We start from the raw sequence: 144,179 nt of genomic DNA, 5'->3' as shown, positions 1-144,179 counted from the left end.
TTCCCCAACAAAAAGTATTTTCAAGACTATAGCATATTTGTGGGTTTTTGCAGTTTCCAGAGCACTTCTGTAGGGATTAGTTCATTTTGTCCTTCCTATAATTATAAGATCTAGGTAGGTATTACTATTGTTCCCATTTCTCAGATGATAAACCTCAGGTTCACAGAGGTTAATTGGCTTTCAGAGATCTCAATTGACCCAAAGTCTTGTGATTTCAAAAAATATAATGTTTATTATTTCAGAACACTATTTAGAATGCTGTCCATAGCTCATCATCTTTCCATTTATTATTCAAGCCCAACTAAATCTTCTCTCTTTCTTAAAGTTTCTTTTGGCTACAAAAGCCCACCAAGAACTCATCTCATGTTAAATGACTGTCCCATAGATGGGTTATAATTATATTCATTTTTTTCTCTTAACGTTCCTTCCTTCTCTGTTAGACCATGAGTCTAATGTGATAGGGAGAAGTCTTTTTTTTTTTTTCTAATTTTTTTCTTCTGAGTGCTTTTTGTGGTGCTTTGATGCTCAAATTGTTTTTGTTGAATGAATGATTTTCTACTTGGTCTTTGTAGGTCAGAGTTTTCTATGCCTAGCACATATGAAGCACGGGTTTACCCTTGCCTTTAATTATTATTATTAATTACTATTTAAATTAAAAAAATATTGTCAGTGTTTAAAACAGGCATATTCAAAAAGACAGTTTTTGTTTTCCCTAGAGCAATTCAGTGGTAGAATAAATACAAGAATTTAGAGAGTTGATTCAACAAAGCCTAGTGTTTTTGTCCCTTGTCTAATGCTTTTAATTTTAATATGAGAAATACAACTTGGCTTTTCAATCTCATTCCAGTTCTTAGTTATTAAATATTTTCTGAGAACAAGGTGTGGTTTATCAGTTTTCTCTGAAAATGGAGGCGATGTGGATTAGCTAAATAGAAGTGTTATTCCACTGTGATTAACCCCACAATTGACAAAAAGAAACTCCAGTTTGCTGTGTTATGTGACCTTAAATAATCTTTCTGAGCTGTCATGGTACTTTTACATTGTTAAATTATCTTTACTTGGCTTGGGCCTATTTATATGACACAATTATACATGACAAGCCAAGAACAGACAATATCAAATACATACGAACTAACATTTCTTAGTCTTTTTGTATTCAGCCAATCTTAGGAAAAACACTAAATTGGAATTTATTTTTTTCATATATCAAAATTGCATTATAAATATTATATAAATATATTTCAAATGAAATGGGTCCACATTAAATTATCCACCTTTAAAACACTTACCTGTAATAGTTACTGACTTTTAGATTTGTACAACTATTTTGCCTCAATTATGTTTCCTAGATTCTTACTCAATGCATAGATAATAAACACTCAGATTTCTAAAAATATACATAATCACTTTGGATGGAGTATAGAGGTCATATAAACAGTAAGAAATGGAACCAGTTCTGAGCCATGCCTTTTACAAGAGATGTTTCCAAAATTATCTCATCCTCAGATTATAAATCTGGTGGTTGGTTTCACTTGCAGAAATTTAATTAGTCAAGGTTTGGAATTACAAATTTAGAGATTTGCCACCACTTTTACTCAGTATTGTATAGACTTTTGCAGGTTGTTTGTCTCTTGCACGGACATGTCTTACTTCAAACGTGCTAAGCATGGGAAATTCTGACCAAACACACACACACACACACACACACACACACACACACACACACACAAAAGACAAAAACAAAAAAGAAACCCAAACAGAATTTATTCATTTAACAAAAATTGTTTGAGAGATGCTTGTGGCTCAGTGGTTGAGTGTCTGCCTTCAGCTCAGGGCGTGATCCCAGAATCCCAGTATCAAGTCCCACATCGGGCTCCCCACAGGGAGCCTGCTTCCCCCTTGGCCTATGTGTCTGCCTCTCTCTCTGTGTCCCTCATGAATAAATAAATAAAATCTTTAAAAAAATTGTTTGAATTAAAAGCATGTTGTAGGCAGTCAGAATCCAAAAAGGATGCTATTCTATCCCTTTGCTTGATTCCATAGTCTTTATGGAAACCAGAAGTCTATTGAGATTAAAAACTTTTTTTTAAGATTTATTTATTTATTTCAGAGAGAGAGGTAGGGCAGAGGGAAAGGGAGAGAGAATTTCAAGCAGACTTCCTACTGAGCATGGAGCCCAATGTGGGGCTCTATCTCAAGATCCTGAGATCATGACCTGAGTCAAAATCAAGAATTTGACTGAGGCACCCAGGCGCCTCAAGTTTAAACACACTTTAGTTATTAATAGTGAGGAAGTTATAATTATTTAATTAAACAGTGATTGTTGAGCATATATTTAAATAAATGGCTGTATTAGATTGATCAAGTAATGCCACCATAGGTAAAAAGTAGCTGCTGCTGCCATCTAAGAACTTACCATAATAATAATAAACATCTGCATAAGACATAGGAGGATAAGACGAGAATGCAGAAGAGTATAGAGGCTAACTCTAATAAGAATGACACGAGATTTTAAGAAAGGAAAGTTCACAGTCAAACTAAAAGATCAAGAAAGACTACATGAGGAAAATAACATTTAGGGTAGCAATGAATGATAAATAGAAATTTGTCAGATCGAGATGTAAAAGGAAAGTGCTCCATAAACAGAAAAAAAGAACTTAAGCAAATATTCTGAGACTGGAAGACAGAGGGCATATTTGGGAAACATTACATGGTTTGGCTTGGTTCAAGGTTATGGCACAGGAATAACATAGAATGTGTGGGAGGTCAATGAACCAGCTACCCAAGTGTTGGGTAGGTATTGAAATCATCTAACATAATACAGACCTGGTGGTAAAGAGTAAGATGATAAAAAGTATTGACTAAATGAGAGGAAGTGACCTGGAAGATAGACCTTTGCAACAAGGAGGGATTATCACATATCAGAGTCTGATAGCATGCACTTGGAAGTAGCTATAAATTTTCAGGAGGTTGGAAGAAGCAATAAACGGCAGAGAGAATATCTGTCTCCTCCCTGTAAGTGGAAGAAAATGCCATCAATTGAGAGTCATGCAAGGTAACTTGGATCTGATGTGAAGAGCACTAACACAGAAGAGATTGAGAATATTGGGTTTATTGATGGTGACAAACCGTAAGCTTCAGAGGGCACGGCACAAGAATTGAGTGTTGACAAGATGTGGAAGCTTGAGTCAGAGCAGGAGATGTACAGATCCAAATTAGAGTAGAAATCCATTTGATGCACGGGAAGGCTGGCCTGTCAGTGGTAACCGAGGTAAACCAGAATGTAGGGCAGGGTGTGATTCAACTTAGTCATCTCCTAGGGAACATAATAATTTCTGTTATCTATTTAACACTCAAAAGAATCCTATAAGGTATATATTTTTTAGAATAAATTTATAGATGAAGAAAGCTAGAAAACAAGGAGTAACTGTATAAGGTTCTATACCAGTGGAGCCTTATTAAAACTTGGGTTTTCTGACTCAGAAATTTTTCTTTCTTTCTCTCTTTCCCTTGCCCTTTCTCCTTCCCCAAATCATGATCTTTCCAGAATAGGCCAAGAAAATACAATGATAAAAGGGCGGAATTGGAATGAAATGATGTAGCTGCTTAAAAAACAAGGGAGATTGTTTCATGAAGTTAATCAGCAGAGTAAAATGTTTTAGCCAAATTGAGAATGATGAAGACAAAAGATAGACCTTTGAATATGACTCTAACATAAATATTTCATTAAATTAGATTAGATTGGATATGGCATGAATGTATAACCCTTATAATTCTCAGAGTGCTTTCTATATAATTTCCTTTTCTGGTGACAATAGGCTTGTGAAAAAGATATTTCTCTTTCTTGCATAAGGAGACTCAGATTAATAGAATAATTTTAGCTAGAGGGTAGTGGAGGAAGGATTCTGAACATAAGTCTTCTGAATTCAAGTCCTCTTCCCTTTCCAAAATCCCTGAAAATAAAAACAAATACAGAAAAAAACTTCAAGGGTCCAGTTATACTGGTAGATCTAATGCCTGCAGAATTACATGTAATATATCTTTATGGATAGCTTAGTATTCTTATTATTTTCAGATGTAATTTCCAAAAAGGTTTGCAACTTTTGCTTAGAAATATACCCCTCTGTCATGCTGTCCAATAGAAGAGAGCGCCCAAGATCAAGGGAGGAGTTACTTACATATTATTTTTGATTCTTTAAAAGGATCAATGAGGGCAGCCTGAGTGGTTCAGCGGTTTAGGGCCACCTTTGGCCCAGCATGTGATCCTGGAGACCCGGAATTGAGTCCCACATCGGGCTCCCTGCATAGAGCCTGCATAGTCCCTCTGACTGTGTCTCTGCCTCTCTCTCTCTCTGTGTGTGTGTGTCTCTCTCATGAATAAATAAAAAAATAAATAAAGTAAATAAAAGGATCAATGATTAGCAGCATGGAGACATGTAGCTATTTATGAGCTCTTTTAGCTAGACTGTATCTAGCAAGGTAGCTCTAGTGACATAAGCTTTACATTCGAAAGCCTTTTCCAAAGGTTGTATTTCATAGTTTGACTATATACATTAATTATCATTATTCATGGTAGTTACATTTTATAAAATCTTGGCAAACACTGAATTAGCAAATACTGAACATTGTTCTTAGGGGAAATACAGTGTCCTCTGGTCACAGTATTTTTGACAATTCATCAGTATATAACCTTGTTTTATTCATGTTTCTGCTTAAAGACACTCTATTTAATACATATTCTTGATGACTAGTATTGAACTCATGGTCAGCAGCACTCTCATGATAACTCATGCCTCAACAAACTTATCCAGTGCATTCATTTTCTCCATTAATCCATATCACAATCTCTTGCACTTAGGAAGACTAAACAGCACATTGGTACTACATTTGGTGATCATTGAAAATGGCAAAATCCTGTCTCATATTTAGGTCCTTAATCCATTTTGAATTTATTTTGGTGGTTGCCAGAAGGGAGTTGGGTGGGAGGACGGGTTGGATGGATGGGGATTAAGGAGTGCACTTACGGTGAGCACTGGATGTTGTAGGGAGGTGCTGAATTACTAAATTGTACACCTGAAACTAATATTACACTGTATGTTAACTAACTGAAATTTAAATAAAAACTAAAGTGGCAAAATCACCAGTCAAATGCACAAATTTAAAAAGGTATTAAATAGATTGTAAAAAAAAGTACTTGCTTACAGTGTGAGAACTGAAATAAGAAGACAGTTTTACCTCAGCTGGGAGATGTACCGCTAGAGATTCAAATTTTTCGTTTTTCTTACCTTTCTGTGAATGACAAGGAAAGCAATGCGGATATTGATTTGAAGCAAATTTGCAAATAATCTGTGAATAATGATGATGGACTGTATTAGAGAATTAAAGTCTTATATTACCCAAATCAACCTACAGATTCAATGCAATTCTTATCAAAATTTTAATGGTATTTTTTCAGATAAATAAAGAGAACTATTCAAAAATTCATATGGAATCACAAAGATTCCAAATAGCCAAAGCAATCTTGAAAAAGAAAAACAAAGCTGGAGGCATCACTTCCTGATTTCAAATTATATTATAAAATAAAGTTATGGTAACCAAAACAATGTGGCACTGGCATAAAAATATACATATCTACCAATCGAATAGAATAGAGAGCCTAAAAGTAAATCCATGACTATACAGTCAACCAGTCTTTGACAAGGATGTCAAGAACAAACAATGGAGAAGGGATAGTCTCTTCAATAAATGGTGCTGGGAAAACTGAGTATCCATGTGCATAAAAATGAAACTGGATACCTATCTTACCACACTCACAAAAGTTACCTGGAAATGGATTAAAGACTTGGATGTAAGAACTGAAACCATAAACCTAGAAGAAACATAGAAAAAAATCTCCTCGGCATTGGTCTTGGCAATGATTTTTTTGGATATGGTGCCAAAAGTACAGGCGTCAAAAGCTAAAATACACAAATTGGACAATATCAAACTAAAAAGCTTCTGTACAACAAAGGAAACAATCAAGAAGATAAAAAGAAAACCTATGGAATGGGAGAAAATATTTGCAAATCTGACAAGGGGTGAATATCCAAAATATATGTATGTCTCGGGAGGTGCTCCTGAGCCCAGAAGCCATGTCTTACCCCGCTGATGATTACGAGTCCGAGGCTGCTTATGATCCCTATGCTTACCCAGGCGACTACGATATGCACACAGGAGACCCAAAGCAGGATCTGGCTTACGAACGTCAGTATGAACAGCAGACCTATCAGGTGATCCCTGAAGTGATCAAAAACTTCATCCAGTATTTTCACAAAACCGTCTCGGATTTGATTGACCAGAAAGTGTATGAGCTGCAGGCTAGTCGTGTATCCAGCGATGTCATTGATCAGAAAGTATATGAGATCCAGGACATCTATGAGAACAGCTGGACCAAGTTGACTGAAAGGTTCTTCAAGAATACACCTTGGCCTGAGGCTGAAGCCATAGCTCCACAGGTTGGCAACGATGCCGTCTTCCTGATTTTGTACAAAGAATTCTACTACAGGCACATATATGCCAAAGTCAGTGGGGGCCCCTCCTTGGAGCAGAGGTTTGAATCCTACTACAACTACTGCAATCTCTTCAACTACATTCTTAATGCTGATGGTCCTGCTCCCCTTGAACTACCTAACCAGTGGCTTTGGGATATCATTGATGAGTTCATCTATCAGTTTCAGTCATTTAGCCAGTACCGCTGTAAGACTGCCAAGAAGTCAGAGGAAGAGATTGACTTCCTTCGCTCCAATCCCAAAATCTGGAATGTTCAGTGTCCTCAATGTCCTCCACTCCCTGGTCGAAAAATCCAACATTAACCGGCAATTGAAGGTGTACACAAGTGGTGGTGACCCCAAGAGTGTGGCTGGCGAGTATGGACGGCACTCCCTTTACAAGATGCTTGGGTATTTCAGCCTGGTGGGGCTTCTGCGTCTGCACTCCCTTTTAGGGGATTACTACCAGGCCATCAAGGTGCTGGAGAATATTGAACTGAATAAGAAGAGTATGTATTCTCGTGTGCCTGAGTGTCAGGTCACCACATACTACTATGTCGGTTTTGCATATTTGATGATGCATCGCTACCAGGATGCCATCCGGGTATTTGCCAATATCCTCCTCTACATCCAAAGGACCAAGAGCATGTTCCAAAGGACTACATACAAGTATGAGATGATTAACAAGCAAAATGAGCAGATGCTCGCGCTGCTGGCCATCGCCCTCACCATGTACCCCATGCGAATCGATGAGAGCATTCACCTGCAGCTGCGGAAGAAATACAGGGATAAGATGCTACGCATGCAGAAGGGTGACCCACAGGTCTATGAGGAACTTTTCAGTTACTCGTGCCCCAAATTCCTGTCACCTGTGGTGCCCAACTATGATAATGTGCACCCCAACTACCACAAGGAGCCCTTCTTGCAGCAGCTGAAGGTGTTTTCTGATGAAGTGCAGCAGCAGGCCCAGCTCTCCACCATCCGTAGCTTCCTCAAGCTGTACACTACCATGCCTGTGGCCAAGCTGGCCGGCTTCCTGGACCTCACAGAGCAGGAGTTCAGGATCCAGCTCCTTGTCTTCAAGCATAAGATGAAGAACCTAGTGTGGACCAGTGGCATCTCTGCCCTTGACGGTGAATTTCAGTCGGCATCCGAAGTTGACTTCTACATTGATAAGGACATGATCCACATTGCAGACACCAAGGTCGCCAGGCGCTATGGGGATTTCTTCATCCGGCAGATTCACAAATTTGAGGAGCTCAATCGAACTCTGAAGAAGATGGGACAGAGACCCTGAGGACATTCACACTCTTGTTAGGAACTCATTTTAGGGTCTTTGTAGGGGGGCCTATTTTTGTCTCCATGAAGCCTTTGCCTAGATCAGCCATCAGCAATTCAGCTGAGTTGAAGTTTATTTGGATTAAGGACTATTTGGATTTTAAATAAGTCTCAGTAAAAGATCTTCTTTGGAAAAAAAAAATATATATGTATGTCTCATACAACTGCATCACCAAAAACCAAATAATCTGATTAAATATGAGCAAAGGGCCTGAATAGACAGTTTTTCAAAGATGGCATACAAATGGCCAATAAGTACATGAAAAGGTGCTTGATATCACCACTCTTCAGGGAAATGCAAATCAAAACCACAATGAGATTATCACCTCATACCTGTGAGGACGGCTGTTATCAAAAGGGCAAGAGATAACAAATGTTGGCAAGGATGTGGTGCAGCCACTGTTTAAAACAGTAAGGAGATCCTCAAGAAATTAAAAATAGAACTGCTATATGATCCAGCAATTCTACTGGGAAATGAAATCAGTGATGTCAAAGCGATATCTGTACTCCCATGCTTATTGCAGCATTATTCACAATAGCCAAGATAGAGAAACAACCTAAATATCTCTCAGTGGATGAATAGATAAAGAAAATGTGGAGTGAATATGTACAATAGAATTATTATTCCGCCACATGAAACAAGGAAATCCTGCTCTATGTAACAACGTGAATGAAACTGGAGAGCATTATGGGAAGTGAAATAGGCCATACAGAGAAGAATGAATACTTCTAAGTGGTAGTAGTATTATATGTGGGATTTAAAATATTGATTTTACAGAAGGAAATTATAGAATGATGGTTGCAAGGGGCTGGGAAGAGGGGAAATTAGGACTGTGTAAATTGAAGTGTTCAAAATTTCAGTTATAAGATGAATGAGTTCTGGGATCTAATTTATATATAATATGGTGACTATAGTTAATAATGCAGTACTATTTACTTAAAATTTGCTGAAAGTAGATCTTAAACATTCTCACCTCAAACACACATGCGCAAAGAGTTAACTATGTAAGATGCATGTGTTAATTATCTTCAACTTGGTAATCATTTCACAGTGTGTGTGTATATATATATATATATCAAATTATCAAGTTTACTTTAAATATATACAATTCTATTTGCCAATTATTCCTTAATAAAGCTAGAAAAAAAGAAGATTAAAAATCTCACAGCTCAAAGCTTCTACATGTAGTTGTCAGGGATCTGAACAAAGTAACACAAAGCAATCACTTCTGCTTGAGGGAGGCAAAGAAAATGATCAATTTAGAGACATGAATTCTAAAAAGCATTTCTGGACATTTGATTTTAATTTTCCAAAAATATTTTAAAACGTGTGATAAAACTTCAACAGCTTTTCCTCCAAAAGTAATATCAACCATTTTGTGGCACCTCCACCCCCAACTCTTTTTATTTAGTAATTTTGTGTGCTATATAATGGTTTAAGATGGTAAAGTTAAGTCATAGGTATGTTGCTAGTGTAGGGATGTATGGAGCAAAATGTTGAAGATTCCACTGGTATTAAAATAAACATGCAAGGTATATTACTATGTATTCCATGAGGCTCAGTGTATATTCATTTAATGTTATGCCCTTTGCATTTGAAGAGAGCCCATAAAAATAATAAATTTTATATAAATATATAAATACATATATATATTTCATTAAACTATGTTTTAAGATGTTGTTCACTCTCTTATCCATAGGTCCTCGTTGGAGAACCTAAGTCAATTTTCAACTGTTCATTTGTAAGCTAAATTTGTCTTTGTGGACTGAATTACATGCTTTCCTGGGCAAAACAAAGACATAAACAAATGCACATTAAACTCAACATGCTTTGCTTTTTGCCTTAACTTCCAGGGAATTTAGAGATAATGTTAGTGTCAAATTTTTAATGAGCATCTTTATCTTGATGCTTGGTGCTATCTATCTTCTTTGTAGAATCTAGAACCTAATAGGTGGCCAGAGAGTTGGAAATAGTTGAGCGTAAACTTCACAATTCCCAAACCAGATATCCAGGTTAGTCACAATGCACACTTCTCCCCTTATCTACCCCTCCATAGCAAGCCTGTCCTTAATTTGCTTCCCACTTCTTTCTACCGCACCCAGAGTTTAAATTTGGCTAAACTCTATTTAGAGTAGAAAATATCTTCTCTGGGTGTTCATAAAAGAGGATAGGTTCCTTTTTAATTTGCAAGTATTGGCCCAATCTTCCATTTTCATTCTAGGCTAATTCTCAACATATAAATACCTATTTTTCATTTATTCATTTATCCTTTATTTGTTCACTTACATTTTTTTACTTTACTGTATGTCACTGCTAACAATAGCAATGAAGAAGACAAAATATACTGCTTTGAAGAATTGACATTTCAGTTAGTGGAAACATTAATCAGATGGAATTTTGGACTTTGAAAGTACTGTGGAGATAAAGCATGGCAGGGGGAATAGGAAGTGTCAGACAGGGAGGGATTTGTAATTTTGAGTAGGGTAGCCAGAGGAGGACTAATTAAGAAGGAGATAAAGGGTTGGCCATGAGGTGGGGTGGAAGAGGGAGGATTTAGGATCATTTTCCAGGATCTGGCAACAGTCTAATTATAAAAGCACTGAGAGGAATGCTTATCCAGACTGCTCAGGACATAACAAAAAGATTGGTGTGGTAAGGAGAAACAGAGTGAAGAGGGAGTACTCAAAGGTGAGTACATCTCAGGGAAGAGCAGCAACGGGGCAGGTCACGTGAGGCATCTGTACAGATTGGGGATTTTACCCCAGGTTGGATAGAGCCACTGAAGAGTTTTGAGCTAAAAGTATTTCTCTGACTCTCTTTTATAAAAGGGTGTTAGGGGAACAAGTATGGAAGCAGAAACCCTATGGAAGATTTTGCAATAATTTGAGAGAGAGACAGAGTTGATTCAAGACAAGGTTTGGAGTGGGGGTGGTGATAACTGGTCAGATTCTGGATCTACTTAGATGGTAGATCCAACAAGATTTTCTATACAATTGAATATGGGGCATAAGGAAAATAGGTTAAAAACGACCCCAACATTTTTGTCTTGAGCAACTGGAAGGATGGAATTGTTATTAACCCAAATAATAAAGACTGTTGGAGGAGGAAGATTTGGCGGAGAATATCAGAAGTTCATTTTAGATATATATGTTTAAGAAATTAAAGTAAAAATTCAGAGTAGGCAGTTGGATATATAAGCCTATAGACAAGTAGTACAGGGAAGAGATATGGGTGGGAGTATAAATCTATGAGCGTTCTGTATAAAGGTAGTAAAAGATGAGCATTATTTTCTCCTTTTTGATGCTTTTCCCCAGGAGCAATATGTCCTAAAAAAAAACGTGGCCTTCCCTTTATCAATAAACTGTTTTAGGTTGACTGAGGTTTAGTGACAAGATAGGAACTGATTTCTCTCCTCCTTTTTATTATTATGATGTGTTCAACAAAAGTAGTTTACATTCCTTTCAAAGGCAGAGTATACAATTTAATGAAGAAGAAACACATTCTATTGTTATTAAGTTAGATGTATGGTGACGTTTAGAAATTTTTCACCAGTGGGCAGGAGTCCAAAGATACTTCCACTCACTGGCTCATTGATTGAGCCACTCATTCATTAATAAATGACACTTATTAAACACTTTCTCTGTGGTGTGGAATTCATGGGATTTGGTGAGGGATTATGTAAAGTGTGAGGGACAAGGAAGATTGAGAGACTCTTCTGAGGTGGCCAGCTTGGGTGAATGCTGGTACTATTAACAAAGACAGAAATAGCTGGGAGAAGAAGCAGGGTAATTGAATTTGTATGCAAAGTAGAGTTCAGTTATATGCATCTTAAAATCAAAGATATTAGAGATTATTCAAATAGATTATCTTCTATCTTTCTTTGTTAGACTGAATCTTTCTTAATTTTTAGATCTCAACCTAAATCACTTCCTCCTACTTTATTCTCTTTGTGTCCTGTTTTTTTTTTTTTTTTTCTTCCTTGCTGGCAGTACTGTTATTTGGTTACATTATTATTTTTTTCTTTTTTTACATACTTAATATATGGCTCCAGTACTGGACTTTAAGTTGTAAGATGGTGATGACCATGATTATTTTGTTCCAACTAATAACACAAAATTCCTGGATGTATAAGTCATCAACAAGTATTTGTACAATAAATGACTAAAATATATGTTTGAAGAGTTTATAGCACATTGATGGCAAATGAAGGCTGTGATAATATTGAAATTTCTAAGGATAATGAAGAAGAGGACCAATGAAATAATTTGAGGAAGCTTCAACATCAGAGTCAGTAAAGAGACGACTCATTAACATTTCAGAAAACAGAAAAAATGAAGTACCCTGAAACCAAATGAGGAAAGTATTTCAAGAACTACACTTTTATTTTTCCTTTTCTGGTTCGAAGGAAAGCAAAAATCACACTCCAATTCTTGATCTTTATTTTTGTAAAATAAACAACACACAAACCAAACAAAAACAGTCTCTTAAAATTTGTTATTTTGGCCTCCCTTCTTCTGATCAACTCTACGAACTAAGGATAATGAGTGTATTTTTAAGTACATTTCTAATGTTTCTTTTGCATTTAGGATATATCACTTACTTGGTTTGAAATAATCATCTTTTCTTAAACCAAAGTCCAATATAATTAAAATATAAAGTAAATATGTTTGTGTGTCTTTGTGTATGTATTTGTGTATGTAAACGTGTAGGAGGGTGTGTATGTGTGTTCATGTGTGTTCTTTTAGGTTAAGCGAAGATTTGAGTCATGAAAATATTTCTTGAGTTCTACGTAGGTCCACATAAGAGAGCTCAGAAAATATAAAGTACATAGGGCCTAAATGTACTGATTAGAAGATCTAAATGTCACCAGGAATGACCCACGGAGTGAATAATTTGTTTCCCTAGGAACATATGGAATCCACTGACTTCAGGAAATATTTTCAGAGCGCACACATATTTCTTCAAGACGTTAACATCCCAGGGGAGGAGGAGGAATAAAAACATGACAGGGAGTAATTTAAAATGGCAGGTACTGCAGTTTTCTTTTCCTGTGCTGGAAACCTGATATTTGATACGAATGTAGATGATTTTCTTATGATTGCTATAAAAAGTTGATACTATTCTTTCCAAAATCCTCTAAGATTTATTTTTTCCTCCTCCTTTGTGGAATTTTGTTGTTTTTGAATGTCTTAGATTGTGGGTACAAAGAAATCAAAACATTGCACATTATTTCTTATAATGTAACCACAAGAAAATGCAAATGCTGAGGCTCTGATTCACAAAAGAATATTGCCTATTAGTTATGGTATGGTTCAATGGGAAAATGGAGTCCAAAATTAAATTATATTTCACTAGACTGTAACACAATCAAACCTTGATTTTTGTGCATCAGTTATGTTATTTCCCCTTTTAATTTTAATCTTTTCAACATTTTTTATAAGATTATAACACCTCAGGAGACTTAAATGCTGGACTTGAACACAGACAACCTAGGTTCCAAGTCCCATTTGCCACTAATAAGATATGTGACTGGGCAAATTACTTAAATTCTCTGAGTTTCATCTTCCTTGCCTATAAAAGAAGGATGACATTATCCATTCTAGAGATTACTGTGAGGATTAAATCACAGAATGGAAATGAATAAATGTGAGTTTTTTTCTTTCTTTGCTTCCAAATGCCCACTCTCTGGTGGATGTTGCAAAGGCTTGAATTGCTGAGTACATTATCCACAAATCCTGGAGAACATAAATCTACGGGGATCTGAGTCTGGAAGGCAACATTTTGTAGAAAATAATTGTCAGGATGACTTACATGAACTTGATCTTCCTTTTCTGAAATTAATCTTTGTTACACCATAGAAAGATGGTTCCTGAGTTTAGATACCATGGACTTCATCTTGGGACACAGATTTTATGACAACGGCTTTTTAAATGATGACCCACAGGAAGAAATACATCTTATATTGCAGCCTATTACTTTCATTCATATGTATGTCTGTCTTACAAGTATATGTACACCTGAAACAAAAGTTTCGTAAAATCATAAGTATCTTTGCTATATGTGTATCACTTTGATCTTTTCTATTCTTTTCTATTTCATTATTTTAAAAAATTCTGGTTACTATCTAGTAATTTGATTTCAGTATTTACTAATGAAGCGCCATCCTGTAGCTTGAAAACCTTTTTTCTTTTCTTTTTACTTCGTATAGGAAGTACCTTTGTAACAGAGCCTTTTGTCTAATTGCATTTCTACAAATAGCATCTAATAAGTTTAAAATTTACAAGATTTTTGGCAATCACCTTATTAGCATTCTTTCACAGTCTGAAAGGTAACATTATTTTTGGACACAAAAGTCATCAACCATCAAGGTCTTCAAGTTCCAACCTTATTAAGGCAAAACCTAAGTCACCTGTCCTCTAATGCTAGTGACATTTACAAGCTAGTTGTGTTTGTCCACTGAGCTTATTCTCTGGTTGGGGCTGTGGTCTAAATAATAACAGGAGGCTCCATACGGGGTTGGCCTCATGGGTTTACACCCGGTGCAGGTCAACAGACTTTGCCTTCAGAAGGGCCCTGTGTTTAATTTAATGCTCTGTTGTCACATCTTCAATTCTTAAACATTTTATTTTAGAACTAGTGTGTTATAAGCAGAATTTGATGGGTAATAGAGTATGCACGTGAGCAGAGATGATATTAAGCAGTGTATGTGACTACCAGTCCTTGCCAGCCCTTTTGCATATGGCCTTTGTGAACATCCCATCAACATAGAACCCCATTAGATTCACAATGTGCTGGTGTAGAGAAAGCCTTGAGGCAAATACAAGGTGATAGTAGGTAATGTCATAGAAGCTGCTTTGTTATGGAAGGAAAAGGAAAGGTAAGGCAATCCATAGTTCCTTTCCTTTCAGTCCTTCCTCATGCCCAGGTAAGCTGCAAATAGAAAGTTGGTAGACTGTATGCATATCAAGAAGTAAAACAAAATAGTTGTTATTACGCAGTTTTATCCTTTGTTTTAGCAGCAAGAAAATACATATACACATACAAGCTACATATAGAAATTGTATAATTCCAACGACTCTACATGAGAGTTAGATTTTTTTATATTTGCACTTAAAACTGGCATTGCACAACATGAAACTAGTAGTAAAATTTATAACAATTTAAAATTTAATGTTCTTTACTTAGGATGACATTAAATAGAAAGTAAAAACACTATGACAATTTAAAATAGAAAACTCAAAAGAAAGGGACAAGCTTTGTATTATGTACATTTATGGCATTTTTTTCTGCTTTATGAACAAGGAATTCCACGTTTATGTTTTATGCTGAGCCCTGCAAATTATGTAGTTACTCCAGGCGCTTGCTCTCTTGTGCTTTCTCTCTCCCTCTCTCACTCTCTGTATGTATAATATGTTATATATAGTCTACATATATTATTCTATGTATAGAATATATTCTCTATACATTATATATTATATATAATACATATTCTATATATTATATTTAGAATATATTTTCTAAAGTTATATAATAATTATTATAATTGGTAAGTATTTCATAAATGTATTATGAATAATGTATATTTTATATAATACATATTCTATATATATTATATTTGGAATATAAATATTCTAAGTTATATAATAGTTATTGTAACTGGTAAGTGTTTTGCAAATGTATTAAGACATAAGAAGGAAAAGCCTAAAATACTGTGAAGGAATAGAATAAACTATATAATAAACTATATCTGAACTGATAGTATTAATTCAAGAACAACTTCAGACTTCTACTTTTCATAAGTTTTACATCCCAGTAGATGCTAGTATTGTGTGAGGCAATAGAAATATAATAAACATTGGCCTTAAGGAGTTTCCATTCTATAACAAGTGTTATTTGTTAGTTGTTAATGTATCATAATGGGCAATTATGTTATGACACAGACAGATTCAAGGTGGAGCAAAGATGAAGCACTTATTCTTTTGAGTGTTGGGTGGTGGGGGTGATGGAGTAGTGGGAATCAAGAGCCCTCAAAGCAGCTTTCTACAAAGAGGAATGTGGGAGCAGAAACTGTTGTAGGATTTGAGAAATTGGTGTTTTAAATCATGGCACTTTAAATCAGGTCGATCAAAGCTAGAATCAGTGAACTTTTTTCGCTGTGAAAAAATTTTCAATTTTCCTGTGTTGTCTTTCTCTGGGCTCTAATGAGAATGTTTCCTCAGATCTTATACTCTTTCCTATTGAAACAGAGTTTTTACTAGCTCCTCTTCTGGAAATCTCTTTGAATCACAATTTCACCACCAGCTATTTAGAAGAAACCTCCTGTTAGGTTAGTCAATACTGCTATGTTCACAAAAGTGATAGCAGCATGCTTTGCCTTAGTAAGGGTTCTGTTTGTTTGATTGATTATTGTGCATTATTGGCCAAAGGCCTTATTTCTTTTCTTAAGTTTTATAATGTCCGAAGATATTTATCTCACACTTAATTTCATGTCTTTTAATCTTTAATCACCAGGATTAAATAGTCATTTCTAATTTTTCCTATTAGATTCTAATATGGTAAACAATCCTCATCTACTAAATCTTTTTATAACACTCAACAGATGAAAAAATGTGTTATTTCATTATTTTATATTGTGCTGAATAGCCTACAACATTCCAAGTAATGAAATATTTTCTCTCGATTAATAATGAAATGATATGTAATTACTCTGAGACCAGTGATAATTTCCTTAAGAACTTGATTTTGAGGATTTCCATATTAATTAATGGAATTTTTATCTTAAAAGCTCTTTCAATCTTTTTTTCAGTGTAACATGTTGGTCTTATATTTTAAAAGCTCTTTCAATCTTTTTTTCAGTGTAACATGTTGATCTTATATTTTACTCCATAGATGCACTGTCTTGTAATTCATGACCTCCTTTTCCTATATTCCCTTTTCCAAATTTCTTAAATCTCACATGGTCCACTGTTGACCTACATACCACTTAGCTGCCCTTCTACGGTGTATTTTCTGAAAAATAATATTTTGTTCTGATTACTGATTTTTATTACCTAAGTTTTACACTTATGTTAATTTATAATTATTGTCTGGTTCCACCCCATGTTTTTGTGTTATTTCCCTTCTTAAAAGTGAGTTTCAGGCTACTTTTAAAACTTGCATAGCTTGATAGATGCCTAGAAAAAAATGTTTTGAATGAATGCATATGTGTCATAAATATTTTTAAAGCAGGCTTAAATTTAATGGGAATATTTTTCTAAAGGTAATGAGAACTCTCTAAATAAATGAACCCATTCCCTTTTGTAATTTTATGAAATAATAATTAAAAGAAATCTTCAGGGAAGCTTGAGTGGCTCAGTCAGTTGAGCATCCAACTCTTGGTTTCAGCTTGGTCATGATCTCAGGGTCGTGAGATTGAGCCCTTTGTTGGGCTCACACTCAGCACAGAGTCTGCTTAACATTTTCTTTCCTTCTGTCCCTCCCCTGCACTCTCTCTCTCTCTTTCTCTAAAATAAGTAAATAAATCTTTAAAAAAATCTTTAAATTGTAGGCAGTGAATTAATAGCACCTATAGAACTTGAATAACCTGGTTACAAGCACTTTAGAAGAGACTCCTTGTCATTAAAGCTTTAGTTTCCTTCCTTTGTTTCTGAAGTATGAGACCGTGGGTACAAAAATCAGACACTTATTACAAAAATCCATCACAAAAATTTTATGACTAAAATTATTTCTAATAGCCATCCTTAAAGCATAAGGATTATAGTGCCAGTATTAAGGATTTATTTCCTTTTATGATTTTAATGCTTTATCTAGAATCACAAAATAAACCTTACATTATCAAATAAGTCACCAAATAAAATTTCCTAAACTCTGTATAATACTCAAAAGTCAAGAGATGGCACTGTACGTGGGTCTCATCTATTATGATCAGACCTTTAGCTGAGTGCTCTGAACCTGGTTCTGGAGCAGTGCATTATGAGAAGACTGAGGGAAGACTAGCAAACCATGACAAGGAATTAGAACTGGTATCTCTTCTTTCACCTTTTTAGTTTTTGGTCCATGATTTGGAGAAGAATGTCCAGTATGAGAATGGAATGAACTGACTGAGACCTTATGTCTGTACAGCTGCATTTATCAGTAAGAGAGTAACTACACCTTCCTCCAAATGTATGAGAACACATTATCTTATTTGATTGAGGGCAACAAACCAGGGAATTCCCATAGTCTGACCTGTTCTTGAGACATAATATCACAAGAGTGATGTTTCCAGTGCCCAACATACTGTGAACACCCCACTGAACAAAAGACTGTCATCACTAAGTAATATATTCAGAATATGATTGATGGAATCTGACTGAAAAGTATCTCATTGTGCTGTTCTGATTATTCTCAATTTCAAAGCACAGTTGTTTCAACAGGGAGGAGAAATAAAAAACCAACCAAGATCGAATTACTCAATAACTTAGATAACAGGAGGACATGCTGGTGGAATAGACTCAAATAATTCAGATCAAATATCATGTCCATTCTTCTTATATTCATTCCTAACTTAGAGATAAATCACGTATCATAAGTTCATTTGGCCTACATTATCCTATAATAACAATATTTACCATGGTGGTTAGGTTTCTAGAATTGATGCAAAAAACCCACTTGATACAATAAAACATATGCAAGAAGTATAAATATTTACATAAAATGTTTTCAGATTTTCACAATAATATTATGTAAGAAGTGTTTTAAAATATTTCTTGGTAGGTTGTTGCTTGAAGAAATGTACACTTCAAATAGATGAGGAATTAGGAAATTGCAAGTTTGTGCAGGTTTTCAGGTGGATTTAGGGGCATTTTCAAGGTCTTTAAAGATTAGTAGCATTCATATAATTTAGGCTTAATTTTATTTTAAAACTTTCTAAGCTTTTTCTTTCCTTGATACAGGTAGTTCCACAGATGCCCACCTGAATTATCAGCCATGACAATATAATAGAGGTAAAAAGTAGGAAAAAGGGATAATCAATTTTTTTTCAGAAGAAAAGAAGCCTGTAGTGAAAGATATATATGGGGTAAAGTGACAAAAATGGTATATTTATAGACAAGGGAAAATTACCCAAGATGGAATGATCTTTATTGTCATAAAAATGAAAATACAGGAATCCCACTGCAGACACAAATTTCCTTAGGCAAAGAGGTAGTTTGTGGGGGAAAAGATGATGAGTCAAGCATTGGACTTAGAAAACGGGGCCAGAATAAGCCAGAAGCAGTCACCAGTACAGGCAAAGAAAGAAAATGGGAACCAGGACCTGGACAGGAGAAAAATTGCATGTGTATAATGAATATAATCAACAGTGGTTTCAAACCCAGCGAGGAAGATGAACTAACTCAAGACAGAAACAATACTCAATTATTAAGTTCTGATTAATAATGCCAGTTACTACATTCATTCATTTACATGCATCACTGTACTTATTCAGAAGAACCTCAATGTGGTATTATGATCATGAAGTTCTGTGTGGTGATATTATTTTATAGATGAGAAATCCAATTTTATGGATGAAAAAATTATGACATAGGGAGGCTAAATGATTTATCTAAGATCATTCAGAGAGTAAGTGGCAAATCAGAGATTTGGATCTAGAAAGTCTGATATTGGGGCCCTCCCTGTTGTATCCAAACATCCCCAAAGAGGATTAAATGGTCTAAACCCAAGACAAGAAGATCTAGGTGTAAGATGATCCAAGGCCTTAGATTGGACTCTGCTGGGGTTTACTTGAGGCTCCTGCTGTCATTGATAACCTCTAATTCCCATGTTTGGGCATCCCAAATGCCTTGAAAATGCCAGGTAACACGTATCAAATCAGATAATTCCCCATCCTAGCCACTAGGTGGTGATTAGTACTATCAACTTAAAAAGAGTAGTTGCTAATATGAGTAGGGTGGAAAAGGACAAAAGATTTGCAGTTCTTCAGGCCAAATTAGGCATTCATTTTGCATTAAGGTGTTTAGTTACTTCTGGTGAGATGAGCAATTATTTTTAATAAGAAAAAAGTAATATAGAAGGGACATATTCTCTCATTCTCTAAGAATTTATTGAGTATCTATTGTGTGCCAATGAAATAGACCTGGGAACACAAAGATAAGAGGTATAGAGTATAATGAGAGAAATAAAAATTAACCACGGTTATATATCAATGTGGCAATTGGCTAGAGATATATACTAGATATGAAATTGAATAGAAATACCCAAAAATGTGTATCTACATGCATAGTTAGGGAAAGATTATAGAAGTTTTGGCATGAAGATACCAAACCTACATAAAGACTATATCACTTATGCTGCAAGATATAGAACAAAGTAGGGCTGTATCAAGGGTATGCATATTATCAGAGTATAAATTATAGTTTTTTCATTTTTAATCACAAAGAATCAAATTATAATCAGTTTTATATGACCACCCCATCACTATTAAACTATATCTGCTTTTGTCCACCAGTCCTTATTTATAGTTTTTCACTTTATATTAATTAAAGACATTGAACTTCTAGAACTTCTGGTCAGATGATATAACCAGCATTATTATGCCCATTTAATAATAAATAGAATGCATAAAACTATATGACTATGAAATGAATCAATATTTTTGGGATATATGTCAATGTGGAAAACAATTAGAATTTTAAGCTTGAATAAGCTTGATTTTCCCCTCTCATTTATTTTTGTGATTTGGAAAGCCTAGATCTGGGAAGCTGAATTTTATAAGATAAGATACAAAATTTGTTCTTGTCATGTCAGTTAGTGCGAAGACTGGTGTCATGTTTGTGGCTTAAGAAAACACTAGAGTTGAGATTATCACATGTGTGATAATATCACAAGTTGGCTCCAGGCCCAGTAGCATCAGAATGTATTCATGTATGATAAGCCTACCTGCCAGAGGTCCCCCAGGGGCAGTTAGAATGAGACTTAGTCTTCTTTATTGCTTGGACATCCTGATTTTTATTTCCATATTATAATCACAGAGAATGATTAAATGACTACTTATGTACATGAAAATTAACCTGTTACTTTTAGGGCTACTCAGAATTTATCTAAAAAATTAGACTTTATCTTAGTACATAATTTGACAAAGAAAAACTATAACCAGTTTTTGTATGCAAACATCCCCAAAGAGGATTAAATGGTCTAAACCCAAGACAAGAAGATCTAGGTGTGAAAAGCTAAAAGGGCTAATAGAATAACTCCATGAGGTTTTGGTTGTGCCAAAGTAGACCCAGAATTTAGTGGAAAAGATGGAAGAATATAAGTTATTTCCATAACAAAAACAGAGAGACTTTATACATCTGTCAGCAGAATGAATGAATGAATGAATGAAAAGATGGAGTCTTATTATATGGACTTTTCTTTTTCTTAATGGGCTGGAGGTGGATGAAGACTAATATACTTTAAGAAATGTCTAATTCAGTTCTATGTTACCTGCCGTGCTGTTGTATTAGCATCACTATCCTCACCGTCCTATCACTACCACCAAATTGTTAGTAGACATCATAAGACAGTGGTCTTATCTGCATGGTGTTTGGCAGAAAGAAATTACTGCCCCTGAACAAAGTTAGATGTGCACGAGAGAAAACGTAAACTAAAAAACACGTCTTGGCTCAGGAAGGATATAAGAAAATTTATTTTTCTAGACTCTGAGGAAACACCCCCCACCCCACCCCGCCCCCTGCAAACTCACTTATATTGCTTTGTAATGCTGATTTGTAGGAGTTCTGATTTTTCAGGAATGCTGCTAAGGTAAGAAATCAGTGAAATAAATTATCTTGAACCAAAGATACTCCCAAGTCACCTGGGAGAAGTAACTAAGAGGACATTTTTACACCGCAGGCCACATGCAGTTAACACAAAGAAAACAATTTCCTCTATAGTGAGCTAACAGTAATAAGTCACAAACTAGATGAGGGGGAAAAAAAATCCACTATGAAAAGATATGATAGCAGAATTAGGCAACAGAACTTTAGAAAACAGAATTAAGAATACAGGTTAAGGACTGTAAAGTAAATACTTGTACATTGATAATATCAACACAGAAAAGAACTATAAAGTGAAATATATTATGAAAAATAATAAGCAGCTTTGAAAAATAACCAAATAGGACCTCTAGAAAAAAAAACAATGTAATTTATTTATTTTTAATAAAAAGACCACTGAAGGCAGGTTAGGTGCAGTTAAAAGGAGAATCTCTGAACTGGAATACAGATCTGAAAAATTATCCAGAATGCAACACAGAAAAAAATGAAAAACATGGAAGATAGGTTAAGATACTTGGGGGTAAGAGTGAGAGCGATCCAGTATTTATATAGTGTGATAGATGGGACACCTGGGTGGTTCAGTAGTTGAGTGTATGCCTTCAGTTCAGGACATGATTCTGGGTCTGGAGATTGAGTCCCACATCAGGCTCCCTGTGAGGAGCCTGCTTCTCCCTCTGCCTGTGTCTCTCCCTCTGTCTGTGTGTCTCTCATGAATAAATAAATAAAATCTTTTTAAAAAATAAAAATATATAGTGTGATAGAAAAGATAGAGAACTAGAGAAAGTCACGTGTAATGGGCGTATTTCAGTGGGGAGGAGAATGGGGGCTCTTCTAAGTACCAATTCCACTGTGGCAGTGTGAGTTCTCTGTACCTTATTCCTTTAGCAAGTATTAACTCTGGACAAATATAAAAGCGAGCATGACAGGCAAAAAAGATACCCAAACCACCTAAGATTTCTGAAGAGTAAAGAAAAGCAGGCAGTTCATGGAGGAGATTCAAACAAATGTGGTAGAGCGACTGGCATGGGAGAGGAGATGATTTTTTTCTTTTGTCCTGGCTTTGCCCCAAATTCAGACTCAGTCATCAGCAGTGCTGCATGGGCAGCTCACACTTTGGAGGAAATAGTGACATCTTTCTGGCTAACACAAGTAGTTCTCAACCAGGGGGCTTTGTCTGCAGGAGGCATTTGGTAATATCTGAAGACATTTCTGGTGTTAACAATGAGAGGTGGAAGTTGGGGTGACAAATATTCTACCGTGCAGGGACATCTCCCCACAACAAATAATTATTTGGTTCAAAATATCAATAGTGCCAGGGCCGAGAAACCCTAAGGTAGAGCAACCGTGGAAAGGAGCCTTGGCTCTTTGTCTGCGCAAGCCAGAGACAGCAGGGAGAACTGTAGAGGAGAAAGAACCACAGAAGAAGAATCCCTTAATTTAGTATATGAACCCATGTAGAAAAGTTATAAAGCTCAAGTTTAAGATGTATGACATACCCCAAATAATCACACCCAGATAACTACCACCAGGGCAAGAAGTAGGATATTACTAGTGTCCCAGAATTCTCCTGTGTGGAGAAAGAACTTTAAGGAACCCATTTTTCATTATAGACAAACCTGCTTTAACAGTAACCAACTTGGGGTGCCTGGCCAGCTCCGTTGGAAGAGCATGTGACTTTCGACCTCAGGAGTATTGGGTCCTAGCCCACATTGGGCATAGAGATTACTTAAAAGTAAATAAAGTGTTTAAAAAAACCGTATCTAAATGTGAGACAAGATTCCATCAAAATCCTAGAGAAGAACACAGGCAACACCCTTTTTGAACTCGGCCATAGTAACTTATTGCAAGATACATCCACGAAGGCAAAAGAAACAAAAGCAAAAATGAACTATTGGGACTTCATCAAGATAAGAAGCTTTTGCACAGCAAAGGATACAGTCAACAAAACTCAAAGACAACCTACAGAATGGGAGAAGATATTTGCAAATGACATATCAGATAAAGGGCTAGTTTCCAAGATCTATAAAGAACTTATTAAACTCAACACCAAAGAAACAAACAATCCAATCATGAAATGGGCAAAAGACACGAAGAGAAACCTCACAGAGGAAGACATAGACATGGCCAACATGCATATGAGAAAATGCTCTGCATCACTTGCCATCAGGGAAATACAAATCAAAACTACAATGAGATACTACCTCACACCAGTGAGAATGGGGAAAATTAACAAGACAGGAAACAACAAATGTTGGAGAGGATGCGGAGAAAAGGGAACCCTCTTACACTGTTGGTGGGAATGTGAACTGGTGCAGCCACTCTGGAAAACTGTGTGGAGGTTCCTCAAACAGTTAAAAATATACCTGCCCTACGACCCAGCAATTGCACTGTTGGGGATTTACCCCAAAGATACAAATGCAATGAAACGCCGGGACACCTGCACCCCGATGTTTCTAGCAGCAATGGCCACTATAGCCAAACTGTGGAAGGAGCCTCGGTGTCCAACGAAAGATGAATGGATAAAGAAGATGTGGTTTATGTATACAATGGAATATTACTCAGCTATTAGAAATGACAAATACCCACCATTTGCTTCAACGTGGATGGAACTGGAGGGTATTATGCTGAGTGAAGTAAGTCAGTCGGAGAAGGACAAACATTATATGTTCTCATTCATTTGGGGAATATAAATAATAGTGAAAGGGTAAATAAGGGAAGGGAGAAGAAATGTGTGGGAAATATCAGAAAGGGAGACAGAACGTAAAGACTGCTAACTCTGGGAAACGAACTAGGGGTGGTAGGAGGGGAGGAGGGCGGGGGGTGGGAGTGAATGGGTGACGGGCACTGGGTGTTATTCTGTATGTTAGTAAATTGAACACCAATAAAAAAAAAATAAGAAATTTGAAAAAAATAAAAAAATAAAAAATAAATTCCCAGGATGATGCATGAAGAAACACCTAAAAAAAAAAAAAAAAAAAAAAAAAAAAAAAAAACCGTATCGACTCATGCTTACTCTTGTTTTGTTTATACCCACATCCAATTTTCTCCCTCCTGTATTATTTTGAAGCAAAACTCAAAATGTTTTATAATTTTTACTGTTACATATATCAGTATATATCTCTAGAAGATAAAATATTAATTTTATCAGATAAGTGTAACAGATAAGTGTAATAACATTAAAAACACCTAAGCATTAACTATAATTCCTGAAATTCATAAAAAACTCCAAATGTCTCATAAATGCCATGTAATTTTTAGAGTTTTTGTTCAAATCAAATGCAAACATGTCTGTAAGTTTCTTTCAAACTATATTTCCTCCTAATTGTTTTTTTTTTCTCCCTTGAGATTTATTTGTTTAAGAAATGGGTCCTTCAAGGTTTACTAGTCTGAAGTTTGTTTATTATGTCCCTGTTGCATTTCATTATGTCCCATAGCTTTTCATTGCCCCTTTTCCACTGTATTCCTTATAAATTGCCCCTTGGATTTAAGAGATCGATTAGATTCAGATTCAATTTATTGAATTAATTTTTGGAGGCAAGACCTAATGAAGGTGGTGGTCTTCTTTAGAAAAATATCAGTTCAAGTCCCTGTCCATTTTTTAATTGAGTTGTTGCTTTTTTTGACATTAAGTTCTGTAAGTTCTTTGCCTCTTTTGGATATTAACACTTTATTGGATGTATGATTTACAAGTATCTTCTCCCATTCAGTAGGTTATTTTTTCATTTTGTTGATGGTTTCCTCCACCGTGCACAAGGTTTTTAGTTTAAAGTGATCCCATTTGTTTATTTTACCTTTTTCTGTACTTGCCTGAGACAGTCCAGAAAAACATATTGCTAAGCCTGATGTCAAAGAGTTTACTGTCTATGTTGTCTTCTGGGAGTTTTATAGTTTCAGGTCTTACATTCAATTCAAGTCTTCAATCCATTTTGAATTTATTTTTGTATACGGTGTAAAACAGTGGTCCAATTTCGTTCTTTTGCATGTAGGTGTCCAGTTTTTCCAACACCATTATTGAAGAGACTGTCTTTTTCCCATTGTCTATTTTTGCTTCCTTTGTGATAGATTATTAACCGTATATTATTTTTTGTTGCTCTATGTGTCTATTTTCATACAGGTATGACACTGTTTTGATTACTACAGCTTTGTAGTATAGTTTGAAATCAGGAAACATGCTATCTCCAGTTTCGGTCTTCGTTTTCAAGATGGCTTTGGCTATTTGGGGTCTACTGTGGTTTCATACAAAATTTAAGATTCTTTGTTCTCATTCTGTGAAAAATGCTCTTGTATTTTGATGGGGATTGTATTGCACCTGTGGATTGCTTTGGGTGGTATGGACATTTTAACAATATTAATTCTTCTAATCCATGAGCTTGAAATGTGTTTCCATTTATTTGTATCATCTTCAATTTCTTCATCAGTGGTTTATAACTTTCAGAGTATATGTCTTTCATATCCTTGGTTAAATTTATTCCTAGGTTTTATTCATTTTGATACAATTGTAAGTCAGATTGTTTCTTTCGTTTATGTTTCTGATAGTTCATTATTTCCATATAGAAATGCAATTGGTTTCTGTATGCTGATTTTGTATCCTGTGATTTTACTGAATTCATTTCTTAATTATAATAGCTTTATGGTGGAGTCTTTAGGATTTTCTATATATCATATCAAGTCCTCTGTAAATAATGACACATTTTACTTATACCTCTTCAATTTCTATGCCTTTTATATATTTATTTTAGTGGCCTGATTGCTCTATCAAGGACTTCCAATGTTATGTTGAATGAAAGTGGCGAGAATGGGTATGCTTGCCTTGTTGCTGATCTAGAGAAGACAGTTTGCCTTTTGTCATCTCTCCTTTGCTAATGTCTGTGTCTTTAAAACCATTGTTTTATATATTTTGTTTTGGTTTTTCAGTTGTGTCAGGTAGGAGGCTAAATCTGGTCCACTCCTACTATGTCATCTTGGACAGAATAAGAAGTTGTTTTATTACCTATCAATAGAACTTCATATTTTCTCCTTTACAGAGCTTATATAGATTTTGTTAAATTCATTCCTAGAGGTGAAATGATTGATGTAGGAACTTTTAAACTTTTGTACTATTTTTTAATCATGCATTTATTCAGTAACATTGTTTGAGTGTGACTACCTCCAAGTTTTAATCTAGATAGTCTCCCGAATATAAAGATAAGTCAGAAATGATCTCGGCCCCATATGAGCTAATGGGAAACAAGACATATGAAACAAAGCATATATACCTGCACACTGCACACACAAACTGATCACTGATATACTGATCAAAGACAAGGTAGTTTCAATGAATATTTTGGTAATTTGGTGATTCTTTTGAGGAATCAAGAAGGAGTTTGAAAGATGTGTCATTTGAGCTAATTCTGCAATCTGTATAGATTTTTGTTATAAAATGATGAGAGTAGATGCTCTCCAGGAAGAGAGAATAGCAGAATCAAAGACATCAAACTGTGAAAATTTAAAGTTTTCAAAAGATGCAATAAGTCTTTCAATTTGGCTAAGATGCTAATAATCGAAAAACCTTGGAAAATATGATAGGCAAAGTAGTTTAGTAGCAGATTCAAGGAGACTTGGGTTAAAACTCATTATTTTGAGCTTCATTCTGTGGACAATAAAGACTTATTGAAAAACTCTGCATAGTACAATAATAACCTAATAAATGCATTCCAGACAGAATAGACTGACATCTGTGTGTGAAAAAAAATTGCTCTGTTATACTGAGGAGGACAGGTCATGCATTAATATTTTACTAAGACTTCATTTGAACTCACCCAAATATGTAACAAAGGGAAATTTAATCAAATAAATTCTAGGGTAGAATTAATGTATATTGTTTAGTGAAAAATAATTGTTAGGCTACTAGAATAAAAGCTATCTAAATTATACAATGTCAACTTCAGGGTTTTTTGTTTTTTGTTTTTTTTTAACCATGTTTGATTCAGATGGGGTGTGTGTGTGTGGAATTAAAATATCATTGAATAAATTTCATCTTTTATGTGTTTCTCTAGCTAAGGTAACTTCTGTGGGTTATTCAGCATCAAAAAAATACCCATCTCAGACAAAAACCTTGAGGCATTCTGCACTATATTAATGATATTAAGCATATCATATATGATACTACTTCAATTATTTTGCCTGCTTTATATATAACTATTAATCTCACAGTACTGTCTTTGGTTTCATTAAATAATAGTGCTTGAAAGCTTAAGAAAGATGGCACTCAAGGTAAAACCATCCTCCTTTATCTCTACTGATCTCTTCCACCCCTTTCCTAACCATCAGTGTCCCCTTGGCAGATATCAAACACTCAGAATTGCTTAATGGAGAAAAAAACAAAACAAAAAACAAAACATGAGAATGTCCTAAACTTCCCGAGGAAATGGTACAGGGAAAAAGGATCTTAATCTAAATTTATACCACTTTTAGTTTTGAAGACTGTAAAAAGAATACTCCAGTTTCAAGAAAGGTCTGAGGTTTTGATTGGTTTGTGTTAAATTTTACAACATACTAACAAATAAAGGAGGAAAAACACATATGGTCATATCAGAAGATGTAGAAAAAGCATTTGATGAAGTTCTTCATCCATTCTTGATAAAACTCATAAAATTGAACTTCTTCAATCTGATAAAGATTATATACATAAAACCTACACCTAACATTATACTTGATGGTGAAATACTTAATCCTTTCTAGCTAAGGAATAGCAAAGGATGTCTGTTTTCACCAGTTCTATTTAACACTGTGCTGGAGGTGATGGCCAATGTATCAGGCGAGAACAAAAGATGTCCAGATTGGACAGGAAGACGTAAACTTGTCATCATTACTTCAACTGATGTAATTGTTTATGTAGAAAATCTGACAGAAGCTACAGAAGTGCTCATAGAAATAATAAGTGAATATATTGAGGCTGCAGGATATAAGATAAATAAAAAACAATTGTATTTCTATATTCTAGTCATAAGCAGTGAGTGACTTAGATAAAAAATAATATTTAATGGAAGCAACTGAAGTGTCCATCAATGATGAAAAGGTAAGGAAAATGTGGCATATATACAATAAAATATCACTAAGAAGTGATTTTTCTCCAAATTGATCTATATTTAAGTTTAATGCAATTATTACCAAAACTCCAGCATGGTTTTTCTTTTTTTGTAGGGATAGACAAGCTTATTCTGAAATTTATACAGAAAGGCACAAACCCTGGAATAACTACAACTGTCTTGAAAATTAATAAAGTAGAAAGAATCACTCTACTCAACCTTAAGGCTAACTAGATAGCTATAGACAAAGGTAGTGTGGTATATCCTCACATAAGTCAATGGAAAAGAATGGAAAATCCGGAAATACATTCAAACAAATATGTTCCACTGAATTTTGACAAAGGTGCAAAAACAATTCAGTGGAGAAAGACTAGGATTCAACAGATGGTGCTGGATCAATTGATGGTCTATAAGTCAAAAACAAAACAAAAATAAAACCAAAAAACCCTCCATCTAAACCTCAAATCTTAAACAAAAATTAACTCAAAATGGATCATATACTTAAAGGTAAGACATAAAACTATAAAACTTTTACCAAAAAAAAGGAGAAAAATCTTTGGGATCTAGGGCTGGGAAAAAAGTTCTTGAACTTGATACCAAAAGCACACTCCATAAAAGGAAAATTTGATAAATTAGAATTTATCAAAATTTTAAAAATATTGCTTTGTGAAAGACCCTGTTAAGAGACTGAAAAGACATGCTACATCCCGGGGGAAAGTACTTGTAAATGACATATCTGAAAAAGGACTAGTATCTAGAATATGTAAAGAACTCTGAAGGGCACCTGGTGGCTCAGTCAATTAAACTCCCGACCCTTGTTTTGACTCAGGTCATGATCTCAGGGTCGTGAGATGGAGCCTGGTGTCAGGCTCCAAGTTGGATGTGGACTCTGCTTAAGACTCTCTCTCCCTCTTCCTCTGCCACTCCCTTCACCCCCCACCCCCCGACATAAAATAATAAAATAAAATAAAATAAAATGAACTCTGAAAACTTAACTGTAAAATATCAAACAATAGAATTAGAAAATGGACAAAAGACAAAAGATGTTCCACATCATTACCTATTAGAAAAATGAAGTGAAAACCACAATGAGAAAGATGTCAAATAAAGACTAGTGCCCAAAATAAGAAATTGAGAGTTCAGGTTTATGGATGGAAGATATATTGTGAAAATGTCAATTTTTTTCTGAATTCATTCATCAGTCAACTTTTTTTTAAATAGAATTTCAAAAAGTGACAAGGTGCTTTAAAATATAAATGCAAATAGGCAAAGGGACAAGAATAACCAGACAACCTCTGAAGAAGAGCACAAGCTGAAATGAAATTACTCTATAAGACATTAGGACTTATGATGAAGTTATAGTAATCAAAAGAATGTGGCATTAGCACTAAATTGAAAAAATGATAAATGGAATAGAATTAAGATCTAAGAAGTATACTTACACATGTATGGAACTTTAGTAAATGACAGAGGTGTCATGACAAATCAGTGGTCCAAGGAGAGATTGCTCATTAAATAATGACAAAAAGGGGATGCTAGTAAAGAAGATAAAATGAGATCCCTACCACATACCATATACAAAAATTAACCCCAGGTGGTGCAATGAACTGAAAGCTTATGTTCTCACACTCCTCCCTAAATTTATATGTTGAAATCCTAATATCCAAGGGTATTAGAGTGGAGCCTTAGGAAGTTGATTAGATCATGAGAGCCAAGCTCTCTAAGAGATTAGCGCCTTAAAAAAGCCCCCAAGAGTGATCCCTCGCCCCTTCTATATGAGCACACAAGCAGTTGGGTTTTCCCTAAACACTGGATCGATTAATGCCTTAACCTTGGATTTCCCAGCCTCCAGAATTTTGACTAATAAATTTCTGTCATTTATAAGCTACCCAGTTTATGGTATATTGTTATAGAAACCTAAATAGATTAAGGCCCTGGGAAATAAGCTATTTCAGAGAAGAATTTTCAAAAATGTTTCCAATGTTAACCCCTCTCAGATGGAACAAATACTTTTCCCAAATTAAAATAGTTTTACAGAAATCGTTCTTAACTGTATAACTTTCCCTGTTCTGAAATAAAGTGTATTGAAGTCAATTTAATGCACCTTTGGTGTTGGAGGTTCCCTTTTATGAATATGAACCAATGTGATGGATGTAGTGATGTCCGTTAAAGTACTTTAGGGATATTTGTTCTTGTGCTAAATAGCCACGGACTGCTATGTTTTTAGGGCTAATATCCCAAATTCCATACTTTCATTGTTTCCTTCTCTAGTACTGTGTGCTCTGATATTTGTATTTTTTCTGGGAAGGGAGAATTGTACAATCATATTTGATCAGAGTTTTAATGAAATAGTACTTAAATATTTCTCTCTCATGGAAGGATTGCGGTCCTCCTAAAGAGTTGAGTGCATCTTTTTTTGTATGATGAAAACCTTCCTTCTGCATTTGTGATCACCTACGAACATATATAAAATGTTGGATAAGTAGCTAGCAATCAATAAAATAGTAACATTTCAAACGTTTTTGAGTTTAGTTAGAAATTGATGTTACTCTCAGAGTTTTCCTAAAGGATAGAACTATTATGATCTATGTGAGAAATTGGCAGATTATGATATTTCCATTCTACAAAGAACAGAACATTTTCAATTATGGGTTTCTTTTTCTTCTAATGAGACATCATATGATTGCTTTTGATGAAGAAATGAGTGAGGACAATAGGAGGGAATTATGAATTGTATGACATCAGCTTCAGTTTAAACACAAGAACTTAAGGATAATAAACTACTTCAGATTATACATTGATATTCAGATATATGAAAAATTATTCTCTTTATACCAACTCTTTGCATTATATGGATTTAGAACCTTTGAATATTGATAAATTTTAAGTGATTTTCTATTTGTTGATTTATCGTTCTAAAGCATTTATTTCAATTACAAGAGGAAAAGGAATATTTTTTTTTCCTTTAACATACTTTTCGCATATTGCTACCAAAATAATCTTAAGGGAATGCTGCTGGTAGTTTGAACCAATTTCTCACTTGTGCATTAAACATATTTTTATTAGCATAAATTTATAAGAATATGGAGGAATTCAAATAAAACCAAGTCTAATTATAACAAAAGGCCCTTCTCCTTAATGATATGTATGTAATTAAATTCAACACTGCACTGAGTTCCTAGATTGGCCAAAAAAACAAGCTAGTAACACAAATAATACAATGTATTAGGCAGGATGTTTGAAATATTGTGGGAGTCCTGTGGAAGGAGAGATTAATCCTACTAGAAAGATTGGATATTCTCACTAAGAAATGGTGTTTGAGGGATCCCTGGGTGGCGCAGCAGTTTAGCGCCTGCCTTTGGCCCAGGGCGCGATCCTGGAGACCCGGGATCAAGTCCCTCGTCGGGTTCCTGGTGCATGGAGCCTGCTTCTCCCTCTGCCTGTGTCTCTGCCTCTCTCTCTCTCTGTGTGTGTGACTATCATAAATAAATTTAAAAAAAAAAAAAGTCTGTTTAAAAAAAAAAAGAAATGGTGTTTGACAGGAATCTGAGAGATTAATAGGATTTTAAGTTGTAGATACTGGAATAAATATTATTCCAGTAAAAAAAAAAAAAAAAAGAAAGAAAGAAACTCTTGAGATACAAGAATCACGTAAGAGAGAACTTACCAAGGAAACTGAAAGGTACAGGTGAGCTTTTCCGTGGGTAATGTGAGTGTGACAGTAATTTATATCCTCTGTATATACTCATTGTAAAGAAGGTGCTTTATAGGCATGACCATGTTTAATCTTCATGTCGACCTTGTAGTTTAGGTACCATTAGCTGTCATTTAGTGGTGGGGAGTCCCAGGCCTAGAGGGTTTTAACGGCCTCCCTGAGGTCACAAGAAGTCAGTGACAAAGTTCGATTAAATTCAGTTTTGCTTAAATTTAGAGTCACTACTGACTCTTCTGGAGATACGCTTTAGAAATTGAAAGTCTGAGCTGAGGTCATATTCTCAGACTAATTATATCCTTATTACATAAACTATATTACCCTGTTCTTCACCATATTTGTTCTCGAGGTATTCTTATGAGCTGGGATTGCAGTGGAAATGAATTAGAGAAACATAACACTCAGAGAAGACGGGGTCAGTAGCAAGATGAGAATGTCCTAGGGTGCATTGCACTGCTAGGCAATGAGAGTTGCAATTTGCTTTTCCTGAAGTACCTGCCATGCTTTTATCACCACATTAGTGCCCTTCACATTGGTATACAATGTGAAATATTTATTTAATAAACAAAAGTGTAGGAGGCATGTTGTTTGTTCTTCCAGAGTTGCTTCCTTGAAGAAACCATTTTTAGCCTATGCTTGTGGTCAGAAGGGACCATCAGTATCAGTGCTCTATTTTTCTCCTAGAGAGTCCCATAACCTGGGCCAAACAAGTTAGAGTATTGTATTTCTCTGGATGCAATAATTGGTCCAGAAGAGGCATATCATCCAAAGAGAACTGATAAGAGAATGTTTCTGCTATCAGTGCCTGCTTACCAAGGAAAAAAAGATGTGTTTATACTGAGATGGATTATTTTAGAGCATGTGAGTCTTTGGCTTCTGGTATACATTTTGCTCAACACTTGGATTGGCATGAATAGAGAATGAAGTTTCAGCAGAAATGAGAATTGCTGAGAGGTGAAGAAGGAAAAGGACCCCAATAATACTGCCTAAACTCCTAGATTGACTCATTCATGATTCAAAAAGCATTTGTTGAGCATCTACATTACCCTAGATACAGGGGATCTAAGTGGACAGGAGTGAACACGACAGAAAATTTTTCTGCTCTAGGAAAGAGACACGAATGCATCCATCATCCACCCATCCATCCGTCCAAAGTCAAGCAATTATAAGAACACACAAAAAAATATAAAATGAAGAGTGAGAGAGTCTTTTTATTTACGAAAGGATGATCAAGGAAAAACATACTGCAAAGGAGAAATTAGGGCAGAAATTTTGATGCAAGAATGTCATGTAGATATCTGAGAGAAGACATCTTGGCAGAGGAAACTGATTCCAGAGGTCCTGAGGAGGAGCAGGTGTTCTGTGTGGCTGAAGCAGAAAGTGGGAGATGGTGGGAGATGAGGAAGAGGCGAGGACAGATTATGGAGAGCTTGCAGGTTCATTATTTTATTCTGAATGACATGGAAAACATTTAGAGGATTTGGTCAAAGGTGTTAAGGAATCCGAACATTTTGAAAAACAAAACCAAAAACGATTTGCCACGCCAGTATTCTGGCGACAAGTGAAAGGTTTCAAGCCACAGTGAATGGTCAATCCTGACAAATGGCACGAATAGGCAATACGGTATAAAGCCTAAAATCTGACCAATGGTTTGCAGCGTGAGGATCACCTGCGGCCTTGATAGAGTGATACATGCAAAGTAACGGAGATGAATGCTCAAGAGTGAGTGAAAGAGCAGCCTTCAGACAGTCCCATCTCAGGATTTTCAAGTTACGAAAAGATTCCTTGTTAGGGAAGCTATTTGGAATTGGGTCTCAGTCTTGTGATAGCTCAAGAGGCCCAGTTAATTTTTAAAGAAAGGCATCCGGCTGACTGCTGTTGTAACAGTTATAAACTACAATGGTTATAAACTATAAACTACAATACTACTACTGAGTCATAAACTCGGAGCTCATGGAAAAAAAAAAAAAAACAGAAACAAGAACACCTCTTTACGGGACTACCACACAGGCAAAACTCTGCTCACAGGAGGAATTTCTTTTTCATCAAAATCCTTTGTCCTGATTACTAGTATCATCATTAGGAGCTATGCTATTTGGTGTTTGAATAATTTGTCGCCAGTATAGATCTTGTTGATGCCATATTTCAATCTTCTCGGATTTGTTAAAGCCTCCTGTGTTTAGTTCAGTAATACGTGGGTTAGCTTCTGCAATTCTGCATGTAGTCAGCTAATCACTGACTGAAAATACGCATAACTTTGTTTTATGCTCTTTTATATTTCATGGCATTATCCCTGTTAACATCTGTCAAGAAAGTTGCTATGGAAACCGAAGCATAACACCCTATATTATACACACAGATTTAATGTGTTGCTTTATATCCTTTCTAGTGGAGATTTTGTGCATATGTTCAGTTTTATATTACTCTCTATTTTATGTCTTAGTTTTCTTTTCAATAAAAGCAAAAGTTATTTGATATTCTAGTGCTCCACTGTTCTACAGAGGGAATTTCTTTAAGCTTTCAAAATTACTTTGGCAGTAGGGTTCAGAAAAAAAAGAGAATATAGAAAAAGACAGCTAAAGCAAATCATACTCTATTATACTCTTCCACGTATCTGGTATTTAAGGAATCTTTGAATATTAAAAAATTATAATAACTCAGAAAATATTTGGTTTATTAAGAAAACTATATCATTCAGAAAGGGATTGCAGTGTAGTTTAAGAGACAATCCTGAGGATTTTATTGAAAATATTATGTAGTGATGTAAGTAAGGATCAGGGTAACAACCTTTGATATCTTACTTTAAAAGAAGAACCAGTTTAAACAGTAAACAAATTAGATTTATCGAACAATCATTTAAAATTATTTAATTGGACACATTAAGTTATTTATTGAAAACATTATTGATCACTGAATTGAGCTGTTAATGGATTAGGTGTTAATGATGGGGGAACAGGGCTAGCAGAGGACAAAGCACAGCTGATATCCCACAAAGGACCCCCACCCAGGGTGGGAAATGTGTGACATTCCTCAGGAGGCTTCCAATTGTCTTCATGCCTGGCTAGAGAGAGAAGCAATCTTCACCTTGACAATGGCAAGGCCCCCACATCTCCTTAGCATATGAAAATTCTTTTGAAATCTCCCTTTTCCCTCCCTCCCCCAACTCCCAGGGATATAACCAGCCACCCCTCACAGGCCCGGGGCAGCCGCTCTTCCTGCCAGGATTCTTTCTTGGTCATCGGCTCCAGACCTCACCTGTATTCCAGAACTTCATCATTAACATTGCACTTTTCAGCATAGGTCAAAACTGCTGTGTCGTATCAACCAGGTTAGGTCCTTTTCAAAGATGAGAAACTGAAGTTGGGGAGATGGTCTAGATTGGATTACCCATCTGTCGAGTCACCAAGCATACTACACTATTTGTCGTACTGTTGTGCAGAGTATCTAAAATCAGCAATATTGCAATTTTGTTTCAAAAATATTAAATCATAATTGCTCGAATACTAACTCCTGATTTCATTTTAAAGATTTTATTTATTTATTCATGAGAGACACAGAGAGAGAGAGGGAGGCAGAGACACAGGCAGAGGGAGAAGGAGGATCCATGCAGAGAGCCTGATGTGGGACTCGATCCCAGGACCCCAGGATCACGCCCTGGGCCTAAGGCATGCACCAGACCTTTGAGCCACCCACGCGTCCCCTAACTCCTGATTTAAGAAAAAAACTTTTGCTATTGTATTGCAGCTAAACTTTAGTTTAAACTGATTGATGCTTTAGTTTATTTTTCCTGAGTTTCATATCTATTTTTAAAATTTTCACTGAAGATTCAATTCCCATTCTTCAGGGCAGAAATTCTGTCTTCTATGCATGCATAAGACACACAGAGGCAATAAACTATACTTTTAACACTATGTTAAAAATCATGTAACTGCTGTGTGGGAGCAGAATCCAAGATGGCTTCCCAATGCTTGCCCCTTGGTATATAGGACTTGCATCACTCCCTCACCTGGAGAGTAGTTCATGATGAAGTTCTGGAATACAGGTGAGGTCCAGAGCTGATGACCAAGAAGGAGTTCTTGAAGCGACTTTGGTGCATGATGGGGGTTTTATTAAAGCCTGGGGACAGCTCCAAGGGCAGGAAGAGCAGCTGCCCCAGGCCTGGGAGGTGTGGCTGGTTATGTCCCTGGGAGTTGGGAGGGGTTAAGGGGTAGGTTAAGTCTCTAAGGCATTTTGTAGGCGAGCTTTCTAGGACCTCGAGGGGGCTGGCTCTTGTTGAGAACAGGCCACTTAGTCCCGTCTAGTAAAACCTGAGTCATGAGCCCCTCCAGATGTGTATTGTGGGCCATGTGCTGGGAGGTGATGGCCAATGCAAACCGTGGGGGTTTAGAGACAAAGGGAAATTCCTAAAGGAATTTTTATGTGTTAAAGTAGACTCACAGGCTCCTGGGGGGTGGGCTAAGTTGGCCTTGCGCCCTGAGCACAGTCTGAGCAGCAAGGCAGTGGAGCCTGCAGAGGAAGTTACCTTCGTCTGCTTCCAGGATGTGTCAAGGTGCCCCCCGGCTGGGGCCTTGACCTCAGCTGGCCCTGCGGTCCCCCATCAGTTCAGACCTGTGAATATGAGAGCCTGTCACTCCCTGGATTAGGCTGTGCTGTATAAGACTCTGTTGGTACAGTTTGTGGGGAGGTTCTCCTGCCGACTGTAAAGAAGCAGCCGTGGGACTGTGACAATTGCTAGGACCCAAGAGTCAGGTCTGGAAGCTGAGCGTGGTCCTCAGGAACCTCAAGAACAGCTGCAACAGACTGAATACTTCCAACAACCTGAATGAGCTTGGAAGAGGACCCTTGGCCCCAGATGGAACACAGCCTAGGCCCCTATCTTGGTCACATCTTTGTTAGATGCTGAACAGAGAACCCAGCTATGGGGCGTGTGGAATTCTGACCTACAGATATCATGAGACAGGCAGTGCATTTGGTTTTAAGGTGCCAAATCTGTGATAATTTGTTACGCAGCAATAACAGACTAATAGGATCTGACTTCCTCTCCTATGTTCCTTTCACTTCTTTTCTGCCCTGATGCTGTAAGAGTAGCAGGAGGCCTTACATAAGATGAATCTCAAAAGGAGTCATCAAGACTATAATTGTAGTGGAGACACCGCAACCTGAGGCTGACTTCTGGTGCAGCAAAGTAGCAATCTGTAGATGCTGTTGACCTGTGCCTCGTGTACTCTTACACTTACAATTACTTGTGTGTTTTCTTGGTTCAGACATGTGTCTTAAACATTCTTGGAAGAGTTTTTTATTCCCAAGATTTCCTACTGAAAAGAAAATGTTCCCTATAAATGAATGATTTGATAAAATAATCCATTTGCCACTAATTAAACAGCTCTCTGATATATTTGTCTATTTTCTTGACTGTAATATGTTTTATCATGTTTGTTTCTGAAATCGGGATCCAATGCCTAAATTGACACCAAAAGAAACTTGCTTCCTGAAGGCGGAGGACCGAGTTGTTTTAGAGCTGTCAGTGCCTTGTGTGAACTTAGCCTTGTAGGTATTTTATGTTTATGTAGTTGTCAGTTTGTTTGACTTATCCCCATCATGATCACAAAACCCATTGCTTTATAAATGAAATAGATATCCATAACTGTTGTTTAAAATTACTTCATAAAAAAATAAAATTAGTTCATAAAGTCAGTGTTTTGAAGCAGCATTGATGCGAAAAGTTTTCGTCTATGTGGGAAGGTTACTTGTCATGGGCAATAGTTATTTTTGCTCATTATGTGTGGCCAGAATGTAGAGCCATGTCTAGTATGAACTGTGGAGTTGTGTCTTTGTGTCTTGAGGCAGAGTTGGGTCTCATGTTATAGCAAAAGGCAAAAGTCACATGTTGATAATATTACCTTTGAAAATTTGCCTAAGCCTGTCCTTGTTACATCAGATTGATGTTACTAAGGTTGAGTAATAATTAACTAGTTGTAAGGTGAACTCATTCTAAGTTCCTCCTTTAACCAAGCTTGTGTGGTTTTATCACCTTTGTATGACTATACATTTTAACATCCCAACCAGTTCTTCATTGTAAATAGATTTCTGTATGCACAAAATCAAAGTAAGTTATAAAGGTTAAAAATAAAATATGAAAAATGTATATGAAATAAATTAAATCAAGATGATGCTCCAGGTCTCAGTATTGGTATCAGATGAGAAAGAATTCAGAGGAAAAAAAGGAAAACCATAAAAGTGAGGAAAGTGGCTATTTTCTTTTAGTAAGTGAGGATATCAAGCATAATGAAGTTTTAACAAAATAAAATCTTTACAAAGCAAGAACATCACAACTGATTAAAGAAAAGGGATTATAACTCAAGAAGAAGAAAGGGAAAAAAGAAACCACAATTGTTGAAGAAGACTTTAACGCTGTGTTTTTAAATGGAAGAAAGTAAAAGAAAAACAATCTAAGTAATGTAATTAATCACATTATTTTAAACATTTCTGTATGTCAAATTTAGAAACTAAAAAGGGGCTAAGTCTTAAATACTATTTATGTCATTTGGTGGTTCAGTTATAGGAAATAGAGACCACGCTAGCTATTTTAAGCATAAGACATTTGACACAGATAACTTAGTTCATACAAAATTTGGGAAGGCCGAAGAAGTCGGCTGTGGGGTGATCCGCAGGAATGATTCCCAGAATGAGACTGCCAAGTAGGTGTGTGAACTTGCAGCTACCTTTGCCACAGTCAGAAATGTGGGCAATCAGGTGAACACCACCCAACTGTCAAGTTCAAGAATGCACCGCTGGAGTTGTGATTCAGGAATCAGCAAACTGTTGCTGATGCCTCCACTCCAAGTGTTTTTGAAGTTAGTAACTGGGCAGTGGAGTGACCCCATCCTTGTCCTCATTTGCCAGCAACAAGAGAAGAAACCAGAAGTTGTCCCCTCTCTGCCACCCCCACACCCGGGGCAAATCTGCACCTTCCCAATCTCAAAGGATGGAGTGGGGCATCTTCATTGTAATCTAATTCACATCAATGTCCTGAATTGCCAGTTAACTTTGGAAATGTAGTTTTTAGTTTTGTAGCCTTTGTAGTACAAGATTCTTCTATTTCCCTAGAAGTAGACAGAATGGATGCTGAGTGCCAAATTCACGATGTCTACCTCATCCATGAGACAAACTGAAACTTTTAAAATAATGGGTATATATTTGGATGCAAATAATACATTTTTAATGTTAAAAACTGAATCATGCAAATCATAGTCTCAGACCACGAATTAATAAAACTAGTAATCAATAATATGTATGTAAACAAAAACAAAGACTGGAATTAGAAATTATTATGCAATTCTTGGGTCAAGTATGAAATTGAATCTGCAGGATCCTTATAAAACAATGATAATGAAAAAAAAAACAATGATAATGAAATTTCACATAATAACATTTTCAGAATGAGGCCAAAGGTGTAGTCGAAAACGTATCATATGTTTTCATTCTTATAAGATCTGAATTCCTGATCTTTGCCAATAAATTAAGAAATGAGATAGTTTTTAGATTTTAGATATCAAAGTTTCAGTTTTAAGAAACTATAATTCTTAGGGTCATCAAGGGTAGAGTGACAGTGATATACGCTTTTAGAAAAATTATCAGTTGGTACAAAATTTTAAAAGTTGGCAATGTGTATCAATATTCTTTAAAGTATGAATAAATTTTGATGCAGCGTTGCCATTTTGGAAACTTTATCCCAGGAAAGTGATGAGAACAAAGAACATAGAATAAGTTATTGAGTATAAAACTGTTTAGCAAAAATTTCCAGTTTTAGCAAGGGTTAGATAAAATATGGTACAACTTTAATTCAATGTTCTGTAACTATTAAGTGTTTAGGAAAATATTTAATGATGGGAAGATGTTCATTAAGTAGTATTTGGTAAAGAACAGTTTATTAAGTAACATGTACAACACAATCCAAATTTCCCTCTCTCTATATATATATATCTACATATAGAAAATAATACTAGAAAGCTAAATGCAAATATATTAACAATTTTTAAATAGTGGTTGATATATCAGTCTAGATAGGTCACATTATGATTTGGAAACAAACAATACTAAAATCCCAGTGGCTTAATACACAACAGTTTATTTATTCATTCTCTCAAGGTCTGCTGAGGGTACAGGCAACTTTCCAGGGCAGCTGTCTTCCATGTGGGAGCTCAGAACCTCAGGCTAATTCAATCATGTGGCATGTCCATAACAAGTTCTTCTGGGATTGCTGCGGCAGTGAAGAAAATCTGCACGGTCCTATAGGTACATTTCTCCTTTGAGTTCATATTTCACCCATAAACAAGTATAAATAATGAACAGCCTAAGTATCTCAACCTAGAATCCAAAACTTCACTCACCCCACGGGGTTGTTCAACCATTCTAATGTGCCTAAAAATTAGCTTCCGGTTTGTTTCATTCCTTGCAAATAATGTGCTGGCTAATCTGGAATGTGCCATGTACTCCACCAAAGTCTCAAGTACCCCAGGTAAAATGAGAAGGAAATATTTATATCAAAGCCTTGATAAAAATTCTCAAATATCTCATCAATATATAACCGTGAGATGTGATCCATAGCTTATGCTTGTCTCTTAGACTTCAGACACATTCTGTTTTTTTCTTTAGATAATGCTTATAAATGTTAAATACAATGGATTCCGGAGTGATTTTATAGATGGAAATTATATATATTTTTCAGGTGACCTGCCTTTATTTTCCCCACTGGCTGCCATTGTTTTGTATTTGTTGTTCTCATAAGTTTTCCAGGGATTTTATGCACTCTAACTTACAAGCAGTTTTTATTGCTCAAATTGATTGGGGGCAGGATAATATTTTAGTCATTCTCCTCACCTAGTGTATAAACCTTGTGTTAGCTCCTCTACATCCTGGATCATGGCCTATTCTGATGTGAAATGAGGTTGATTTTTACCTTAAAGGAGGGAACTTACTTCTAAGTAAGGACAGAATCATGACCTTTTATAAGAACTGGATTAATAGCAACTGTGCACCATAGTTAGAAAACCGTTGTAGTTGGCATATAAGCATAACAAATAATAGAAAATATCCTGACATTGAGCAACATCCCAAATTACTGGATTTACATTAGGAAGAAATCTTAGATCTTTACTTTTGGGTTATTCTATCTTCAATGTAAGAGTGATGTGGTAAAGCAGGGATTTCTAAAATGTGCTATATAACTCACTGCTAATTAAACTACTCATGACATAGGCTACATACAAGTGACTTATTCAGAACAGGTGAGATGGGATAAATGGTGGAAAAGAAAAAAAAGCCAAAAATTTTGAAAAGAAAATTGTATATAGTATTAGATGTATAAGATATATGTGATTTCTTGATTCCTTCTGCATGTGGTTATAATCAAATCCAACTTTTCCTATTTCACATACAAAATGAAGTTGGGAATTGGGCTGGGAAGAGAATTTCAATTGGCTTTGACAGGTTGGAGTAATTTTCAACATGGCTTTGAGATAGTGGTTTTGCTTGGCTAATACATATTTTTCAATTTTGTCAATTGAGACAGAAACCCCAAACATTATAAAAGTGTTTGAATACTGGTTGTTTTTTGCCAGGAAGGCACATTGACTTTGGTGTACAATGTTAAGATCATGAATTTTGCTAAATACAATTGCAAACACATGTTGCATTGCAAAGCAGGCAATGAAGAACAAATTAAAAATAAACAACACAGAAATGAGTTTCACTAAGAAACACTGAATAACACCAAGGATATTTTTAAAAATTAAAATAGTACAATTACAACAACTACTTTCCACATTGCTAAAATATTAAAGAAACATATTAGTTGTGCTGTTTCTATTTTTTATAACTGAATCAGAGATACCAAGTCATGAAAACTAGTATCTTAAAAATTCAGCACTTATTAGTGAAGACATTTTAAAAACATAAGAAACTAATTTCAGGACAATTTAAAAATCTTAATTATTAATAATAGTATTTTCTGAAATTTTCTTTTGGTCAGATTAGAATCATATGGATTTTGGACAAATAACATTACAAGACTCAAAGAATAAAAGCATAACTACAATGTGATCTCTAAAATAATGTATAAATAGAATAACTCTGAGTAGGAAAATAAGTGATATTTTAAAATTTCACAAGTAGAATTATATTTTATTCTCTACCCATGATTTCATCACGTTACTTTCTTCTTTCAAATAGTTGCAGAGATGTCCCATCATATTAAAATACGGAATGATGATTTATGGAATCCTTATTTGAAAATCTGTGGCCAACACAATGCTTCCTAACTCCTAATTTAGAATTTCAAATATTCTAGTTTTCTAATCTTTCAATTTGCTCAGATAATTTTCTACCATTACTGCAATAATACCTTCCCAAAATAATTCCTGTGGGACCAACTGGTGGTTAAACTCCAAACTCAGAACTCCAAGGATTTACCATTCCCCTTTTCTCAACTAATAAATAATAGAAATAATTTATTTATTCTTACATTCAATTTAAGTCTTTCTTTGAGATGCATATACCTGTTTGTACTTCTCTTACATTTGTCTTGGTCATGTAGATGTCTTAAATCATAAGTTCCTATAGGATAGGGACATGCTTATTTAATTTGCTTTTAACACAACTAACCGAATGCAATGAAAATATGTGAACTTAACACATGAATCTTGATGATGATGGTGATTATAATAATTTATGTTGTTTCTCTTTGGCTTTTCAGTGGCACTTACTAGTAATTCACTCTTGCTGACAGCTAAGTTTTGTGTATTTTTTGTGTACATTTTCATATTTCTTTCAGCAAAAATATTACAAAAAGACATAATGCATAAAACTTAACTGCGGTATTCCTTTAACTTTATCCTTCTCCTCTGGCTCTTTTCCATTTTTCTGGCAGAATTATAGATGAGGCCAAATCTTTGGATTCTTTGCAATTTTCTCTGGATTTACAGCACAAGTCTGTTGATTATTCCATATCAGTCACTATTAATTTCAGACAAACATTAAAGAAATGGGAAAGGGGCACTTAAAAGAAATATGCTGTAGAACAATGCATGGTATTTCACTTCCCGCATTCTATCATAATCCATCATGGCCAAAACTTTGCCAGTCTGCCGGGTTCTCAGAGAATTATGGGGATTTTTTTTTTCTGTGATTTTTCCCCTTTTTGCATAGTCAGGAAACTACAAACTATCCTTTTTTTTTTGTTCCAAAGAGAAGACCAGTTATACTTGAGAAAAATAACTTACAGAGAGTCACATTTCAGTATAAATAACTACTAATAAATGCATTTGATAACATCAAGCCTTCTCATTGGAAAATCATGCCAATACTATTTATTAGTTGGCATCTGTAGGCTCTCCTGCATTGTCTCATATGGCTATCCCTAAACAGATTTAAATTTTTAAAAGTTGGTATCATGTTACACACATCTTTTATGTCCTTACTTCCCTACCTTCTAGAATATAATGGATTCCAATCATAAATATTAAAAAGTACATGTTAAAATAGAGTTAGTATTATTAGTATGGTATCCTTATACTTTAGCTTATGGAGTTAACCCCAGGTTTCAAACCAAAGTTAAATTATAAATTCCTAGAGAGAAAATCCTGCATGTCATGGATCTTTAATTGCATTTTCCTACATCAGTAATAGGTCTTGGGCAATTCGCTCTTTTATGTTTCCCTACCTCACTGTCATTTTCTGCATTCTTTCATTATTGAAATACAGTAGTTGCTCAACTTTGCATAGATCCACTGCACAATATCCTCTCCTGTGTGAAACAAAGGAGGCAAGTATGTTAAAGAGCTGTTAGCAGATGAAGTAGGTGTGGCAAAATCCATGAATTTAATTCATAGAACACTACCAGCGTTCACTCCGATCTTATTTATTTGTTGTTTGTACAATATAGAACATTATATCTGCCATAAATGCAAACTAGAGGACGTGTGCATGCTCTGAAAATAGAAGTAAGTCCTGTCAGCTTTGTATCAAAAGAAGATACTAAAAATGGATCTATATAAAACAGATATAACTCAAGAGATAGTGTTATCTTTGTTCATTTTGTATAGAGATAAACAGCCTGTACCTTTCAATATTTCCCCTGGTAACATGGTGCTACATCATAGCTAAATAATTTGAATTTTAATACTCACTTTGAGTCTTCAAGAATAACTTAAATAATTATAATTTATATTTCTTTAGTGATTTTAGGGTACTTTTTCAGAGACATGACCATCTTTGAGGTCAAAGAGTTCATGAAATTTGACACAAAAACACTTACAAATACAAGCGATACCAAATCAACTGAACAAATCTAAGTGTGTTCCAACAACGGAGAAAGATTTACTGAAAGATGGCCCATCAACCCAATAAACTATTATATAATCATTTATGTGATAATTATGAGGACTATATAAAATAAAGAGTAACACTAACACTGTTAAGTAAAAAGGTGCTCATAGAGCTACACAGACATCTGATTGGTTACCAACATATTTCTTTAAAGATTTATTTATTTATTAGAGAGATTATGAGCCGGGGGAGAGACAGAAGAAGAGCAGACAGACTTCCTGCTAGCACCAGGCTCAATCCAGGGCTTGAACTAGGACCTGAGCCAAAATCAAGAGTTGGGCACTCAACTGACTGAGCTACCCAGGCATCAATACCAATATTTTTTAAAAACATATTTGTCAACAAAGATTGGAATGAAACAACAGAAATGGAAAAACAATGGTAGATCATAGAGGCCATGTACACAGACTTAGAGCCAGGTTTCCTGGGTTTGGCTTTCAGATTTGGCACTTTTTATTTGCTTTGAGCAAATTATGAAATCCATGTATCTCAGTTTACTGATCTGATATACAAGGATGGATTCTCTTATCCATATCTTTGTTATAGGAATTAAATTGATATAGTGTACATACTATATATGTGTTGATATATTTACAAAAGAAATAGTCATATTATATTAATGAGATTAAAGGAATATTTTGTGTTTTCTCTAGGTAAAGTGAATTTTCGATTGCATCATGTGAGCTAACTGTATTTAAAAAGTTGAGGGATTGCATAAATATTTGGAAAGGATAATGAGTCAAATGAAATTATTTTGGATTCTGAAAAGAATGCAACTCAGCTATCTGGAAAACTCAACAAACAGATAGTTGTCTAAAACATCTGGATAGTCAAGACTGTACTATTCTTAATTATTTCACTCTTGTTTACAAATTTCCACCATTTTGTTCTCTAAATTTATTTATTTATTTATTATTTTAAATTTTTATTTATTTATGATAGTCACAGAGAGAGAGAGGCAGAGACCTAGGCAGAGGGAGAAGCAGGCTCCATGCACCGGGAGCCCGATGTGGGATTCAATCCCGGTTCTTCAGGATCGCGCCCTGGGCCAAAGGCAGGCACTAAACCACTGGGCCACCCAGGGATCCCCTGTTCTCTAAATTTATTGTTAGTTATGTCATGTGTGTTTGGCCTTCACAGCCAAGTTGTATGTTTTTGTTTGTATTTGCTGATATTACTTAATATAATTTTCTTTTCACACAAATAGTGATAAATAACTAAGCCTTCTTGAACTTTGAAGATATTTTTGTGGGTCAAAACTTGCCTTCCTCATGGTGTGTCCATGTGCTTCTTTGGTGACTGTTTTGCTGCATTTCTTCAAGTCTCTGGTCTTCCTTTTGAGTTCTTCCTTTAGAGCCTCTCAGAAGACACTTTCTGGGGATCCAGGAATTCTTAATGGTTCAGGTATAGGATTCCTTTATGATTAATGCAGTCTTTGGAGACCAGAGGCTCCCCTGCTGCCATTGTTGTTGCAAGGAAATTCCAGATTAGTGATAGTCTCTACTTTATGCCTAAATAAGCCCCCATAGCTAACTTCAGTTATCTCCATCATTAATATCACCAATGTACCATAATGTAGACTTGTACTGAGTGCTGAAGATACTTTCAATCTACTTCAGGTAAAAGGTGTTGGCAGCAGGAACGGATGAATTCAGGCCAAGGACATCTCATTTCATGGGATGGTGACATCCTCTATTTGGCTGTTTTCTTTTAGGATATCTATCTCCTTCCAGTATGCCTGTGGAAAAACAGGCTCATGACTATTCTTGGGAGGGAATGACTATCTTGAGCAAGCTTGAGATGGGTAGAGTAGAACAAACTTTCCTTTGTTTGCCTTTTTGGGGTTAAATTCTCTATGACAAAAGGTATCACCTTGGCACTTGGTAGCGTCAGAAAGGCACTTGGAAAGCTGGAATGGTGATTTTAGGCCTATGGCTTAAAGTTCAGCCTAACTTATCAGCTAATTTAGAGTTCCATGTTGATATTTGGGATCAAAGACAGCAAGTGACAACAAGTCATTTTTTAAACTGGTGTTCTTATAATTTATATTTCACTTGGACTTGATATTTCAGGAAAATATTAAGGACTTTAGGATCTAATTCTCAAGCTTAGACACTCTTAGCATAAGGAAAATATTTTTCAGATTCATAGAAACTAATATATATAATATATAAATATATTATTAGTATTATATATTATATATATATTTGCTGATGTAGCAACGAAAACTGATTCTAAGTCACACTTGATTTTGAGTAATAGGAGATGTGCTGTAATTATCTGGATCCAAGAAAACTGGCCAAGACCTGATTTCTATGATTGAGCGTCATATTACTTATAATTGCATGGGAACATCATTGAAAGACTAATGATATAGATTATGCAGATCAAGTTCAATAGCAATGTCATATTTCAGATAATAATAGGCCAACATTTAAACACACTTTCTTTTATCTTTTTTTTTAAAGATTTTATTTATTTATTTGAGAGAAAGAGAGAGAGAGAGAGAATGAGGGGAGGGGGGAATGGGCAGAAGGAGAGGGAGAAGTGGACTCCCTGCTGAATAGGGAGCAAGACATGGGGCTTGATTCCAGGACCCTGAGATCATGACCTGAGCTAAAGGCAGGTGCTTAACCGATTGAGACACCCAGGCATTTTTTTGTTTAAATGTGTACAGAACACATTCCACAGTGCATGTGCTTACTTCAAGCCATCAGACTTTCACTGGCTTGAGGTAAGGACTTTCATGTGAAGTTGTGGTCAATGCTAAAATCAGAGAAGTGAGCTGAGATAAATGTTGAATGACAAGTCAGTATGTCATTGGTCAATGAAGTGATTCTGAATGGGTAACCAAAAATAAAGCATTAATAGATTTGTGGCCAAAATCCAGAAATAAGATTTGTAAGAATAAAAGTATCGGGTTGAATTCCAGAAGACTGAGGCATTTGTTTGAGACAGAAATTTTTAGCAGTTAGAGTTTTATGCTTGCTGAAGCATGGTCTGCAGGTGAGTGAGTCTTCCATATTTATAGGGCTATGGGAAGATGGGGCACCGTGATTCTTTAATTCTAGATTCTTTAATTGTAGGTTCTTCCAATTTCATTGATATTAGTGTGTGTGTGTTTATGTGTGTGTTAATGGTGTTTTGGTGCACAAGAGATAAGTCCTGTTCTCCTTCAGGGAAATAGTATACACTTGATATTTGCATTAATCTTTTATTAATTGATGTTACTTGAGTTCCATTTAGTACATTCATTTTTGCTATATTTAATGATGTTCTGCAGTTTCCAAAAGTGCTTACTGCCAAGATGTCGTTCACTGGAAAGTAATCCTAACAAAATCAGGAGAAAATACTTAGGACTTTGTTCCAAATCTATAGGTATAAACCTATAGTGGGTATTTTATTATACTGAAATTATTCTACCTAAAACTGATTTATTTTAATATACAGAATTATTCACCTTTTTCCTTAGGAAGAGAATAAACCATGGCTTAGTATGAGAATTAAGAAATGTCTATTTGAATATTATGTCTTCTTAACGAAAAAAAAAAAAAAACTTTCTTATATTTTTCCATCTCTTTGTTGAAGTTCTCATTGTGTTCATTGATTCTTCTTCCCAGTTCAGACTGGCATTGTTTTGTCCATTACTTTGAGCTCTTTATCATCTCCATTTCATTGTTTTCTTTCTGGGGTTGTATCTTGATCTTTCATTTGTAACATATTCTCCTGTTTCATTTTGCTTGACACTTTGTATTGGTTTATATATAGTAAATAAAACAACCACTTCTCTGAGTCTTGAAGGGTAGCCCCTGTAGGAGATGAACCTTGTCACTCAGTTCTGTCCCTGTCCTTTGTCATCTCTCACATCTTTATGTTTGTCCAAGCAGCCCCTTGTATTTTTAATAGCTCCCAGTAGTTGGGGATATATCAGTGTCCCTAAGGGGAGGATCTCTGCATCTAGATTCAGGCTGTTTGGAAGACCGATCTTAAAGCAATAGCTTTCAGAAGTATGCAAATATATACAGTCCAGTGGGACTGCAAGTCTTGCTGACTAGACAATTGGATCTTGTCCCCTAGGTGACAGTCACAAAAATTAGGCTCCAAATGAGTATTTCAGCTCTTCTCTGGGAGATATCAGTAAGCTGGAGCAAGGCAGAGGGATAGCTCCAAGATGGCATCTACAAGCTATGTTCCTTGAGAGCAGTTTTGTAATCCACTAGTTATATGCCAAACCTGAATGAAGCCTGTCTCCAGGGCAAAGCTCCAGAAGTCTCCTTCATAGAAAGATTAGAGGGTAGACCTCAGTCTGCTGTCTGCATAGTGCTGTGGGGATTGCAGCCTGCCAAGAACCAACTCTCCAATTGCCATAGTTCTTTGGGACCAAGGAATGCAAGCTGCCTTGGCCAGCAGAGCCAGATGATCAAGGAAATTTTCTAGGTGACAGCTGCAAAAACTGGGGCACTAGACATAAAAATCAGGGCACCAGTTGGGTAAAGCTTCCTTCCAAAAGGCACTGGTGCCCTGGAGTGAGGCAGAGGGAAAGGGTGAAGATAACACCTACCCTCTGAGATTCCTGGAAAGGATTATGGTCAGCCCCTAGATGTGTGTTTAATTAGAAGCCTAGGTTTCAGTCATGATAATTAGTTAATAGACCTTCTTCACAGAAAAATAAAGCCCCTGGGTCTGTTTTATCCCTTGTTGTGCCTGAGTAGGGGTAGTTATAGCTATTTAATAATTCTTTTTCTACTGGTTACAGTCCCATGGAACACACAATTGTAAATCTCACAGACCACCAAAGCCAGGCAATGTAGAAGTGTCCCCTGGAGGTAGTCACAAAAATTAGGATGCCAGATTGAGGTATGAGTTCCTTTCTGGATGATTGTGATTATTATAGACCCATGTATCAGGAATACAAGATCTTCTGTCCTCCAGAGCCAGGGAGTCAAGAGGCATCCCTTGGGCAGCAGCTACAAAGATTGAGCACCGGACACAAATAAAAACTCTTCTGGGAGATACTGGTGCTCTCATCATGGCAAGAGGACAGCAAGATGGCATCTGCCAAACTCCATTCCCAGAAAGTGTTCCAATAGACTTATATGTGTATCTAAAGCATTCCTGCCCCAATACTTTAATGAAGGCACACCAGCCCCCTTCACTTTAAGTCTGCCCACTTTAAGTAGCCCATTGGCTACTTTGAGCTGGATTTTGTAGCAGGTAGTCTGAGTGCGTGGGCCTTTTAGAAGCTGTTTCCCAAGTCACTATAATCTTATAGGTCTAAGGAGAATGCGACCCATTGGTTTTCAAAGTAAGATGTTTTGAGTTCATCTCTCAGGCTCAAGTCCTAAAAGTTGAGGTGCCCATGTGGAATTTGAGCCCTTTTGTCCTCAGAGAGAAGCTCTGGGTTTTGAGTTTTGTTTGAGTGTGAGTTAGCACATCAGAGGTGGGGTTTATGGCAAGATTGTTTCCCATCCTCTCCTATTCACTTTGATGTGGTTTTCTTTTCATGTACCTAATGTGTGGTCATCACTCAGCACACTTCTAGGCTTTTTCTAAGAGGAAATTGTTCCATATATAGCTGTAAACTTAGTGTGCATTGTGGAAAAAGTTGAGTTCATGAACTTCCTACATCACCAGTTTGAACCAGAAGCAAACAGAAGGCAGCAAGCTGAAAAATATAGTAATAAAACTGAAAAATACGCTAAAGGGGTTCAATAGTAGACTAAATTAAGCAAGAGAAAAGTCAACTTAAAGTCCACTCAAAAGACTGTGGAGCTCACCAATCGGGGTAAGAAAAAGAAAAGAATGGAAAAAAAATAAGATAGCTTAAGGAGTTTATGGGACAGCATCAAACCAACATTTATGTTATTGGGATCTCAGAAGAAAAGAGAGAAAGGGGCAGATATCTTGTTTGAGAAAATAATGGCTGAAAACTTCCCTAATCTGGGGGGAAGAAATAGATATCCAGATCCAGGAAGCCCAGAGTTAAACAAAACAAAACAAAACAAAAAAACCAAAGAGACTCACACCAAGGCATAATATAATTAAAATGTCAAAAGTTAAGGATAGAAAGAGAATCTTAAAAGTAGCAAGAAAAAATAAAAACAATTTATTACATACAAGGGGTCATCTCTCGTAAGCCTAGACGATTTTTCAGCAGAAATTTTATAGGTTAGAAGAAAGTGGCATGAAATCTTCAAAATGCTAAAAGAAAAAACTTCCAATCAAGAATACTCTACTATGTATTCAGTATTAAAGGAGAGAAAAAAAGAGTTTTCATGCAAGCAAAAGTTAAAGGAGCTCATCACTACCAAATCAGTCTTACAAGAAAGAGTAAAGGAATTTCTTTAAGCTGAGAATTCAGAGTGCTGTTAGTAATAAGAAAACATGAAAGAATAAGTTTCACTGGAAAAATAAATATAGTAAAGTTAGTGTATTAATCACATATAAGGCTATATGAAGATTAAAAAACAAAAGCAGTAAAAGCCACTATGATCATAATAATTAAGGGATACATAAGATAAAGATATGTAAAATGTGACATTAGAAACATAAAATGTGGGGCATAGCAAAATGCTGAGCTTTAGAATGGAATCACAGTTAAGTTTTCAGCTTAAAATAGACTTATAGTCATAAATTGTTATATGTAAGCCTCAGCCACAAAGCAAAAATCTACATATTTTTGTCCACAAAAGACAAGGAGAAAAGGATATAGGCATATCATCAAAGAAAGTAATCAAACCACGAGAGAGTAAGAGAAGAAAGAAGCAGAGAGGCGCTACAAAACCAGCCAGAAAACAACTAACAAAATGACAGTAAGTACCTACCTATCAATAACTGTTTTAAATGTGAATGAACTAAAATCTCCACTCAAAAGACAACAATGTGGTTTAATCAATTTAAACAAACAAACAAACACTTGTCCCTACATGCCTACAAGAGACAGCACTTTTGATATAAAGACACACAACTGAAAGTGAAGGGATAGAAAGAGATATTCCATAAAAATAGAAGTGAAATGAAAGCTAAAAGCTATATTTATATCAGACAAAATAGACTTTAAAACAAAGATTGTATTAAGAGGCAAAGAAGGGCATTACATAATGATAAAGGGGTCAATCCAACAAGAATGTATAACATTTGTAGATATTCAGGCATCCAACATAGCAGCACCAAAATATGTAAAGCAAATATTAACATACCTAAAGAGAAAAATTGATGACAATGCAATAATAATAGGAGCATTTAGTACCCACTGACATCAATGGGTAGATCATCAGACAGAAAATCAAAGTGGGAACATCAGCCTAAATGACATGTTGGATCAGATGGACTTAATAGATGCATATAGAACATTCCATCCCAAAACACAAAATACCCATTCTTCTCAAGTACACAGGGAATATTTTCTAAGATAGATTATATGTTAAGCCACAAGAAAGTCTTAATAAACAAGATAATTGAAATCATATCAAGCATCTAGAATATAATTACACAAAGAAAACTGGAAAATTCACAAATATATAAAGATTAAACACATTGCTACAAACAACCAGTGGGTCAAAGAATAAATCAGAATAGAAATTTAAAAATATCTGGAGATAAGCAAAAGTGGATATGTCACTATTAAAATTTGTATGACCAGCAAAAGCATTTTGAAGAGGGAATCTCCTAGTGAAAAATGTCTACCTCAAGCAACAAGAAAAGTCTCTAATAAAAACCTGACTGCACCTCCAGAGAACAAACAAAGCTCAAAGTTGTTGAAAGTAAAGAAATAACAATGATTGGAGGAGAAATAAATGAAATAGAAACTAAAAAGACAAAGAAGATCAATGAAACAGAAATCTGGTTCTTTGAAAATAGAAACAAAATTGACAAGCTTAAGCTAGGCTCACCAAGAAAAAAAGAGAGGGTGCAAATATATTTATGTTTATCAAAAAATGAAAGAGGAAAAGTTACAACTGACATCAAAGAAATACAAAGGATCATAAGAAACCACTATGAACAATTATGTCACCAGACTGGGCAACCTAGTAGAAGTGTAAATATCTACAAACATTTAGCTTATCAAGACTGCATCATGATGAACAGAAAATATGAACAGACCAATTACAAAGAGATTGGGTCAGTAATCAAAAACCTCCCAACAAACAAGAGTTTAGGACCAGACTGCTTTACTGGCAAATTCTACCAAACATTCAAAGATAAGTTAATACCAATCCTCATTAAAATCTTCCAAAAAATAGAAGAGGAGAGAACTCTTCCACACTTATTTTATGAGGCTAGTATTACCACAATACCAAAACCAGACAAGAATGTGACAAGAAAAGAACACTATCCCTAATAAACACAGGTGCAAAAATCCTGAGCAAAATAGTAGCAAACAAAATTCAACAATACATTAAAAGGATCATATACCATGATCAAGTGAAATTTATTCCAGTACTGCAAGGATGGGTCAACATTCCCAGATCAGTCAATATAATATACTACGTTAACATAATAAAGAATATCTCTGTATCTTAGTAGATAGAGAAAAAACATTTGACAGAATTCAGCATCCATTTATGATAAAAACTGTCAACCAAATGAGTATAAAGGGAATGTACCTCAACATAATAAAGGTCATACAATTAGCCCACAGCTAACATCATACTCAAAGATGAGAAGCTGAAAGTCTTTCCTCTATGATCAGGAGCAAGACAAGTTGCCCACTCTTGCCACTTTTATTCAATATAGTATTAACAGAGCAATTAGGCAAAGTAAATAAATAAATGAAAATAAAAATAAAAGACAGGGATCCCTGGGTGGCGCAGCGGTTTGGCGCCTGCCTTTGGCCCAGGGCGCAATCCTGGAGACCCAGGATCGAATCCCACGTCAGGCTCCCAGTGCATGGAGCCTGCTTCTCCCTCTGCCTGTGTCTCTGCCTCTCTCTCTCTCTGTGTGACTATCATAAATAAATAAAAAATTAAAAAAAAAAAGAAAAATAAAAGACACCCAAATAGTAAAGGAAGAAGTAAAACTGTGACTGTTTGCAGATGACATGATATTATATATAGAAAACCCTAAAGATTCCATCAAAAAACTGTTAGAATTGATAAATTCAGTGAAGTTGTAAGATACAAAATCAATATACAAAAATCTGTTGTGTTTCTGTACACTAATAATGAGCTATCAGAAGAGAAAATGAGAAAACTATCCATTTAAAACTGCATCAAAAAGAATAAAATACCTAAGAATAAATTTAACCAAGGAGGGGAAAGACCTATATATTGAAATCTAAATGACATTAATGAAATCAATTCAAGAAGACACAAGTAAATGGAAAGATATTCCATGCATGGATTGAAAGAATCAATAAAATGTCCATAACTACCCAAATCAATCCGCAGATTCAATGCAATTTCTACCAGATTCCAATGACATTTTCCACAGAACTAGAACAAACAATTCTAAAATTTCCATGGAATCACTAAAAACCATGAATAGTCAGAGTAATGCTGAGAAAGAATAAAACTGGAGACATCATGCTTCCTGATTTCAAACCTTATTACAAAGCTATAGTAATTAAAACAATATTGGCATAAAGGCACTTACTTAGATCAATAGGACAGAAATAAATCCTTGAATATATATGGTCAATTTATTTGTGTAGCAAAGGAGCCAATAATGTATATTGGGGAAGGAATAGTTTCTTCATAAAAGGTTCTGGGAAAACTGGACAGCCACATGTAAAATAATGAAATACAACCATCATCTTAAACCATACACAAGAATAAACTCAACGTAGATTAAAGACTTGAATTGAGACCTGAAACCATAAAACTCCTGGAAGAAAACATAGGCAGTAAGCTTCATGTCATTGGTCTTGGTGATTTTTTTTTTTTATCTGACATGAAAAGAAAAGAAACAAAAGCAAAAATAAGTGGGACTGCATCATACTAACAAGGCTTCTGCACAGCAAAGGAGACCATCAACAAAGTGAAAAGGTAACTTACTGAAAGGAGTATTTGCAAATCTTATATCTGATAAGGGGCTAAGATCCAGAATTCATAAAAATCTCATACAACTCAATGGCAAAAAACCAATCTGTTTGAAAAATGGGTAGAACAGCTGAATAGACATTTTTTTCAGCTGACCAAAGTACATGAAAAGATGCTCAACTTCATTAATTAGCAGGGAGATGCAAATCAAAACCTAACTAAGCTATTCCCTCTCCCCTATTAAAACAGCTATTATCCAAAAAGATAAGTAATAACAAGAGTTGACAAGGATAAGGAGAAAGGGAATTCTTATGCACTGTTGGTGGAACTGTACATTGGTGATGCCTCTATGGAAAATACTATGGAGCTTTTTGAAAAAATTAAGAGAACTACCATATGATTTAGCAATTTCACTTTTGAGTATTTATGTGGAGAAAATGAAAACATTAACTCGAAAAGAAAAAAAGGTACATGAACCCCCATGTTCATTGCAGCATTATTTACAATGGCCCAGATATGGAAACAACCAAATGTCCATTGGCAGATGAATGGATAAAGTATATACACACACACAATGGAATATTACTCAGCCATAAAAATGAATGAATTCTTGTCATTTGCAATAACATGGATGGAGCTTGAAGGCATTATGCTAAAGTAAAATAAGTCCGACAGAGAAAGCCAAATATTATGTGATCTCTCTTATATATAGATCTAAAAAATAATAGTAAAAAACAATACCAAGCTCACAGGTACAGAGAATAGATTGGTAGTTTCCAGAGGCATGGGGTGGAGGATGGGAGAAATAGGCTCAGGGAGCCAAACAGTAAAAGAAAAAAAAAAAAAAAGAAAAAACAGACCAATGGTGTAGATATCTGGTTAATGTTAGTTCAGCTGCATTCAGTCTGTGTATGTTTTATAGTAAGTGCTAAAGAAGGAAAGAGTTTCTCATGTACTTTGTACTACACTGAATTGTAGCAAGATATATACAGAAAATTTATAAATCTCTGCACCTGATGACACTTTAAGAAAGGGAAAATATCAAAACATCTTTAACACTGACATGAAACACATATTTCCATCTTTGATTATTAAAAAAAATTGCGAAAGACATCTTCAGCAAAGTTATGTTTTTTAGTTACTTCTTCCTCTGTTACTGAAATTTCCTGCATCAAGCCAGCATAGTACTGTCATTTTCAGTACATTTTCAAGATCAAGCACCGAGGCAATGGGCAATGTTCTAATTTAGACATAGAAATAGAGAAGATTTTTAAGAATGTAGTAATTCAGCTTTATGGAAAACAGGAAAATGACTCAATAAAACCATCTGGTCACTAAAAAAAAAAAAAAAGGGTATGCCACACTTATGTGTCCCTGCTGTGTGAATGGCCTAGCATGGTATGGGGCCTGCTTAAAATCACCACTAACAGCTGGTTACCATTCAGTTGCTATTGTTGGTGCCCAGTTATTTTCGGTTTGGCTTGGCACTGGCGGTGGCAAACATCTGCGAAGTGATGGCTCAATTTGTGGGTCCAGGTCTTTAGGATTTAAATGCCTCTGAATTTGAGGGTAATCTAGGCTTGTGTGGGAGCTTCTTCAAAGTTGACCTGAGTCCTTGAAGAAGGTTACAAGCTGTCATGGTTTCCTGGCTTTTACACAGGCTGGACCTTCCTTATGGGATGGTTGCTGCCCCTCCACGCTCCTCCAGTCCTGGTAGGGCTTGGCTGCCTACTCTAAGTAGCAGCAGGAGGGTATTATTAATAGCTTGGAGCAACTAGATAACTGCTTTCAATAGTTTCTAGATTTTTGCCACGTGAGGACGTCTTTGGTGAGAATTATATTTGCATACATATGTGTGCATTCGGGGCTGTGAATCACAGACATTTGCTGTGCATTTAGCTCATGCTTCTACCAGGAATCAGCTAGACACTGGAAGTTGGCTTTGGAATTTGTTATATCTATTGCCAGGTCACAAGGTTGTGTTTGAAAGTTCAGAAGGCAAAAGGCCCAAATGGTAACGAAAGCGAGAAAAAATATCTACTCTGGTTGAAGAGCTGGTCAATCTAAAGTAATTATAGCTTCTTTTTTTATTCATATTTTTTCCCTATTTACAGTTCCTAGAAGTTAGAAAGTGCTTGCCTATATCCCACTGTCTCCCCATCCTCCCCACCACCTTTAAGACAAAGAAGTCATTTATTTTAGAAATCCAGTGGTCTTTAGTATCATTTCAATGCATGTTTGAGTTAATTTTAGAGTAGGAAGAGTAAATGAAATGCAATATTTACATTTTGCTAATTATCTTCTCTTGTTAGAAAGCTGCTATTTTGCAGAAAGAGAAATATGTTAAAAATGTATGTATTTTAACTATAAAAATCAATTGTCATAAATTGTATATATAGCAAATCACATGGGAAGTCTTTATTTCCTAATTTAAAAAAGCTGCCTCAAAGAAAGGTTTCAGCACACAGAGGCACATGGGCCACTTGGCAGACAGCCTAATTGAAACCAAGGGCCCAGGAGAAGAGCTGAACTCTGCATCTGCCGTCCAGAACTGGCTGCACTACACTTTGAACCAGTGCTGATGGCTTTGTACACAAAGATCAAAATGAGTTTGTTTTATTCAGCTGGGTTGTGGAGGTGCACGTATTTTGGCTTCTGGATGCAATAAAGCATTGAGCTCTCAGATAAACAAACTATAAATCTAATCAAGCCTGGGCACAATGATAAGTAGATTGCTTGAAAGAGAGAGGTGAGGTTGTGGTGATGGTGGCAGGGGCTGGGGTGGGGGACGAGAGAGGGAGAAACTCAGAAGATAAAATGGTCCAATCCCATTTTATGCAGTGGAGTACTAAACATGAATCCTGAGGTGTTGCCAATTTTAACAACTATTTCGTCTCCTTCTCTCTACCTCCCTCCTTCTTTTCTTGTCATGTGCAGTGAGATTTCGGATACATTCTCTATTAAAGAACTATCTTGGGAGCTACATCAGATTCCTTGAATGGAAGCAGGTGAATTGTTGTAAAATGTTTCTTCTTAAGTTGGAGTTTGAGGACTTTGAAATATTTCCCTGTTTCTCAAAGCAATATGGGCAGATAATATATAGTCCATGTGTTCCTTACCTGTGTGTAGGCTGTGTGTAGTCGTCAGTACCACTATCATGTAACCTTTATTTATCCCCTGTTATGTGCTTGGAAGTAAAACAAAAGAACGATGAATATTTCTTTTTAAACATGTTTAGATGCAACCGCTCCTAAGCATACTTGAATATTTCAGCTATGACGAAGAAATGGAAAGGTGTCATTGATTTATTCATGTGCGTTGGATGCTTTGGCCCACCGTACAACTTCAAATATTGTTGGAATCAATCCATTTCCTTACTTTACTAAGTACCTGCCAGATAAATCTCCAGATATGATAAAATATGTGTCCATTAGGAATGACTGAATTCCACAACTAGATTTCACCTGAAATCTGAATGATGAAGTTTTCATTTAAAGTGAATACCATAGGTTGACAGGTTTAAAAAGTACATTGCCCAAGAAATAAATAACAGTGATTTCAAAATTTCCTCCGGTAAAACAGGAATCCTGGCTCTGCAATAAAGGATAAATTTCTAGAGAGTGGACACCTATAATCTGAATCACTAAGTAGATATTTACAGTATAGTTAATTGATTTTCTTAAAAATATTTTTATTAAGATGTATAATAATAAGATACATAATTCACTGACCATAAAATTCTTGCTTTTCAAGTATATAATTCAAGTAATTTTTAGTATGTTCAAAAGTTGTCCAGCCATCATTTCTAATTCCAGAACTTTTAAAAAAAGATTTTATTTTTAAGTAATCTCTATGCTTAATGTAGGGCTCAAACTTGCAGCCTTGAGATCAAGAGTTGTGTGCCCTACCAACTGGACCAGCCAGGCACCCCTAATTCCAGAACATTTCCATCCCCTTAAAAAGAAGCACTGTACTCATTAGCAGTCCGTTGTGAAATTTATTGCTGGAAATTTCAGGGAACTAGAGCTTACTTTCTAACTTTTAATTTGAATAAAAATTCATTTATAGTTCTGAAAAGTCAATTTTGATTACTTTTTGTATCTTCAATTTCTATGCTATTAAGATTTTTTTCTATAGATAACCAAAATATTTCAAATATGTGGTGAAACAAGGCAGAGTTTAGACAGTTCAGTATTGAAATGGGTAGCTTTTTGTATGAACTGCCTAAGTCCTTTAGCATCTCAAATTTTTCATCTTCTTGCAGATGAGCCAGGCAGGTTAATGAATTGAATTGGGTACTACATTGTCAAGAGTATTATGCTAGGAGTCATGTTTCTTATTAAAAATCTATATAAAAAAGTTCAATAATGATTATTATAATAATTTTAATAATAATAAGGAAGAATAGGAAGAAGAAAATGATGACAATGAGGAAAAATATGAATATAATTCCTTGATCATCCTTCTGTGTTCGGAATTTGTTCATCATGCTTCTAATTTAGCAACTCATTTATTTTCAGTACAATTCAAGTGCGTAAATAGCATAATGTAGTATTGAGTGTAACATGGTTTCAAGTAGCAAAAAGCAAACCTGTTTATCTACAGAAAAACAGTGAGTTCATTGGAAATGTATCTAGAGGCTCCAGACTCCATGGGAGTGCAAATGACCAGGCTTATCAATTAGAATAAACCAAGGAAATTACGGAAGACTGGGCAGCAGAAATATAGCAGTAGTTACACTGGAGAAACAATCTGATGCCATGCCACTGCCACTCTTGATGCTGTAATGAATATGACCTCCTTGTTTTCCTGATGTCTTTGCCTTAATTGCTTAAGACTCAACAACCAAGAAAGAACATTCAATTTACTGAACTTATATTAGGTGTCCACTCTGCAGAGAAAAAGGGAAGAACAAATCTGTTTGGCATCTGTGATAGTTAATTTTATGCATCAACTTGGCAGAGTTATAGTGCCCTGATATTTTGTCAAATGTTATTCTGGATATTTCTTTGAAAGTTTTTTTGGCTGAAGTTAACATTTAAATCAGTAAACTTTGAATAAAGCACATTATTCTCCATAGTGTAGATGGGCCTTAACCAGTTAATTGAAGGCCTTACTGGAATGACGACTGAACCCCTCCCAGCAAGAAGGAATCATGCTAGGAGACTGTCTTTGGACTTGAACTGATTTTTTCCCTGAGTCTTCAGCTTGCTGGCCTACCCTATTAGATTTTGTACTCATAAAACCATACAATAATAGGAACCAATTCCTTAAAATAATCTCTTCTTTTTCATACACACACACACACACACACACACCTCTATTGGTTCTATTTGTCTCTGGAGGACTCTAACATGGCTTATTTTGTAGGAGGTGGCTAAAACATTCCTACAAAATGTAGGATTACCCAAATAATAATAAAATAAATTTGGATTACTAATAGGAAGAAAGGGCCTCAGTGATGAACACTCAAAAAGCAAGAAATGTCCATTACACATAATAATATATGAAGATAGTATCTAACTCCTGAGGGAGAAGAACTCAGAGATAAGAGGTTAATCTGGAAATAAGTCACGAGAAAATGTTTTCTAAAGGAAGAGACACATGAAGAAGCAGAAGGGAAAAGATAGTCTCAGTCAAGGGAATAAAGATGGGCATGTAAATCTTCTATTGAGGTAGCAATACAATATTATATGGAGAAAATGCTGTTCTAGGTCTTTGAATAGCCTGGAAGCCTCCACTTTTCACCTGTCAGTTGCCAAGTCCCATATAAGAACTGCATCTACTCAGAAATCTTCATACTATTAAGTCCAAGCCACATGGAGAGGCCCCAAAGAGAGGGCGAGAGACATAAGACACACAAGGAGCAGCTAGGTGAAAACATGTAACCAAAGATATTTTCTAAGAAGTATATTCTCCAGGAGCACATGGGTGGCTCAGTTGGTTGGGTGTCTGACTCTTGATTTCACATCAAGTCATGATCTCAGGGTTGTGGGATTGAGCCCCACGTCTGGCTCCATGCTCAGCATCAAGTCTGCTGGAGATTCTCTCCCTCTGCCCCTCCTCGTCTTCTTTCTCTCTCTCTAAAATAAATAAATAAAATCCTTTTTTTTTTTTTTTTAAGTGTGTTCTCCAGCTACCCTAACTGTCCAAGCTGAAGTCCAGAAGGTCAAAGATGAAACATCAAGCAGAGCCCTTCTTGGGTACCTGAGCTTCAGATTATAAGCAAAGGGAAGTGGTTGTTTTATGTCACTATGTAGTTTTGGGGGTAGTTTGTCAATGTAAGATTCCTGTCACATATGCCATTCATTTGACGTCATACTCTAAAATATTGGAGATAAACAAATTCAGGGGAACAGATGAGATGCCTGAGGGTAAAGTTTAGAGAATACAAAAGCCAAGGACTGAGGTTTAGAGATACCAGTATTAATGGTCAAGGGTAAAATATCTCAGATGTTGAGAGGGCAACAAAATGGTCAGAGAAATCAGAATTAAACTTGGAGACACATTGCCACTGAAGGGCAAGATATTAAAAGGAATAGTTAGGGACAATATTTATGCATCAGAAAGAGCACAGTCCAATGAAGACAATTCATTTTGTTGAAATTAAAATTGGTTTTGTATAGCGAAGTTTTATTATAGTAAATAGTGACACTAAAATTGAAGCAAGAATGAAATTTGATTTGGGTATATGTTTAACAGTATAATGGTATGTTAGACTAGTAACAACTATATGTGAGCCCTTTTAATAACAAAAGAAAGAAAAATCTAATATATATTTTATTAATAGAAATTTATTTTATAAATGATAAAATTTGTAAATGAAACAAATTTATTTTATAAGTTATAATAAAATATATGTATAACTTTACATATACATATATATGTTTTATATATATGTATAAATTTATCTGATAAATTTAAATTTATAGAACTTATAAAGAAAACATACAAGAAGAATAAGACTATTTTAAAGAAAATAAAAATTTGAAACTTGGACGTATGGTTCAAATTAATGGCTACTATCTTGTATCATTAGCCCGTTTATTTGAATAGTTTGCTTTGATTACATAGTATTGAGGTGTTCTCTTCACGTATCCAGTGTTATAAAATTAGATATGCATAGATCTGAGCACCAGGTCTAAAAAGACCAATGCAAAGTCATAAACTTTCTGGTGAATGCTGCATTTGAAAGAAATTCAAAGTATACATAGATAGCAGAAGAAGCTTTATACCAAAATCTGCATTAAAATGATTTAACCTAGGGGCCCAGATTAGTATCACAGGTTCTCCAGTGTGTTAAAATATGCTATGTATTATATTAAGCATATTTGCTGTTTTAAAAATTATCAAAATAAGTTTAGAAAAAAAAAAAATAAGTTTAGAAATTATATTTCTATCAAACATTTGTGTGACAGAGCGCCTGGGTGGCTCAGGTGGTTAAGCATCTGCCTTCGGCTCAGGTCATGATCCCAGGGTCCTGGGATCAAGCCCTGCATCAGTTCCCTGCTCAGAGGGGAGTCTGCTTCTCCCTCTCCCTCTGCCCATCCCCCCACCACCTTGTTCATGCTTGCTCTGTCACTCTCTCAAATAAATAAATAAAATCTTAAAAAAACACACACACACATTTGTGTGACTGTTGAAGTTTCCCCATAGGCTGCTATGTTGAGATTAAACAAAGGGAAATGTTCAAGGCACCTGGCTTTCAGCAAAACTATTTTGGATATAAAGCAAATTCATCTGAATATAAAAATTATATTCTCCATGCTGTATCTGTTCTTGTTTTATCTTTAATTACTTGTGGTTTCACCAAATTTTAAATTAAGGTATTATTTAATTGTTTTATAAAACTTCTCATGAAAATTGGGTACTTTCTTTCTGTATCATCTGCTTTCTAGAACTTTTTGACCCTTCTTGGAAAAAGATTTTGATAGCCAGCTGTATGGCTCACTAAATTCTGCTCGATACCATGCAAGGACAATGGGATAGTCTTTCAGTTTGCTTATATTATTAGCTATTATGTCAGTATTAAAGATATCAGAAGGCATTTTAACCTCATAGATGAGGCAGACAGTAGCTAAATAAGTACTGTGGCACCTGTTTGTCTCAATCAGGACTTTTGGCGTATCATTAGCAAAGAAGCATGTTGTGGCTTGAGTGGAGGTTCGGTCATCCCTACTTCAAGGTTGGAATTGCCCTAACTGTGCTAATAGCTATGTAATATGGACACCTCTGTTTTGGATACAAGAGGAAGAGAGATGTTCTGATGCTACAGTTTGTGAAATGTAACACCATTATCAGATTCTTTTATTAAGTGTAGTTGTTCACACCTAACTACACATTTATTATCTTACATTGTTATCTCAAGATATTTACTCTTTAATGGAACCTTAATAACTTTATATGAGTTGTCTTGTCTCACCTATTTGACTGTAAGCTCTTTGAAGACAATGGGAAATTACTCATAATTTCTGTTGCTGCTCTGTACATTTTAGTTTTAGGCACAGACTAGAAACACAATAGAGGTTAATTAATTAATGTTTGTTGAGTTCCTATATCAATGCCAGGGGCTACACTAAGTGTTATGTGCACAATAGTGGTATAACATAGGTTCTACCCCTCTTAATAAGTTGAAAAAGTAAAAAGGATGTGCATATTATATATGTGTGTGTGTGTGTATGTATATATACTTCCTTAAATTCCAAACTTGTAATATTATTAATTTTATTATAGATAATCTAGTGTTTTTTGTTAATTTACCAAAGAACATTCAGTATTAATAGCATTATAAAAATATAGAGCATATCTTTTTATTAGGAAGATTTTAAAAAAAAGATTTTCATTTATTTCTATTATTACTTTTTATTTATTTATTATTATTATTTTTTTATATTATTACTTTTTAGCCTAGGTGTAACAACTTAGGAAGACATTTGTGAAAACTCTTTATGTTTTAGTTCTTTTTCCTCTTTTGCTGAAATAAAGTTGACACACAATGTTATACTAGTTTCTGGTATCCATCCTAGTGATTCCACAAGTCTGTTCATTACCCTGTGCTCACCAGGAGTGTGGCTACCATCTGCTACCATAGGCTACTGCAGTACCATTGACTATCGTCCCTCCATTGCTGTATATTTTATTCCCATGACCTATCCCCTTCCATAACTGGAAGCCGTATCTCCCACTCTCCTTCACCCATTTTGCCAATCCCACCCCCTACCCTGTCAACGATGAGTTTGTTTTCTGTATTTATGGGTTTGATTCTGCTTTTGTTTGTTTACTTATTTGTTTTTTAGATTTCACACATAAGTGAAATCATCTGGTATTCGTCTTTATCTCTCTGACTTATTTTACTTAAAATAAAACCCTCTAAGTTCATTCATGTTGTCACAAATGGTAGAATCTTGTTCTTTTTCATGGCTGAGTAATTTTCTGCTGTGAATGTCTATATCTGTATCTATCGCATCGTTATCCATCATCTATGGATGGACACTATGGATGCTTGGGTTGCTTGTGTATCTTGGCTGTTGTGAATAAAGCTGTACTGGATGTAGGATTGTGTGCATATTTCTGAATTAGCGTTTTTGTTTTCCTTGGGGAAACACTCAGTAGTGGAACTACTAGATCGTAGGGTAACTCTATTTTTAACATTTTGAGGAAACTCCATATTGTTTTCCACAGTGGCTGCACCAATTAACATTTTCGCCAACAGTGCATGAAGGTTCTTTTTTCTCCACATTCTCTTCAATACTTATTATTGCTTGTGTTTTTGATTTTAGCTATTTTGACAGGTGTAAGGTGATATCTCATTGTGGTTTTGATTTGCATTTTCCCGATGATTAGTGATGTTGAGCATCTTTTCATGTGTCTGTTGGCCATCTGTATTACAAAGAGAAAGGTATATTCATGCCTTCTGCCTATATTTAATTAGATTATTTGTGTGTGTGTGTGTGTGTGTGCGTTGAGTTATATAAGTTCTTTGTATATTTTGGATATTAGCTCCTTGTCAGATATAGCATTTGCAGATATCCTCTTTAATTCAGTAGGTTGCCTTTTTTTTTGTTGATGGTTTCCTTCACTGTGCAAAGATTTTTATTTTGGTGTAGTCTCAATAGTTTATTTTTGCTTTTATTTCCCTTGCCTCAGGAGATATAGCTAGAAAAATGTTGTTCTGGCTGATGTGAGAGAAATTACTGCTTATGTTTTCCCCTAAAAGTTTTATGGTTTTATGTCTCACATTAATCCATTTTGAGTTTATTTTTGTGTATGGTGTAAGAAAGTGATCCAGTTTCATTCTTTTGCATGTAGCTGTCCAATTTTTCCAGCTTTCTGTCTTAGTTTTTAATTATGTTCTCAGTGTGTTGAAGCCTGTTGAAGTTTTGTGTTTTCTAAGAAAACTAGTTAGAAAATGGTTCATGTTGGTTATTTCTCTTTGTTATGCTTTATAAATGGAAAATAATTTAAAATAAACTTTAATGCTCCTGAAGGGTTTTGTTTCAAATTGAAACTTAATTTAAAATCTGGATAACTTGAGTCCCTTGGATTCTGAGTCTTCCTTTAGGCCTCTATATTGGTAGTATCTCTTCTTAACATAGGCTCTGGCCCACGATTTCCCACTGGTCAACATGGACCAAAGATTGTTAGTTAAGGCCAGTTGGAAAGTAAAGGAAGAGAGAGTTAAAACTTGGGAGGTATGGTAAAATAAAGTTGGAGTGCATGGGGACCCTTATGTTTTTTCCTTCCTTTTATTTCTTAGAACCTCTCAGCTTCATGCATGAAATGGAGGGTCTTCTAGGGTTAAACTCTGAACTTCTAAAAAATGGTAAACCCCCTTCAACATGAAACCAATTGGAGAATATTGGTGGATTTGTCAAAATACTTGAAATATAGAGTATTCGGAAAGAAGGACAATTTAACTTCTTATGATGGTAAACTTGTATAGTCAAATACTAGATAAACGGCTTACTATTGGCAACTGTGATAGCCTCGGCAGGACTTAGTCCTGCCTTGGTTGTACTCTGACTATTCAGAAGGCGTTATAGGCTTCAGAGAGCTATGGTAGGGTGTGGAATGGATTAATGTGAGTTGCTGCTGCTGGCATCTGAATTACTGCAGTTGTGAGTTCTTTGGTCTAAAACCCTGAAATATCTGGAATCTGAAGTGATGCTAGTGTAAGATAAAGAAAAGGAGGCAAAGAGATAATTATTATACTGATTTTCACTAGTGAATATTGATTTAGCGAAGTATTTTGACTTTTTTTAATGGGAGTTTTTCCTTATAGTGAAAATATATATGAATTAATTGTGACTTGGATATGTAAAAAGTTGTAGGGGCTTATCGGTGGAATTTAAATTTCATAATGCAGTAGAGCCATTTTATAAAAGTGATATCAATTGTTAGTCTTATAAGGGATATTGAATAAAGAGCTAATAGTGAGAGAAATTTATTTTAAACAAAATCCAAGATAGCTGAGGAATGTCAATTTAACAAATAATTTTTGTCCTCAAAGTCATAAATAGCAAATATGATTGTTAGCTTGGGTTACATTGTACTATGATATCTCAGTGAAAAGTGTTACAATATTTTAGTATCTATATTTTTGGTGAGGATTATTGATGGATATTTTTCTTTTCTTCTGGATTGTTTATAATAGTATAGATTCAGTCATTATATTTATCAAAAAAGGCAAATAAATTGACCTTAACTGTTACATGTGGATCTAAATTTGCAAACCAATAATACAAATGCCAAAAATATCCCATTTTCTATAAAGAAAATCAAGATTAAGTTTACAAAAAGACAGATAATTCATTCCTCTGGAGTTGTCTTTCCCTGCTCAAAAGATCTTTTTCATGCTTAGAAAACTCGACATTTTTTAAATGAGGACTTCATGCTTCAAACTTCAAGTCAGAAATTCCCACTTAGGGACTTGAGCTGGAAGACAGGGAAGATGGTGGCAAAGTAGGAGGACCCTAGGTTCATCTTGTCCCATGAATAGAACTAGAAAACTATCAAGTCATCCTAAATACCCCAGAAATCAACCTGAAGACTGAGAGAACAAATTCCATAATTAATGAGAGAGAAGAAGCCACATCATGGGAAATGCAGAGACATGGTTAAAAGGAGATACTGGTTGCAGATGCTGTGAAGTATGGAGAGAGCTGTGGTCCCAGAGAAGGGCAAGAGAGAGGGGGAGAGAGAGAGGAGCACATAAGGGAACTCACAAGTTAAACACTTTCCCAAAGCCATTGGCTTGGAAAATGAGAGGGGCTGAATTTTGTGAGTTCTTGCCAACAGCAGGACTTAAACTTAAAGCCTGGAGTTTTAAAAGTCAGTGAACTTGGTTGGGATGGAACCTGGAGTGCACTGCTCTACTCCTAGAGAGAAGGTAGTCAAACAACCTGGGAAAGAGGACTTGGAAACAGAGATGTGATCTAAAGAACGAATGCCTGGGCACACAAGGGGGAGATTATTCTCTTCTCTTCTCTGAGCACATCCCAGAGAGGTAGTGTTCACAGAGAGATGCCTCTTAGAAAACAAAGGGGCTAGCTGGTACTATTCCCCCTCCCCACCTCTGCACCCCCAGCTAGCATAAACATAGAGCTAACTGGGGGAAGCAAGAAGCACTGACAATGACTGCCTAACTTGCTTATAACAAGCCCACACCCCTGTCCTCTGTCAGAAATGCCCTTTTTAGTCAAGTTTGTCTCAGTCCCAATGTGGTGGGGTAGGGACCCAGAAGACCAGCACAGACCCCTGCTCTCACCATGTCTCCTAGCCAGCAGGCTCTGCAGGTCTCTTCTAGTGAAAGTGGTGTCAAGTTTCATATCACAAACTGACCAGAACATGCCTTGTTAAAACTCACCACATTCAGGCTGGGAATCAAACACTGCTTATAGCAGGCAAGAAGAGCCTTTGCAGACAACTGGCTTGAAAGATAGAACAACCAAAACACAAGAGCACAGAGCATGCAGCACACCAGAGACGCTCCCTGAAGTGCCAGGCCCTCGGTACCACATGGCCTCTTCTTCATAAGGCCATTATTTTCAGGAGTAGGAGATATAACTGCCTTTTTTAACAACAAAGAAGAAGGCAGAGACTTAGACAAACTGCCAAGACAGAGGAATTTATCCCAGATGAAAGAACAAGATAAGGCCTCAGCCAGAGATCTAAGTGAAACAGCTATAAGTAACATGCCTGATGGAGCATTTAAAGCAACAATCATAAGGATACTCACTGGGCTTGAGAAAAGAATAGAAGACATCAGTGAGACCCTTATCACAGAGATAAAAAGAGTTAAAGAATCAGAGATGAAGAATACAATAAATGAGATTGCAAGCAGGCTTGACTCAATGAACACCAGACTGGAAGAAGCAGAGGAATGAATTAGTAAACTAGAAGACAAGATAATGGAAAATAATGAAGCTGAACAAAAGTGAAAGAATTATGCAATATGAGAATAGTTTTAGGGAAATCAGTGACCCCATCAAATGTAATAACATTTGTATTATAGGAGTCCTAGAAGAGGAGAGAGGAAAAGGAGCAGATAATTTATTTGAAGAAACAATAGCTAAAAACTTCCCTAATCTGGGGGAGGAAACAGACATCCATATCCAGCAGACACAGAGAACTCCGACTGATAATCAACAAAAGCAGGCCAACAGCAAGACATATTGTAGTTAAATTTGCAAAACACAGTGATAAAGGAAAAATCTGAAAAGCAGCAAGACAAAAGAAGTCCTTAACTTACAAGGGAAGAGCCATAAAGCTAGCTAGAGACTTCTCAACAGAAACTTGGCAAGTTAGAAGAGAGTGGCATGATATATTCAAAGTGCTGAATGGGAAAAATCTATGGACAAGAATACACTATCCAGCAAGGCCATCATTCAGAATAGAAGGAGAGATAAAGAGTTCCCCAGACAAATAAAAACTAAAGAAGTTCATGACCACTAAACCAGTCCTGAAAGAAATATTAAAGGGGACTCTTGGACTGTAAAGGAGAGACCAAAAAAAACAAAGACAAGAAAAGAACAGAAAAAAATCTCCAGAAACAATGACAAAACAAGTAATAAAATGGCAATAAATACACATCTATCAGTAATTACTTTGAGAGGTACCTGGGTGGCTCAGGCAGTTAAGCATCCAATTCTTGATTTTGGCTCAGGTCATGATCTCAGGGTTGTGAGATCAAGCCTCACATCAGGCTCTGTGCTCATTGCAGAGTCTGCTTGTCCTCTCTCTTCTCTTCCATGTGCGCATACTCTCTCTCTCTCTTTCTTTCTCTCTAAAATAAATAAAATCTTAAAAAAAATTACTTTGGATATAAATATACTAAATGCTCCAATCAGAAGACAAGGGGTATCAGAACAGATTAAAAAAAAAAAAAAGACCCATCTATATGCTGCCTAGAAGAGACTCATTTTAGACCTAAAGTCACCTGCAGATTGAAAGTGAGGGGATGGAGAAACATTTATCACAAAAATGGATGTCAAAAGAAAGCCAGAGTAACAATACTTATATAAGAAAAAACTAGGCTTTAAAACAAAGATTATAACAGAAAAAAGGGTGCTATATCATAGTAAAGGGGACAATCAAATGACATAACATTTATAAATATTTATGCACCCGAATATATAAAATGATTGATAGCAAACACAAAAGAACTAATTGATAATAATATAATAATAGTAGGGAAGTTTAACACCCCACTTACATCTGTGGACAGATAATCTAAACAGAAAATAGGGATCCCTGGGTGGCGCAGCGGTTTGGCGCCTGCCTTTGGCCCAGGGCGCGATCCTGGAGACCCGGGATTGAATCCCACATCGGGCTCCCGGTACATGGAGCCTGCTTCTCCCTCTGCCTGTGTCTCTGCCTCTCTCTCTCTCTGTAACTATCATAAATAAATAAAAATTAAAAAAAAAAAAAAAGAAAATAAACAAGGAAGCAATGGCTTTGAGGACACAGTGGACCCGATGGACTTAACAGATATATTCAGAACATTCTGTCCTAAAACAGCAGAATATGTAGTCATTTCAAGGGCACGTGGACATTCTCCAGAATAGATCACATGCTGGGTCACAAACCAGGCTTCAGCAGATACAGAATGATTGAGATCCTACCATGCACCTTTTCTGACCACAACTCTATGAAACTAGAAATCAACCGTAAGAAAAAATTTGGAAAGACCGCAAATACATGGTGGTTAAACAAAATGCCACTAAATGATGACTGGTTCAACCAGGATATCAGAGAAGAAATTTAAAAAAAAATACGTGGAAATAAATGAAAATGAAAACACAACAGTTCAAAACCTTTGGGATACAGCAAAATGGTCCTAAAAGAGAAGGATATAAGCAATGCAAGCCTACCTTAAGAGCTCGAAAAATCTCAAACAACCTAATCTTACATGTTAAAGAGCTAGAAAAAGAACAAATGAAGCCTGAAGCCAGCAGAAGGAAGAAAATGATAAAGATTAGAGCAGAAAGAAATGAGAAACTAAAACAAAACAAACAAAACAAAAAAACAATAGAGCTGATAAATGAAACCAGGAGCTAGTTCTTTGAAAAAAATAATAAAATTGATAAACCTCTAGCCAGACTTATCAAAAAGAAAAGAGAAAGGATCCAAATAATAAAATCACAAATGAGAGAGGAGAAATTATAAGCATTATCACTGAAATACAAATAATTACAAGCAAATATTGTGAAAAACTTTGTGACAACAAATAGGACAAACCTGGAAGAAGTAAATTCCTAGAAACATAAAACTACTAAACTGAAACAGGAAGAAATAGAAAACTTGAACAGATCAATAATCAGCAAAGAAATTGAATCAGTAATCAAGAAACTTCCAACACACAAAAGTCCAGGGCCAGATGGCTTCATAGGCAAATTCTACCAAACATTTAAAGAGTTAATACTTGTTCTTCTCAAACTATTCAAAAAAAAAAAAAAAATAGAAAAGAAAGGAAAGCTTTGAAACTCAATTTTTGAGGCTAACATTATTCTGATACCATAAACAGATAAAGATTTCACTAAAAAAGAGAATTACAGACCAATATCCCTGATGATCATGGACACAAAAATTCTCAGTAAAATACTAGCAAACTAAATCCAAGGATACATTAAAAAAATCACTCATAACTACAAATGGGATTTATTCCTTGGTTACAAGTGTAGTTCAATATTTGCGAATCAATGTGATATACCATATTTATCTTAAAAAGGAAAAGAAATATATGATCATCTCAATAGATGCAGAAAAAGCATTTGACAAAGTACAACATCCATTCATGATGTCTCAACATGAAGTCTCAACAAAGTAGGTTTATAGAGAATATACCTCAACATAATAAAGGTCATCTATGAAAAACCAATAGCTAACATCATCCTGAAAGGGAAGTAAATGAGAGCTTTTTCTTTATAGTCAGGAACATGACAGGAACGTCCATTCTCACTACTAACTAATTATAGTACTGAAAGCCACAATATCAGACCACAAAAAGAAATAAAAGGCATCCAAATCAGTAAGGAAGAAGTAAAACTTTCACTATTTGTAGATGACAGGATACTCAATATTGAAAACCTAAGAGATTCCACCAAAAAATTGCTAGAACTGATGCATGAATTCAGTAAAGTTGCAGGATACAAAATCAACATTCAGAAATCTGTTGCGTTTCTATTCACCAACAATGAAGCAGCAGAAAGAGAAATCAAGGAATGGATTCCATTTACAGTTGCACCAAAAATAATAAGAGACCTGGACTAAACCCACCCGAAGAGATAAAAGATCTGTACTCTGAGAACTATAAAACACTGATGAAAGAAACTGAAGAGGACACAAAGCAATGGAAGACATCCCATGCTCATGGATCGGGAAAACAGATATTGTTAAATATCTATACTACCCAAAGCAATATACACATTTATTATAATCCCTATCAAAATACCAATGACATTTTTCACAGAGCTGGAACAAATAGTCCTAAAATTTGTATGGAACCACGAAAGACCTCGAGTAGCCAAAGCAACCTTGAGAAAGCAAGCAAAGCTGGAGGCATCATGATTTTGGGCTTCAAGTTAAATTACAAAGATGTAGTCATCATCACAGTATAGTACTGGCAGCAAAATAGACACAGAGATCAGTGGAACAGAGTAGGAAATCCAGAAATGAATCCATAACTTTATGGTCAAGTAATCTTTGACAAAAAAGAAAGAATATCCAATAGGAAAAAGTCTCTTCAACAAATGATGCTGTGAAAACTGAATAGCAACATGCAAAAAAAAAAAAAAAAAAGAAAAGAAACTGAACAACCTTCTAACACCATACAGAAAAATAAATTTAAAATGGATTAAAGACCTGAATGTGAGACCTAACCATAAAAATCCTAGAGGAGAACATAGGCAGCAACCTCTTTGACCCAGGTGGTAGCAGCTTCTTTCTGGGTACGTCTTGTGAGTCAAGGAAAACAAAAGCAAAAATAAACTGTTGAGATTTCATCAAAATAAAAATCTCACAGTGAAGGAAAAAATCAATAAAAAAAGGCAACCTATGGAATGGGAGAAGATATTTGCAAATGACATATGTGATAAAGAATTAGTATCTAAAAAATATAAAGAACTTTTAAAATTCAACCCCAAAAACAGATAATCCAATTAAAAAATAGGCAGAAGACATGAATAGATACTTTTTCAAAGAAGACATCCAGATGGCCAACAGAGACATAAGAAAAGATGCTTAACATCACTCATCATCAGGGAAATACGGATCAAAACTACAATAAGTTATCATCTCACACCTGTCAAAATGGTTAGAATCAAGAACACAAGAAGTGACAGGTATTGGTGAGGATGTGGGAAGAGGGGAACATTCCTACACTGTTGAGAGGAATGCAAACTGCAACAGCCACTCTGGAAACAGTATGGAGTTTCCTCAAAAAGTTAAAAATAGAACTGCTCTCTGATTCAGCAATTGCACTACTAGGTATTTACCCAAAGAATAAAAAAATACTAATTCAAAAGGGGTACATGCACCTCAGAGTTTATAGCAGCATTATCTGCAATAGCCAAACTGTGGAAACAGCCCAAGTGTCTATCCGGAGGTGAATGAGTAAAGATGTAATATATAATGGAATATTACTCAGGCATAAAAAAAAAAAAAGATTGAAATCTTGCCATTTGCAATGCTGTGGATAGAGCTGGAGAGTATTATGTTAAGTGAAATAAATCAGTCAGAGCAAGACAAATACCATGTGATTTCACTCATATGTGGAGTTTGAGAAAACAAATGAGCAAAGGGGGAAAAAAAGAGAGAGAGGGAGGGAGGCAAACCAAGAAACAGACTCGTAACTATTGAGAACAAATTGATGGTATCAGAGGGGAGGAGGGAGGAAGGATGGGTGAAATAGGTGGTGGGGATTGAGGAGTTTACTCGCTATGATAAGCACTGGATGTTGAATCACTCTATTGTACACCTGAAGCTAAAGTTACATTGTATGTTAATGGGAATTTAAACAAAAACTTAAAATTTTTTTTCATATAGGGTAAGAGCCTTTGTATGGAACTTGAAGAGAAGTTGGTGACTATGCCATCCCTACCAGCAATATATATTTTGTTGTGAGAAAAATGTGGCTTATGTTTCCAAAATTTGATGCTGAAGAGGAATTTACCAAATATGGCTATTTTCACACTCTCTATAAAATGTCTGTGTTTTGGGGTGCTTCGGTGGCTAGTTGGTTAAGCATCTGACTCTTGATTTCAGCTTAAGTCTTGATCTCAGGCTCATGATTTCAAGCCCCATGTTGGGTTCCACGCTGGCATGAAGCCTACTTAAAAATAAGTAAATAAAAATTTAAAAATAAAATAAAATGTATGTATTTTAAGGAAAATTTCCATCTAAGTCAGAGTCTGATAAAACTTGGAAACATGGTTTTGAAAAAGACAGTTTGGTAAAGAAAATTTTACATTTCTAGAATGATTTTATCATTGCTTCTTCCTTCTTCTTGTCCTTTATTGTTTTCTCTTTTATTCTGAATAGGAAGCATCTCTGCTCTTCCTCTCTTTCTGGGGTAACCCACACCTCAACATGCTATAAGCAGTTGATATTAATAAGCTAATTAAATCGCAAAATTCTGCAGGGTGATTCACAAGGATTCATTCAAACGCTTAATACATAGAGCTCACAGGGAAGCTTGGCACCGTCTATTCTAGTGTCTAAGACGGCATGTCCATCCTGTTCTCTATTCTGTGTTTTGGTCTTTGTTTTCAGGGAATTGGTTTGGTCCTGGTTCAGCAAGGACTAATGAGAAAAATCTCTTCCTAGTATCAACGTCTACTCGCCACTCTCCGTCCTTAGTAAGTCTTAGGTACATAATGGATACATTGGAGAGGCCACTGCAAATGGGTCGGTGAGCCCCCCTCTCATGCTTAAGTGACTGAAGGAGCTGCTTAAGTAACGTGAGCTGCCTTTTGTTTGTCTAGCTTTTGTTTGTTCGGTGGTATATTCAAACTGAGAGGATTGTCTTCCTTAAGGGACAAAAAGAGGAAGGAAAAGGGAGATGAAAGGCGGCTTGGTTTTGGGGAAGGGCTTTTTAGAGAAAGAAAATCCTCCAGAGGATTTTATGCAATTTTGCAAGGTAAATATTCCTCTGTATTATACCACGAAATCCTCAGTTAAAACCTCTGTGGATTCATTATGAGTGAGGAATATTTCTGGAGTGGGTAGAGGGCCACCACTGACTCACGTCACAGTGAGGGCAAAGGCTGCTCCATGGGAGGCCACTGCCTCTGGGTAAGAAGCTATAGCCCTTTGCCCCTTACTAGGACTCCTGTCGGTCATTCCAGAAATTCGTTGCTTTTCAGATATTAACAAGTTTGGGGAGAAGAATCATTTTGAAAACCTAGTCTTTTTAAGCTTGTTTTCTTCATCTGTGTAATGGATATAGTAAGAATACGTGTGTCAGAAGATCACTGTGGATATTAATGCAAGTAATCTCTTTAACACAGAACCTTACATGTAAGCACTCCACGTACGTTAGATATTCTTCTATTATCATTACTTTATTAAAAGTGAATGTTGCCTCAATAGACAAGTGAAGTCAGCAGATTTGGACGACTTACTTGCAGTTTAATGAAACAACTGACTCTAATAAGTCCAGGGAAACCAGTTATTATGAAATCACATAAAAGATCAGAATGTTCCTGGAAAGGGAAAAGAACCTGGGCTAAAGCATTATATATATTCCTACATATATATATACATGAATGATTCTAAAAATTACACAAGATAAAAGAAAGAGATTAATAGTAAAGCCAATTGGCAGACACCTTGAAAAGAAAGAGGTTTTATATTTATGAAGTGTAAATCCATTCAGATTCCTCTCCTCCAAGTGACTGAAACACTGAAAAACTGGTAGATTAACAGTTAAGTTAAAAAGAAAAAAGATCTACGTTATGATTCCAGAAAATCTTTAACACTTTTTTGGCTTAATAGTCAAATTCCAGATCATTTGAGCTCTTGTTCTGGGCCAGGCATAGTTAACACATTTTAACATTTTTTATTTCCCTTAATTTTCACAACTGCTCTATGGTAAGTGATATTATTAGCTCTATTTTGCCAATGAGGAAACTAACCAAGTGAAAATGAATATCCTTTTATTAATATAAACTTTAAATGTTTTCTTCTCTACTATGTCCATGCAAACAGAATTTTGAACCTACATAAATCGTTTTCACTTGACATCAAAATAAAATTTTAAAGTACTTCTTAAACTCTATACCTTTCTTTAGCTACTATATTATTTCTCACCCTTTTCATTATGAAGATATTATGGTTGGATTTGGTCCAGGCAAACCAATAGATGTTGAATTTTGGAAGCTATAGCAGATCATATATAGAATTTCAAAGTAGATAACCAAAGCATATTACTTGAGTTTTGAACCCCTCACATACAAGGAATATAAAATTATCTAGAGTTAGAAATAAAGGAGATCATTTTTTTGAAGCAGATATTTGAGGAGAACTTTTGGAGTGCTATGAATCTGTATCCCTCTTCCCCTCTGCCCTCAGGGATGAAGGGTACAATTTGGTCAATTCTGCTTTATAAGAAGGGCTTCAAGGCGACCACTTAAAGAATCCTGTATCATTGATATGTATGTATATGAATGATAACACACACCCACACCCACACACACACATAAATATATAATATAAATATGTGTTGTTGTATATATGAGTATTCTCTGCAACTGGAGGAAATTGTAGGCTTGTGTTTGATTTACGTCTAAGAACAAATGTGTCCTCCTGGGTAGTGGTAGTCCGGAAGTAAGAGCTGTGAGTTGCATCACTGGAGATAGTATTGGGGAGTTTGGAATAAGGAGCCTAAGGAGAGGCATTGCCTGGGTTAATGGAGTTGTTGTCAGAGGATCTGCCCTAAAGTCTCCACCAAGTGCCCAGGGAAAGGAAGAATCAATGTTGAACAGAGTAGAGAGCCAGAGCATAACAGTGCAGTGAAGTCCTGCTCTCAAGAGGTTAGAGAAAAAAACTGCTGAAAAGTGGCAAGAAAGAGAAAAGAAGACAACCACCTCTGTCCTGGCCTGAGTTCCCTAAGACAACCGTACTGAAAGCGTTTATGCCAAGACTGTATGGGGACGTGTCACCTCAACATAGTAAGATCAGGGAAGAAGGACAATGAGATAGGGAAAAAGGGACATGTGTACCAGGCTGTGTATTACTGAGCATGCTATAGCTTCACCAAAGCACACAGGTGGTTGCTTATTTCCAGAGTACAACTTTCCAGACAGGCTTTGTGGAGTCGCCCTGCCTTGGAATGTTTCCTCAGGGCAAGTAATGGAGAGGCATCCACCTGTTTTGTTTTTTGCTTGTTTGCTTGTTTGATCCCATTTCTTATCTCTCTTTGGTACAAATTCAACTCATGAGGCATTAACTGCCCTACCCTTGACCTTTCTGGGATGTGGTCCCAGGCCTCTCTAGGCAGCCATTTGGAAAGCTAGACCTTGCTCTGCATGGCTTTCTCATGAATTTGGAGATAAGAGGAGAACCAGGGTCTCCACAAATCCTTTTAGATGGGATTAAGTGCAGCGCTGCTGTGATTGCAGCATGGCGGTCATGGAAAGGCTGAGAGAACACGTGGTGTTGGGAGATGAGGCAACAGTGAAGGTTGCGGGGCTGCTGCCCTTGAGTGGGTTGCTGAGGTGTGGATGGCTGGAGGTGCCATCCTAGCTGAGGTGCCTCCCTGAAATCCCCCTTCTCACCATGGGAGAGGGACAAATGTTTATCATGGGACAAACATTGAAAGCTTGTTTATTATAGTATTTGAATAATTTTACTTAAATGTGAGTGGCTTTGTAATTTGAAAGGCCTACAAGATTTTTATTCACTGAAAGAAAAGTCATGGAATCTGCTAGTTTTTGTCTAGGAGCAGGGGAGGATCATCCCTACTGAAGACATTTAAAGAGAGAAAAAATGTACTTAAGATTTCTGCATATTCATTTATTATATTCCAAGCTCCTAAAGTGCATTTTATTTCATTATCTCTACTTCTCACTTCCCTTTAATTCTTCAATGCACTACACTACTCTTTAGCCCAAATCGCTTTACTTGAGCTTCTCTGGACCCTATTACCATTCACGTTACAATGATTCAAATTGTTGGGTTCTTATAAGTTCCATTATCATTTGTCTGTGCTCACCATTGTTTGTTCTTCAATACTCCCTTGTCTCAGATTCTTAGATACCATACTTCCCAGTTCACTCTCCACCCCTTGGGTGAGTGCTTTGAATCTCCTTCCTCTTCTATACCCACTTCCTCTTCTATATCCAAATTTTTTAAAAAGTTGATGGCCCTGGGGGTTTATTCCTAAGTCTGTGTTCTCCTCTGTCTTTCCTCAGGATGATTTTTTCTCTGCCACCCCTCAGCTGTTCTGAGAAGGCTCCTTACCTATGGGATGTAACTATTTCAAATTCAACGTGCCCTTAAAACTGAACTCTTCATCTTTTACACCCAAACTGGCTACTTCTTTTGGCATTTACTATCTTGATTTATAGTATAATTATTTACCACGCCCCGTCTTCTGCCAAAGTTAGTAAACTGAGAGTGATCCCAGACTCCTCAAAAACCTTCATTCCCACATCAAAGCAGTCACCAAGCCCAAGAGATAAGACCTTTGAAAGAGCTTGTGAATGTCTTTGTTCCATATCATCCTCCATGCTACTGCCTTAGGTTAGATCTTCACTGGGTCTGCCCTGGACTATTACCTTAACCTCTGACATGTTTCTGAAATCATTCTATTATCTTAAGTGTCCGATCCACACTATTGCAAGGGTTGTTTTTAAAATTTTTTTTTCTAAAAATAAAATTATAAAAAATCATTCCAACTTTCTTCAGCCTATAAAATACAGATTCCTTAGCAGTGCAATCAGCATTCTCATAATTTGATCTCTGTCTATCTATTATCTATCTACCTATTATCTATCTATCTATCTAATCTATCTACCTATCTATCCATTTATCTATCTACATATCTATCATCTGTCCATCTATTATCTATCTATCTATCTATCTATCTATCTATCTATCTATCTACTTATCTATCATCTGTTTTGGAATAAGAGAGTAATATGATGAACACAGACCATTGCTTTACCATCAGCCGTCCAGGGTTCTCATCCTAGTTCCACCACTTACTATTTGTCTGACCACAGGTAAAGAAAGTATTAACCCCTCTGAACTTTTGAGTTTTTCATGAGTAAAATATGGGTCGGTGTATACAACCATGGCAAAGATGAAATAAAACCTTATATGTGGTGCATCCAGCGTATAGACAGTGCTTAGTAGATTTTACGTTCCTCCCCTCATTTTATTCCCTTTACCTTATGTGTCAGCATGCTGCTATGCATGAAAACATGAGTCTATTCTTTGGTCCCATCCGTTTATATCATACACTATTTTAAAAGTAATTCCCTCTTCCCTGTTAGAAATTTCCTTCTCATTCTAGAAGATGAGACTGAAGGGTCACTTCTGTAGAGCAACCCTAATAAATGACTATTGCGGCCTCAAGAATTTGTTTAAGTAATTTACTGCCCTCCACTAGCTAAGCAGCTTTGTAAAGATTCCACACCTGAGTCTTGGGGTGCCGTGCACCACCCCTACAATCCCTATGTAAGCTCAGGCAGTGGTTCTCAAAGACAGGTTCCCAGACCAGCAGCAGCACCAGGAACTTGTGAGCAAGGCAAGTTCTTTAGTAGCACTCCAGACCTGCTGGATCAGACATGGGCTGTACCCATAGCAAAGGTAAACCACTCCATTCTCTTTTTTTTCTTTTCACCTCTTTATATAACTTATGCAATTGCCAAGTTCACTCTTATGTCATTGTGCCATATTAATGAGGCACTTGGACATGAAAGGACACAACCAGAGACAGGATGCTATTTTGCAAGCTGAGACGATAGCAATACAAATTTTAAAATGCATAAAAGGACCCCTGAGATGATCTTTCTATCATTTTGCAATCCTGCATTGGCAAGTCATGTTGCACAATTTTCTTTTTTTTTTAATTTATTAGAGAGAGAGAGAGAGAGAGAACACAAGCAGAGAGGACAGGGAAACGTAGACCCCTCCACTGAGCAGGGAGCCCATGACATACAGGGCTCCATCCCAGGACTCTGAGATCATGACCTGAGCCTAAGCAGTCACTTAACCACCTGAGCCACCTAGGTGTCCCACAATTTTCTTTATCACTAAAAATATTTTTAGGTTTTGTAAAACAAGACCTGTTAGGGAAGGTTAATTGTACTGATAATAGGAGGTAAAAATCGTTGAATAACAACTCTCAGCCATGACCTATTCTAACAAAGAGGACACCACTGGGTGTTTTCTGGGATCACTGGGCACCAAATGATTTTAAATAGTTTAAATTACTGCAGAAAATGTAGATACAGTAACAGAAGAATTTCCTGAAGATGAAAGATACTCAATAATGAAATTCTTTTTTTCAGGTGGCTGTGACAGTTCCTTGCCACCATCATTCAAAGGTTGTTTAAAAGTGATTCCTCTTAAACACCAGAGAATGGACCAGTTGGCCTATCAAGGTCCCCTCCACCCATAGAAGCCCACGAATGCCATCAAATAATGGAGGCTTTCCTTTCGTGCAAATGTAAGTATAATACATTTTTCTTAAAGCTATTAAATCTTTTTATTGTAAGCAGTACTTGCACCAGGGGAGACTAAGGTTCACAGATGGATAGCATAAAACCATATAATTATACTACATATCTGCAAATAATTAATTTGGCTTTGTGCATGTAATTTGTGTGTCATTGCCCAAACATCCTCTTTCAAAAATATAACTCAAAATGTGCTGAACGGGACATCAAGCTTTTTAGTCTTCTAGTGACATATTTCAGGAATAAGTTTCAACAGACATGAAAGTAGACAGTTGGCCTGTCTTTTGTGGGGCCTACGGGTAGTTACTAGGTGACTGAGGAGTGATTGTAAAGGCACAAAGAACTGCTAGGTTTCAGACAGAGAATTACCATGTCATGAGCCAATAGCATGTGGGAAGTTGGCAACCAGACAAATGGAGCCCGAACTGGGCTTTACTACTCTTCCTTTCCTCCAGTGAACTGGAGACATGCACTTCCTAATGTGTTTTCCCTTTTTTTTTCCTTCCCACTAATGATTATGACTCAGTATGGCGACCGACCATCTTTCCACGTCTACACATTCTGATCTGACCCCCGAGCCCTTCTCCCTTGATCTTACATCGTTTTACCCCAGAGCAGTGGTTCAGTCCAGATCTGCCTATGGCAGCATGTTATCAGCTCCTAACATTCTTGGACTCGAATAAAAATGATGTAAGCCTGCAGGGAAAGTTCAGGACTGCTTTTTACAACTATATAGCAGCTGCCTGATGACTGTAGGATATTGTAAGAATGAACTCAGTGGCTCTTTGCTAGGGGCAGTATCACCTCCAGAGGGGCTTGTATCTGTGTGTGGGGGGCCTTTTGGCATCATTGATATTTACTGGGTGGTAGGCAAGGATGCAAGTGTCCTGTAGTGATTGGCACAACTCAGCACTACAAATATTTGTTTCACTTAAAATACCAATAGTGTGTCCACTGAGGAGCAGGTTAGATTTAGAATTGTCCCAGTGTTGCCTGAATAGGTGGGAAGCCATCTAAAGGTTCTTGACTCCTTGCTCAAGGAGATTCCCTGTGAGAAAGAAGATGCTTCTGTATTATATGCTTGAGACACCACCAGATCCTTATTATAAAAGGTGACAATGATTTCGTTTAGGAACTTAAAATCTTAACAAGGGATCTAGAACTAGTCCGTTCAGGGCTTTGAGCATTTCTACGATTCTAGTCAAATAGATTTAAAAAAAATGTATATTTGAAATATAATATCCATTTAGTCAAAATCTCCTATATCCTACTAGATTTAGAAAGCCTTATCTTTGAATACCTCCTCAGCACTTATTATCTGTGTGACCTTAACCAACTTACTGACTCCTATGTCTTCATTTTCCTTTCTACAGGAGAAATATTATAGTACCACATAGACTGATAAGAAAATCAGTTTAATGCTTAAGTCTTACCATGATATCTTGGTGCTTAAAAAGTGGTAGCTAATAATAATAAATAATTATTAATATCAATCATAGTGTAATTATTCAGCATATGAAAAAATGAACTCTATTACCTGAGTCCAGTTGCTATTCCATTCAGTGTCTTCAATAAAATAAATCAATCTTGATGAGATGGTAAACAAGATAATCCTCTCTGTTAATAAATGTATGAAATGTGTACGGAGGAAGAAACGTGGTAAAGAGGAAATTATTTTGGCATCTGGTGTTATTTCTTCTCCTTATTAGTTGTATGGCTCCTTTCCATTCAAATCTGGTTGCCTTTTTAACTTTAAAAGTGGAGTACCACTTCAAGGGCTAAAGAGTCAATTATTCAATATTATACTATCCATTAAAACCCCCTACTGTGAGTTTTGTTGCCATGAGCTGTGAGCTTTCATTTAGAAGAACTATTGTGTAATTAGCAGCATCTTGGTATAATTCAGTTTTGGAGGGTGAGAACATTGAAACCAAGGGCCCTTGCTCTATTCATTCATCATGTACATCTGTGTACAAGAAAGAGCTATACTATGTTGAAGTACAAATATCCCTAGAAAAAAAAATGCAGTGCTCGACAAGATGACTTTTTGAATTCATATAAGACAAATAATGGTCCTATGTCATTTCTTCCTATCAATTCCAGATGCATGCTAAGATTTACCAGACTTTCCAGTAGTTGCTTTGTTGCTCTTGTCTCCAGTGAATCTATAAGATCTATTGTTCTCTTAAAACAATACTCTGTTGCCCAATCTCTCTTGTGCAGCTGAAATTTTCAGGTGCAGTGGTTGTTGGTGTGTTGGGAGGGGCTTCTCACCCCCTGTTAAATGGTAATGTATTTTTAAGTTCTCGAAGGGAATTTAGCAGATGCAGATTTAGTTTTTAGTTGTACTTAAAGAGATTAGCTAGAAACTTCTTTAAATAAACAAAGAGAACGCCTGAGAAAGGGCAGCTTCAATTTACATGTCTAAAAGCCTTTTCTCCTAGGGGCCCTGGACTTGAGAATTTGGCCCATTTCACCAATACCTCATTTATAGCTTGCGTTCTTGATTCTTTGGAATAGAAGTATGTTCTTTTCTCCATAAATATGAATGCAGGAGTCCAATTCATTTAATAAACCATTTACCATAGGCAACGAAAAGCTGAAAAATCAGGAAATATTTTAGGGGGAATATTGGCCGATTAAATGAATTATCCAAAAAGATCCAACAGTGTAGAAAAATATAAAATTCAGTTATATACATAACATAAACTATTAATGTTTTAGAGTAGTTAATTAAACATAATATTAAACCTAAGTATAAATATCACTTTATAATTATGTATTATATTATATCTTTAGACTTAATGAATGATTACTTTTGCATGATTAATCATTTAAATAATTTTACATAAAGGGGAAAAGTTATCAGTCAATGAGTTCAAGTGATCAGAAAATAGAACTTTATTGTCTATATGGACATGATTCCTCTGGAAGTAGCAAAGTATTGGGATAATGTTCTCAATACACTCCATTTCTGTTCCTAGAGTTGTATTTGCATTCTGAGACATTGGGGCAGGCAGAGCCAAGGCACTGGGAAAGAGGAATCAGCAACTTGGTCCTTATCATTGTTTGCCTATTTATGCAAGCATAAACCCACTGTCCCTCCTGGTATTTAGTGCTTGTACACATCCCCGTGCTATCTTTACTTCTATCTTTAGGGTCCCTTCAGGTCTTGGTACAACTGAGATTCAAGTAGTCTGATTAAAGTGCTAGAACTCTTAACCAGTTCATTCTGAGTGATTTTGTGATCATCATGGTATAGCTGCCATTTTTGACATTAAAGGTGACTAAAGAAATTGTGATTGTGAGCAAGAATGAAAGGGCCTGACAGTAGTTGGTGCCAAAGCATAAGATACCACTGAAGAAAACTCAGAATCTTTTGGGAAGAGTTTTTTTGAAAGTTAGGTTGTACAGAAATAGGGCCAGAACATGCTGATAATTATTGTTGTGATTACCTTATCTTAGAGGCTAGTGTAGTCTGGGAAATAGGAATTTCACTCATCTTTCTAAAAGTTCACAAGATAATAAAAATGATACATACACAATTGGTAAGAAGAGATTTTCATCAAACTTCCAGATTCCAACTCATTTTTTTTAAATATTTTATTTATTTATTTATTCATGAGAGACACAGAGAGAGAGGGGCAAAGACACAGGCAGAGGGAGAAGCAGGCTCCATGCAGGGAGCCCGATGTGGGACTCGATCCCGGGACTCCAGGATCATGCCCCGAGCCAAAGGCAGGCACTTAACCACTGAGCCACCCAGTATCCCTCCAACTAATTATTATTTTTTTTTATTTAACTTATGCAATTCTTATGATCCTTGTGTTTTCAATCCCCAGGAACAGCTCTTCAGAAACTCATAGTTGCTTCAAAAGGGAAGAACATTCAGAACATGAGCAGGGAAATTATGACTTGACAGGTGACAAGCATTGTGAGAAACAAGTTTGCCTTTTTTCATTCCCTTCCTGGTTATGTCTCCTGTCACAGGAGAAAGAAATGAAACACCAGAATGAATCAGGTTATCATCAATACACTGGTTACTGTCGTTGGTGAAACATTAATGTAATAGTTTATCTTTCATATAAGACGGTGCCCCCCATTCAGGGTACTTGCATTTTAAGCTGTTTCCTATGCATGTCACGTTGCAGGAGGTTTCTTGGTCACTATGGGGGTTGGCTCCTTTAAAGCAGGAGTTTTCAATCTTCATATTCTTGTTGTAGAACCCTTTGTTTAAAAGCCCAAAATGTAAACCAGATGAAACCAGAGCTGCTCTGTAGCAGGCTCATGAGAGGACTCATCATGTTGCTTTTTTGATTCTCCAAGAGCTCTGAAGGCCTTTATAGCAATTCTAACTTCTTTATTAAAACAAAATATAGAAAAAAAAATAAAAATAAGTGAAACAAAATATAGGCACATCATGGGTTTTCCCTGGAAGGAGAATCTCCAATTGAGGAGGCACAGCAGATTGAGTTACTCTGCCTCTGCTTCCTTTATTTTCATGTTAGTCTTAGGACTTGCTCACTCTAGACCCACTCTTATCTTCATGATGTGCTGCTAATAAGCAACTGGCCCTGGGCTCCTCCTATGTCATTATGGACATAATGATAACAGACATGAAAAGGTAGGCAGTAGTTTCCTACTATTAAACAGCAGGGAGTTACTCTCTCACACTGTGAGCCCAAGAAGGATAGAGACAGGTCTGTTTTGTTAAGGATTGCATAGCCTGGGGATAATGCTGTGCCTGGCCCATACTGAGCATTCAATAAATACTTGTGGATTAAATGAGTGAGGGGATGAACAAATGACGAAGGGTGCCAAGAAGCACAGAGATTTCAGAAAATATAAAGAGTGCAATCAAAGAAGTCTATAGTTTCCTAAAGCTGTGATAGCAGTTTTGCTAGTAGGCTCATGAAATTGTCTCATCTCATTCTCCATTTTGAGTCAAACTGGCCCCAAGGGGCCAGTACAACTTTCTGAGTTCTCATGACTTATGTTTTATCCTGTTTTTCTTAATACCATTTTAAGATTACCCTGTGGGTATGTTTTATATACTCTTCCTTATGGAGTGCCTTGATATGCCCATGATAAAGGCAAAGGGAACCTGATGGTTTACCTTAGCTAATGGAGGCCTGTCCTTTGTGCTTATATTTATTTGTTCTAAGAATTGCTTGAAATGATCTCATGTATCAGATTAAGTCCTCCCTTATACGTAGTGGATGAGCTTTACACTTGCAGTCCTTAGTATATAACCATATCTAAATAAGATTCATACAACAAAGAATGGTATTTAGAAAGTAATAGGAGCAAAATGATGTTGATGCCACAGGCAGGACCCTGAATAAGATGAGGGTGACTAGAGGGTAAAGTACGTTAAATAATGGCCATGAAAGATGGTCCTAATCCCTGGAAACTATAAATGTTACCTGCTAAGGAAAAAAAAGGTCTTTGTAGATGTGATTAAGTTGAGGATTTTGTGATAGGGGGGATTATCCTGGCTAATCCTGGTGGACTCTAAATGTAATCACATGTGTCCTTATTAGACAGAGGCAGGAGATGTGACACAAATTGTAAAAAAGAAGAAGAATACACAGAGGAGAAGGTAATGTGAGGACAGAGGCAGAGACTGGAGTGATGAAACCACAAGCCAAGGAGTGCTGGCAGCTACCAGACACTGGAAGAGCCAAGGAACCAATTCTTCCTTTAGAGGCAGTGTACGGCCTTGATCTTGGTCCATTGACACTGATGTTAGAGTTCTGGTTGAAAGAAATGCAATAGAATAAATTTTTATTGTTTAAAGCCACCAAGTTTGTGGTAATTTGTTATAGTAGTCACACAAAACAAATAAAGAGGGAAATGCATCCTTTTATGATTTAGTATTGTATGTTCTTGAAGGTGCTCAATGCAAGTGTTCTGGGGTTGGGAGCATCTGATACAGGGTATCAGTATTGCCAGCTCTTTCGTGTGTTTGAAAAATATAGGGATTTTCTAAACCTTGGAGGATCAAGAGAAACGTCTGAGAGGCCAGACTACCATAAAGAGCAATTCTAGTCTGTAGAAGTTGAGAGAAGAAAGGATGAGAGTGAATCCAAGGAGGTCACTCTGAGAGCAAACAATGAGATTGAGGGCAACTAATTGGGATTATTATTATTATTTTTTAAAGATTTATTTGTTTATTTATTATTTATGATAGACACAGAGAAAGAGAGAGAGAGGCAGAGACACAGGAGGAGGGAGAAGCAGGCTCCATGCCGGGAGCCTGACGCGGGACTCGATCCCAGGCCTCCAGGATCGTGCCCTGGGCCAAAGGCAGGCACCAAACCACTGAGCCACCCAGGGATCCCCACTAATTGGGATTATTTAGTGGACACACTTCTCAGTGAGTTAGGTAATTAGGTACTATCAGGGTAGCAGTAAATAGACTAGGAGATTGAGATCTTAAGTGGATTATGATATTTGTAAATTAATTCTAGAGTTGGTGTTACCTCGCTACACAAGATCTCTAGCCTTCACCGGCAATGGGCCCTCATTGTTCTTACATAGGTAAACACCTGGTAAATACTTGTGAGAACCAACAGCCAGTGCAGGAGGTACTTGTTAGTAAACAAGTAAAAGACTCCAATGATTGATACCCCTGGTTGAAGAGCTCCTCTGTTGGTGAACTGGAGGCATTAACCCTTAAAGACCTCAGTTTGACTCAAGGCAGCCTTTTCTCCTCTTGAGGGAAGCATGAGCAATTTCTGCTGCTTGTTAAATGTGCCAGTTTGTAAGCAGGAGCAGATAACCCCCCTCACCAAATGTACCCCTTTACTTGGCCACAGCCCTTTGTGGCTCCTTTATCATGAGCTATTCCAGTAGTATGTTACCGCATATATCTTCTTTCCAGTCTTTCCATGACTGGGAACCTTCTTTCCAGTCTTTCCATGACTGGGAACCTTCTTTCCAGGATGCAAGGCTGGGGTAAAGCACCTAGCCTTAGCCTCAAAGCCTTAGAACAAAGATACTGAGCTTTCTTTAGAACTGTGTTCTAGCCAGGCTTTTTGTATAAGTTATAGACATGAAAACTCCTCTAAAAGTTCTGGGTAGTGAGAAGTACAGAGTAGCTATCTTGACATTTTAAAGCCATCTGTGCATAAGCTTTAATGACTCATTATGTCATGTAAAAAGGAGATTGTTCACACATAGGCCGTTATGATCTCTAACCACTCCATGGTTCTGGAGTTCTGAAAAATGTGTATAAGCTTGTGGGACGGAAACTCATCATTCTGATAGACTTCCCAAAAGACTGCACTCATTTATAATATCTGCAGGGCCCTTCTGTATTTGTGGTAAGGTGGACCCTCCAGCTTGCTGTGTAATTTGCTGATTTTTCCCACACAGTTGAGCATAAGTTTCTTATGCTTCTACTTTTCCAGAAAAATGATTGTGTTGTCATCACTGCAGTACCGATGAGTGGGGCTTAGTCTTACCATGATCCTGTAGAATGTTTGATTTCCTCTCGCTTTTGAAGTACGTAAAATTACAGCTTCCAGCAATGTTTTAATATTTCTCTAAAGAAACAGGACATAAAACTCATGTTTGTTTGATTCTGTTCTGTATTACAGGCCTTCAAAATTCAGCATCTCTGGAACTCCAGAATTCTCCACTCTAGAAGATGAATGGCTAATTTCATCCTAGTATGTAAGGAAACACTTGTAGAATGGCAATCCATACCAAATATTTATTTTTATGATTCTAAAACAGTCAAAACATCGATGTGCTTCTAAAACAACAGTGTAGGGCAGCCCGGGTGGCTCAGCGGTTTAGTGCCGCCTTCAGTCCAGGGCCTGGGATCGAGTCTCACGTTGGGCTCCCTGCATGGAGCCTACTTCTCCCTCTGCCCATGTCTCTGCCTCTCTCTCTCTCTCTCTCTCTGTCTCTCATGAATAAATAAATAAAATCTTAAAAAAAAAAAAACAACAGTGGAGAGCATGCGTTAGATTAACAATCATAGTCTTTTATTTGTAAGTAATGTTGCTATACCCCACTTGGAAGAGATTAGTTTAGGCTATATTTCTGGACAAGAGTCAGAGAGCATAGCACACAAGTAAAACACACTAAAGCACTTATTTCCTCATTCATTCATTAAAGAAATAGTTTCTCAGTGGCTACTTTATGTTTGCCAACCTGATATATTTTTGCAGAAGAAGGCAGGGAAACAATGTCTGTCAACCTGTGCTGTGAATTTATAGGATTTAAGATGTACTGTAAGCTATTAGTATAAGTATCAAAGAGGTAATTATTAACATTGATTGGGCTCTATGTGTCAGGCGGAAGACATTAACAGTGATGTGTCTATTCCCTACAGGAATCATCTAAGGGAGTTTTCTGGTTTTACATATGAGAAATCTCAAGCCGAAGACTCTTGGATGACTAAGTTCTGGAGCTGACATTAAATCAAGGTGCTTTTTCTCTAGAGCATGGCCTATGCTACATCACTGCACTCTGCAATCAAGGACAAGTGAAAACCATCAAGTTAACTAAGCTTCATTGTAAGAGGGAGATACCACTTTCGATGGAATTAGTCATCAATTTTGAGGAAGAGGCTATCCTTTAGCTTGAGTATGGTTGGGTTTGAGTATGAAAAAAGGGGGTTCATAGATGAAAGGTTACAGAGGTGAGAGGAATGAGGATGGTCAAGTAGAAGCCAGTTGCACTTACTAGAACAGAGTGTGTATATTGGGAAGTAATGGGAAGCCATGTCCCTTTTCTCCACTAACGTTGTATTATAAAACCTTTCCAAAGCACAGAAGTTGAATAATTGTACTGTGAACATTTATATACTACCACCTAAATTTTACAGTTAACATTTTAGCATATTTGCTTTATCACATGTCCATCTATATATACCTCTTTCTACAAGTCAATTCATCTCATTTATTAATTCATTTCAAAGTAAGTTGCAGACATCAATATACTTCACCCCTAAACATTTCATCATGTATATCAGTAAAGTGGGTTCAAAGTTTATTTACTGTTATTTTTAAAAGTAAAATTGATATAAAATAAGTGCTCAAATCTTAAATATACCATTAAATGTGTCAACTGCACGTACATTTATAAAACAGACTTCTATCAAGATATGTAACATTACTATCACTCTAAAAAGTTATCTTGTTTCTGCTGTTGGTTGGTTTCTCTAACTACTGCCTCAGAGGCAACCCATATTCTGATATTTCTTCACCATAGATCAGTTTTGCTTTTTCTTTAATTTAGTATGCTAAATTTTATGGCTGAGTAGGAATTTTCTATAGTTTATCTTTTTGTCTATTGATGAACATGTGGGTGTTTCTAGTTTGAGGCTATTAGGAATAAAAGATTCTATGAATATTCCTATATACTTTTTTCCATCCTGAGAAAAATATCCAATAGTGAAATTGCTGGGTCATAAGGTAGATGTGTGTTTAGTTTTATTAGAAATTTACATAGCTCTTCACAATTTCCATTAAAAAATATATGAGACCTTTGCTTACTCCATATTCTTGCTGACATCTAATATGGCAGGCAGAAACTAAGTGGTAAAAGCAAACAATGCCTAATAATTAGGCATAATGTAATGATGACTTCGACTGAAACAAAGTCAGTGGGCATGGTAAATAAGAAAAAGTCAAAAAAAAACTTTATGAAGAAATAATTTAAAATATTTGGTGCCTATGGAGAGGTAAGTGAAGAGACAAAATTATTCTGAAGTGGGTGTAAAGAAAATGGGTTTACCGTGAATTTGTATAGGTAAAGGGAGAATTTGTTTATGGTTATCTATGAGTTGTTTTTACTCACAGACCAGTAAAATAGCAATCTTCACTGGGAGGTTGAAGGAATAACATTGGAATTATATCATTTTCCTATATATTGTGCTGTTTTCGGAACTGACTTGTTGAACCAAGTAGACTGAATGCTCTTTGAGGATAAGATGTCTAATTTTTCTTTCCTAATTGTCCAGTATAGTGCTTTGCACACAATGGATCAAAGGAAGGATTATATAATGCAATGTTCTTCAACTTTATGCATTATAAACATTTGCAGAATTTTAAACAAATATGTAGATATTAATGAAATTTATGGATGAAGAGCTCAGATCTTTAAAATTTTAAAAGCCCATTGGATGATTATGAATCTCAGGCAGGATTGGAACAGTGGAAATAGCAGGAGTTAAATTTTGATTTCGACAAATTGGTTCAACTCTTTGAGTCTCCATTACCTCCTCTGAAAAATGAAACACTCTCTACATTATTGTAAAATTTAAACAATCTAATACATAAAAGCACCTTGCATAGTTTCTAGCATGTGGTAAGCTAATAGGTGTGAATTTCTTTTCTCATCTTTTAACTCCAAAAAATATAATTATTGATAACATAATATCAACATATATCATATCATGTTAATATATAATTATAGTTCTATGCTATACCTTGTACATTATATTAATAGTGTAACTATTAATATGAAGATATAATATTCATAACATAATATTGTTTCTCCTTTTCTTAGTACACCTTCCAAACTTTCTTGAGTCTTAATCTCCATCTATTTTTTATTCTGCTTATCCCTCTGTCATGTAGTCTCCAAGACCCAAACCACTAGAGTAGCCTGTATTATTGTCACTCCTTCCCATTGTCAGTCTTACCTCCTTTCTCCAAGTCTGTAGCTCTGTGTCTCTTCACAGAGATTCTAAGTCTCCTGAATATATCCCTTCCTCTCTATGCTGTTCATAGCAGGATATAAATGCTGCCATAGCCATATATTAGAGCAGCTCTTCAGTTCCCATCATAAATGTTATTTTCCAAAAACATAAGAAGCAAACCCAATTTAAAAATACCTAAGCTATTGGGGTACCTGGGTGGCTCAGCCATTGAGTGTCTGCCTTTGACTCAGGTCAGATCCTGGGGTCCTGGGATTGAGTCCCACATCGGGTTCCCCACAGGGAGCCTGCTTCTCCCTCTGCTTGGGTCTCTGCCTCTCTCTCTGGGTCCCTCATGAATAAATAAAATCTTTAAAAAAAATACCTAAGCTATCTAGACAATATTTTGAAAAAAAAATCACATTTTATTAAGATAGTTTTATATTTTGTTTAGTCACAGGCACAGCAGAAGTAAAATAACCTACTCCCTGCCTAACATCCCCTGATACATGCAACAAATACAAAAAACATCTTACTTATAAAAAATGTTGGCCAAATCCTTGTTTTATATATCCAATTAACCAAAGAAGCAAACATGTATTAGGCAATTACTAATACATGGTCACTGCTGGGTAGGGTTTTAGACTTTACCCTTCTAGGAGTCTAGAAGGGATGGCTAGATACAAGCAGGTGGGCTCTTTGTGTTCTGCTATGCTCTTTAATAAATTAAATATTGATATCAGACTATAGAGCAGTGTTTTTCAAACATTTATCTGCTTGTGAGTCTTCTGGGGGTCTTGTGAAAAATGCTCATCAGTTTGAATGCATCCAGAATTCTCTGCATCTGCCAAGTTTCCAGGTGGTACCCATGCTACTTGTCTGAAGACCCCAGACTGAGTAGCAAAGATCAAGGATAATCTGTCAGGCTGATATTTGAATGGAAGCTCTGCGACCTATCAGTTGTGTCATTTTAGGCAAATTACTTATTCTCTCTAGAACTATCCTGCTAAAATAAAGAAGATAATTGCTACTTCACATGATTTTGACGAATACTAATTTAAATAACATAAATCACTGCAGAGCTTATGCTAGAGACTATAAGTGTTTAATAGCTTTTTCAAGTTCTTCAGAAATGCTTAGAAAAAAAGTATTGGACTTATAATCGGAATACCTGGGTTCAAATATTAGTTTTGCATTTATCAGTTATGCAACGTGAGGCAAGTGAAATCACTCTTCAGAACTTCACTTTTGTTTTTCATAAATAAGATTAGTAACACCTTAATACAAGGGTGCAGAAGGATTAAATGAGCCAAAGAATAAAGTTAATTTATAAATTATATGTGTAAGATATGCTATTTCTTGATAGGTGAAAGATATCTTTTTTCTTTTAAAATTCTGGCAACATGGATTGAAAAAAATTAAAAGAATTAGGCAGTATTCTAGTGAAATGATTCAATGGGGAAAGCCAAGGTGTTTGATTCTGACAAAATTCCCTGATGTTTTCCTTAACAGCAAATATATTTTGGTCTGAAATAGCTATATGATTTCCTCCACATTGCACTTTGTAGCGTAAACACAGGATTAAGATGCAATGAAAGCATTAAACAATTCCAGCCTAATAAAAAGTGACAACTTGTTAATTAATACCAATATTGAGAACCATGTTTGCAGGCCAAATTTCATAAATAACAAAAACACTGAATGTACTTTTAATCTAGTTTCACAGCTCTATGTATTTTAAAACTGTAGATATAAATGAAGACTCTAACTTTATCTTTTAATTAAATAGCCGAGTTGATTTAATTTATCAAAAAAATCAGAGCTGTCCCATTAGGAATAGAAAATGACTTAAAGAATTTGTATTTTAAAGGAAACGTAACTGAATATTCATTACTTGCATATTTATTTTTCAGAACTAGCATGATGGCATTAGCTCAAAATGTAACAAAAGAAAACCTCGTTTTAAGAAAATTGTAGAATTCATGTTAGTTTGATAACAAATAATATTTCAAACTTTTGATTGAAAAGTGTGTATGTAAGTTGTGTAAGAAAACTGTGTTTAAGGTATTTTGGGTTAAAATTCATGTTTGTGAGCTGCTGCAATGCATGATTTAAAAATAATACATTAGTACTTAGAGCTTCACAGTGAACACAGAGCACGCAGATTTTGCTCTTCGATGACATTTGGTGATCTCCCTGAGAAATTACCTTAACATACTGTGCTCTGCCTTTGTCCTGGTATGCCTGGAGCAGGTGCTGTTAATCTAAATTCCTTGGAAGGGAAAACTGTCCTTATTGATTACATGTGGCTAAAAATGTGATCTGGGAAGCTTTGTCATTCAAGGGGTGCCTGTCTCCACCCAAATCTTGTGTCTTGATTATGTGGTTCTCTTCCCAGCAGCTCCCTTCCTTGGCCGGTCTGCTTCACGCTGCACAGATGTTTCTCCTATTGCTGCTACATGGTGATTTTTCAAGCGGCTTCATCGACAGATATTTCCAGATGTGTCCCCCCAGTTCTCTGGATAGACCTTTTCTCCTTACAAAGAGCAGATCGCACTGCTGCTCAGGCTTTTGATCTATTGACTATAGAAAAAACAAACAGCCCTCTATTGATGTGTTTTGGGGGGCTTTGGCAATAGCACACACAATAAGTGTCTTCTTCACTCTTTGAAACACTACTGGCAGATGTTTCCCATGGACTCCTCCACCCAGCAGTTTTTATTCTCACATTCTCCTTCCAGGGGGAAAAATGGATTAATGAGGTTCAGTCTCTGCTTTCCATTTTTATTTGCTTTAATGTTATCCTTACCTGCACTTTGAGGTTAACAGCCAAATTTAGTTCTTACCAAGTAAAGACCTGGCTAATATCTTATGTCAGTAAAAAGGTAAGTAACAGGGCTCCTGGGTGGCTCAGTATGTTAAGTGTCTGCCTTCAGCTCAGGTCATGATCTCAGGGTTCTGGGATCGAGCCCCAAGTAGGGCTCCCTGCTCAGCAGAGAGTCTGCTTCTTCCTCTCCCTCTGCTCCTACCTCCCACTTGCACACACATGTACACACACTCTCTCGAATAAATAAATAAAACCTTTTAAAAATAATAAGGTAAGTGATTTTAGGAAATGTGTATTTACAAAAGATAAATTTCAATTACAGTTAACACTTTTATTTGTCCTTATTTAGAGGAAAATTTTTATTTGAGATTCTCCTGGTGCATGGGTATTTATTCCTCCATTCATTTACATTTCTATCCATTCATCCATTCATGCGTGACTATGCAGTACCTGATAATTGAAGACCTGACTAACAGACATTGATACAAAGACGGAAGAAATGTAGTCCGTGAGCCTAGGAAGCTCATGGCCCGGTTGTGGAGGCCGGTATGAGAAATGTAATAGTAGTTGCTTGAGAGCAGTCTAAAGGGAATTCTGAAAGGATGAAAGGAAGGCAGATGAGGCACATATAGATACTTCAAGCATCTTTAAGACTTCATCCAAATTTAGGACAAGGAATGAACTGTTGGTGATTCAGAAAGGCTGTCTGTGTCATAGGAACAATAAACATTTTACAAAACAATTGTAGGCAAGGGCATGTTTTCATTAACACTTTCAAGTAGAGAGTTAAGAAACATTGGAGAACACAATGTTTTACAGGGACAATAAAAATAAAATAGATTATTGTCCAATCATCCACAGAGATTATCTGATTCTAAATATTAGGTAAACAGAAACACTACCTTCCTATTGCAAATTCCATTAAACATTATCAGGTAATAAATAGGACAACTGTTAAAATCTTTGGGGGAAAATGCCCTTCTACTCCTCAAAGAAACTATCCCTGCATTTTTTTGTTTTTGTCTGTTTGAGATATTGTATAAATGTGTAAATGTACACTTACTGACAAAAGAGCAATTTTAATTTCAATTACAGTTGACCCTCGAGTGCTCAACACTGTTTTGATTGGCACAGGCATACAAGGATTTTTTTACAGTATGGTATTGTAAATATATTTTTTCTTCCTTATGATTTTCTTAATAACACTTTTTTCTCTAGCTTAGTTTATTGTAAGACTACAATATATAATATATATGTGTTAATCAACTATTTGTGTTATTAATAAAGCTTCCAGTCAACAGTAGGCTATTAGTAGTTAAGTTTTGGAGGAGTCAAAAGTTATACATGAATTTCTGACTGTATAGGGGTTTGGCACTCCTAATCCCCACATTGTTTAAGGGTCATACATACTGATTTAATTTTATTTTGTCTTATTAACTTTTTAAATTATCTGTTTAAGATATTTTGGTTAAATAAAGCTACATCAATAAAATTCTGGCAAATAACTTCCTATGATGAGAATTAACAGTATTGCATTTATTTTTTTTTTTTTAAAGTTTATTTATTTATTTATTTATTTATTTATTTATTTATTTATATTAGAGAGAGAGACTGCAAGCAGTGAGAGGGGCAGCAGGAGAGAGAGAAGCAAATTCCCCGCTGAGGAGGGAGCCTGATGTGAGGCTCCATGAATCCTAGGATTCTAGGATTGTGACCCAAGCTGAAAATAGATGCTTAACTGGCTGAGCCACCCTGGCACCCCAACAGTATTGCATTTGAATGAAGAGAAGGAAATAACTCAGCAAAATGGTAGATCTTGTAATGTGAGCAGAGAAAAATTTGAATTTTAATTGAATTTAGCCTTTTAATCTGCCCTGCAAATGAATTTAAAATTAGAGAATATTCTCAGTCTGCAGGCAGGCAATTAATGAGAAGTCCAAGAGGAAAAAGTTTTGTTGAGTGTTTAGAGGGAACTGGAAGGGTCTTAAAATTATGACAGTCACCTCTGGACCTACCCCACAGACCCTACTGTGAACTTGGTTCAGACAAAATTTTGAAACAGTGAGTAAAGATGTGGGGCTTGACTAAGGACAGAACAAAATTTAACAGCCGAGGGATCCCTGGGTGGCGCAGCGGTTTGGCGCCTGCCTTTGGCCCAGGGCGCGATCCTGGAGATCCGGGATCGAATCCCACGTCAGGCTCCCGGTGCATGGAGCCTGCTTCTCCCTCTGCCTGTGTCTCTGCCTCTCTCTCTCTCTCACTGTGTGCCTATCATGAATAAATAAAAAAATTAAAAAAAAAATTAAAAAAAAAAAAAAAAAATTTAACAGCCGAATATTAATTAGGGCATAAACCAAACTACTGTAACAAAGACACACCAACAACACTGGCCAGAAGAAATAGCTTGTTTCTCTTACACATAGAGATCAAGGGTAGTTGGGTGATTGAACTAGTGGGTGTGGTCTTTCTTTGACTTGTATGTTCATGACTTCCAACAAGTGCCCTGGCAGTTCTTCAAATTGCCCTATCCAGGAAAAATGATTTTATCTTTATGGAAGTTACTCAAAAATTGCACATGTTATTTCTACTTACAACCTACTGGCACATAATTGAGTATAAGGACACATCTAGTTGCAAAGGAGATTAGAAATTAAGGGTATAAGTGTTCCTGTGACAAGAATTCTACAATAAAACTGATGAAGGAGAGAAACAATGCTGGGAGACAGTCTTGGCCACACAATAGTTATATGCCTGTTGTTAGAACTGAAAGGAATGGCTAAGAATAAAGATGAAGTTTTCATCAGTCAAAGACTAGTATAGGAGTATATGACTCGTGATATTGTTTGGTTTCCTTTCTTGGTTCCCTTTAGATAGTGAAAAATTATGAAAACAAGGCAGGCTATATGTCATCTGAGTTTCTGCTGAGTGGATATTAAGTGAAGGAGGAGAGGGAAATTTTGTTGAGTGCCTACTGTGTTAAACTATGTTATTGTTCCTCAGTATTTTTTTCCTCATTGGAAAAAGATTATATTTCCCTGCATGATTGAAGTTAGGCTTGACCAGGTGACTTGTGCTGGCTAATGATGATTAATTATGTTCTCTGTAACTTACAGGCTTTTCTTCTCCAGTCAAAAGTGTTTTTGTCTACAAAACATCAGATTTGAATGACCCAATATTTACTACCTGGAACCACCCCCTTGAAATGAATTCTACACTTTGTCTCTGTAATATCTGTAATATCGCCTCCTACTGTTCTGGTAATGCTATTTCTTCTAATTGAAATTGTTTTCTATTTCCTTCATATCAACTTTCTATTTTCAAACAATAGAAATTATGCCCATTCCCTTCTAAGTCCAACTCAATCTCTGTTCCCATCAGAGATGTTCCGCAAATCTTATCAACTAGTATACTACCTTATTTGTCTAAACTCAATTTCATTGATTTCTTTTGCCTGTGTTGGGATTCCCAGGTATAAAAGCCTGAGACTAAAGAACTAGTATTTTACTGGGAGGTGAAATTCCAGGTCAACAACATGAAAGAATATGGACCTGAGATAAGAAAGAATGAGGCTAAGGTACTACGTCACTGAGCTGCCTCCTGTTTTGTGAATATAAAGAGGTACCTGGTTGCTTGGTGCGTGAGACTGCTCCAGAAAATCCTTATAGGAAACCACGCCTTGTGATGGAAGAAAGGGTCAGCTGGCTTTTAGTTCTCCCTCTATCCCATCTCCTGTCTCGTATTAGTTGAAGGTTGCCTCTTTGGAGGTTGACTCCCCTACATTTGCAAACTGTATTCCTGGGCCCTTTTGAGATAATGTTGGGAATGCCACTTTCATGCCCTCCAGTGTGGTCATTCTTCTAAATATGATAAACATGCATGAAACATTTGTAAATATGATATATATATTAGGCTTTAAACAAAATCCTACAAAGTTCAAAAGACTGGAAAAATTTAGACTCTGTTCTTTAATGCACTGTATGTGAATACCATAAAATATTCGATCTAATTATTATAGTTCTAGGTTATTTTATTTCACACAAGGAGTTTTTGCTGAATATCCTTGTACATCTCGATTATCTTAACAGTTTTAAACCCACCTGTATTTCTTTAGTTTATGACTGTTAAGACTAAGAAGAATTTATACCACAATATAATACTATTTGTATAGTACTTGAATGGCATATATAATATTGAGAATATTATATATTATATTGATATTTATGTGGTTTGTATTTTATTATATTATAGTATAATTCACGTTTATATTATCTCTATGCAGTAAACATAGCATGTATACATAGGAATAAATATTTTATGTACATACATATATGGTATATATAAAATGATCTTCTATGAGATTTCTGAGGTTGTTTGTTGTCAATAACTTAGTTATGAACTGCCTTTCCTAACTGATGGAGCTGGTATTCCAACTTTAGTTAATCTCCACAAGAATTCATTTTTCTTGGTATAATTTTGCCTGTATGAGCCCGGAGTTCTCTCTGTGGGAAGGTTTTCATTTAAAGATTCAAATACTTCACTGATGATTTACTAACAATTATTAACGATTGCTTTAGGCCTTTTCAGCTTTTCTATTTCTTCTTCTGTCAGTTTTTATAGGCTGTATTACCTAGGAATTTGTCCATTTCATATAAATTTTCAAAATTGTTGCCTTAAACTTATTCATTATATCTGGAAAATCTGATAATAGTTATTTGTTTCTTTTATTTTTTAATTAATCTCAGTGGAAGTTTATCAGTTTTAATGTTTTCAAAGAAACCAGATTTTGACTTTGCTGATTCTTTTGACTGATTTCTCCTTTATTATTTCCTTCTATTATTTTTGCATTTGTTTTGCTGCTATTTTTCTAATCTCCTGAGAGAAATTGTTGGCTTATTAATTTTCAGTATTCTTCTAAAATGGACACACTTGGGGCTATATATTTCTCTAGAAGCAGTGCTTTAGCTGTGTTTCAGAAGTTGTACAAAACTTTTATTGAAAAATAATATTTTGGGATGCCTGGGTGGCTCAGTGGTTGAGCATCTGCCTTCTGCTCAGGGCATGAAACCGGGGTCCTGGGATCGAGTCCCACATTGGGCTCCTTGCAGGGAGCCCGCTTCTCCCACTGCCTGTGTCTCTGCTTCTGCCTGTGTCTCTCATGGATGAATGAAAAAATCTTAAAAAATAATATTTGAAAAATAAACCATAATACTGACCCTCATAGCATTGAGTCATTGAGCAAACACTAGCAGCTACATCTCTCTCCAAATCATTTTTTAAAAGTTATAATTGTACACAATAAAACTCATCCTTTTTAGATATGCAGTCCTGTGGTTTTTCCAAATGTGTATAGTGACATAAGCATCACTACAATAGCAATTTGAAATATTTACATTACTTCAAAAAGTTGTTGGAGCCATTTGCTCTAGGCTCCATCTCTGCACTAAATTATATTTTATACTGATTCAGATTCCCTTCACATCCTTGCTTCTTTATTATGTCACGGTTTGAATATAAATCAATACGAGATTATCCTTCTACGGTTTCTTGATGTTGATTTAAATGGCAGATCTTGCTAGAAAACAAGAAGTTATTTTGTACATTTATTTTTGACAGATTTTTCTATTAAGATGCTGACAGAAAAAGGATTGAGACTTCCCTGTCAATATTAAGAACAGAACTAATAATATTGTCTTTTCCAAAATAGGGTAAATTTGCATATTGTGGGCTTCAATCTCCTCCAATATTTCAAAGTACACTGGGAAATCATAATTGTATGCTATGGATTTTATTTCCCTTTCAAATAATTTTGAAAACAAGGGCAATAGCTGCAGGAAGAAATTTTACCTTAGTCTATTTTTTACCCTGGATAATTTGATTCAAGGAGAAATGCAGCCTTTTGGGATTTCCATTGTTTTTAAAAGTTGTCAATAGAAAGATTTATAAACTGCCGATGCCAGAACTGATTACAAAAAAAAAAAAATAATTAAATCAATATTGGTAGGCAACTATCCTTCTTTAGCTACTCCTTAATAACAGCAAATTATTAATTTTAAAAATCTGCATTTAAGTCCTTTTAACTTAATAAGGTTTTTTCTTTAACTTAATAAGGTTTTAATTTTAATCTGAGACATCAGTAATATTAATATGTTCCAAATCAATTCATGGTAGAAACTATGTCTCCAGAGTCATATTTCATTGATCTCCTTAAGAAGCAGACAAGCAAATACAAACCACATCTTTATATTTATTGCTATTTACATTTATTTGGCAGGAGACGGATGCTTGATGTTATGCATTGAGTGGGGCAATCCCACACTATAGAGAATTGGCTTCTATCCTGTCTGACTTTTGAATATTCTATCAAACAAACACATAAGTGAAAAAACAATTTGTAAATATGTGAGCCTCAGTGCAATCATTTAATATATGAATATAAACATTTGGAGTTTTTTATATACACTGAATTTTCCAGTAATTATAAGATTTTAATTGAAATAAGATTTAAAAAATCGTTTTGGAAAGTCACATCATCAGTTAACAGTGCCACTTTGGTATTTAAGTTACCTATACCACATACCCTTTATTAGTCTTTTTTTGTTTCTCTCACAGTCATGGGAATTCTAATAAACACACACATATACACATGCACACATTTACTTAGAGGATTTTTTAAAAATGAGAAATACAAGGAAAAAATGAAAACATTTAGTGGAATATTTGAAATTGAGTTTTATCATTTTTCTCACATTTGAAAATTCATCAATGTCCTGTGGCAACATTTTTTTAAATAATGAAGCAAATAGTGAAACTAACAAAACCAAGCAAACATTTTACCAGCAGTAAGTTGACAAAAGTATATTGTACTTACTTTTTTCTTCTATTTTGACAAGGTATAATTTGTTCTTACCTATTTAATGTTTTCTTCTTTCTTTCATCATAAATGAAAAGTCTAGTTTGTTAATACTTTTCTTAAATCTATTCTAACTTCACCAATACCATTAACATTTCATTTTTTTTTTGTTTTTTTTTTTTTACAGAATGACTTTTGATCGTCCTAGTTCTTTTAAATGCAAGCTTATTTGTTACACATAAGTGAAGTATCTGATGGTCTCATTTTGTCTTTAGTCGCATCTGAGCATTTGTATTTTGAACTCTATATTCTTTGTTATTATGTTAAAAATAAGATTTCATATTATGTTTTCCTGAACACACATTTAAATAAATAATATTATCCATGAATTACGTTTCAGGATAAAAAGGGGGACATTATTAAATATTTCTTAAAGGGGCATTGGGTCTGATAGGTTTGAGAACGGCTACTCTAAGTGCTCCAGAGAGTAGGGACCCCAATATGCTACTCACTCTGTGAGTCAACTGAGCTTCCTTTCCTTCCTCCTGTCTTTCCTTTCCCTCCACTCCTTCTCCTTGTCCTTCCCTCTCCTCGCTCCTGCCCTTCTTCTCCTTACATTTAAAGTGTACTAAGAAACTGCTGTATATTAAACTTTACTGTAGGTTATTTCAAGTACAACAGAAACAGAAATGAATGATGTATATTTCTGGCAACAGAGAATCTCAAATCTAATGGAAATGTATATATACTCACCATTCAAGAACGTAAACACATTTTAAGGGGAGAGACAAAGAGGATGGAAGGATGGAAGGATGGAGGATGTCTATGAATGTAAAATGTGCCTAATGTATAATAACTATGGACACAGGTGGCCTTAAGTTCTCAAAATAGGGAAATTATTTTGCGTCCTGTGGTGAAGTTACTTAGATATAAGGGAGTTCCTTGCCCTGATCGGAGATTTTAGACTAGATTGAGGAGCAAATTGTAAAACTATTTAGAATGTTGTGCCTGTATCATTTTGCTAATACATACTCGATAGTTAATTTATTGATTAAACAACTGATTCTTTGATATTCCCAAGTTATCACTTTATTACTTATATAGAGAAAAATCCTAAGCACAATCAGAAGTAAAATCAAAGTCAATGGATTATATTTCTAGGATTATCTGGATTTCAAAAAAAGATGGCTATTCCTGCCTTATGTTTTGCTAATGTTCAGACATACACAAATAGATACCCTATTAGGTACATTCTTTAAGTAGATGAAATGCACTGAAAAGTGAGTGGGCCTCATTTTTCTGTTGACTTGATTGTGTTACCTCATTATTATCTGTGATCTCTTTATAAAATATATTATTTCATGCATTTTCTTCTGTTTTTCTGTTATTTCCAGCATTTCCCCACTTCATTACTTTCTCATTTCAATTAGCCATGTACTTCTAACATGTTTGCTAAAATCTTCCAGGCCCAATTTTTAAAATTTGAGATTTAATTCATATACCATCAAATTCATTGCTTTAAAGTGTACAATTCGTTGTCTTTTAGAATATTTACAGAGTTGTACAACCATCACCACCATATAATCCCAGAATATTTTCATCTCTCTAAAAAGAAACCCTGTACCTGTTAGCAGTCACTGCCCATCCTCTCTTACCCCAGGCCCTGACAATCACTAATCTACTCTCTGACCCAAATGGATTTGACTATTTTGAACACTTTATATAAATTTAATTATGTAGTATGTGTCCTGTTGTGTCTGGTTTCTTTCAATTAACAAATACTATTTTTAAGGTTCATCCATATTGTGGCGTATATCAGTATTGCATTTCTCTTTTTTTTTTTAGATTTTATTTAAATTCAAGTTAGTTAATATATAGTGTAGTATTGACTTCACGAGTAGAATTTAGTGATTCATCAGTTGCATATAACACGCAGTGCTCATTACATCAAGTGCCCTCCTTAATCCCCATCACTCAATCACCCATCTTCCTCTTCACTTCCCGTCCAGCAACCTTCAGTTTATTTCCTATAGTTAAGATTCTTTTATGGTTTGCCTCCCTCTCTAATTTTATCTTATTTTATTTTTCCTCCCCTTCCCCTGTGTTCATATTTCTTTTGTTTCTTAAATTCCACATGAGTGAAATCATATGGTGTTTGTCTTTCTTGGACTGACTTATTTTGCTTAGCATTATGTCCTTTAGTTATACCCACATCATTGCAAATAACAAGGTTTCATTCTTTTTGATGGCTGACTAATATTTCATTGTTCCACTTCTTTATTCATCAGTTGATGGACATCTGGGCTCTTTCCATAGTTTGGCTATTGTGGTCATTACTGCTATAGACATTGGGGTGCATGTGTTCTTTTAAGTCACTATTTTTGTGTCCTTTCCATGTATACCCAGTAGTGCAATTGCTGGGTTGTAGGGTAGTTCTATTTTGAACTTTTTTTGAGGAACCTCTATACTATTTTCCAGAGTAGCTGCACTAGCTTGCATTCCCACCAGTAGTGTAAAAGGGTTCCTCTTTCTCCACATCCTCACCAACATCTGTTGTTTCCGGACTTGTTAATTTCAGTCATTCTGACTGGTGTGAGGTGGTATCTCATTATGGTTTTGATTTGTATTTCCCTGATAATGAATAATGACATTTTTTCATATGTCTGTTAGTCATTTGTATGTCTTCTTTGGAGAAATGTCTATTCATGTCTTATGTCCATTTCTTGACTGGAATACTTATATTTTGGGTGGTATATACTCTGATTACTAAATCTTTTTGGATATGTAATTTGCAAGCATAGCCTCCTAATTTGTGGGTTATGCTTTTACTTCCTCATTATATTCTTTAATACAAAGAGTTTTTAATTTTGATTAAATCTAATTTATCTATCTTATGTTTGGTTGCTTGAATTTTTAAAATTTTTTGGTGTCATATCTCAGAACCCATTTACTAATCCAAGGTTGCAGAGATTTTTATCTATATTTTATTATAGAAGTTTTATAGTTTTAGCTCTTATACTTAGATCTTGAGTTAATTTTTGTATGTGATGGAGATACAGGTCCAAATCTATTCCTTTGCATGGGGACATGCCATTATTACAGCACCATTTGTTGAAAAGACTATTCTTTTCCCCCATTAAATAATTTTGACATTCCCATGGCAAATCAGTTAGCCATAGACATCAGGGTTTATTTCTGCACCCTCAATTCTGTTCCTGTTGTCTAGCCTTATGCCAATCATTGTCACACTTTTTTTTGTTTGCTGTAGCTTTATAATAGATTTGAAATTAAGAACTGTGAGTTCTTCAGTTTTGTTCTTTACCAAGATTATTTTGGGTATTCTGGGTCCCTTGCATGTCTATATGAATTTTATAATCAGCTTGTCCATTTTTGAAGAAAAGCAATTAGAATTTGGTAAAAGGATTTCTATGAATCTGAAGAATTATTTGGGGGACATTGTAGTCTTAGCAATATTAAGTCTGTTAATCTAAGAACACAAGATGTCTCTATTTATTTAATATCTTTTTAAATTTCTTTTAATAGCATTCTGTAGTTTTCAGTGTATAAAGTTTTAATTCCTTCTATTTTATTTATTCCTAAGTGTTTTATTCTTTTTGATGCTATTTTAAGTGAAATTGTTTTTTTTAATTTCATTTTTGGGATATTCATTGATGTGTATAGAAATATATTATGTGTATGATCTTATATCCTGTAATAAACCATGTTGAATTCTATTACTTAAAACCTTTTTTGTTTGTATATCTGAAATCCTTTAGAGCTTTTAATATATAAGATTATATCATTAACAAATAGAGATAGTTTTACTTCCTTTTTCCAATATAGATGATTTTATTTGTTTTTTTTCCTAATTGTCCTGGCTAGAACATCTTATACAATGTTGAATGAAAGTGGGGAGAGTGGGTATTCTTGTCTTGTTCTTGATATTGGGGTAAATATTTCAGTCTTTTGCCACTAAGAATGAGTTTGGCTATCGTTTTTTGATGGATGCCTTTTATCAGGGTGAGGAAGTTCCCTTCTATTTGTAGCTTATTGAGTGTTTTTACTATGAAAGAGTGTTAGGTTTTGTCAAATGCTTTTATGCATCTATTGAAATGATTATGCATTTTCTACATTTATTCTATTTATATGGCCTATCACATTAATTTTTAATATATGAACCAACCTTGTATTCCTAGGATAAATTCAACATGGTCATATGACATAATCCTTTTTAGTTGTTGCTGGGTTAGTTTGCTAGTGTTTTTGTTGTACCTATAGTCATAAGGAATATTAATCTAAAGTTTTCTTTCCTTGGGATCCCTGGGTGGCTCAGCGGTTGGGCGTTTGCCTTTGGCTCAGGGCGTGACCCTGGAGTCCCAGGATCCAGTCCCACATCAGGCTCCCTGCATGGAGCCTGCTTCTCCTCCCTCCACCTATGTCTCTGCCTCTCTCTCTTTCTCTGTCTCTTGTGAATAAATAAATACAATCTTTTAAAAACATAAAGTTTTTTTGTCCTTGTGTTATCTTTGATTTTTATGGCTTTGTAGAATGAGTTAGCCAGTATTTCCTCCTCTTCTACTTTTAGGAGGATTTTGTGCAAGATTGGTGTTGAGTCTCTAACTAAATATTTGGCAGAATTCACCAATGAAACCATCTGTCTATGATTTTTTTTTTTTTTTTTTTTTGTGAGAAGTTTTTTGGTTACTGATTCATTCTCCTTATTTGTTATAGGTCTATTCAGATTTTCTATTTCTTAATCAGTTTTGGTAGTATATATCAGTCTAGGATTTGCCTTAGATGTTACCATAAATTTTAATTTATTATAATCTAGTTCAGATTAATACCAATTTAATTTTGATAGTAATTTAAAAACTTTGCTCCTGTATAGCTGTTTCTCCACTTTTTAATGCTATATAGTCATGTATTTAAACATTGTATATTTATCAACTTAGGTTTATAATTATTCCATTTTTCAGTTGTTTTTAAAACCATGGGGAAAAAGGGGTTATAAACAAAAGATACATTTATACTATCTCTTATATTTACCTATGTAGTTTACTTGTGTTTTTGTTTCTTCATGTGAATTCGATTTGTAGTTTAATGTCTTTTCGCAATTTGAAGTAGAATTAATAACAAAAATCATGTGGTCATTATGTTTGACTTCATCATCCCAAAACCTCAAATTTAATCACATGGGAAAATATTCATAATATATTAATAACTGAGAAAAAGTTAGTTATAAATCAGCATGTGTATCATGATCTTACTTTTGTAAAGAGTGGATATATTTTACACACACACAGAAAAATTGAAAACAGACAAGAAGTCTGTGTGCCAAATTGTTAATGATATTTCTCTCTGCATAGTGGAATTAATAGAGATTTTTACATTTTAAATGGTGGTTTTTATTTTGTCTGTGAATATATATAATATACATAAAGAAAACACTACTGTTGAGTATTCCTATATAATTTCTTAATCCTCATAAGATAGTCATAGGGAGTTAAGTAAGCATAATGTTGAAAAGAATTTTTTTCTGGCAATTCAGAGTAGGATCTTCAACAATTGATTTACAAACCAGAACCCAACTAGAGTGTAAGCTCTTTAATAGTTCTTTATAGAGCCTGAAATCTACTCAGTGTTAAATGCACATGGACATGACATAAATATTTGTTCAGGATATGGATCAGTGACAATAACTCAGTGAGTGAATGCGGAATAAACAAATGAAAATGATTGTAGTCTTTATATGACTTTCTTCTCCTAGAACTACCTGGGAGAAATTACTTATTAGAACTTTATTTGAGGCTCCTTGGTTGCAATCTGGGAATGAATGATTTATTGTTTATAAAACCATATGAGATACTAGGTGAAAAGTCCTACATAAATGTGATATATTATTTTATTCATTGTGACTTTTAGAATAATCTGAAAGACTCATAACATATCATGATTGCCAAAAGCAGCTGACAAACCTGGTTAGCTTGGTGTATTTGCTTTTAACAAATCAAAGTGAAATTGGGAGAAAAAAATCATATTCAAAGTTATTTCATATAAACTGAGACTTACCAGACTTACCAGGCCCAATGAATAATATTTGCTTTCATTTAAAAATTATATAATCCAACCATAGAATGTTTACATAGGAGAATTAAATATAGTTATTATTAATTTATACCATGGGGCCATGATTAATGTTTTTTCTGCCCCAAGACTTTATTTTTTTTCCTTCTTTTCTCAAACATGTTTGGCATTTAGAAGTTTTAAAGTAATTTCCCCCTTTGGCTTCACCTGGGGTCTCTGCTGTCCCAGAACCTCCTCCTGACCTCAGTGTTGTGTTTTCATTTAAAATAGGGCATGTCTATAAATGTCAGCAATACAGAGCAATTAGAAGTTTGAAAAGGGCTGTAACATAAACCAGCATTATAGTGAAATGGATATTGCCTTAAGCTGCCTGCAATTCGCTTGCTGTTGGAAAGACAATATCCTGCCATTCTCCCATGGTGGCCTTCAATTGAACACATTTGGCTGAGGATTGACCCATTATTAAGATAAGTCTCTGCCTGGTTTGAAACAATGAAGAAACACAGAGAGAGTGAAGCCAGCAAATTGGGCTAGTAGTCAGCCAGCACTGGGCAGAAACGTGACACCGAATTAGAGCTTAATAGCTGTCTGTGGTGCTATCTGTGAAATCCAATGCTGTCCTGATCCCGCCCCCCCCCCTCCCCGAATTGAATTGAACGAATTGAACGGTAGGTGCATGCTGTTTGGGCTTGCCCAAAGTTTTCAGGTTTTTGAAGGTACTGCTGTCTATATATTTAGGCGTGTGTTTCTGTTATTTTCATTTTTAATACCACCCCGAGCAGCAACAACACAAGTCCAGCACTTCTGACATTAACTTAATTTTATTCATTTTCATTTCCTCTGCTGCTGAGAATCCAGATCACAGACTGCTTTAGCAGTTAGAAAATGGGATATGTTTTTAGACAAGGCCTATCATATTGTTCCAATTTACCCACTTCCAAAGATGCTCGACCTTTGTGCACTCGCAGTGCTTTCTTTTGCTAGCTTGAGGCCTTTTGACACACTGTCAGCTGGGCTCTGGCTCGCCCCATGTGACCTCAGAGCAAACTTTCCAACAAGATAAGGTTGCTATTGAAAGTGTCTCTTGGGTTTGCAAACTTGGTCCTGCCTGTTCTGGTGTTTAGAGGGATAACAAAATGTGAAAGAGTACCAAGCTAACATGTATTCCTTTCCAGACTCTATCTACCCTTTGTTGGGACTTTTTTTTTTTTTTTTTTTTTTTTTTTTAACTACACCATACGAGGTTTGGTGGTAAGGTAAAGAGAAAGTTTGAGGGACAACCTACAAAATTGCCTATTCTTTTGCTGTTATGGTGAGTCATTTTAATTAAATATATCTCTGGTGAGGTGTTTCCATGATCCTGCCTTTTAGTTCCTAACAACATTTCATCTCGTCAAACTCAGCTTTGTAAAACTCATATGCAAAGCTGAACTGAAATGAGGGAATGTAATTGAGTGGGAGGGAAACCTATATCACTGGCCTGCTTGTAAAAATCGTTCCTATGCTGCCTATGAGCTATAGTTTTGGCTGTCTTAGGAAAGACTTTTAAAAATCTTTGCTGTCAACAGGCTTTTGAGGTTTTCCAGACTTCAGGGAAAGTTAAATAGACCATGAAACGTATAAGAAAGTATGCCCAGGCCATGAGAATTGGGAGAAACTAGAATGGTCCACAAAGGAAGTTGGCTAAATCTCTGTTGCTGGAAGTTTGGTAACATTTAAGGGACTGTACCATTTTGCTTGAGATGGCTTAAGGGACATGGATGCTAGAGTGCCTACAATAATTTAAATGCCCACGGTTTCTAGGCAAGTATGTGGATTAAACCCCATTCCATGGTCAAGGTCACCACACTAATCCAGATTCAATGTAAATGCTTTGTCTTCACTTTCTTGGCATGTTTTTCTGTATAACTACGTACAATTGTGTCTGAATGGATCTGTAATGCTCTTATTTTATAGTGAGTACAGTGTAGAAATACTTCTCACTGAAAGAAGAAATTGACTTCAGAGACCATTGGAATGATATTTATGACAGACTTCATAAACCAAGATGGTTTCTACATGGCTGAGACCATAGAAATCACTAAAACACTAAGACTGGAATCACCCCAATTACGTTGTTTTCATTATAAGCCTAGTTCTCAGTATTCTCAGTTACCTTTGTACATACGCCTTGTCACCTCCAACTTCCACATGACAGCCTTGCTAAAATTTTCTGCAATATTTGCAAACTCTCTAACTCACCTTTGTGTTCTCCCCTTAATCAATGGCCTTACAAAGTACATAGAATACACTCAGAACTTCCTCAAAATTTTGGCTCCCAAACAATCTATATCTCTATCCATCATTTCTTACTCTCAAAAGAAAAGTAGATTTCACCCCTAGTAGTTTACAGGCAAACTTCCACTGGGGTATTTCCTTCTTTCCAATTCCTAGGTCTTATTTATCAATGCTTCCTCTTTTCCTTCACAGCTAGAAGTGTATATGAATTATTCTTACATCACATCCTTGCCACAAAAGAATTCTGGTCTTTTAAAGATTTAGCCATTTTTGTAGGTAGTAGTTATCTCATTGTATTTCTAATTTGCATTTTCCTGAATATTAGTAAAGTTAAACACGTTAACAGTGTCTATTGGGTCACTTGGATGTTATCGTTTTGAAGTGCCTGTACTTTGAAGCAACTTTCCTTTCTCTGGTATTCCCAAACATTACATGTAGTCCTTACCATGGTTCCCTCTATACTCTCTTTATATTACACATTTTATGCTCTTATTCTGGCTATTATTTTCCAGATATTTCTTTCAGGCTATATTAATTGTCTCTTTAATTGTGTTAATCTGTTGGCAAAGCCACCTATTAAATTCCTAATTTTGTTTATTGACTTTTTGAGTTCTAGAATTTCTATCTGGATGATTTAATATTTTCCAGTTCTTCCATCAGTTTCTATTTTGCTTTTTATCTCCTTGGATAGCATTTGGAGTTATTTTATAAAGTCTTTTTTTTTTTAACTTTTATTTATCTATGATAGGCACACAGTGAGAGAGAGAGAGGCAGAGACACAGGCAGAGGGAGAAGCAGGCTCCATGCACCGGGAGCCTGACGTGGGATTCGATCCCGGGTATCCAGGACCGCGCCCCAGGCCAAAGGCAGGCGCCAAACCACTGCGCCACCCAGGGATCCCCACTGCACCACCCAGGGATCCCTGGAGTTATTTTAAAATGTCTATCAATGAATGCCAATTTCTGAAACCCCCGTAGGTCTTTCTCTATTGTTTGCTTTTTCTTTTTTATTGCTGCTTTGCTTTTGCTCATGTTGCGTTGTCTTCTAGTATGACTGGTTATTTTTGATTATCTGGAGGATCTCATATTTAAATATTTTGTAGATATAACGTGGAGACCAGCACAATGTAATCATATCACAAAAAGGATCTAAATTTGCATGTGTTTTTGCCAGGAGCTTATGCACTGGAGAATGCCTGGTGATACTAAGGGTGATACACTGTTAATATATTTCCTTAATCTAATTTAAGAGATAGATGATTCAAAGAGAAACTGCAGTGCTCTGGAAAGAATGGCCAATTTTTGGTTTCCTCTGATACCTATGGGGCAGCTTTGTAAGGTCCTAGACTGAAGTGTAAAGGATTCACTGAAGCCATTTCCCTTGGTAGACTCTGGACTCAACTTTAGTTCTCGTAGACCTGTGAGGCTTCAAAAGCACAGCCCAAACTTTCAGAAGCTTTCTTTGTAATTGTCAAACTCTCCCAGGATATATAGTAACCCTAAATTCTATGCATACCATCCTGGACCTCTCTCCTTATTTTAGATCCTTTACTATCATGTTGGTTCTCCAATTTATTTAAGGGTATGATTCTTTAGTTTTTAAAATATTTTATCTAGATTTTCCAGTTGTTTTCAGTTGCAGATAAATTGCCTTATCTTCCATTAGTGGACATACCTTATTGTTACCTTATTGTCTTTGATATTGCTGTTTTTTGGTTTTATCATCTAAAAGTGTCTCAGAAATCTTTTTCTCTGCACTACCTCTGTGCCTCTCTGGAACTGTGTCCATGGCCTTCTTTTAAAAATCCTTCTAAGTCTTCTCATCTAGTCACAGGCTTTCAATTTACCAGACCAACTATATAGACTCCAAATCTATATTTTTATCCAGATCTCTTCCTTTTGAGTGAAACACTCTATCTCTAGCAGCCCAACAGATGTGTCCACCTGCGTAACTTGAGGACAGCTCAGTCTTTAATGTGTAAATCAACATTTTTATTGGGCCTATTCCTATCCCTGTCTAGGACTTAATCAAGCTTCTATATTACTTAATTTTTAGATAGGATCATCAATAAATGCTATCATCTCTTAACATAATATTATTACCACTTTTACAAATTTGGATCTTCTCATTCCCTTTCTGACTTTCTGCTCTCAATCTAATTAATCATTAAATCAATCATATTGATTTCTCTTCCTAATACTTCTCTAGCCATCCACCTTTTTTAAAAAAATATTTTATTTATTTATTCGTGAGAGACACATGGAGAGAGGGGCAGAGACACAGGCAGAAGGAGAACCAGGCTCCATGCAGGGAGCCCGACGTTGGACTCGATCTCAGGTCTCCAGGATCAGGCCCTGGGCTGAAGGCAGCACTAAACCACAGAGCCACTCCGGCTGCTTCATCCACCCTTTGTTTTAAAAAGTTAGAGACAGGGGCACCTGGGTGGCCCAGTCAGTTAAGTATCTGCCTTCAGCTCAGGTCATGATTCCACAGTCCTGGGATCCAGCCCCACATCAGACTCCCCACTTGGCAGGGAACCTGCTTTTCTCTTTTCTTCTACCATTCTTCCAGTTTGTACTTTCTGGCTCTCTCTTTCTCTCTGTAAAATAAATAAATAAATAAAAATCTTAAATAAAGTTAGAGACATATAGGTAAGTTCCTCTGACAACAGAGAGTGAAACTTCACTGTTTAGTGAATGATTTAAGGTAAATTACTTAATAACTGTGTGCTTCATTTCCCTAGCTGCAAAATAGGTATGATAATGATATACCTACCTAAAGTAAACTACATACATTGCAACAACTTTTTCCTCCTCTATCTACCCTTCCTTTTGCAAAATAATTTTGCAGCTCTTCTCAGCAAGAGATGAGGTTGATTTTCCCATCTTCAAATTCAAGACTGGACTGTCACTTGCTTTGGTCAATAGATTGAAGAAGACACAGTGCGTACTAGGTCTTAAGAGGCACTTAATAATACTGTTGTCTGAAAATATGCTCATTTATTAAGTAAAAAAGACTGAGCCAGTCTTTTGGGGAAAGATACAGCATGTAGGACAGAGACAAACCTTCCTGACAGAGGCCATCCTAGATCAGTCAGTTCTCAACCAATCTGGCAATTGACTAAAGTCTATGTGTGGCGCTACCCAAGATGAGAACAGCTAGCTTAGATACTTATGTGCTAAATAAATGATTGTTATTTATTTATTTATTTAAATGATGTTATTTGAAAGTACTATGTCTTCGATTATTATCCAGAAAAAGCCAGTTGACAACACTACTTCACAAGGTTATAGTGAAGATTAAATGAGTTAATATGCATAAAATGCTTAAAACATTCTCTACTACAAAGTATTATTTATTTATTTATTTATTTATTTATTTGGCTCCATGCCCAATGTAGAGCCTAAAGGGGGGCTTGAACTCATGACCCTCAGATCAAGACCTCAGCTGAGATCAAGAGTTAGACACTCACCTGACTGAGACATCCAGGCACTCCCACAGTAAGCATTATTTAAGTGCTAGTTATTACTATTCTTTGCTTCTCTCATCACCATATTTGACTTTTGACTCTCATCACCATTAGTTAGGTTTTTTTTTGTTACTAATCTCTTTCCTCTTAAGTCCATCCTCTACAATTTCCTTTTGAGTGCTTTCCTAAAACACAAGTTCAGTCATATCCATTTTCTCTCTAAAGCTGAACTGAAGCTTTAATATTTATATTTATTTCCAAAATTCTCTGTTTAGTTATTTAAAGCCTGTCAAATTTTATCTTTTTATATGTTACCTTGATTCATTTATGTTTTTATCAATGTCTATTATGCTATGTTGGTTACTAGTAAAATAACTAAAGTAAGGCAGAAAATATATATATTTTTTACATCATAAAGATAACTACTTTGTAGTTGAGTCAGTGTGGTGTTTTTGGTCAATTTGGCTAATACTGGATGGAAAATTGGAATGTAACAATAATCCCAATATTTATCACATTAAAATAAGATTTGCTTTATCACACCTTTTTCCGTAAACTAATCTGCCATAAGATGCTATCTGCAAACTGCTCATGTTAGATTTATTTGCACAATAAATATAACATCTAGTTCATCAGTACAATCAGGTAATGAAATGTTCTATCTCAGGAGTTTCTGGATACAGCTACCCTTTTTGATGCTAGATTGTTGCATAAGATAAAAGCTGGAGAGTTTTTTTAAAAATATGAATATACCAATGCCTTCCAAAACTACTGAATAGAATTTATATTGATACAACTAAGGAATCTGTGTGATTCGAGAGAACTTTTGGCTCATAGAGCTCTGTTATAACTAAGGAAAATTTTTAGTTATTTTGGACTTAATTGAAAACTCTTTAGGGCACAAGAAGCTTACAGAATTTATGAGACTGGAATATATATGAAAATTAATTCTCTTTCAGGCTGGAGAATTTGTATGTTGATTATTTTTGTATTTTACTAACTGTAGATCTGATGATCAATTAATTAATAATAGTATTTGTTAGAAGTATAGAAAAAGCACAATGTTTTCCATAGTGAATTTTGTTTTGATTGAACTAAGCAGAATTTTGAATATGGTTCCTGATTATTTTTTTCATTCGGATTCCTTTTAGAAATTCATACTTGATAAAATTAGAAAGTGTTCTTCAACCATTATAAAATTATTTGAAACCTAGAGCCTTATTTTGTTTTATCTTACTAGAGGTCAATCTAGTTTTGTTTTCTTTAACTTAGATGTTAAAAACACCTGTGAACTCTTTGTATAACTGAAATCCTTATTTCCAAAGCTTTCCAATATTTTATATGAACATGATTTCTTTTATTTTGATATCAAAATGGTAAAGAGATTACAGGCTAACTTCAGATGTGTAGTAAGTCACCAAGTTATACAACATAATGTTGTTAGATATAGGTTCAAAACTGAATCTAATATACAGCAGCCAAATAATAATCTTTTGCTACAAAGAGTCTCTGCCTATTAAGATAAACCAACATGCCGAAAACATGCATAGGTGATTACAGAGGAGGCCTCTAGATCCTGTATAACCCAAGGATAAAAGTTTGACTCTAACTCAGTTCTTCCACATTTTAAATGGAGATATTAAAAGTGCCCAGCAGTGGGACCAATTTGCTGGTGGAAGAGGATCCTGAACTCACCGACAAACCCTACAGCTACAAAACCATTTCCCTCTAAAAAAGATCTGAAAATTAGATGAACTGCCCTACACAACAAAGGCTAAAAGGGCCCCATTGTGATAGATAGGAGAGACAGAGACATAGTCTCACAAAAAAATCCCAACCCCATGCAACAATACACAATAGAGAGGAATTTCACCAACAGGTACCTCTTGTGGTAGAGTGAAAGGTTAGTACACCACATCAGGATCCTGGCCCCAGGTATCTGCACAAAAAAGACAAGGTGCCAGATTGTCATTGGAAAATCAATGGGGTTGATGGCCAGGGGTCCCAAAGTGCTATAGGAAACTGAGATTCTCCTTTTGGAAGATTCATGTGTCGTCTTACCCCCAAATCCAGAAAAAAACAGCACTTTGAAAAGTACCTGGATTATATGTGAAGGAGATTCATTCACTGATTTGGGAGCATTGACTAAAGAGATGGTGGACAGTTGGAGATATTCCCTGGAGATAGAGTCACTGGTGGATGCCATTGTTGCATTCTTCACATAGTTTGCTAACACAAGTGAGCAAGCTTAGACACAGAACTTTCCACTCCCTTGTTGGGATGGGCAAAGGTGAGCAGCGGTGGCACTTACTGAGACCATTGAGCATGGGTGGTTGCAGTACTTCTCTGCTCCCTGGCTTGGTTGGAAAGTACAAATGGTCATGGGATTCTTCTACTCCCTAGCTAAGTCTGTGAGCCTGGGTGGTTGCCAAATTTCCTGGGCCCCTGGCTGGGACAAATGCAAGCAGTCATAGCATTCTTCTATTTCCAGCCTAAAGCTGGCACACACACACAGACACATAAGGCATTCTCCCACTGAATTGCTAAAGCCCATGGGCATGTACAGAAAAGACATTTTCCTGATGGCCTTTTGAAGCAGGTGAACATGCTCCAGCTGCCTTGGTAAAGCCAGTGAGAGTACACAATCCACAAGGGGACACCTCTTGATTGCTTGGCTCTGGTGGCCAAGAAGGCGGGCATTCTGGAGCTCTACAGGGCTAAAGAAATTAGAAAGACAGCTCTTGGCAAGGTACCCCTCTCGGGGCACTGCAGAAACATCAGACTGAAACACAACCCAAGTTTTCCTACAAAAAAGATAAGCCTGGAGCTTAAGCCTGAGGAGCAGGCTTCAGGTTTCCCACATATCTAAAAGCTAGGGAGGTGCTCCCAGAAAATGAGCCAGGAGACACCAGCTTTGTGCCTTCTTTGACCTCAGGACAGCTTGATGACACTTATTAGAAAAGAGCTCCAATTTTTGCAACTGTTCTCCAGGGGATACCTTCAGATCTTCTGTTATCTAGAGGCCAGCAGGGATTATGATTGTGGACCACAGGACTAAATATATTTACATACTTTAAATGCTGCTGTCTGAGGATCTGGCTTCCAATCATTCTGAATCTAGGTGCTAAATAAGAATCTTCCTTTTGGATCACTGACAGGTCTTGATACTTCCTCGACAATGGGGGCATGTTAAGAATAAATCAGGCAATTTAGACAATCACAAAGGTCTGAGAGGCAACCAAAAGCTTGGACAAGGTGAAATGAGGATTATCACCCACACAAGACCACTCTTTCAAGACTAAGAGAGGTAACTGTTTTGCCTAATATATAGAAGCAAACATGATTCTAGCAAAATGAGAAAACAGAAATATGTAGCAAATGAAAGAACAAGACAAAACATCAGAAAAAGATCTTAATAATATGGAGATAAGAAATCTACCTGGTAAAGAATTCAAAGCAATAGTCATAAAGATGTTCACTAAACTCAGGAGAATAGATGAACACAGTGAGAATTTCAACAAATGGAAATATAAAAAGTAGCAAGCAGAGGTCATAGAGATGAAAATACAATAACTGAACTGAAAAGTACCATAGACAGGTTCAGCAATGGACTGAGTAAAGTAGAAGTATGGATCAGCAAGCTGGAATATAAACCAATAAATTTATCTAGACAGAACAACAGAAAGAAAAAAAAGATTAAAAATGAAGGTCACGGGCAGCCCGGGTGTCTCAGTGGTTGAGCGCTGCCTTCAGCCCAGGGCCTGATCCTGGAGACCCGGGATCGAGTCCCACATCAGGCTCCCTGCATGGAGCCTGCTTCTCCCTCTGCCTGTGTCTCCACCTTTCTCTGTGTGTCTCTCATGAATAAATAAATAAAATCTTTTAAAAAAAGCATATTTTCTGACCACAATGATATGAAACTAGAAATTAATAACAAGAAGAAAACTGGAAAACTACAAATACATGGAAATAAGCAACATATTACTGAAAACCTATGGGTTCATAGAAAAAAATCAAAGAAGAAGGAAATATGACATACCAGAATCTATTGGATGCAGCAAAAGTTGTTCTGAAAGGGGAATTCATAGCAATATAAGCCTACATCAAGAACAAAAGAATTCTCAAATAAATAACTTAAATTTAACCTATTGGAACTAAAAAGAGAAAAACAAAGCCTAAAGTTCGTAGAAAAAATGAAAATTATAAACATTAGAGCAGATATAAATGAAATATAGACTACAAAGATAATAGAGAAGATCAATAAAACTAAGAGCTGGTTTTGGGCACCTGGGTGGCTCAGGTCTTGATCCCAGGATCCTGGGATCAAGTCCTGCATCAGGCTTCCTGTGGGGAGCCTGCTTCTCCCTCTGCCTATGTCTCTACCTCTCACTTTGAGTTTCCTATAAATAAATAAATAAACAAATAAATAAATCCTAAAAAAAAAACCTCCAAAAAACAATCAATCAAAAAAAAAAAAACAAAAACAAAAAACAAAAAAAACCCCAAAGAGCTGGTTCTTCCGAAGATAAACAAAGTTGACCAACTTTTAATTATACTGACCAAGAAAAAAAACAAAACAAAACAGAGAAATCAAATAAATAAAATCAGAAATGAAAGAATAGTAGTGAGAGATAATGTCACAGAAATACACAAGGTCATAAAAGACTACTATTAACAATTATAAGCCAATAAATTGGAGAACCTAGAAGAAATGGATAAGTTTCTAGAGATTTACAATCTTCAAAGACAGTAAAGACCAGTTACTGATAATGAGTTTGAATCAGTAATCAAAAATCTCACAACAAACAAAAGTCCAAGACTAGATAGCCTCACCGGTGAATTCTACCAAACATTAAAAGAAGCTTTAATATCTAGCCTTCTCAAACTCTTTCAAAAACTGAGAAGAAGGGAAAGCTTCCAAACAAATTTTATACGGCCAGAATTGGCTTGATACCAAGACCAGACATAGACATCACACACACACAAAACTTACAGGCCAAGATCCTCGATGAATATAGATACAAAAATTCTCAACAAGGGTGCCTGGATGGCTCCTCTGTTAAGTGTCTGTCTTCGGCTCAGGATGATTCCAGAGTCCCCAGATTGAATCCCACATCTGGCTCCCTGATAGAGGTGGGCAGGGGTAGGGGGGTCTGTTTCTCCCTCTGCCCCTCCCCCATGCTTTTTTTTTCCCTCTCTCAAATAATAAATAAAATCTTAAAAATATATCCTCAACAAAATATTAGCAAACCAAATTCAACAATACACGGAAAGGATTAAGTGGGATTTATTCCAGGGATGCAGGGCGATTCAACATCTGCAAATCAATTAACGTGATACACCAAGTTAACACAATAAAATATAAAAATCATATCATTTCAATAGATGCAGAAAAAGCATTTGACAAAATTCAATATCCATTTTTGATAAAAACTCTCCATAAAGTGGGTATAAAAGGAATACCCCTCAACATATTAGAAGCCATTTACAACAAGCCCACTGCTGCATCATACTTAATGATGACAAGCTGGAAGTCTTTCCTCCAAGATAAGGAATAAGACAAGGATGCCACTTTTGCCACTTTTATTCAACATAGTATTGGAAGTCCTTGCCAGAGGGATTATGCAAGAAAAAGAAATAAAAGGCATCTGGATTGGAAAGGAAGAAGTAAAACTGTCACTATTTGCAGATGACATGATATTATATATTGAAAACTCTAAAGGCTCTTAAAAAACTGTTAGAACTTATAAATGAATTCAGTAAAGTTGCATGATACAAAATCACTATACAGAAATCTGTTGCTTCTCTTTACACTAATAACTATTGGAAAATGAAATAAAGTAAACAATTCCATTTATAAATGATAAAGAATAAAATACCTAGAAATAAATTTAACCAAGGAGGTGAAAGACCAATACATAGGTCTGTAGTAGCCAAATAAATGAAAAGATAATCTGTGTTCATGAATTGGAAGAATCAGTATTGTTAAAATGCCTATACTACCCAAAATAATCTGCAGATTTAATGCAATCTCTGTCAAAGTTCTAATGACATTTTTCACATAACTAGAACAAATAACTCTAAAACTTGTATGGAACTACAAAAGACCTTGAATAGCCAAAACTATCTTGAGAAAGAAAAACAAAGCCAGAGGTATCACGCTCCCTGATATCAAACAATACTGCAAAGCCATAGTAATCAAAATAAAATGGTATTGGCATAAAAACAGACACATAGACCAATGGAACAGAATGGAAAGCCCAGAAATAAATCCATGGATATGTGTTCAATTAATTTACTACAAAGGAGGCAAGAATCTACAATGTGAAAAGGATAATCTCTTCAATAAATGGTTTTGGGAAAACTAGATAGCCACATGCAAAAGAATGAAAGTGGACCACCATCTAATGCAAAAATTAACAGGTATTTGTGAGCATGTGGAGAAAAGGTAACTCTTGTTTTTGGGAATGGAAATAGGTGTAGCTCCAATAGAGAACAGAATTTAAACATTAAAAAAAATTTCAAAATTTCAAAAAGAGAACTATAATATGATCCAGCAATTCCAATTCTGGATACTTATCCAAAGAAAATGAAAATGTTAATTTGAAAAGATTTATGTACTCCTATGTTCATTGCAGTACTATTTATAATATCCAAGATATGGAAACAACCAAAGTATCCATTGATGGATGAATGTGTATATGTTTGTGTATATATATATATATATATATAAATAAATATACAAATGTGTATTTATATATAGTGTATATATAATGTATATAAATGTGTATATATAGTATATGAATATAAGTATATATATGTGTGTGTATGTGTGTATATATATATATATATATATATATATACATACACACTCACATACACACAATAATAATACCATTTAGCCACAAAAAGAATGAATTTTTCCCTACTGGTACAACACAGATGGATATTGAGAGTATTATACTAAGTGAAATAAGTTAGGCAAAGAAAAACAAATACCACTTATATGTTGAATCTAAAAAGCAAAACACATCTTGATAAAAACCCTCAGATAAAACATACCTCAACATCATGAAAGCCATATATGAAGGACTTATAGCTAATATCATCCTCAATGATTGATTAAAACCAAAAAAAACAACTGAGAATTTTTCCCCTAAAGTCAGGAACAAGACAGGGATGTCCACTCTCACCATTACTATTTAGTACTGGAAGTCTTAACATTACCAACCAGACAGCAAAAAGAAATAAAAAGCATCCAAATCAGCAAGGAAGAAGTATAGTTTCCTATTTGCAGATGACATGATGTTCTATATAGAAAACTTGAAATATTCCACCAAAAAAATTGCTAGAACTGATACATTAATTCAGTAAAATCACAGGATATAAAATCAATGTACAGAAATCTTGTATTTCTATACAACAATAATGAATCAGCAGAAAGAGAGATCAAGGAATTCATTCCATTTACAACTGTACCAAAAATAATAAGATACCTAGGAATAAACCTACCCAAAGAGGTAAAAGATCTATACTCTGAAAACTATAGAACACTTATGAAAGAAATTGGATAAGACACAAAGAAATGGAAATCCATTTCATATTCATGGATTGGAAGAACAAATATTGTTAAATGTCTATACTACCCCAAACAGTCTATACATTCAATTCAATCCCAATCAATATAACACCAGAGTTTTTCACAGAACTAGAACAAACAATCCTAAAATTTGAACCACTTCCTTACACCATACACAAAAATAAATTCAAAATGGATAAAGGACCTAAATGTAAGAAGGGAAACTGTCAAAATCCTAGAGAAGAAAACAAGGTGCAATCTCTTTGACCTTGGCCTCAGTAATTTCTTATCAGACATGTCTCTAGAGGCAAGAGAAACAAAAGCAAAAATGAATTATTGGTACTTCATGAGGATAAAAAGCTTCTGCACAGTGAGGGAAACCATCAACAGAAATGCAAGGCAACCTACAGAATGGGAGAAGATATTTGCAAATGACATATTAGATAAAAGGCTACTATCCAAAATCTATAACGAACTTATCCAACTCAGAAGATAAACACTCAGAAGATAAATAATCCAGTCAAGAAATGGACAGAAGACATGAACAGACATTTCTCCAAAGAAGATACACACATACACATGACTAACAGACACATGAAAAAATGCTCATCACTCATCATCAGGGAAATGCAGATCAAAACCATAATGAGAAACCACCTCACACCAGTCAGAAGGGCTAAAATTAACAAGTCAGGAAATGATAGATGTTGGTGAGGATGTGGAGAAAGGGGAGCCCTCTTACTCTGTTGATGGGGATGCAAGCTGGGGCAGCTACTCTGGGAAATGGTACAGAGATTCCTCAAAAAGTTAAAAATAGCACTACCCTACAACCCGGCAATTGCACTACTGGATATTTATTCAGAGGACACAAAAATAGAGACTTAAAAGGGCACATGCACCCAAATGTTTATAGCAGCAATGACCACAATAGCCAAATTATGGGAAAAGCTCGAATGTCCATCAACTGAAGGATAGATAAAGAAGTGGTACAATGAAATATTACTCAGCCATCAAAAAGAATGGAACCTTGTTATTTGCAATGATGTGGATATAACTAGAGAGTATAATGCTTGGCAAAATAAGTCAGTCCGAGAAAGACAAACACCATTTGATTTTACTCATGTGGAATTTAAGAAGAAGATGGGTGATTGAGTGATGGGCATTAAAAAGGGCACTTGCTGTAATGAGCACTGGGTGCTACATGCAACTGATGAACCACTAAATTCTACTTGTGGAACCCATACTACACTATATGTTAATTAACTTGAATTTAAAGTTTAAAAAAATGCAAAACTATATGCCCTAGATCTCCCCTATTAGGAACAACAGTTGATTTGCTTTAGCTTAGTTCTCTCTGTTACTATAATAACTGTGGAATTCCCTCAGCAAGCATCTGCTTATCTACCATTTTTCTTTCATTGAATAATTTTAAGACATGCACAGGAAATATTTTAGTTCAAGATCAGAATTCCTATTTCCATAAAGTATATATATATATATATAAAATTGGGCTTGAGACTCTTAGAAGGAGACAATTATGCATATTCGCTCTCTTATATTAAAGTATCAAGATATAAAATAAAGATGAGAGGAAAGCAATGTATATGGCCTCTCCCTTTTGTAGAGGTAGCATTTTAAAGTCCACAAAGCCCTTACCTACACATCATCATGATGAACCTAAGAATAATGTGTAAGAGGCATATATGTCAAACTGTGACAGAGAGCTTAATTCTACATTAAGTGCAAGAGAAGTAGGTGGTGTTGAATATTGCTTATTCAAGCTCATGATTTCTTGGAGATTTCTGGTCCTCATTGGAGAAGACAATGGTAATTAAAAAAAAAAAAGTCTTGGGTACAGTGGTCTGTGGGAGTAGTAATCTGAGAATTTGTGCCTTGACTATTTTTCTTTCTTTGGATATATAAAGTAGCAGAGCATGACTCCATGTGGGTTGGTTCCACTTTGTGTTTTGGCTTTTGTATTCCAAAATGGAATAGTTTTCCTTGGCAGACTCAGCAGTAGAGTGAGTCTAAAGTAGGTGGAGTGCGTGTATTTTTTCTTTTTTTTAAAAGGAGAGTGGGGATTTGCACAGTGACCCAGATGTGTGCTCTCTGAACTCCACTGTCTGTGTTCAAATATGCAATGTGAAGCAAGCAGGATTTAAAGAGACCCTTCGGATACCTTGGGGTTATTTCTTGCATAGTGTTTTGGCAGCATGCTCTTCTAGCTGAATTAGATTTATTGCTGAAGCACTAAATCTTCATTATATGTGACAACCTTACTCCCCTGCCGTCCTGGTCCCTTTCCATTCACAGTCTTTTTTTTTTTTTTTTTAATTCCAACATCTTTTTCTTCCCCTTCCCTAGCCCCAAGATTCCAAAATATTCTACATTCCAGTCTATCTGAGAGTTAAAATTGCATTAAATTTGTGAATGTGTCATTCACAGATGTCAGAAAGCAGAAAGAACGGTAAAGGTTAAAGATGTCTCATCCAATCCATCAGTATTTAGCCAGGAGTGCACTGGAGCTTTTAAAAGTGATCTATACTCTGGATGCCTGACATAACTCTATCAACGGGAAGCGGTCACCAGCACTCTGGCGAGGTGTAGTTACAGGTGAATATTGAAAAAGAATACCACCTCAGGTGTGTGGTCCCGAAGCTGTCACTGTTCTATCCAGCGTTATGGGCCAGGGTAATGAGTCAGTACACATGTTCAATGGTCTTAATCTCCTTTTGAACTATTCTGGAATGGTTAATAACTTAAGAAAGACTACACCAGATGCACTTTAGAATAATTGGATGAATTTAGAAATATCAAGAAGGCTAATGTTTACAAATCTTACCCGTATAGGTAATTCCCTCAGGCGCAAACTGCTTATCTATTACCTGGCTTGTTTAAAAGTTGGGATATTGTTATATATTATTTGTCTGCCTACCACAATGACAGTAGATTTGAGGAATATCAATCATTATATATGAAGTTAGCAAATATACCCAGGGGTACCTCATGTAGGTACTCTGTTCATTCGCTCAGCCACTTATTCATCTAATAAATATTGAATACCTAATATTGACTGTCAATATACCTAAATATCGAATGCCTAATATGTGCCAAGCACTGTGAGATGTGTAATTGTGAACGAGACCAACAAAATGTGCTCCTCTCAGTGAGCATACGTTAAAAGGTAAGATTCAGAGAAGTAAGCAGGCAACTGTCGATGCTGAAGAGGAATAGTATGTAAGGTACAGTAAGTAGTACAAAGGGCTTTTATCTGAGACTCTTGTGGGGCATGGGGGAGAGGAGTAGGGAAGAGGCGGGTGAAGGACTGAAATCTGAATGATCAGTAGTTAGCCGTTTGAAATAAGTGGTGTCTGAGTCGAGGCACATAAAAAGGATTCAAGGTGAGAAAGGAAATGACTTATAGGAAGTGAAGGAAGCCCTGTTAGTCTGGAGCACTCAGAGTAAGGAGAGGAGAGCAAGAATGGAGGCCCCCAAAGGAAATAAGATGCATGTATATGTGCACTTGGCCAGGAACTTCCGTTGCACATCTACAGTTCACAGGCTGCATTTGTGGAGCTTCCTGATTCCTACAGAAGTGCACTTGCCCTGCCCAGCATGCTTTAAAACATCAGATGCTGCTTTCAGCTGCCGTTGGGTCCGGCTTCTATGTACATGCAAGTGACAGAAATAGGGAGACCAAGAGACAAGCAGTAAGTACCTGTTTTCCCAGCCCATTGGAAATCTGCATCTCTTTCTTTGCACTCAAGGAAGGGTCAATGCCATTGTCACAGCAATGAAAAGATATTTACATATATATATATTTTGTTTTTTTATTTTTTATTTTTGGGTGAAAAGATATTTATAAAAGCAGGTACACGAGAGGCACATAAATGATAAACTAAACAAACAAACAAAAAAAAGCAAAGCTATCCTGGAAAAAGGTAAAATAGAATGTAGCCTAAATCTAAAATAGTTGTGAAATTATTATTATTATTATTTTGAAATTATTATTTTTAATAGAATTTAGCCTAAACCTAAAATAGCTATGAAATTATGATTTAAAAAAATTAAATAGATGAAATCATTCCTTAAGAAGAAGCATGTCCTCATGCTCTAAACTTCTTTGGAGAGTTCTGTGGTTCCTGTCAGGAGAAGTAATCCAGGCAGGTGGCCGCACTTGCATTAATCCGTGCTGCTGGGGAGGGAATATTATTTATTCATGATGCCGAAACATGACTTTTCATTCTTCTGTGGGCTAAGTTCACTGTAAATGAATTTAATAGTGGATGTGGGGACAAGGACTCCTCCAAATCACTCAAGATCACCTTCCGCTGAAGTCTGCTTCCCTTCCCTGATGTCAGTCTCGGGGAGGTGTAGGCATTTGGCCCACTGTCCTTGAGATCACCTGGTTTGTTGGGGCCTTGGAGTCCAGTCTTAACCCCAGAAGCTCAACACAGCTGAATTTTAGAAGGCTGGTGCACTTTCCCAAGAACACATGTCAACAAGCTTTCCAGGTGTGAAGCATATACACATTGCAATATGTACCTCAGACCTTTAACTGGCATACCTTTCTGCTAAATTCTTCTTCGTGGTCGGTGGTTTGTTGAAGCCTTTCTTGGTGTGCTCTTTCATAAACAAGGACAGTCATCACTTTAAATGTGGCTAAGATACAAATATGATAAACACATTTTTAAAAAAAAGCCTCCACATTTTTCCCAAGCATGTTTTCAGTGTAGACATAGTGAATCTTACCTGCAGTCATTTCTTACCTGCCAAAGACTTAACTTCTTTTTGCAAAACACACTAGGTAAAATGCCCACGAATCTACAAAAGAAAGTAAAGAGCACATTCAACTTCATACAGTTTATAAGGTACGCTGAGTGGTGCATTTTTTCTTTATAATTTCTTCCAGTTCTTTAAAAAGTATTTGAAATGTCGCCTTTGTCATGAACTCTTCTCTGAATTTTGTAAGTCGGATTTGATATTGATTTTTTTTTTTTTTTGCAATCCCTTACTACTGTCCTAAACCTCTCCTCATATTTTGTCTTGTACTTACTTGTGAACTCTAATCTGTTAACCTCAAAGGTAATTAGAGTTACAGACTCTGCATTATCCATCCTACATTGCATCGGTGGGGGCCCCTTCTATAGCATACCCCAGAGGAAATAGCATGATACACAGGGAAAAAAGGAAAGGGAGTGCTTTGGAGTCAGATGCACCACGGCCCTATTTCCCTGTTTGCAGGTCCTGAGCTTAATGACTATAGGAAATATACTTAACCTCTCTCTTCCTCCGTTTTCTCAGTAAAATAAGAACATTAACACAGACTGTGCAAGTCTGCTGGGAGGATGCAAAAAGAGAGCACAACCAAGCGCACTTAGGAGGCGGTAAATAATTGTTACCTTCTTTCTACCCTTGAGTAGAATTTCAATTTTTTTTTTTAAGATTTATTTATTCATGATAGACACACAGAGAGAGACAGAGAGGCAGAGACACAGGCAGAGGGAGAAGCAGGCTCCATGCACCGGGAGCCCGACGTGGGATTCGATCCCGGGTCTCCAGGATTGCGCCCTGTGCCAAAGGCAGGCACCAAACCGCTGCGCCACCCAGGGATCCCGAATTTCAATTTTTAATTCAATAGAAGTATCTTGTGTTTTCCAAGGTATGTTTTTCTGGTACACATATTAATTTAGAGATACAATGACTTTTCCAGGGGGTGCCTAAGTGGTTCAGTGGTTGAGCATCTGCCTTGGGCTCAGGTTGTGACCCCGGGGTCCTGGGATCGAGTCCTGCGTCGGGATCCCTGCATGGAGCCTGCTTCTCCCTCTGCCTGTGTCTCTGCCTCTCTCTCTGGGCCTCTCGTGAATAAATAAATACTTTTTTTTTTTTAAATAGCTTTTCCTGTTATTATAGCCGATTAGTTTAATTTGCCTCTAAAAGCTACAATATTACTCTTATGTAAGAGAAACCTTGCCTTGCATTTAATGTCCTGTGAGGTGTGCTTTAAAGATACTTATAACCTATTTCTTTCTGCCTGTGGCCATCCCCTGTGTCATGCAATGGAGTGTTGTTAGAAACAGTGAGAAGTTAATGAATCAACAACAGCCCAGTGGGCTTTTATTTACAGTAACATTGCAGAGATGATTTATGCCCATGAGGTTCCTAGGTGACAAGGGAACTGAGATTGTAAATTAATGTCGATTTAGATTGTTGCACAGGAGGTGCGGTGGCCTTTGTTTTCTATTTTGAGGCACAACAAAGGACAGAGGGATGACGTACTAGCCCAGACACTAACTAAGCTCGCATTACATTTCACACTCTGGCCCATCTTCTCATTTCTTTATTGTGTGAGGAACATTTGCTATTTTATTTTCACGTTGTGATACATGTAGCCACCTCCTCCAGCCTCATGACCAATTCTAAATGACTGAGGACCTCCCACCCCCATTTATTTCCAGGTCCAGAGCCACCTGCTGCCATTGCACAACAGACACAATAATGTGTTCGCATCATGGTGATCATCAGGTGTCCCTGTCAGTTGTACTTAAAAGTCACCAGAAGCATTTATGCAGATTACACACACAGTCAGGGTGACCTCTGGATGAGCAAATGTCAAAATCGTTGCAGAAGGCCACTAATCTAATAAAATTCAATGGGATTACAGAATTTTTGTGTTTCTGAACTTGTTTTTTATATGAAGATTTCCAAGTCAGATTCACTTGCAGTGTCAAGGTTAAGGTTTTGACTTTTCATTTTGTTGTTTTGGGTGATTATTTGAGAAATGTTAAAAAAAATAGAGACAGAGCTGGTATTTCTAAAAGTACATTTTAAAATACTTTACCTTTTAAAGAATTTTACCATAAGAAAATATTGTCTTAACATTGTAGAGAAACTTAATAACATCTCTAAAGTATTCCAGTTAGTACAATTTGGACCCAGAACAAGAAGCCAGGTCTTTTGGGTCTTATTTGTGTGCTCTTTCTATTGTAGAATAGCTCCTCTGGCCATTTGTGATATGAGCAATGTAAAATTTTTTATTTGACGGGGAAATTTATAAATGGATACATGTACATAAATATGTATATATTCTGTGTGCACATATCTGTCTATGTAAATATCTATTTTTCTCTACCCTCTACCACAATACATGTTAAGTAGTGTTTGCAATGTACCCAACAACATACCAGAGCCAAAGAAAATACAACTAATAAAATATTGGGAAGTTTAAAATACATTAGAAAAGAGAAAACAGAATGTAAAGTATGATGACCCAGCTAAGAATGGACATAAAAGTCATTATTAACAAATGCAAATGCACTAAACTCGCCTATTATGAAAAAAAGCATCCTCAAATTGGATCACAAAACGAAACCAGCAAAACCAAGAGATTTATTTAACACAGTGTGACTCAGAAAGATCGAAAATTAAATGATAGGAAAGAACATACCAAACAAATGAAAATAAAATTCAAGGACACATCATTATATAAGACAGGGTTGAAATTGGCACACGAACACTAAATGAAACTTAGAAGAGTCCCTAATGATGACAGAGTGCGCTCTGCAGTGAAAATATGACATCTGTGAATATCTATTTGCCAAAAACATAGCACTGATGTTCTTAAAGCAAAAACAAACTCAAACACATATGAAAATACACAGACAGCCTCGATACCTTATTCATTTCTGTTAGTCCTTGAAGCATTTATTAAAGAAAGATTTTTAAGGGTTCTGAAGCCCTAAATAAAAAAAACAAAAACAAAAACAAAGGATAAGGTAATGCTGCCATGAAACACTCTGTATTACCTTGGAAACAAATGATACGCCGTTATTACAGTGACCATTCACAGGATTTAATTATATAAAGGACATGAAAAATATCTCAGTATATCCAAAATAGGAGAAATAACACAGGCAACATTCTCTGATCACAATGTAATACAAGTAATAACTACATTGGGAGGTGACAAAAGCTTTCACTTACAAATTACACTTACAAATTAAGAACAAAAACTTTTTTAAAAAGATGTTATTTATTTATTTGAGAGAGCATGCATCTTGAGAGTGAGAGTGAGCAGGAGAGAGAGAAAGAGAGAGAGAGAGAGAGTGCCTAGGAGCACACCATGGGTATATATACTATATATACTGTCTATTTGTAAAACCTGAGACCCAGCTGAAGCATTAGTAGCATTCACTTATCATATGATAAACAATTAAAATATATAGTAGAAAAAAGGTCCCATGACTCCACTTAAAACAGCAATGAGAGAGAAAATAATTAGGAATAAAATTAACAAGAAACATGTGAGATGTGTGTGTTTAGACAGAGTAAACCTCATGGGTGGGGGTTAGAGAGCATGAAAGGGGTGGGGAGGGAGGAAGGGAGAGCATCTTCGGGGGGACAAAGGGAGTAGAGAGCTGAGATGTGGCTGGATCCCATGACTCTGGGATCATGACCTGAGCCAAACACAGACACTTAACTGACTGAGCTACCCAGACAACCCAACAAAAATCTTTTTTAAATGAGAGAAAAATCAAAACCAAAATAAAAAAAAAAATACCTGGAAAATGACATAGAAGCAGTTATATAGCTAAACTTTGGAAAATTCTCTGCCTTTATACTAAAAAGAAATAATAATAAAAAAATGAAGTATCTCAAGGAGATAGAAAGGAACAATAAACATCAATAATATTGTAATAACATGGTATGGTGACACATGGTAACTACGCTCGTCATGGTGAGCATTGTGTAATGTAGAGAATTGTCGAATCGATATGCTGTGCCCCTAAAACTAACCAGCAACGTATGTCAGGTACACTTCAAGAATAACAATTAAAAATAGCATCTGAAACAGCAGCAGCCACAGTGACAGAAATGGCCAGTCAGTCCCAGGGTAGTCAGGAGCTCCTGAAGTGAGAAGTGGGCAGGGGGAAGGTGGCAGATGCCAGAAGGAGGAGAGCCCAGCATCCGAAGCAGGCCCGGGGGAGGCACAGACAGGGGTGGAGCAGGAGCAGGACTTCCAGGGCAAGCAGTTGGGGAGACTTTATGATCTCTGAAAAGAAAATGAAGACCTTGTTTAGCCTCTTTACTGTGGTTCCAGGAAGATGTTGCATTTCTTAGCCTCTCTTTTTATCTCTAAACTGGTCTTTTCCTTTACTAGGTTTTCCCCTTTTCTGGTTTCCCCAAAGACCCATCAGGTCCTCCCTGCTTCCTGAAGTGATGCTGTGTTCCCTTGTATGCATGGCCTTCCTTTTTGCATCCTCAACATCTTGCCCTTTATAATAATAGAAAAGGGTCAATAAAACAAAACAAAACAAAACAAAAAACTATGGGCAAATAAAAATTAAAAACAACAAAATAATTTTTTTTTTTTGAGAGTGAGAGAAAGAGAGCACGTGAGTGAAAAGAGGGAGAGAGAGAATCTTAAGCAGGCTCCATGCTCAGCAGGGGCTCTATCTCATGACCCTGAGCCATGATCCGAGCAGAAATCAAGAGTCACAGGCTTAACTAAGTCACCCGGATGCCTCAGCAACAAAATAATTCTCAGAAAAGTAGAAGGATCATAAGTACTAAGAGAAGAGCAAAAATTAATAAATTAGAAAGTGGAAAAATATAGGACTACTAAATAAATCCAAGAATGAGTTATTTAAAAATTGGGTAAACAGATAATTGTATCAAGGAGAAATAAGAGGAGAAAGCACAAATACACAAATAAGAATTGAGAAAGAGGAAATAACAACAGATTGGAAAGTCTAGAAGGACTACATGATGTTACTTAACTTTATTCAAGTAACTTTGCAAATCTTGATAAAAATAGGAGATTTTTCTAGGAAAAGATATATTTGCAAAGCAACCCTTCCCCAAAGGTAAATAGTTCAACTGTCATAAAAGATAGGAAAGAATTTATATTATTTAACTACCCTCTCCATTCTAAAGCATTAGGCCAAGATTATTTCTTAGTGTATGGAGCAGAAAACTAAACTTTATTGGAGTGCTCTAGAGCATAGAAAAAGAAACTAAATTTCTAAATTGTTTAATCAACTTAGCATAACTTTTATAACCAAATCTGACAGCAAATAGCACTAAAAATGAATTAAAAATTACTGAATATAAATTAAATAAATTCTACCATAGAAAGGGAAAAAATCTTAATACAATGGAGAAATGCTAAAAGAAATACTAAACTCTCAAGCATTTCCAGTTATGTTGGGACAAGACAAATACGGCATCATACCTATTATTTAAGATCGTGCTAGAAGTACTAGTTAACTTATTAAATAAAAGAATAGGAATACAAGTGTTAAGGTCAGAGTAAAATGATAATTATTATAGAAGATTTGATAGCACTGTATATACTGTCTATTTGTAAAACGTGAGATCCAGCTGAAACATTAGTAGCATTCACTTATCATATGATAAACAATTAAAATATATAGTAGAAAAAAGGCCCCATGACTCCACCTAAAACAGCAATGAGAGAGAAAATAATTAGGAATAAAATTAACAAGAAACATGTGAGATGTGTGTGTTTAGACAGAGTAAACCTCATGTTTTGGGAAAATGAAGAAAAAAAAAAGAAACAAACCCTGACATGATTATCGGTGCGGGAAATAGGTCTGGAAGTGTCCTAAAGAACCTTATAAAAGTCACTGGCTCTGGGAAGAGGTGCCCAAATGTTGACATCATTTTGTCTTTTTGAGTCATTTACCATGTTCGCATATTACCTATACAATTAATACATGAATTTTATTTTTCTTTTATGCAAGTCATATGATCCTGCACAGTTACTAAATTTTAACCACAACTTGGTTTAAGCTTCCCTTACATCAAAGCAAACAGATAGTTAAGAAGGTAGTAATTGAACAAATAACCGACAAAATCATGATCATTTTACATGATTTATATGAGTCAAAAGGAAAGACATACCAGTTTCTTAAGGAAAGAAAAGCTTACCCTGGTTTATGTTTGAAAGAAACTACGCATTCATTTTTTCAGAGTCATAATCAATGTCCCCTACACACTCCTGTGCTTAGACCAGGTAAGAGTGTGGCAAAGAGTGTACTCTTGTCACCAAAGTCTATCTTACTTTTGCACAATACAGGATCATCAACAGGAAGATGCAGCCTCGCCAGGAGCCACATATCCCAGCGCTCCCTGCAACAAAGTAGGACCGTTCATTTAATTCCTACCAATGGAAAGGGAGCATAAGATTCTGAGTGCTATTTTCTGGCTAAGGGTTTTAACCAGGTTCTCCCTCAGCTCCTATGGTTGGATGCAGATGATGATGAAGAACTAGGGCATGACCGAGCCACAGAACATTCACAAATCATTGCATGGATGAAAATTGTGCACCCACCAGAAGCACCCACTGTGGACTGTTATGTGGATGAGAAATAAATTTCTGCTGTGTTTGAGACACTTACAGATGTTTGGGTCTGTGTGTTACAGTAGAGTAGCCTACCCTAGTCAAAGAGATTTCCATTTTGTTTTTCTCAGCAAGGCTCAGTGCAGGTCTAGGGTACAACACCAATGTACAGTTCAGTAAAAATAGGTATTTACAAAATAATGTACTTTGGTGTTTATGGCTTTCCAGTGCTGTAGTGCGAACTAAGTAAATCAGTTAGACTAGAGAATTATTTCTTTTCGATGTTTCTTTGCATAAATACATTTTTCTCTCAATAGGGTTTTTGATAAATATAGGACAAGAAATAGTTGAATATTTATTCAATGTTTATTCTCTGACAGAGGCTTGCAATCCAGGTATTCTGTTCTGCAGATCAAGAGAAATGCAGTTTATTTATTAAAGTGAAGTAAATGATAGAGATGATATATTTATTGTGAAAATTGAGGATGCAAACCAGGACTCTTGTGCAAATAGATAGTTAAGGCTCTGGGCATGGCGGCTGGCCACACTGATATTGGTAGACTGTTCCAGGACCGCCTTTAGGTATAAATAAATGAGTAGATACACAGATGATAGATGATGATAGATAGATAGATGATAGATAGATAGATAGATAGGTAGATAGATAGATGATAGATAGATTAGTCTATCATCCTCCAAAGTATATGACTAAATACCAAATCCTCAAAGGTTGGTAACTTAAAACATAGCTGAGTTGTTTTCCACTTGCATATGTTTTAAAGTAGACGCCATGATATGTCACCCAAGGCCGTTTAAAATCTAAAAACTGTATTCACATCACATTTGGTTTAGTTGAATAAGAGAACCCACCAATATGAGTTGGTTGCTTTCAGTGTCCTAATGAATTGACCTGCTGTTTGGTAATATCAGAAGGAGAGAAATGCTAGTATGCCAAATGTGTTTGGAACTACCCACTGGAGTGGCATAAAACAGTCATTACATCAGTTTATAATATGCATTCGATAATTCTGATATTTCAAGATTTGGGGGGGTGAGGCATATGGTATCTATTATTTCTACCTATTATTATTTTTTATAACCATCACTTCTAGTTTTGCAATCTTATTCTTTTCCTTTAGTTTTCTCTTTTTTATTTGATCTTATTTGTTATTATCTCTTTAATGATCTTAATTTTTATAAATCTGTAATATCTTTTATGAAGTTGTTCTATTTTCTCCCCACTTTATCTATAGTCTATTAATATCCTGAAATTTCAGGCAGCCTTTCTTAGGGTTATTTAGTTCTAATTAGTTTTAGACTTTTGTTTTGATTCTCCTCTGGATAGGGTTGTTTCTCTCTCCTTCTCCCTCCCTCTATTAATCCATTTCTTGCTTACGGTTTCTTCCTCCAAGTCCCTCTTCCATCCTGGGACTTCTGCTCCAGCACCATGATTCATATCATTGTAGCTGCTGTGATCAGAGAGGAGCCACCAGCACCCCTGGACAGAAACAAGAACCAGCCTGGAGTGGGGGGTTAGCTGGGACCATGGAAGGAATGGGTCCCGCAGCACCATGAACCACTAGAGGCACACAGTCACTGCCAGATGCCAGTGAAGCAGAGATAGGAGGCCAGATACCCTCGTTTTTCCTTTTCTCCCATTCTACAGTTTCTTGTTTTTGCTTCTCACTGGCCCAACCTAGCCAAGGCCAGCTGTCAAGGGAGTCTGGGAATTGTGGCTACCTGCAATATAGACAGAAGTAAGGCAGGGAATACTTTTGAGTGCAAACCAATGACCATCATACCTACCTTACCCTACCCTACATACATACCCACTAGTCCTTGGTGGTTTCTCTTCCACTTCAAGTCCACAGAGTTCTCTGATTTTTAGTTAATTTGGTTCCATTATTTAATTGTTTTCCCTAAAATTGCTTTTTTATAACTGCTATGTTTGCAGTGGGGTGGCAATGGGAGAATATGACCTCAAAGCATGAAATCACAACATGGGCTTGACCAGAGATATCATATTCTCTCTTTAGCCCTGGTGTTTCACTTTATTAGTATTTTTTTAGGCAGGATTGCTGAGTGAAAAGTCCATAGGCTTTAGTACAGTCAGATCTGGATCTGGGTTTTAGCTTCACATTAATTGTGTGATTATTTTTGGACAGGCTACTTAATAAGTTTCCTTATCTATAAGATGGGAATGATAATACAGGCCTTAAGATTTGTTTAATAATTAAATAGAAGAGAATATCCAAATTGCTATATTGTGAGCTAGGTATTCAGTGAGTTCTCCATACATAGTTATTGCTATGACTATTATCATCATAATAAGGTTCCACCTCATTCCTAGTTAAATGAAAGTGCTATTAGCCTTGATGTGTGTTTTCTGATATATAACTTTCATCTTGTTTTATCAGGAGACATTGATGAGTAGGACTTAACAATAGAATGAGCTATAGCCAGTCATGTATCAAACATAATGTATTTTTTTTGTTTGTTTTCAGTATAATGCATATGTTTAGGATTAGCAGGGCACCTATACCTGCCATGGTTTTATCAACTGAACTTATATATCTCACAATATGTTCGTAATTATAGCCCAGAGAAAGTTTTAAAAGAAAAACAAGATTCATGCAGATTACATTTCAATGCAGATGAATTCCCAAAACCAAAGTTTTAAATCTCAGTGCGTAACACTTCACAACTATAAGGATCCTCATTGTGAAAATAAAAGTTAATATTTTAATCTTTTAGAGACCTTTTGCAAATGTTTGACTAATACATTTCTGTTTTACAGCCTCTGAGCACCAGAGTTTGGTGAGGAAATTTTTTCTTACTCTACAAGTCATAACTAATGCTGACATATACAATCTAAAGGGAAGTGCAGTTTTCCTACACTTTTCTCTTCCATCTCATTTTGAAACCTCATCAAAAAGTTTCAGACTCTTTTTGTGATTTCTAACAAAGAATGGCTCATTTAACATTTTGACCTCTGTTGCTCAACTGTTCTCCTTCAGAGGGTGTCTTCTTTAATGGGTTGGTTTTACATAAAAAGGATTTGACTATATTCAATATTATAACAAACATCAATTAACATATTTGTTGGGTTTTTATGCTGCCAAATCCTTGGTTACACTGTTTCCCTTTCCAAGCTTGTTTTGGCATTGTCAAAACTATGTCTGAGCTACCCAGACTCTTTCCTAACTTCAGGACCCAATTGCTTGGTTCCAGTATCAGGAGGCAATGAGTCATTAGAGCTCATCAGACTTCATAGGGCCACATATGTGATGTGGAAGTTAGAAAGCTGTTTCATTGCCCAATATCTATCCTGTCTCATTTGATTCACATTTTCAGTTTGATTACAGTCAACTTATACCATTTTCTACATCGCTAATGGAAATATTCAATACAAAGGCTGAAATGAGACTATGTGGTAACTGTCCTTCTACTTTTACCAACATGAGAGATCCTTTATTACTGAATGTTCTGGAAGGCTGAAATATTTACCAGTGCAAATATAAATAATTACGATGGTTGCAAGTGTATTCCTGGGCAATGAGAAATTCAGTTTGTCCTTGTCAAAATAAAAACAAAAGAACAAAACATCAGTTGGTTGGAACCTTTGTGTTAGTGGAAAGCATTCATCAGAGATTAATTGGAAAGGAAGCTAATTAGAAAATAGTTTAACTGCATCAGTTTTGCATTGATCTGACTGTAATAAGTGTCTTTTTGTGTAGCTATAAGAATGGTGGCAGTTGTCTTAAGGTCAAAAAATCCACAGGGAGTTTGTTGGAAGTAGTATGAAGGGACATCATAGAGAAAGGAAACAAAAGGGAGTGATTGATGATGTGTTGAGGCCTTCATTGTGTGAGAATAATCTAAAAGTTTTAGTATTATTTTCAGCACTGTTTTAAAATGTTTTTCTTATAAAGTAGAGCTAAGTATAAAATGTAAGGACCCCATAATATTTGGTTCATTGTTTGAAATGAAACGAGAGCCTTAGTTGCTATGTCAAAACCCACATAAATGCTTATTATCAAGATATATTCTCAGAATACTGAGAAATTGACCCATATGAAAAATGGTGAATGTTAAAAAATATCAACTTTAGAAAGGCCACATTATTTCAAAACACAGATTTCATGTTAGACTATCAATCAAAAAGAAGAGCTGAAAATCTAGTGTGCGGCTATGTAACAACATTGGAAAGCTATGGAATATACTTCACATTTATTATACCAGAAAAACAAATAAAAATCATAGGAATATATAAAAAAAATCAGGATGATCTATTTTCTTTAATCTTAAGAATTATCTTATGTTTATATGTCTTAGTAGTAACTGCAAGGTACTATGCATATCTCTGTGCCACACACTGTGTTTTCCAAGCTACATTATGTTGTTGTCTGATGTATCCAAATTAGGGAGAAACTGATGGGAAAAAATACAAAGAAAAAAGCCCCATGGACAAATTGCTTGCTTATAAATGACGACCTTTGCATTAGGAAATCACATGAATGATGAACATGATAATTAGGTGAGCCTACAAAGTAATGAGAATAATTCTATAGGATAAACACACACACTGGTATTAGTATTTTTTGGTCATTTCTAAATTAAGGGATCACCCAATTCTTTTAAATTCAATAACAGGCAAAAATACCCAAGTAAGAAACAAGAAGGAAGGAGAAAAGCAATCCCCACTGTATATTAATTAGGGCTTGCCACACAAGGCTATTGTGGAAATGTGAGGGAAAGGTCTGTTATTATTGCTTTTATTTTGACTAGGCTCAAAAGATCCATTTGTGAGAACTTGCTCTAAAGTCTCAACCTGTTGATGGACAGGCATCCTCTCCCAAGGTAATAAGGAAGCTATTTTAGCAACTCTTATATTTTTGGAAAACTCCGTGTTTGTTGTAATTTGATCCTAACTGCAACCTATATCTCACCTACATTTATCAACACCAAGCCACAGAAATGCCTGGAAGGGCCAGAATGCTTGTAGCTCGTGCTATGCATTTGTGGTATTTTGGCTGCTTCACTATAAAAATATTATGACACAGAAAATACATTCTGATTCCATGTAGCAACTCAACCCACAAACATGAAGCTGAATGTTGGTTTTATTATCCTTAACTAATTTGTATTTCCTTGAGAGTAGAAAGCAACGGTAAATTCAAGGATTTGTGTAAGTGTGCTTCGGGAAAAAAAGCGCCTTCAGAATCAAGTCTCAATATTTTGTTTCCTTTTCTATAATATCAATGTTTTCTTCCTATCATGTCCTAATCATCTGAATTTATTTTAAGGAGTTTTATTTTATCAACTACTTACGACGTTTCTAAGTAATGGTGGCAACTCTTCTCTATAGTAGATAAAATAGTAAAAAATTCCAAAAACTATTCAGAAATGCCAAATAATTTTCACCATAGAAAAGAGGAAAGATACTGCTTTGACTTACAGAAGCAGGTATTTCTTCATTTACTCATTTAGTGCATTTTGTTGTTACAAATTTGAGGGCAAACAGCTTCTACTGGAAATTGAAGGATCAAAGATAAATAAGCCTTGGTCCACACCATTGGAAAGGCCCGTGGAGGGAAACAGACATTGATGTAAATGCAGTAATAATAAGGAGATGAATGCTTTAAAATAGTATAAGGTTACATCTGTCCTTTTAAAGTCGGATATTCTCACATTAAACTATAGATTTTGAGCTATTGAGCTATCTTTCCATTATACTATCCAGGTTCTTTGCGTACTTTCCCAATAGCTTTCACTATCAATATCTCCAATAATTATTGGAGAATGTCTCATGATGTATAAAACAAGCTTTTTTTGAGTAAGGAATCACCTGTCCCAGTGGTAACTTTATTATTTTGGCTAAAGGCAAAAAGGATTCATTCCAACACCTCTTCTCTGCTGCTTGTTGTGAACTGATCTATTTTCTTTTCTTTTTTTTCTGATCTATTTTCATGATAAAAAAACCAAAACAGAACAATGAAATAAAACGTGTCACAGACAAAGGAAGCTCAACTGTGTGTACTTACCTTTTTCGTTATTGTTAACCATCGTTGAGAAATGTTATTAGGGGCCCTGTTTCTCCATTATAGCCCTATAGGAGACCTATCAGGCTCTCAAAATGCTTTGGATTTAGGAACTGTTTTAATGTGATATTTTAGACATGACTATCGATATAAATAGATATATGTCTATTAATTCAAATTACCTTTTGTGAAATAATTAAGTGATTTGCCCTTTATCGTAGAACTTAGCCATGTATTCCCCACCTTTCTTTGCATCCCCTGAAGGGATATGTTGATTAATCTGGTACCTGGGATTTTTCCAATGATGGCTGTGTTTACGAAATACGTAAGGAATATGCCTGAGGTGTGAGATACTTAAACTTTGTCATGATGTGCCCTAATTCACCTTGCACCTATAAGGAGGAGGGAAATCTTGTGGGGAAACAATTAAGAAAGGTATATTTCTGATTCTATTTTCATGGAAGAAACAAGAATACTAATGTTCGGGTGTTCAGATTTATTATAGTATACATCAGGTGATCAGAGGGTGACCTTGGATAGTTACTAAATTTTCCTATGTCTAGGTTTCTTTATCCATACTATTGGGATTACAAGTAGCCTGATTTTATGTTCAGTGAGTCTCTCACTTAAACCTGTGATAAGTGCTATGTAAATATCATTGTAATATTTTGCAAGTCCACTGCTCAAATATATAATTACAGAATTTAAATCTCCTTTAGAGGATCCTCTGTGCACCCAATATTTCTACAGCTGGAGTTAAATACCAACTCAGTCCAATCCTTTTAATGCTTTTGTTTTTTTAATGATTAATAACATTTTTCTATTACAACTCTTTCTCTCACTTTAAGAGTTGTACAAAGAACTTAAAAGAAATTCAAATTTGGAAAAGCTACCTCTACCCACATCCAGGGAAGAGGGATTCTAGTTTCCAGTCCAGCATGTAAGGGGCACAGAAGTTACCACTCATCTTAACAAGTCTAAAGCTGAACTAACTGAAAAACCAATGACGCAGATCTGTCCAAGAAATGAGATCATAGGGCAAATTGCTGCTCCCAAAATTGAAGAGACAGATGGAGGACACAGAGAATCTCAACTTACAAGAGCAGAAACCTCCCCAGAAACACATGCCAGGATAGGAAAACTTGAAATGTAATTGACAAATTGCTGAAGCCTCAATGTGGATGAGTCTGCAAGTTAAAAATTCAGGAGGATCCAGTCATCAGAGGGCTCTTTTGTTAATTTTACCTCCAGGAGCAACATCAGGTCCTTACAGTGAATATCAGAGAAGAATCTTCTCATGCCTCCAGCAGGATAATGGGGAAAGGAACCATTTTGAAATATGTTCCAGCACTGTGTTCTTAACAAGGCAATCCCTCAGGAAAAACTGTTGTACCACGGCCTACCTAACCTGCTGGGGTTTTATCAGAACCTGGGCTACCTGGGAGAAGAGAGATACCCAAATCTAGTGAGCAATAGCCTTCTACATGGGAGAAGGAAAATACCCAATCCAGCTCCATGTTGGGAAAGAAAGGGATATGCACACTCTACCTCTCATCCAAGTTTTCTGTCCCACCTAAGGGAAAAAAGAAAACTTGAGAAGCATTAGTGAAGTTCAAAGTCCAGGAGCACAGGCTCACCAAAAGATTGAGACCTAATCATGGACAATAGAATACTTCCTCTTCCCTCACATCTTAACACTTCTATAAAAAAAAAAAAAAAAGTTTAGCATGTTTTAAAGACACCCATTGGTGAGAAGACCCTATGCATGGGCCATGCAGGACTTGATAGGGAATGAGGTTGGAATGACATGGGGTCCAGTGTATGCAGGCTTTTAAGGTTGGGATAAGGAACTTGGATTTTATTCTAATTTGTATTGGAAGACCCAAGAGATTTTTAGCAGGAAGATAATTTGATCTGATTTGTCTTTTAAGAAGGAGACTACTGTGCAGAGAACAGAATGAAATGGAATCTGAGTAGGGCCAGAGAGATCTTCTAAGAGTCCATGGCAGTAGTCAAGGAGATAGCGCTGTGGACCTGGATAGCAATAATAGAAGTAGCGAGAAGCTGTCCAATTCAGAAGATATTTAAATTTATAGATGATAAGATGTGCTGAAGAATTAGATGTGAGAGATGATAGAAAGAAATCAGTGATAGCCAGTGATATTTTGGACTAAGTAACTTTGTGAAGATGTAGTATTTTTCTTAGAAGGAGATTATAGAAGAAGAACCAGATTTGGGGGATCAATAGTAGACCAGAATTCTGTTGGACCTCTTAAGTATGAGGTACTTATTAAACAATCAGTGGGTAAAGAATTAGCTGACACTTTCTATGCACAATGAATTTTTTAAGTGCTCTCTATATACTAGCTTATTTACTCTTCACAGCAACTTTGCAACAAAAGTACTGTTATCATCATTGCCTCCATTTTAAGAATTAATACTTTAACAAGGTTTAACACTTACCCAACTGACCATAATAAGTGGAAGAGTTCTGGTTTGGGCAGTCTGTGTTCTTAAATATTATAACATGTTAGATAGGTGTGCCAACCAGTCATTAAGGAAAGGCAAATGCTATTCTTCTTACTAAAAAGAATAGGCTAATAAATGTGATAATTTTATATAGAGAAGAGATCCTTTAAAGAATATTGAATTACCAGGGTGCCTGGGTGGCTTAGTTGGTTAAGCATCTACCTTTGGCTCAGGTCATGATCTCAGGGTTCTGGGATCAAGAAATAGAAAAGTGAAATATGTTACTATCCCTTTCACATATGAAATATATTTAGCTTTAGTACTACAAGTCAAAAAGGCAAAAAAAATTTATATAATTCAACTTTCTTGAATATTGTAATGAAAACTATAAGATTTTAAAACAATATATCACATTGCAATATTATCTGCTGTGACCTTGTAGAGTTTATTCTAAGAAGCAAACTTGTATAACATGAGGAAAGCCATCAGTAGAATCCCATGCATTAGCAGGAAAAAGAAAAAAACATGTTATTAGACAACAATCATTAAAAAGTTGAAGTGATCACATATTTGTGTATGGTTTTATATATATAAAGAATGTCCTTAACATTCAAAACCGGGGAGATGGAAGTCTGAGTGGGTGAGAAATATGGATGGTTCAATCTAATAAAATCAGAATTCAAGATGATGAAGGTTCTCATATATTAAGCTATTGAGTTTGGATTTTGCTCTGGGAGGTAAAGTAGAGACAATGATGGGCCTATTATAAGTGGGGAGGTCTAGGAAAAGAATAGAGGTAGTCCTCAGTGAGTAGTTAAACCAAACAGGTAACAACTCATGGGACTGGAACAGACCTGCTTACCCTGAAAGGTGAAAGGTTTATAGCTCAAAGAATGGTTAGTATCACAGGTTAGGCTAAAGTTAACAATATTCCAGAGATTAAGGTCCAGGCAGTTAAAAACTGCCTAAAGTAAGTAAATTACTTTATATTTTACTCCGATGAAAAGTCTTATTTCCACTTTAGATTGGCTAAAAGGAATTAATGAAATGGGGTGCCAGAAAGTAGGATGGATACTTAAGAAGACACAAATTCATTGTTCCTGATACCTCAATACTTTGATATGTATTTTAAAAAACAAAAAACAAACAAAAAAAAACAATAAAAAATTTTGAGAAATTAATAAAAACTAAACTAAATAGATATGTTGAATCAGAATGCACACTGGACTGAAAGCCAACTATTGATTGATTAGCTAAGTAGATTTCCATATTGCTGCCAGGATCCTGGAAGCAGGTAGTGCACTTAATCCTTTCCGACCATGAAAAGAAGTCCATGTTATTTGGTATAATATAAATGTGAAACATAGACTGGGGTCTGTTGGAATGGAAATAATTTCTTCTGATACTCAAATTGGGATTCCATTTCTTGTTCACCAACTTCATTTTCCTTCAAGGGAGAGATAGCAAGATAATACAATGGTTCTTGCCTTCCCTCCTCTGCCTTCACCAGGCATACACACACACAGAAATACATCACACCAGCAAAAAGTTAATTGGCTTATCAGTATTCAAACTCTGATTTAGTGAAATATTTAGACTTCAGACACATATTCTCCATATAAAGGAAGAAAATTTGGAAATCTTTTCTTTCAAATTTAATATGTCTTCAACTCAATGATAAAGATTTCCCAACAAATGCCATCTGTTCTAGAGTAGCATAGTGATCTCTTAACTTTTCCTTCCTCCATTGGTTTATTTCTTTTATTTTTTAAAGATTTATTTATTTGAGAGAGAGTTGGGGGTGCGAAGAAGAGGGGGGAGAAGCAGACTTCCCACTGAATGCGGAGCCTAACAAGGGACTCGCCCTCATCACTTGGAGATCATGACCTGAGCAGATATCAAGAGTGGGATGCTTAACTGACTGAGCCACTCAGATACCCCTCCATTAGTTTATTTCTTTTTGTTGTTGTTGTTGTCGGTAGATTCTTTTTAAAAACATTTTTTAAATTAAATTTGCCAACATATAGTATAACACACACACACACACACACACACACACACACAGTTTACAATATACACAATATATAGTATAATACCCAGTGCTCATCACATCAAATGCCCATCACCCAGTTACCCCATTCCCCCCATCCATCTCCCCTTCTGCAACCCTTTGTTTATTTTCCAGGGTTAGGAGTCTCTCATAGTTTGTCTTCCTTTCTAATTTTTCCCCACAAGTTCACTCCTTTCCTTTATGGTCCCTTTTACTATTTCATATGTTTTACATATGAATGAAACCATATGATAATTGTCTTTTTCTTACTGACTTACTTCAGCATAATCCCCTCCAGTTCCATCCACATCAATGTAAATGGTAGGTATTCATCCTTTCTGATGGCTAATATTCCATTGTATATATAAACCACATCTTCTCTATCCATTCATCTGTCGATGGACATCTTGGTTCCTTCCACAGTCTGGCTGTTGTGGACATTGTTACTGTGAACATTGGGGTGCAGGTGTCTTGGCATTTCACTACCTCTGTATCTTTGGGATAAATATCTAATAATGCAATTGCTGGGTTGTAGGGTAGCTCTCTGGTTTATTTCTAGTATAACCACTTTTCTGTGTAGTAAGAAAGGTCATAAATGAATTTGAAAAAACGTAAATGGATTTTGTGTTCTTTATAATTATTGGCTAAAGTTGCCTGAATTAAAGATGTCACTGGAAGAACAGACCCTCCTGCCTTAACTCTCTCTCATTCCTTTACCTGAGCAACTGGATAAAGGAAATAAATTCTATAGCAGGAACTACTGCTTATAGAGATGTAAAGTGAGATAGGGGAATGATTATTAAATTGACTTTGAATTTCAAATATTTTAATTTCAATTCCAGATGTTTATATAACTAATGAAATACATAGTTTTGTTATTTGTCATGGAAATCTAATGGAGCTGTTTTCTTTTGCTTCACTAAAATTTAGGATTATTGTCTAGAAATAAGAGATGGAAACTAAAACTTTGTACATAATAATATAAAGCATTATAGTTATTGTTCACAAAGCTATCTGTATTGATTTTATTATATTTTCACAAGAAAATGCTTCTCTCTTTTAGTGTGGATTTAGACTGCAATATTTTTTAAATTATTGTTTATCCTTGGGAGGGATTAATGTGTGTGTGTGTTTATTCTGGTATCCGTGGAGACCTGGTGCCATAGGAAAAATTCAAGAATATATTATTCAAGAGCCTTTGGATTGTGACAGGAAATCAACTTAAATTGGCCTAAGTTAAAACAAAACTTGGTTTCCATACTGAAAATTCCAGCACTACCAACTTTAATCATGTGTGGATCCAAGAGTCTCAAATGCCACCATTAGAGCCAATCTATCTTTATATCTCTGCCCTGCTTTCCTCTTGATTGGCCTTACTTTTATGCTTTTATGGTGCCTGATGGAAGCTCAGACTTCTTCCTTTCTACTAGCAGGCTTAGAAAAAACTCCCCAAAACAAAATGTCTTTCTTAGTTACTCCAGAAAAATTCCTAGGATTACTTTGATTAGAGCAAAGAGTGACTAATCAATCACCATGGCCAGACCACAATACCAGTTGTCCAGATCTGGGTCATGAGTTCACCTCTGATTCTAGAGGTTGGGCTAGTTCCACCTAAACCACAAGGAATGAAAGTGGGTGGAGTTCATCCCCAAGGAAACTCAAGACACTAGTAGAAGAATAAGGAGGGTGAAACTAGGTATTCAGAAACAACACATGTCCACCCAGAGGCCAGGGTTGGTTTCCCTTCACACTAGCTGCAAGGCCTGAATGGTGACCGGACTGCAGAAGCCACCATAAACTATTTTCTATAGGCCCTCCTCCCCCCAAAATGTAACTCCTGCTTACTGTTGTCACAGTCTTACTTTGGACCACTATCTCAGGCTTTGAGAAGAGACCTGCATGATTATTGCAGCCAAGGAATGACCAGATTAAGAAAAGGTGTGGGTAAAACCAATCAACGTGGGTATCAGAATTTTTTTTTTTTTTTGTCCTCAGAGGGAACTAGAGAGTTTTACTTGGAACAATCCCCAAACCTGCAGCAAAATCCTTAACGGCCATAAACTTTGTGGTGAGGTATTAATGGGAGCAGAGTGACAGATTAGTGATGGAAAGTGTAGCCCTCTGGAATCAGGCACCATACCACCAAGGAAGACCCACATTCCAGGTGGTAAACAGCAGTGAACAGAGCAGTGACCAAAGGCCATGCAGAAAACAAGGCTGAGAGGAGCACATGATATGGACAACAGCTGCCAAGCCTATGACTCAGGAGTTGACATGGGATAAACCCTCTTGTTCTTTTATTTTCCAAATAAACTAGAAGGTGACCCTTAGATGCAGGAGGTTGACATTTCAGTTACACAATCATAAAAACCCCCAAATTAGAAGCAACAGCAAAAGGTACAATGTGTTATTATTTTCAGATGGGAAAATGGGGTGGGATGACTATTTCACAGTGACTATTTTAAGCTGTGAAGACATAGCACAATATTGCAAAGTGATTTGGCATTTTAATAGGCTGCAAT

At 35.9% G+C, this 144,179-nt stretch overlaps 2 long non-coding RNA genes and 1 pseudogene across 2 annotated transcripts; all 3 read left to right on the top strand.

Moving 5' to 3' along the window:
- The first annotated feature begins 6,110 nt into the window (after positions 1-6,110).
- On the top strand, positions 6,111-8,007 carry LOC112644539 (eukaryotic translation initiation factor 3 subunit L-like; annotated as a pseudogene).
- Positions 8,008-37,884: 29,877 nt separating this feature from the next.
- Positions 37,885-98,789, top strand: LOC112644541 (uncharacterized). Its single transcript, XR_007413470.1, has 10 exons — positions 37,885-37,988; positions 40,590-40,736; positions 79,822-79,979; positions 83,832-83,911; positions 87,405-87,498; positions 87,594-87,669; positions 88,337-88,430; positions 93,048-93,531; positions 95,076-95,296; positions 96,587-98,789. It is a non-coding gene; the product is annotated as an uncharacterized LOC112644541 (long non-coding RNA).
- Positions 98,790-109,590: 10,801 nt separating this feature from the next.
- On the top strand, positions 109,591-131,135 carry LOC125755918 (uncharacterized). Its single transcript, XR_007413473.1, has 3 exons — positions 109,591-112,184; positions 122,178-122,345; positions 130,834-131,135. It is a non-coding gene; the product is annotated as an uncharacterized LOC125755918 (long non-coding RNA).
- The last annotated feature ends 13,044 nt before the right edge of the window (positions 131,136-144,179 follow it).

Source organism: Canis lupus, chromosome 1 (genome assembly GCF_003254725.2).
Source record: "Canis lupus dingo isolate Sandy chromosome 1, ASM325472v2, whole genome shotgun sequence".
Lineage (NCBI taxonomy): Eukaryota > Metazoa > Chordata > Mammalia > Carnivora > Canidae > Canis > Canis lupus.
Note: the sequence above shows the minus strand (reverse complement) of the source record. Positions and strands in the feature narration are given on the sequence as shown.